General features: G+C 36.9%; 1 protein-coding gene across 1 annotated transcript; it reads right to left on the bottom strand.

Annotated features, from left to right (window-relative positions):
* Positions 1 to 1,746: 1,746 nt before the first annotated feature.
* NAALAD2 (N-acetylated alpha-linked acidic dipeptidase 2) lies at positions 1,747 to 85,133 on the bottom strand. The gene is made up of 20 exons (XM_021679091.1): positions 85,105 to 85,133; positions 74,422 to 74,552; positions 73,621 to 73,732; positions 63,808 to 63,994; positions 62,173 to 62,274; positions 57,872 to 57,997; positions 56,006 to 56,192; positions 52,718 to 52,811; positions 51,551 to 51,649; positions 39,040 to 39,125; positions 38,649 to 38,768; positions 38,461 to 38,543; positions 26,184 to 26,247; positions 25,108 to 25,175; positions 22,006 to 22,097; positions 20,452 to 20,542; positions 17,657 to 17,921; positions 15,107 to 15,188; positions 13,882 to 13,974; positions 1,747 to 2,112 (listed from the first exon to the last, which is right to left on the bottom strand). Exons 2-20 carry the CDS (start codon positions 74,501 to 74,503, stop codon positions 1,923 to 1,925), a joined length of 2,223 nt encoding a protein of 740 aa, XP_021534766.1. The 5' UTR covers positions 74,504 to 74,552; positions 85,105 to 85,133; the 3' UTR covers positions 1,747 to 1,922.
* Positions 85,134 to 107,331: the final 22,198 nt, after the last annotated feature.

The raw sequence follows: 107,331 nt of genomic DNA, 5'->3' as shown, positions 1-107,331 counted from the left end.
AGTTTTACAGATAGTTTTTTTCTGAAAGAGATTTTTTTTTCTGCTTTGGTTTTATTTCCTTCCTTCTGCTACCTCTACACTTGTTCTTTTTATACTTCTTAGAGGTACAGTTAGGTTGCTTGAGATCTTTGTAATTTCTTAATATATGCATTTAATACTGTTAACTTGCCTCTTGACTGCTTTGCTCTATACCATATTTGATGTGTTTTGATATAATTTATTCCCATTTTTATTTTTTGACTCATTGTTTAGAAGTGTGTTATTTAGTTTCCATGTACTGGTAGATTATTCTAGCTTCCTCTTGATGATTTCTAATTTAAACCATTGTGGTCAGAAAAGATAGTTGGAATGATTTCAATCTTAAGTTTGCTGAGATTTGTTTTGTGCCCGGTCATAGGATCTGCCCTGGAAAATGTTCATATGCGCATGAGAAAAATGTGTACTATACTGCTCTTGGATGGAATGTTCTATATATGACCTTTAAGTCATTTTGTTTTAGAATATGTTTTGGTTCAGTTCCAATATTTCCTTTTTGATTTTCTGTCTGCATGATTTATGTTCTAATAGTATTAAAGTCCCCTATTAATGTATTGTTTATTTCTCCATTTAAATCTCTTAGAATTCTTTTAATCATGGTGCTCTAATGTTGGAGGTATATATATTTATGATCATTCTCTCTTCTTGATGTCTTTGTTTTTTTATCATTATATGATGACTTCTTTATCACTTGTTAATGTTTTTGGCTTGAAGTGTATTTTTTCTGGCATAAGTATGGCTACACCCACTTTTTTTTGGTATCCACCTGCATGGAATATCCTCTTCTGTACCTATGCTTTGAGCCTGTGTATGTCTTTAGAGCTAAAATGAATTTCCTTTAGACAGAGTGGAGTGAAGTTTTTTTTTTTTTTTTTCATCCAGTCACTCTACCCTTTGGTGAATTCAGTCCATTCATAATTACTTACTACTACCATCTTATTGTTATTTGCCTTCTAGTTGTTTTTATCTTCTGTGTTTCCTTTCCCTGTTTCTACTTTTGTAAAGTGGATTTCCATGGTGATTTGTGCAGTCTCCCCATTTTTTATGTTTCATTACTATATTTTTGCTTTGTGGTTACAAAGTGGCTTACATAAAACATCTCATAGGTAAAGTACTCCTATTCTGTAACATCCTTGATTACACTGTTCTGCCACAAAATCACTTGTTCTGTTCTGATCATCATCTGTTGATTAAAGATGATGAAAACAAAATAACTTGTGAAACAATAACTTGCAAAGGTTACTGTAGTTGACCCTTGAACAATGTGAGGGTTAGGGGTGCCAATCCATCATGCAGTCAAAAATCTGCATATAACTTCACTCCCTAAAAATTTAACAGCCTTACTGATAACAGTTTGACCCATTTTTGTATATTATATGCTGTATTCTTACAATAAAACTAGAGAAAATGTTAAAATCAAGAAGAGAAAATGCATATTTATGAGAAAAAAAGCCACGTATAAGTGGATGTGTGCTGTTCAGACCCATGTTGTTCCAGGGTCAATTATATTTTTAACTTTGTAAGAAACTAACAAATTCTTTTTCAAAGTGTTTGTACTGTTTTACATTTCTGCCAGCAATGTCTGAGAGTTCCAGGTTCCTTGCTGTATTTTATTTAAGGGAATTTTCAGATACTTTATGTGTTTCTGCCCCATGACTGGAGGTTTTTTGTTTTGTTTTAACACTTCAGTGATGAGGTTATGAATTTTTAAAGAGCCAAAACACCTCTTTACAGATGGACAGGATGGAAGTCTAAAATCAAAACATGACATGAAAAGCAAGATTATAGAATATTCTGGCATCATAAGTTATCAAAATACAAGGAAGAATTTTATCCTCAGACTTTCAGTAACACTTTAAATGGTTAGCCACTTGGCTGAGACCTTACTATAATACTTCTGTCAGAGTCCCTGCTGCTGCTTGAATTGTAAAGGCTGCAATAGAAATGTGTTTCTTTACTTCTGTCCAGGCTGAACGAGGGTCTTCTTTATTTTCAATATCAAACATAGCATCGTAGATCCCAGGAAATGATTCTCCAGCATATTTGTTGTGGCTACTTGGAGCAAAGATGATGTGCCTAACAGAAGAAAACAGATGGCAGGTTGAGCTAAAGAGTATACATAACATTACATTTTATATGCTTCTCGAATTCATTCCCTTTTGTTAGACCCCATCTTAAGAATACTGTCTCCTCCTGGCATTCACTTTTTTTAATTCCAAAATGAAGACCTATAATTGGTTTAAGATACTTAATGTAACAGTATAATTTTAAGCAAAGAAATCTGACTACGCATTCACTAAGACTTCGTCTCATAAATCATGTTGCCAACCCATACAAATGGAAGAAAGTGTGTTCTTGTAAGTTGTGTACATCAGTTGTCTGATTGCCAGCAGATACCCAAACAGTGGTAACAAGTATGCTTTATGGATATATTTACTGAGAGAAGTGTGTTGCCTTTTTTAGAGATTCAATAAGAATAACACTTGTTCCCAATACTCTTTAAAAAATCAATAAATAAGGTTGTATTCCCAAAATATAGATGAGGATAATGAAGTTCATTCCACAAAGATAAAGCTGTTATATATGAATTGCCTGCCGTCACATTTAATTTCTGATCTAGAAGAAAAGTTTTGCATTTGATTCCCTATTTTATAAGTACCTGGAGAAATCAAACTACTTCTCTTTCCAAAAATTGGAATTCTGCCTTCCAGAAAGGGACGTATTTTATTCAACACTATTATCAGGAATTAAGCCCAACAGTCAAATCCTGCAGCTTCTTCAGGATGTAAATCTGTCTCTGAGACAATGTGAAACTATGTAAGTATTAATGATTAAGTAGAAATGTATAATGCAAATCATTTAAATTATCCAAAGTACATCAGGATTTATTATTTTTTTAGGTTTTTTTATTTGACAGAGCAAGAGAGCAAAGCAGGGGGAAGGACAGAGGGAGAGGGAGAAGCAGGCTCCCTGCAGAGGGCTCCTGTCCCTGACATGGGCTCTCCCAGGACCCCTGGATCATGGCCTGAAAGGAAGGCAGATGCTTAACCAACTGAGCCACCCAGGTGCCCCAGAACATCAGGATTTATTGCTCTTGGCTTTTAAATTTTAATATGGCCTTAAATGGATCTTCCTCATTAAAGCCAGTATATGTGCTGAACTGTTTATAAACACTGATATTATGACCTATACATGAGTTATTACAAATAAAGTTTGTAGCTATTCATTAGTATACTTGTCCTTTACTGGAGAATTGTAAAAGCAGAGTATAGTAAAAATATAGATAGATACAAGGATTATACAAACCTGGTTTGAATCCATGAACTGGCATCTAATAGTCCTGTGGTCTTTCACCTTGGTTAAGTTCTTAGGTATTCTATTCTTTTTGATGCAACTGTAAATGGAATTATTTTCTTTATTCCTCTTCTTGATAGGCCATTAGTAGATTTCTGTATATTGATTTTGTGTCTTCATCTTACACTGAATTTGTTCATTCTAACAGTTTTTTTGGTGGATTCCTTAGGTTTATCTATATATAATGTCATCTGCAAATAATAATGATTTTACTTCCTTCCAATATGGATGCCTTTTTCTTGCCTAATTGCTCTGGCTATGACTACCCATACTGTGTTGAAAAGAAACAGCAAGAATAAGCATCCTGGTCTTGTTCCTATCTTAGAGGAAAAGCTTTCAGCCTTTTACCATTAAATATGATATTATCTGTAGGTTTGTCTTATTGGCCCTTTATTATGTTGAGTTACATTTCTTCTACTGACTTTGTTGAGTTTTAATAAAAATGGATGTTGAATTTTGTCAAATGCTTTTTCTGCATCTATTAAAGACTTTTATCCTTCATTTTGTTAATGTGGTATATAACATTGATTTGTGGATATTGAACCATCTTTGTATCCCTGAAATAAATCCCATTTTGGTACCGTGATCTTTTTAATAAATTGCTGAATTCGGTTTCCTAAGTTTTATAGAGGATTTTTGCTTTTATGTTCATCATATTGGCTGGTAATTTTCTTTTGGCATCCTTGTTTGATTTTCCTAGCAAGGTAATGCTGGCCTTTTAAAATGACTTTAGAAGTGTTCCCTCTTCTCTTTTTTGGAAGAATTTGAAAAGGATTGATACTGATTATTTTTTCAGTGTTTCATAGAATTCATTGGTGAAGCCATCTGGTCCTGGACTTTTGTTTGTTGGGAGGTTTACGATTACTGATTCAATTTTCTCACTAATAACTGTTCTATTCAAATTTTATTTCCACATTCATTTCTTCATGATTCAGTTCTGGAAGGTTATATGTTTCTAGAAGTTTGTCTCTATCTTCTAGGTTGTCCAATTTGTAGGCATATGATTGTTGATACTAGTCTCTTATTTATTTCCATGGTATTAGTTGTAATGTCTCCTCTATTTATTTGAGCCCATTCTGTTCTTGGTGAATCCAATGAATGGTTTATAAATTTCATCTTTTCAAACAATCAACTCATCTTACTGAGCTTTTCTGTTGACTTTTTAGTTTCTATTTCCTTGATTTCCTCTTTGTAATTGCCTTCCTTCTACTAACTTTGGGCTTTATTTGTCGTTCTTCTACTTCCTTGAGGGGTGATGTTAGGTTGCTTGAGAGTTTTACTTTTTTCTGAGATGTAGGGTATTCATTGCTGGTGACCATCAATCTTAGAACTGCTTTCATGCATCTCATAAATTTTGCCATGTTGTATTTCCATTTTCATTTTTCTCAAGGTATTTTTTTGTCTTTTGATTTCATTGACCTATTAGCTGTTTAGTAGAATGTTAGTTTCCACCTATTTGTGAATATTCCACTTTTCTTGTAATTGATTTCTAGTTTCCTACCACTGTGGTCAAAAGAAAAAAGATGCTGGATTATTCTTCTTAAATTCATTAAGACTTGTTTTTTTTTGGCATAACATATGACCTATCCTGGAGAATATTCCACGTGCACTTGCAAGAATGAGTGTTTTGCTATTGGATGAAATTTTCTGTATATATCTTTTCATTTCATATGGTCTAATATGTGATTTTTTTGTTTGGAAGCTAGCCATTGATGTGTGGTATTAAAGTCTCCTCCTATTCCTCCTATTGAACTGCTGTTTCTCTTTCGGTCTCTTAATTTATATGTTTAGGTGCTTTTATGATGGGTACATAAATACTTACAAATGTTGTATCCTCTTGTTTGACCCTGTTATTATTGTGTAATTTCCTTCTTTGTCTCTTACTGCAGTCTTCATTTTGAAGTATTTTGTCTGATACTAGCATAGCTATCCCTGCTTTCTTCGGCTTCCATTTGCATTCTATATCTTTTTCCCCATGCCTTCAGATTTAGTCTGTGTGGGTCTTTACATTTGAAGTGAGTCTCTTCTAGGCATGATATAGATAGGTCTTGTTTTTTTTATTCATTCAGCCACTTTGTCTTTTCATTGGAGCATTTATTCCATTTACATTTAAAATAATCTGTATATACGTACATATTGATTTTTTGTCAGTTGTTTTCTTGTTCCTTATTTTCTTGCTCTCATCATTTGTGGTTTGTTGGTACAGTATGCTTAAATTTTATATTTCTTGTATCTAATACAGGCTTACCTCGTGCTTAAAAGATACATTTTTGTTTTGTTTTTGTTTTTTTAATTGAAGGTTTGTGGCAAACCTGCATCAAGCAGGTCTTTTGACACCATTTTTCCAACTACAATTCAGTTATTCTTGTGTAGTATTTCAAACTATTTTATTGGAATACATTTGGTAATACAGTGTTATTAGTTTCGGGTGTATAGTAGTAATTTGACAGTTACATACATTAAGAAATGCTCACCGAAGTAAGTGTAGTCACCATCTGTCACCAAAGTTATTATACTATTATTGACTATATTCGCTGTGGTGTACTTTTCATCCCTGTGGCTTATATATAACTGCAAATCTGTACCACTTAATCCCCTATTTTGCCCATACGCCTGCCACCTTCCTTCCCTTCTATCAACCACCAATTTTTTTCTTGGTTCATTTGTTTTGAAGTGAAATAGTATGGTATTTGTCTTTCTCTGACTTATTTCACTTAGCATAATACCCTCTAGTTGGGTGCATCCGTGTTGCAGATGGCAAGATTTCATCCTTTTTTTAGGTTAATATTCCATTGTATATATACCACATCTTTATTTCATCTGTCAATGGACACTTGGTTTGCATCCCTATGTTGGCTGTTATAAATAACACCGGTAAAATAAGGACACATATATTTGTATTTAGGTAAGTATATATACATTTAATGTTTTCAGGGTTTTTTGGGTAAAGAGCCAGTAATGGAATTACTGGATCATGTAGTATTTCAATTTTTAATTTTTTTTTTTCTTTTAAGATTTTATTTATTTGAGAGAGAATGAGAGAGAAAAGAACACATGAGAGGGGATAGGGTCAGAGGGCGAAGCAGACTCCCTGCCAAGCAGGGAGCCCGATGCGGGACTCGATCCAGGGACTCCAGGATCATGACCTGAGCCGAAGGCAGTTGCTTAACCAACTGAGCCACCCAGGCGCCCCTTTAATTTTTTTTTTTAAAGATTTTATTCATTTATTTGACAGACAGTGAGAGAGGGAACACAAGCAGGGGGAGTGGGAGAGGGAGAAGCAGGCTTCCCGCGGAGCGGGGAGCCCTATGCGGGGCTCGATCCTAGGACCCTGGGATCATGACCTGAGCCAAAGGCAGACGCCCAACAACTGAGCCACCCAGGTGCCCCAATTTTTAATTTTTTGAGGAACCTCCATAATGTTTTCTCTAGTGGCTGCACCAATTTGCATTCCCACCAACATGGACGAGGGTACCTTTTTTCCACATCATTCCACATTGTTGTCAGCACTTGTCTTTTTGATGCCAACTGTTCTGACAGTTGTGAGGTGATACCTCAGTTTTGATTTGCATTTCCCTAATGATTAGTGATGGGGACCACATTTTTCATGTTTCTTGGCCATGTGTACTCTTTGGAAAGATACATATTCGGGTTCTCTGCCCATTAATCGATTATTGGGAGCTTTTTGTTGAGTTGTATCAATTATGTATTTCAGATAGGAACCCCTCATTGGATAGATCATTTGCAAATATCTTCTCCCATTCAGTAGGTTGCTTGTCATTTTGTTGGTTTCCTCTGCTGCACAAAAGCTTTTTAGTTTGATACTCCCAGTAGTTCCTTTTTGCTTTTGTTTCCCCTGCCCAAGGAGGCCTATATGGAAAAACATTGCCAAGTCCAGTGTATTAGAGATTGCTGCCTAGGTTGTTGGGTTTTTTGTTTTTGGAGTTTTATGGTTTTAGCTCTCACATTTATTTAGGCATTTAATCCATTTTGAGTTGATTTTTGTTTGATGTATGTGGTTCATTTCATGTTGCTATCCTATTTTCCCAGCACCGTTTATTGAAGAGACTCCATTGCACAGTCTTGCCTCCTTTTTTGTACATTATTAATCATATAAGCATGGATTTATTTCTGAGTTCTCTATTCGATTCCATTAATCTGTGTGTCAGTTTTTCTGCCTGTATCATACTGATTACTATAGCTTTGTAGTATATTTTGAAATCTGGGATTGTATATACCCTCCAGCTCTGTCCTTTCACAAGAATTGCTTTGGCTATCTGGGATGTTTCTTGTTGTGGTACAAATTTGAGGAGTATTTATTCTGATTTTGTGGAAAATGCTGTTGATATTTTGATTGGGATTGCATTTGTTTTTATGTTCCATTTTAGAAATATCTAATACTTTTCAGAGTACAGATCTTTCACCTCTGTGGTTAAATTTACACACAGATATTTTATACTTTTTGAATCAATTGTAAAGGAGTTTGCTTAATTTCTCTTTCTGCTACTTTGCTAATAGTATATAGAAATGTAATAGATTTCTGTGCATTGGGTTTGTATTGAATTCATTGGTTCTCATTTTTTGGTGTGTTTAGGTTTTCTGTATGTATTACCGTGTCATCTGCAAATAGTGACAGTTTTATTTCTTCCTTACCAATTTGAGTGCCTTTTATTTCTTTTTCCTGTCTGCTGCAGCTAGAACTTCTAAGACTATGGTGAATAAAAGTAGCAAGAGTAGGCATTCTTGTCTTGTTCCTAATCTTAGAGGAAAAGTTTTCAGTATATCTCACCATGAGTATTAGGGTATGTGGTGGTAGGTCTTGTATGGCCTTGCTCTAAACCCACTTTACTGACAATTTTTTATCATGAACAGATTGCCACAGCCACTCTACATAATCAGTCAGCAACCATCAACGTCAAGGCAAGACCCTCAACCAGCAAAAAGATTGCAGCTAGCTGAAAGCTAGAGGCTGCAGCTAGCTGATGGTTAGCATTTTTTTAGCAATAAATTAAGGTACGTCCATTTTTTTAGAAATGCTCTGCACACTTTACAGTATATTATAAACATATCTTTTATATATACTAGGAAATCAGGAATTTCCTTTGACTTGCTTCATTGAAGATACCTGTGACCTACCGTGCAGTATATCAGAGGTATACCTATGTGGCTTTTGGTTTGTGGTTACCATGAGCCTTACATATAACAATCTGTTGATTTAAAGTGGACTTTCATGAATATTACGTTTAACTTTGAAGGCATTCTAAAACTCTCCCTTCTTACTCTTATCCACCCCATCACCAAGTTTTGTTTTCGATGTCACATTTTACTTCCTCTTAATTTTGTGCATCCCTTATTGCAACTCTTGCCTCAACCTTCATACTATTTAATACATTACCTTTACTATAATGTTTATCAGTAAAATTTTCACTCCGTTTTCTTGTTACTAATTAGCACCTTTTCTTTGCAGCTTTTAAAGAACTCCCTTTATCATTTCTTATAAGACCAGTTTAGTGGTGATGAATCCCTTTAGCTTTTGTCTGGAATACTCTTTTTCCTTCAGTTCTGAATGATAATGTTGCAGAATGCCAGTCCTTTCTGGTCTGCAAAGTTTCTTCTGAAAAATCTGCTAGATATCTTATGGGGGTTCTTCTGTACATAACAAGTAGTTCTTCTCTTGCTGCTTTTAAGATTCCTTGTCCTTGACATTTTAATGATAATGTGTTTTGGTGTGGATCTCTTTTGGTTCCCTGGATCTGGATGTTTCTTTCTCCAGATTAGGAAAGTTTTTAGCCCCCTTCTCTCCCTACACTGGGAATGATGTTTTCTAGAAGTCCCTAAAGCTTTTTGGTTTTTTGTTTTCTTTTTTGTTTTTCCTTGCTCTGTTAGTGTGAACTCCAGTGCCCTGTCTTTGAGTTCAGCGATCCTCTCTTCTGCTTCATCTCCTTTGCTGTAAACCCCCCTAGTGTATTTTTCAGTTCAGTTGTTGTATCCTTCAGTTCTGTGACTTCTATTTGGTACTTTTCTCTTTTGTCAGTTTCTCACTGTGTTCATCCATTCTTCTTCCAAGTTTAGTTAGCATCTTTATGGCCATATTTTTAATTCTTTATCAGGTAGATTATCTCTGTTTCACAAACTATTTTTCTGAGGTTTTACCTACTTTCATTGGAATATATTCCTGTTAATTCATTTTTTTTTTTTAAACTATGTGTTGGTTTCTATATGCATCAGATGAAACAGCTACCTCTCCCAGTGTTGAAGTAGAGGAACCTTTTCATTTAACCTTGCTGTATCTCGTTTGTTTCTCAAATTTTGTGATTGTCCCAGCAGCCTGTTTTTACTAGCTCCTGGTAGTTGAGGGTTTGGCTTCCACAGTATGCAAATATGTATCATCTTGTGGGAGCCAGGTGATAGGGAGGTGTCCCTTAGACACAGTGTAAAAATTGGGGCTCCAGTTGATTAGATAAGTTGCTTACTGGAATATACCAGCAAGCTGTAATAAGGAAGAACACAAAGATGGTATTGCCCCACCTTACATGGTTTGAGAGCATTTCCATAGGTCTCTAGAAGAGTGCCAGATCTGAGGCCTGCCCTACAGCAGGTTGAAGCTCCAGGGTAAGTAAATAGGCTCTTTTACAAAAAGAAGAGGATATGTGTTTCAGTCTGCCAGGCAGAGTGAGAGCACAAAAGATAGCGCCTGCCCTCCAATGTCCCTGGTAAGGTTTACAGTTAATCCTTATGTATGTTTAAGTAGAAGCCTGCCCCTCAGGCTGTAGCTGTGATGATAAACTTATAGACCTCTTTCGCTGGAAGACTGAGCTGCTTGGGTCTGTTGCCTGTTTAAGACCTTTTTCTCCATTGGTTCCAGTCTTATGGGACCTGTGAGCATTGCCCTGCTGGCCACCAGAGCCAGGCAATGTACAGGTGTGCCCTGGCAGCAGCTGCAAAAATCAGGGTGCCCGGGGTGCCTGGGTGGCTCAGTTGGTTAAGCGACTGCCTTCGGCTCAGGTCATGATCCTGGAGTCCCGGGATCGAGTCCCGCATCGGGTTCCCTGCTTGGCAGGGAGTCTGCTTCTCCCTCTGACCCTCCTCCCTCTCATGCTGTCTCTCATTCTCTCTCTCTCAAATAAATAAATAAAATCTTTAAAAAAAAAAAAAAAATCAGGGTGCCCGACAAAGGTATAACCTCCTTTTTGGGATATGCCATCAAACTGGGGCAGGGCAGAGGGGGGAGTGTAAAAGACTCTTTCCATCCTAGATGTATGCCAGACCAGAAGCTTTCTCCTTAGGCCAAAGCTCCTGTACAACCAAATAGGTGTTGTTCTTAGAAAAAACTCAGCCTGCTATCTGTATAGTACCTTGGTACAGTCTCATGGCACCCAGGAATGCAAGCCCCACAAAGGGCATCCCTGGGCAGCAGCTGTAAACACTAAGTACAAGACACAGGTAAAAAGCTGCCTTCCAGGAGATAACTGGTGCTCTGGAGCTCAGGAGAGGAAGAACACAAAGATGGCACCCACCAGCCTCCTCCAGGTGATGCATTAAGATTAGCAAATGAATCTTTCACATGAAGTCTGCTTTTCAGAGGGCTGCTTCTGCACTGGACCCTGTGGCAAATGAGTCCATGCAAGCCCTTTAGGAGCTGTTTGTTCACTGTAGCCCTTTGGGTCTCTTGAATGTGAGCACTGTTAGCTTCCATAGCCAGATGTTTTGGAGGCTCATCACTCAGGTGCAGGTCTTAAAAGCTGGTTGTACCCTGTTTGAGGTATGAACCCTTCACTCCTCAAGGGAGAAATTCTGGGTTTGTAAATTCCCTCCTCATTGTGGGTTGTGTCCCTAGAGATGGGTGTATGGCATGATTAGTTCTTGGTATGGCCTTTTTCTTGTTTGATATGAAGGAGTTGTTCAGCTGTTCAGTTGTTCAGTTCTTCAGGTCTTTTTCAGAGGAAATTGTTCCATATGTAGTTTCAGCTTTGAAGTGTGTCCATGGGAGGAGTGGAGTTCAGGATCTTCAGACATTGCCATCTTGTACTGCCCTAGCTTTAGAATATAGCCTTAATATTCAGTTAATAATTCCAAATATATTTTTAAAATATACTGCAGTCTTTTTGGCAGTTACTTACATTTAGAATGCGTTTAACTCTTTGACCCTGAAATCCACATACTGATTATATAGATATTAAAACAAAAGTTCAAAAGGACACAGGCAGTATTTTTACTAAAAGTAAATGGGGGAAAAAGCAAATTGAATTAAAAAGTCAACAAAGAGTTTAAAAATTATACATGCATGCCAAACAGTGGAACACTATACACAAGAAGAGCTAAAACTGTATATACTGACATGGGAAGATCTCTTAAGATAAATTGTTATGCAAGTCAGGAAATGACAGATGTTGGCAGGGATGTGGAGAAAGGGGAACCCTCCTACAGTGTTGGTGGGAATGCAAGCTGGTGCAGCCACTCTGGAAAACAGTATGGAGGTTCCTCAAAAAGTTAAAAATAGAGCTACCATATGACCCAGCAATTGCACTACTGGGTTTTTACCCCAAAGATACAAATGTAGGGATCCGAAGGGGTACGTGCACCTCAATGTTTATAGCAGCAATGTCCACAATAGCCAAACTATGGAAAGAGCCAAGATGTCCATTGACAGATGAATGGATAAAGATGTGGTATATGGATACAATGGAATATTATGCAGCCATCAAAAGGAATGAGATCTTGCCATTTGCAGTGACGTGGATGGAACTGGAAGGTATGCTGAGTGAAATAAGTCAATGAGAGAAAGACATGTATCATATGACCTCACTGATATGAGGAATTCTTAATATCAGGAAACAAACTGAGGGTTACTGGAGTGGGGGGTGGGGTGGGAGGGATGGGGTGGCTGGGTGATAGACATTGGGGAGGGTATGTGCTATGGTGAGCGCTGTGAATTGTGTAAGACTGTTGAATCACAGACTTGTACCTCTGAAACAAATAATACATTATATGTTAAAAAAGAAGATAGCAGGAAGGGGAAAATGAATGGGGAGACAAACCATGAGAGACTATGGACTCTGAGAAACTGAGGGTTCTAGAGGGGAGGGGAGTGGGGGGATGGGTTAGCCTGGTGATGGGTATTAAAGAGGGCACGTACTGCATGGAGCACTGGGTGTTACACACAAACAATGAATCATGGAGTGCTACATCAAAAACTAATGTATGGTGATTAACATAACATAATTAAAAAAGATAAATTGTTATGAAAAAAGAGCAAGATGCAAAATATATGGTCCCATTTATGTAGCTATAGATGAATAAATATATAGATATATACACGTGTATATGAAACATTGATTTTCTTTAAAAAGAATAGCAAATGGCTGGGTGTGGGTTATAGAAGGGAATGCTGAAGGAGCATGGCCTCTTTTTATCCTACAAGCTTCTATAGAGTCTGCATTCATTGAGAAAAAGCTTTTGCTTATGAATAGACTAATAAAGGCAAGAGATAACCCTCTCTTGCCTGTATTATAAATCTAATATGTAGATTTACTTTCAACTTTTTATTTGACATGTAAATACTTAACTGATGGCTATTTTACTTGTATCAGTAAATAATTATATTCGTATTATTTATCACTTTATAAAAATAGCTATTTACTGAGGTTTAGGTAAGTATTTTGCCCAGGTTACTTAGTATGAGCCAGAGCTGGACTCTAAAAGCCTGTGCTTATAATTAAACATTAATACTAGTCACTAATACTTAAAGCTAACATACAGAACTGTCTCTGGTACATGTCATCTGATGATAAACAGCCTCACAAATTTTCACCAAGGAACTGCAGTTTAAGAGGTACCTTAAAAAACTGTGGAGACTGTGCAAGCACACAGTCAAGATAGCGAAAGAAAACAACATAGAGGTACAGATACAAAAAGAGGATATTGCTTCAGCAGAACGTGGCAGCCATCTTCAAAAACCTAAAATGTTCTATGGAAATAGATCTAGATTTACCCTATATGATTTTGGAGAGCTGAACAGGGTCAGAGGGAGAAAATTACAGGGAAAACGATCTTTATGAAGAAAACTTTCTGTTAACATAGACATTTCTTAAAATGAAATGGACTTCCTCATAAGGTAGTAAGCTTCCTATCGCTGGAAGACTCAGAGGCTAAATAGCTACTTACCTCAAATGCTATAGAAAAGATTAATGTAGGCTTTGAACTACATAAGCTCTAGGATTCCCTTTAAGAGTCTATAGCTTTTAGATTTTCTTAGAGTTATTTTTCAACTACATTTATCATTTACATTTGCAGCAAAGCAATAAACACGAAGTTAACTTTTCTGATACTACAACTTACACTACTATACATAATCTTACCCATATTCCCCATAGCATACATACTCATCTTCGGTTCACCTGATGAGAGCAGTTTAAAGCAGACTTTGGACATGCTGGTTTTGGTCACAGTGAAGTATTTAATGTCCTTTAGTGAAAGGTGTTGCTTCCTTACCTATAGAACCGCCTCCCTGGTAAACCAAGGGGATCGATGAATGCTCTCTCCAGGAGCATCAGTTGGTCATTCATGATTCTCACTGCAATGGGACTTTGAAAATAAAGAGTTATAGTTACCATGGAACTCTATTTTATTTTTTTTAATTTTATTATGTTAATCACCATACATTACATCATTAGTTTTTGTGTATTTTTAAATAATACAGGATAAAGCATGGAAAAATAAACTTCTAAAATCAACAGATTTTTAAGAAAATGCAGATTAACAGTAATGCTTTATATGTAAACTACATATAACAATGGAGGCATCTTTCTAATATTCATAATGAGAGAGACCTATTGGAAATGGTTCTTTTGTCAAGACCATAGAAAGAACAGAAAGACATTTTTAATTCTTTCTAGGAGGAGAGCCTGGCCTCCTGCAGAGGCAGATTGGGTGTACTATCAAGTTAATGCCACTGAGTAAAGGCTGAACAACAACAAATGAAGGGAAGTCGCAACAGTCTGCAAGAAGAGTTGGGGAGGGGGTAGTTGCACATCATGGGCAGGGAATCCCCTTTCATATTTGGAATCTGCCAACTCTTTTTGGGGTGCTACATAGGTTCTCTGGGCTTTCCTACAACCCGAGGGAGAGAAGCCCCTCAAAATGAAGGATACATCTTGTTGCCAATATGGGTGGTGAAAAAGCTTATTCTAATTGGATCTGAACAAATAAATGTGACCTGGACTACAGTGTGGAACAATTTATGCTTGTTAGATAATGCTTTAAATACAACTTTTTCATTATATTTCAATCTAAAAGTGGCAAGCGGTTAAATGAAATGCAAAAAAAAAACTTCTGTACTTGGTCAGGAAGTATTGGGACTGTAGTGAAATTCATACTACAAATGCACTTAAACCATGGAATTGTGAATTACCGGCTATCCTCCTTGGCCCTTGTCTTGGAATGAGTTTTTAGTCTACCATAGAATAATGCTTCTCAAACTTCAATGTGAATACAAACCATTCTGGAGAGTCTTGTTAAAAAGCACGGAATTCTAATTTAATAGGTCTTGGATGGCGTTTGATATTCTTTCTAACAAGCTCCTAGGTAATGCTGATGCTGCTGGTTTACAGACCGTAGAGCATTGATGTAGAGTTGAATGCTTACAAAGTGTACACAATTCATTCTAGTAATTAGATCACTTTTCAAAATGATGGGGAGCTTTACATTTGAAACTTACTTATTAAGATCAACTTGTGTAAGTCTTCTATGAAAATCTGAAGCAGCATCTGAGAAGTTCTTCACAGCAGAAAATAAAGAATCTTTTAAAAATGCAAAAGTGGAAAGTCAGTAAGAGGAGCTTATTTCACATGTTCACTTCCCTGCCCACCCCATTCCAGGCTGATATGAGTGAATAGATACTGAAACAATGTTGAGCCTTCCTGCAGATCCATGGAAATTATCAGAAAATTTGTAACAAAGAAACAGTATATAAAATAGAAAATGACTAAATTAGTTCTTCAGGAAATAACTTCCAAGAGTCTAGGACATAAATAATTCTTTTAACTCCTAATTTACCAGAAATGCATCATTCATGTATGTACTCCTTCAATACATACTTATTGGTACAACATCTATATGCTAGATACAGCTCTAGATGAGTTATGTTCCTGCAATTATTATAGACAAACAATATTAATCCCTCTTTGTAAAGAGTGCATTTAAGGTCTTGTTTAAAGGCCACCTGTGACAAGCTGACATATGTGGACACAAATAGGTTCGGGTTTTGTCTGGTCAAGCTTTTCTAGTTTACAAAGATTCTAAGGGAAGTGAGAAGGTTCTCAGTATATTTTTTATTACAACCACCTATTAATCATTTTGCATCTTTTCTAAACTGAACATTAACAGAAATTGATTTCCTTCCTCCCTTAATCCTGTGAAGCAGGGGATACATTTTACAGATAGAGCACTTACTGTTCCAGACACAGGATAAGGCCTTTTTTTTTTTTTTTGTCCTAAATATGCTTTAAGCTCTAATTAGTATTGCTGTTTTAAAAACCATGTACCAAATAATCTAATAATAGGTATTATCGAAGCTAAAGAAAAGTATTGAAGGAATTTTAGATTTCCAATGAACCACAATAGTGTAGATGGGTAAGAAATGAAATGTATCCCTGATATTTAGTAACAGGTGAATGATAACTTCGGCATAAGCAATTTCAGTAGAGTAGGAAGACAGTTCAGTGGATTGGTAGAAGGAAGTAAAGAACTGGAGACTGGGAGTGCAGATTATGATCCATCCCATCCATCATTCCTTCATTAAAACATTTTCTGAGGGTCTGTTGTTGCCTGGCAGTAAATGACGGATTTTGATTGGGAAGGGAGTAGGGCACATTAGGTAGAAGAAACGTTTATAATGAATGTTTAATGCAGATGGAGTGTTACCAGTGAGATGGTGAGTTGGACAATATGGGGGGTATTAACATACATTAGGCTAATTAACCGGTGTCAACAGAGTCCTTCCACTTTAACTCTGTGCTCTCTCTGTAGGATCCTGACTTCAGTTGATAAAAAGTAATTCAAAAGAAAAGCAGGGCATCTAGGAAAAGAAATGGATGCTGGATAGCCAAAGAACTATGAATGTCCATCTTGCTGTGGGCTCTGCTTATTCATTTCATTTGCCTCATCATTCTCCAATCGCTCATGTAAACACAATTTCCTAAATTTTCTTCGCATCATTTTATCTAGATCTTAGTACCTGCTGCTCATCATAACTTTGAAGATGACTTATTTGGATGTAGTAATATTCAAAAGCCACTACTGACTACTCTGTACTTACTCTCTGTGTTCCACTGTACTCTCTGTGTACTCCTACAACAACTTGTCCCTGGCATTTTGGTCTTCTCCCTCACATGAGATTCTGTGCTCTTTGAGGGCAATGATTATTTTTCACACATCCTTATATCTCCCAGGAAATAACACAGAACTAGTAGATGGTAGACACTGAATACAAATTTGACAATTTTGGTATATACTAAGAATAGGTACTCCCAGATTAAAAGAAAATGGTTACAATAAAACCCTACTAGTAGGTAACATTCATGAGCATTAAGTGTCCGGCACCATTGTTTCTATATATTAACCAACTGAATCAGGCACAGCAGTCTTGGAAACATGTTGTATTCTTTACTGTTTCACTCCTAAGAAAACGGACACACAGAGAGGGGCCACGGCCCTCTCCCAACATCACACAGTGATTTCAATATTAGAGCCAGGATTTGAACTGGGTAACTGCTTCTAGACCCAGTGCTCAGGGCCACTGCACTATATTTCATCCCTGCTTTGTAGGGAATATGTAGTATAGAACAGTAACTGCAAAATGGCTATGAAAGAATGCTTAAAACCATGTAAAAAAAAATCTTCCATGTAGACAAATATATGCAATAATAGTAATTACCTATGTAGTGGAATAGGTTTTCTCTGTTTTCCCATCTTTGTGTAGTAGTGTTTATTTTACTAGTATTTTTCTTTTAACAGTAAAAGTATTTTTAAAGGCAGCAACACAGGGAAAATATTTACAAACCCAATGTTTATAGCACAAACTTAGCAAAATGGATTCATCCTACAAATATCAGATGAAATCACGTTCTTTAAAAGTGTTTAGTTTTTTTTCCGGAAGTCGGAATTAAGTGATGCAGGTATACTGGGATCAAAGAGTGCACTGGTGACAAAAGGAGACAGTATCTTAAAGCTCCAACTTAAAGATGATAAAATACCCAGCCATTCTTACCAAATGATACTCCGTGGTCTCTCAATTGTTGGTCATGTTTCTTAGATAAATTGTAGATACTTGTTGCATAGTTTTTCAAAGCTTTTGCATAGTCTTCAATATTGAACGGAATGATTTCAGAGTCTGCAAGCTCATAAACCAGTGCTCCTCGTAACTGAGCCACAGAAAGCTGTTTTTTAAATGTTGGATCATAAAAATTCTCTACTAATTCAAACGTCTCATAAATCGTATGGTATACTGGGTAGCTGCTGTATTTATCTGTTTTCTGGGGGAGAAAAAAAGGCAGGTACTAAATACAGACAAACATTAAATATTCACATTACAGGATGCATGTAATCATAAAAATGCAGAAGAAAATACAACCATATGGCACCCTGAGTTTTATCACAATGAAGCAGAAAAAAGTTAAAATCTAACTATAACACTGTCACCATACGTTCACTAGTTTAAAATTTTACTGTTGTTTTATAATTCACGTAATCTTCACTCAGAATACTTCTGGAAAGTTGTCTTTATTATATTTCTGATAACTGAAATTAAGGAGTACATACTCAAACTGCGTATTAGCACAGTTTAAAATTATTTATCAATTGATTGGAAATGAAAGGTTCTGGGTGGCCAAGAACCATATAGTTGAGGAATTCGATATTTAAGCACCTTGTCTGCCTTTCCAAAGTGTATAACCAAATACCATTTACCCTTTTTTATATAATTAATGGGCTACCATGATAAATTACTACATAGTGGTATTTTATGTAAATACTTTTTGACTTCCTAGGGCCGCCTTTCCTAAGTTTAGTTTTTGTTTATCTGCTCCTTTGGTTCATATTTTTATTGCTTTTAGTATCACTAAAAGGAATCCGTGTGTCAGTCTCTGTCTAATACTCTGCTTTTAATCCACAATGTCTTAGAAACTAGATAGCTTTGTTCAGATTGATGACAGAATATAAAAGTGAATAGGCCTTGAAAGAGTTTAATGAGTATTAGTATACAGATTTATGCATTTATTTTGGGTTATTTTAGAGCTGTTTTTGCTTCCATCTCTGTTCTCAGTCACATTCTGGATAGTCAGATTTGCAAGAGGTATGTATTCTAGACAAGCAAGATGTTGGTGTACTGCAATTATGATCTGAAAATTATTAAAGTGTGACAAATCTGAATTTGGTTTGGTTTATCACATAATTTATAACATAATCAAGCAGACATGGTGTATGTTGGCATATCCTAGGACTTGTATATTATCAATGTGTTTGAGTAACAATGGTGTACACTAGTCAGTGCAGAACTGAAACGAGAATCAACTAAATATCAGGAGGAACTTGTTTTATACCCTCATCAAGAGCCCTGGCCTCAAAAGACACATGAAAAAGTGCTCAACATCGCTTGGCATCAGGGAAATCCAAATCAAAACCTCAATGAGATACCATCTCACACCGGTCAGAATGGCTAAAATTAACAAGTCAGGAAATGACACATGTTGGCGGGGATGCGGAGACAGGGGAACCGTCCTACACTGTTGGCGGGAATGCAGGCTGGTGCAGCCACTCTGGAAAACAGTATGGAGGTTCCTCAAAAAGTTGAAAATAAAGCTACCATATGATCCAGCAATTGCACTACTGGGTATTTACCCCAAAGATACAAATGTAGGGATCCGAAGGGGTACATGCATCCTGATGTTTATAGCAGCAATGTCCACAATAGCCAAACTGTGGAAAGAGCCAAGATGTCCATCAACAGATGAATGGATAAAGCAGATGTCGTATATATATACATTGGAATATTATGCAGCCATCAAAAGGAATGAGATCTTGCCATTTGCAATGACGTGGACAGAACTGGAGGGTGTTATGCTGAGCGAAATAAGTCAATCAGAGAAAGACATGTATCATATGACCTTACTGATATGAGGAATTCTTAATCGCAGGAAACAAACTTAAGGTTGCTGGAGTGGGAGGTGGGGTGGGAGGGATGGGGTGGCTGGGTGATAGACATTCGGGAGGGTATGTGCTATGGTGAGTGCTGTGAATTGTGCAAGACTGTTGAATCACAGATCTGTACCTCTGAAACAAATAATGCAATATATGTTAAGAAAAAAAAAAGATAGCAGGAGGGGAAGAATGAAGGGGGGGGAATCGGAGGGGGAGACAAACCATGAGAGACTGGACTCTGAGAAACAAACTGGGGGTTTTTGTAAGGGAGGGGGGTGGGGGGATGGGTTAGCCCAGTTGATGGGTATTAAGGAGGGCACATATTGTGTGGAGCACTGGGTGTTACACACAAACAATGAATCATGGAACACTACATCAAAAACTAATGATGTATGGTGATTAACATAACAATAAAAAAATTTTAAAAAAAAGAGCCCTGGCCTCAGATGACAGGCAGGAGTGGGAATGTGAAGAGGGGCTACTGACAATAAAGCCTCTTGACCTGGTATGCCCTGTAACCAACACAGGTTCTTCACCTGCATATTTTCCTCAGGAAAAGATGAGAAGAATGAGGCTTTCCAACAAAGCCTGTGCCAAAAACGGATATGAACTACTTGGTTCTGATAACCAGCTAAGTACCTGGCATTACTCTGATAACTACCACTTCACTGAATAATCCTGCAGGGAAAATTGACAGAATAACCCAAATAATTCCGAGTCCATCTATAAAGGGAGTCAGCCTTTGCCCCTGGAATTCTTCTTGGGCCATGTGACCTGGTGCCCTGGTGCCAAAAAAGTAAACTGTTTAAAATTCCTAACAAAAAGTTGGATAAAGTGCTGTGTATCCAAAATAATAAGATGGCTTACCCTATTCTTAGTGTAACGGGCTCTGCCTGAAGCAATTCCAAGTCTCTGAAAATAAGCTTCAAAATCACTTCCAGATCCCAGTTTGTTGATTCTAGATGTAGAATATGAATATATATATATACACACAGGGAGAAATAAATACATAAATTAAAAAAATTATGAAATAAATGGGACAGTGAATCCAAGCAAGGAATTGCATAGCGTATTTACAAGAATTAGGAGAAGGTACACCATTACACGATACTTTACTATCATGTGCTAGAAACTGGTGTGATAAAAATATATTCTGCACTGACTGACTACAGCCAGAGTTGAACAGTGCCAACAAAGACAGCAGCCTAGTGACTACAGTCTGTTTTGTTTTTTTTTTTTAAAGATTTTATTTATTTATTTGACAGCACAAGCAGGGACTGAGCAGGAAGCCCGAGACTATAGTCTATTTTCAGCATTTTATGGTATTTATTTAGAGGGGAAAATAAGATTTGGTCACTCTCAGAGAACTATAATCTAGTAAGAAAACTGCCATGAGGGACACCTGGGTGGCTCAGGTCATGATCCAGGGTCCTGAGATTGAGGCCCGCATAAGGCTCCTTGCTCAGCGGGGAGTCTGCTTCTCCCTCTGCCTCTCCTCCTACCCGTGTTTTGTTTTGTTTTTTTTCTCTCTCTCTGCCAAATAAAATCTTTAAAAAAAAAAAAGAAAACTGCCATGATAAAGTATATTTAAAATAAAAATTAAGAATAAAAATACTTAAGATCATTAAGAATCTCAATGTGCCTTATTTAGAAATTTAATCAAAATACATTTCTTTGCATATAGTAAAGAAAACCAGTACATACATATTTATATACATATATAATAACAAAAATTCTTAATAAAATGGTGAGTAAAGCAGAATATGCATTAGGAACATAACTATATACTTCCAAACTATTATGTGTTGAGATTTAGACCTTGGATTTTTTTTTTTTTTTTAAGATTTTATTTATCCCAGGACCCTGGGATCATGACCTGAGCCAAAGGTGGATGCTTAACAATAGAACCACCCAGGCGCCCCTGACCTTGGATCTTTTTAAAACCTTTTTTTCTACTCCAGTAATTTTTTTTTAATAAGCATGTGAAACTTTTATAGTGGAAATGCAAACTTCCACAAGACTTATTTGGAATATGGAATGAAGCTATACACTCTTACTAGTTTTTAGAAATAGTATTGCAGGAGAAACAAAAAATTCAAGAAAGCTGCTGTTGTAACTCATTTGGAGTTACGTGATTTATTAATTATCTAACACATATTTGAAATTTAATGCAAGAATGCAAAATAATACCTGATAATGTGGCAAAATAATTTTGACTAAAAGTCTGCAAAACTAGAATCTATTATGGATCGAATGATGGCTATTCTGTCCGATTAGCAAATCAAACACTACAAGAGGGATTCTCTGGGATTATCTTTCCTCTACTCAAATTGTTGACACATCTAAGAATTGCATGTCTGGAGAAACAAGGGGCAAAGGGGAATTCATAATTTATAATTATAATTTATCCTGGTAATTTACCTAGGAAAATTTATATTTTCAGATGAAGGGTCCTTTTCCAACCAGCTTTCATAAAGAGATTTACTCTCAAAACCATCATCTGGGCTGGAGATCTGGAATGAAAAAATCAAATATTGTGAATTAGAGGCAGAAGCAACTAAAATCTGACCATATGTTATCAACTTCTTACTATATGGATATGTGTTATGTTCTTTATAGAAAAACAAAAGCAAATGGCAAGAAAAAAAATCCAATCAAATTCTTGTTCATTTTTGTTGTCTGCCTCATGGTAATTTTGCCAGGGACCTGGGATAAAATTTCCTGCTTCTTTTGGTAAGCTTTTTACTAGAGTTCCAGATTTTTTAAAAATGTCATCACTTTGATTTTTGGGAGCTTAGATCTCTTTTAGTGGCAAGTTACTGAGGGAAACTTTAGAAAGATTTACTTTAGCTTTTGTCCAAGAAGACCTATAAAAAATGGCCTCAGGGCAACAGATATGCCTGAAGAAGCTAAGCTTGAAATTGGCAATGTAAGTCCTGGCTTTGTAGGGCAGGTGGGATAAGGAGGAAATGCCATTTTAGAAAGTCAAATTATATTTAGACAAAGTTGGAATTTGATGGGTTTTAAAAGCTCTGTACAACCTCAGATTTCTCTTTGGAAATTCTAAGAGCTTCTGTAATTCATGAACCTTTTTTACTACCCTCATTAAAAGTATGCCCATAAACATAACTTTTCTTTCTCCACTTGAAGAAAAGCAGGGCCACGTGGTGGAAAAATTGCAGACTTCAAAGGCTAAAGTCTATTTTAAATCCATATTATCACACATACCCACCTGAAATTTGGTTATAGCTCTACTTAAAAAAAAAAAAAAAAGGCATACCCTACTTATGCAGCTCTGAAAGCATTATAACCTTTGGTGTACTGCTTCCCCTCTTGAAGCCCTAGTTTTGTGGAAGTGGGGATAATGGTCCCCATCTTAACATAAAGATCAATTCCTCTGATATTTTCTCTGGCCTTATACAGAGTTGGTTGTTTACCTCATCATTGCATATGCGGCCCTGAGCTTAGAAACAGTCCTGGCACTCCACAGTCATCCCTTTGCATGTTGCAGCTGCAGAGATGTTCTGTTCATTTCTAGCCAATTCACTGGGTTCTACTCTACTCTGCTCCTGCCAACTTGCAATAGCTAAGAACCTGTTCCAACTCCCACATCCTGCTTAGATTGAATTCCTGAAAAATCCTTTCATTTTCTGGAATCATCATCTCAAGCTAGCACTAACCAGAATGGTGTCCCTTCAGCCTGGTCTCCCTGGATCATACTTTCTGTCTCTGATATACACATCTTCATAGATGCTGACCCTCCTCCATTATTCCAACACCCTGTCCCATTTCTTTCTTTTATCAGGCAGCTGCCCTTCTCTCTAAGCTCTGCCCTCTACAACTCTTGTCCTATTCTCACATTGCCAGCATGGTTTCACTGTGCCAACACACACTAGGGGTTGGTAAAATTGTAATTATCAGTTCATGGGAGAATACAAGTCTTTTTCTACTGGGTTTTGGTATGGCCATAGATAAGCATCTGCCTCTGTACAAAGGAGCATAGACCTAAACATATCCCTGTTGGCCCTAACATTCATACTCTTGTTTTTATTATTATTATTTTGAAAGAGCACAAGCATGGGGGGAGGAGCAGAGGGAAAGAGCATCTCAAGCAGGCTCCGTGCTGACACGGCTCGATCTCACGACCCTGAGATCATGACCTGAGTCAAAATCGAGAGTCAGACGCTTAACTGACCAAGCCACCCAGGCACCCCTAAAATTCTTCTTATTCTTGACATTAAAGGCAGGAGCCATCTCTAGGACAGCACAAAGCATAAATGTATATGCTGAGAAGGATTTTCTCAGGCTTTTAGATAAGATTATTTTATAGGACGTTCCAATAAAAGGATCAAGAACACAAGCTACCCAATATGTTGAGAGTTGGGATGGGAATAATAAAAAGACTCATTTGAGAAAACTAGTTTTTAAAGACACTAACAGGAAAAAGGAAAGGGCAATAATAAGGGAAAGTGGGAAACAGTACCTTCAGAAAAGTAACACTACTTCACATTGTAATGTAAAGTGATACAGAAATATTTCTGTAAATTCTACAATGAACTATTTAAATGAAGTACACAGATGTCAAGTGAATAGATTATATAATTTTTAGAGTACATTAGAGTTCAGAGTACTTTTTTACCAATATTTACAAAATTCCTATCTGATAAGAATTATTTTCATTTTGCTGTTAGAGTTGCTACAGCTTAATCTATTCACTACACTGATACAGAATGATCTTTCTAATGAACAAATATGATAATGTATAACCTTGTTAAAGATCTTTAATTTCTCTATCGCCAGATTTCTGAACTTGGCCTATTTGTCAGCCCCATTTCTTACCATCTTTCCACCAAAACCTTATGCTCATGTCACACTGAGCCACCTAGAGGTCAGGAAATATTCTCTTTCATATCTCCACATCTGTTTTAGGTACTGTGTTCTATGCTGAGAATGCCTTCTCTCTTACTTTCACATCCTTCCATTTTACAGGCCAAGCACTAATTATTCTATAAACCTCTTCTGATGCTTCCCAGCTACCCCAGGATTTCAGATTCTCTATTCCATAATTGTTCTCCATTGTTGGTAGTCCCCAATATTCTACTGAAGTATAAATCCTCATTTACAAGAGTGTATCCTCTCTGGATTACTAAGTATTTGGATTCGGTGACCATGTCTTCTTATTGTTGCTGCTGCTAGAATTCACTTTATAGGGTCTGACCCAAGGCCTTTTCCATTTTCAGCTCAGCGTTCTGTTCTATCAAAATGCCTCTACCACATGAAATTACGTACCTAATACTTGACAACAGTGCACACAATTATTAATAGCTACTATTAGAAGAGACCAGCAATACTATTTTTATAGTTTGGGTCATTTAAATACTGTATTAAAGATTTTGTTCTGACTTGGTATATACACAAATCAGCTATATCTCTCACCAGTTTAAAAATCAGTACCACTAATTAAGAAAACAGGTGTCATTCACTTATCCATTCATCAGAAAACATTAAGACAGATTTACTTACCTCTTTTGTTAGTTTATACACCAATTGGTAAAGAAGAGGTGTACAGTCAACTCTGAGAGTATAATTGCCTGAAAAAAATAGAGTGTATTTTAATACTTCCAAATGAAATTCCAATAGAAGTCTAATTCTATTTCTAATTGTAAACAAGGTACAATAGACTTGAAATTGAAGGCATCATTCTCAAGGAATTAGAATGGAGTGGAAATAGTTCTTCAGGAGCAAGAGAGGCTGCAGTGTATAGGAGGGCTTTGGATGCTAAGGCAGCAAGTCCCACAGTAATCCTAGCATCATTTTTTTTAAAATGTTTTATTTATTTATTCATGAAAGTCAGAGAGAGAGAGAGAGGCAGAGGCAGAGGGAGAAGCAGGCTCCCCGCCTAGCAGGGAGCCCAATGCGGGACTCGATCCCAGAACCCTGGGATCATGACCTGAGCCGAAGGCAGACGCTTAACCATTTGAGCCACCCAGGCGCCCCACTAGCATCATTTTTAAGGTGCTATCTCTTAGGGGGACTTTGGCAAAGGAAGTGATAAAGCTATACCATCCATTCTTTATTTACTCAATTCAACAGTATCAAGACATAAGATTAGAGCATTTCAGTAACTCATAAGTATGCTCTAACATTACCTAGACATCATCATACAATGAAAGCCTAGAGACACAAATGTCACATGTTGAGTTCCAAGGGACGTCTGTAGTTTGTGTTTACTTCAAATTGTTCCAATACATACAGGAGGTATTTCTATATGGAATATTCTGTAAAATATTCTTCTGAAATATTTTAGCCAAATTCGTTTAATATCTCCACAGGAAGAATATGATTAACATTAATACTGGAGTTTTAAGTAGTAATTCAAGATAGGCAAATAGCAAATATACTGAAGAAATTACGATCAGTAGCTTAATTATGAATCATACACTCATTCATTTGAATCATGGTTTTCCCTGTGGTAAAATGGAAAATGAAGGTATCATTGAAGAATTTCATAGGAAGAAAATAACCTTAGTTTACAAGTTAGTTACAATTTGCAGACTTAAAAGATGATACATTGTTTCATAATCTGAAATAAAATATACCTTCTATAGATGAATCTGAGTTGATATAAGCAACGCTCCTCTCCTGGAGTGTTTTTGCATTCTCCTACAGTTGAAGCAAAGTTGTTAATTCACAATATTTATAATTGTGGAAATGTAAAATAAAAATAAGCAAATTAGTATAAAAGTGGTCTACAGATATCTTTATGAATCAAATACCTATGCCTTTGAACATAATTTCTAAGAAAATGCAGATAACTGGCTGGTTGACAACATTAATGCAGTTAAAATCAGTAGGGAAAATATCACACATAGCTACTATTTATAGCAATAGCAGGAATTGTCACAGAAAAAGTATTTTCAAAGTGTGGTTCCTTGATTCCTTGCATTAGAATATGAAGGGGTGAGGCTCCCAGAATCTGGGCCCCACTGCAGACCTAATGAAAAAGAATTTCTGAAAGGCTTGGAAATCTGTATTTTCTACAAGGTATCCCTGGAAATCCTTACATATACTGAAGTTTGAGAGATATGCTGAGACTGGATACCCAAGTAAAGTATAAGTGAGAAATAGAGAATTTCCATTTATCTATTTTTGAAAGAGGAGATATAAAGAAAAAATAATTTTAAAAAAAGGATAGAAAAAAACTACAGGGAGAGAAGGAAAGACATTAGGACAGTCTCTCTTTCTCCCCCTTCCCCTCGCTCTCACTCCTAACACACACACACACACAAGATAAAGTAGAAAATACTATCACGTAGACGGGAATATGCTGAGAGAGCCTTTTACTTCCATCTAGTTTGCTACCTTATAAGAACATGCTATAACAGGAGGCAGTCCAAGACAGAAGCACAGAAATACCATGAACTCAGTTCCCAGACACACCAAATCTATACCTACATATAGACCAATTCCTCCTGAAGAACTAAGGGCTGATTGAACAGCTTCTACACAACAAAGAATAGAGGGACCACATTAAAGGAGGGTAGGAACAGCAGAGACACAGTAACATTGAGAACAACCACCCCCATTGTGGCAAACTATAGTAGGGAGAGATAGTTCTGAGGGGCCCATGTGCAGACTTGCCCACCCTGGGGCACAGAAAATCAAAACAAAACACAGTAGTTTAAAGGGAAAATAAACTATTAAGTGAAGGATATTCATTTACTAACCTTAGAACGTCTGCCAAATGGGCTTAACTACTGAAACTCTCTCCAGGGTCGGAGGTACTCAGTCCCCTAACCCAAATCAGCTCCAGCTGTCCCACCAAGGTGACCCAGGCACAAAGCACCCACATCATACCCGGCCTGCTCCCATGCCATCTCCAGCCATCCCACCAAGGCAGCCCCAATGTGGAGCACTCCAAAAACCCCTGGCCTGAGCATGCTCCCTTTCAGCTGTCCCGCAAGGGTGACCACGGTGCAAAGCACTCCAGGAACCCCTGGATTACACTTGCTTCAGCCCCAGCTGACCTGACAAGGGTGTCTCCTGTGCAGAGTGCCCCAGCCAACACCTATCAAGCACCAATCAGCTAGCCAAAGCCACTAAGCACACAGTCTACACAGGGGACACTCTCAAGTAAGGCTACTTCTTCAAGACTGGGAGAGGTACCTGATCCATCTAATTCAAAGAAACAAACACAAACTCAGACAAAAATCAGGAGACAGAGGAAGATGTTCCAAACAAAACAACATGACCTCAGAAAAAGAACTAATGTTCATAAAGATGCTCACCAGACTTGAGAGAAGAGTGGATGAATTCAGTAAGAACTTCAACAAAGAGACAGAAAATATAAAAAGAAACCCGCCAGAACTAAAGTACAACAACTAAAATGAAAACACTAGAGGGAATCCACATCAGAGTAGAGGAACCAGAAGAACAGATCAGTAAGCTGGAAGACAGGGTATTGGAAAGCAACTAAGTTGAACAGCAAAAGAAATTTTTTAAATGAGGACAAGTTAAAGGACCTCTGCAACGACATTAAACATAACCTTTGCAATACAGAGTTTTGTATTGTAAAGTTTCTCTTTACAAAGAGAGAGAAGGGAGCAGAAAACTTATTTGAAGAAATAACAGCTGAAAACTTCCCTAATTTGGGTAAGAAAACAGATATCCAGGAACCCCAAAAAAGATGAATCCATGAGATTAGATCACATGGTATGTCACAAAGCAAATCTCAATAAGTTTAAGACTTAAATTATATTAAGCATCTTTTCTTTTTTATTTTTTGAATTTTATTATGTTAATCACCATACATCATTAGTTTTTGATGTAGTGTTCCATGATTCATTGTTTGCATATAACATCCAGTGCTCCATTCAGTATGTGCCTTCTTTAATACCCATCAACAGGCTAACCCCATACCTTCACACCCCTCCCCTCTAAAACCCTCAGGATGTTTTTCAGAGTCCAAAGTCTCTCATGGTTTGTCTCCCCTTCCGATTTCCCCCCTTCATTTTACCCTTCCTAATATATTCTTTTTTTTTTAACATATAGTGTATTATTTGTTTCAGAGGTACAGGTCTGTGATTCAACAGTCTTACACAATTCACAGTGCTCACCATAGCACATGCCCTCCCCAATGTCTATCACCCAGCCAATCCATCCTTCCCACCCCCCACCACTCCAGCAACCCTCAGTTTCCTGAGATTAAGAATTCCTCATATCAGTGAGATCGTATGATATATGTCTTTCTCTGACTGACTTATTTCGCTCAGCATAATACCCTCCAGTTCCAACCACGTTGTTGCAAATGGCAAGATTTCATTCCTTTTGATGGCTGCATAATTGTATATATATACCTCATCTTCTTTATCCATTCCTCTGTCGATGGACATCTTGGCTCTTTCCATAGTTTGGCTATTGTGGACATTGCTGCTATAAACACCGGGGTGCACATTCCCCTTTGGATCACTACATTTGTATCTTTGAGGTAAATACCCAATAGTGCAATTGCTGGGTCATATGGTAGCTCTATTTTCAACTTTTTGAGGAACCTCCATACTGTTTTCCAGAGTGGCTGCACCAGCTTGCATTCCCACCAACAGTATAGGAGGGTTCCCCTTTCTCTGCATCCCTGCCAACATTTGTCGTTTCCTGACTTGTTAATTTTAGCCATTCTGACTGGTGTGAGGTGTTATCTCATTGAGGTTTTGATTTGGAATTCCCTGATGCCGAGCAATGTTGAGCACTTTTTCATGTGTCTGTTGGCCATTTGGATGTCTTCTTTGGAAAAATGTCTGTTCATGTCTTCTGCCTATTTCTTGATTGGATCATTTGTTCTTTGGGTGTTGAGTTTAAGAAGTTCCTTATAGATTTTGGATACTAGCCCTTTATCTGATATGTCATTTGCAAATATCTTCTCCCATTCTGTCGGTTTTCTTTTGGTTTTGTTGACTGTTTCTTGTGCTGTGTAAAAGCTTTTTATCTTGCTGAAGTCCCAATAGTTCATTTTTGCCCTTGCTTCCCTTGCCTTTGGTGATGTTTCTAGGAAGAAGTTGCTGTGGCTGAGGTTGAAGAGGTTGCAGCCTGTGTTCTCTTTTAGGATTTTGATGGACTCCTATCTCACATTGAGATCTTTCAACCATTTTGAGTCTATTTTTGTGTGCGGTGTAAGGAAATGTCCAGTTTCATTCTTCTGCATGTGGCTGTCCAATTTTCCCAACCCCATTTGTTGAAGAGACTGTCTTTTTTCCATTGGACATTCTTTCCTGCTTTGTCGAAGGTGAGTTGACCACAGAGTTGAGGGTCCATTTCTGGGCTCTCTATTCTGTTCCATTGATCTATGTGTCTGTTTTAGAAACAGCACCATACTGTCTTGATGATGACAGCTTTGTAATAGAGCTTGAAGTCCGGAATTGGGATGCCACCAGCTTTGCTTTTCTTTTTCAACATTCCTCTGGCTAATCGGGGTCTTTTCTGGTTCCATACAAGTTTTAGGATTATATGTTCCATTTCTTTGAAAAAAGTGGATAGTATTTTGATAGGGATTACATTAAATGTGTAAATTGCTCTAGGTAGCATTGACATTTTCAGAATTTTTGTTCTTCCAATCTATGAGCATGGAACGTTTCTCCATTTCTTTGTGTCTTCCTCAGTTTCTTTCATGACTATTTTATAATTTTGTGCGTACAGATTCTTTGCCTCTTTGGTTAGATTTATTCCTAGGTATCTTATGGTTTTCAGTGCAACTGTAAATGGGATCAACTCCTTAATTTCTCTTTCTTCTGTCTTGTTGTTGGTGTATAGGAATGCCACTGATTTCTGTGCATAGATTTTATATCCTGCCACTTTACTGAATTCCTGTATGAGTTCTAACAGTTTTGGGGTGGAGTCTTTTGGGTTTTCCACATAAAGTATCCTATCATCTGCAAAGAGTGAGAGTTTGACTTCTTTGCCGATTTGGATGCATTTCTTTTTGTTGTCTCATTACTGTGGCTAGGACTTCTAGTACTATGTTGAATAGCATGGTGACAGTGGACATCCCTGCCGTGTTCCTGACCTTAGGGGGAAAGCTCTCGGTTTTTCCCCATTGAGAATGGTATTCGCTGTGGGTTTTTCATCGATGGCTTTTATGATATTGAGGTATGTACCCTCTATCCCTATACTCTGAAGAGTTTTGATCAAGAAACATTGCTGTACTTTGTCAAATGCTTTTTCTGCATCTATTGAGAGGATTATATGGTTCTCTTTCTTTCTTTTATTAATGTATTGTATCACATTGATTTGATTTGTGGATGTTGAACCAACCCCACAGCTCAGGGATAAATCCCACTTGGTCGTGGTGGATAATCCTTTTAATGTACTATTGGATCCTACTGGCTAGTATTTTGGTGAGAATTTTTGCATCCATGTTCATCAGGGATATTGGTCTGTAATTATCCTCTTTGGTGGGGTCTTTGTCTGGTTTGGGATCAAGGTAATTATAGCACAGAACTTTCCTAATTTGGAGAAGGAAACAGGCATCAAAATCCAGGAGGCACAGAGAACCCTCCCTCAAAATCAATAAAAAGAGGTGAACACCCTGACATCTAACAGTAGAATTTACGAGTCTCAGAGACAAAGAGAAAATCCTGAAAGCAGCTCAGGAGAGGAGATCTGTAACCTACAGTGGTAGAAACATTAGATTGGCAACAAACCTATCCACAGAGACCTGGAAGGCCAGAGAGGACTGGCATGATAGATTCAGACCACTAAATGAGAAAAATATGCAGCCAAGAATACCATATCCAGTTAGGCTGTCATTGAAAATAGAAGGGGAGATAAAAAGCTTCCAGGACAAACAAAAACTAAAGGAATTTGCAAACATGAAACCAGCCCCACAGGAAATATTGAAAGGGGTCCTCTAAGCAAAGAGAGACTAAAAGTAACATAGACCAGAAAGGAACACAGACAATATACAGTAACAGTCACCTTACAGGCAATACAATGGCACTAAATTCGTATCTTTCAATAGTTACCCTCAATGTAAATGGGCTAAATGCCCCAATCAAAAGACACAGGCTATCAGATTGGATAAAAAAACAAGACCCATCAATATGCTATCTGCAAGAGACTCATTTTAGACCCAAAGACACCTCCAGATTGAACATGAGGGGGTGGAAAACCATTTACCATGCTAATGGACACCAAAAGAAAGCTGGGGTGGCAATCCTTATATCAGACAAATTAGATTTTAAACCAAAGACTGTAATAAGTGATGAGGAAGGATACTATATCATATTTAAAGGGTCTATCCAACAAGAAGATCTAACAATTGTAACTATCTCTGCCCCTAACATGGGAGCAGCCAATTATATAAGCCAGTTAATAACAAAAGCAAAGAAACACATCGAGAACAATACAATAATAGTAGAGGACTTTAACACCCCCCTCATGGAAATGGACAGATCATCTAAGCAAAAGATCAACAAGGAAATAAAGACTTTAAATGACACACTGGACCAAATGGACTTCACAGATATATTCAGAACATTCCATCCCAAAGCAACAGAATACACATTCTTCTCTAGTGCCCATGGAACATTCTCCAGAATAGACCACATCCTAGGTCACAAATCAGGTCTCAACCGGTACCAAAAGACTGGGATCATTCCCTGCATATTTTTGGACCACAATGCTTTGAAACTAGAACTCAATCAATAAGAGGAAAGTCGGAAAGAACTCAAATACATGGAGGCTAAAGAGCATTCTACTAAAGAATGAATGGGTCAACCAGGAAATTAAAGAACAATTAAAAAAATCATGAAACAAATGAAAATGAAAACACAACTGTTCAAAATCTTTGGGATGCAGCAAAGGCAGTCCTAAGAGGAAAGTATATAGCAATACAAGCCTTTCTCAAGAAACAAGAAAGGTCTCAAATACACAACCTAACCCTACACCTAAAGGAGCTGGAGAAAGAACAGCAAATAAAGCCTAAACCCAGCAGGAGAAGAGAAATAATGAAGATCAGAGCAGAAATCAATGAAATAGAAACCAAAAGAACAGTAGAACAGATCAACAAGACTAGAAACTGGTTCTTTGAAAGAATTAATACAATTGATAAACCCCTGGCCAGACTGATCAAAAAGAAAAGAGAAATGACCCAAATCAACAAAATCATGAATGAAAGAGGAGAGATCACAACCAACACCAAAGAAATACAAACAATTATAAGAACATATTATGAGCAACCCTATGCCAGCGAATTAGATAATCTGGAAGAAATGGATGCATTCCTAGAGATGTATCAACTACCAAAACTGAACCAGGAAGAAATAGGAAGCCTGAACAGACCCATAACCACTAAGGAAATTGAAGCAGTCATCAAAAATCTCCCAACAAACAAAAGCCCAGGGCCAGATGGCTTTCCAGGGGAATTCTATCAAACGTTTAAAGAAAAATTAATACCTATTCTTCTGAAACTGTTCCAAAAAATAGAAATGGAAGGAAAACTTTCAAACTCGTTTTATAAGCATCTTTTCTAACCACAATGGTATAAAATTAGAAATCAATGACAAGAACTGGCAAAAACACAAAATTTGAGGTTAAAACAATATGCTACCATACAACCAAAGAGTCCATGAAATAAAGTGGAAATAAAAAAATACCTGGAGACAAATGAAAATGGAAATAATTTAATTCTTTGGGACATAGCAAAAGCAGTCCTAAGAAGAAAGTTTATAGCAATACATTATGGCCTACCTCACTAAACAAGAAAAATCTGAAACAATCTAACCTTACACTTAAAGGAACTAGGAAAAGAACAACCAAAACCCATAATTAGTAAAAGGAAAGAAATAATAATAACGATCAGAGTAGAAATAAATAGAATAAAAACTTAGAGAAAATATCAATGAAACTAAGAGCTGGTTCTTTGAAAAGATAAAATTAATAAACCAGTAGCCAGATTCATCACGAAAAAGAAGACTCAAGTAAAATCAGAAAAAAAAAGAAGTTAAAACTAACACCACAGAAATACAAAAGATTATAAAAGACTCTTATAAAAAATTATACACCAACAAACTGGACAAGCTAGAAGAATGCAAGCTGGTGCAGCCACTCTGGAAAATAGTATGGAGTTTTCTCAGAAAGTTGAAAATAGAGCTACCCTATGACCCAGCAACTGCACTACTGGGTATTTACCCCAAAGACACAATTGTAGTCATCAGAAGGGCACCTGCACCCCAATGTTTATAGCAGCAATGTCCACAATAGCCAAACTGTGGAAAGAGCCCAGATATCCATCGACAGATGAATGGATAAAGAAGATGTGGTGTATATACATACAATGGAATATTATGCAGCCATCAGAGAAATGAAATCTTGCCATTTGCAATGACGTGAATGGAACTAGAGGGTATTATGCTAAGCAAAATAAGTCTAATCAGCGGAAGAATTATATGATCTCACTGATATGTGGAATTTGAGAAACAAGGCAGAGGATCATAGGGCAAGGGAGGGAAAAATGAAACAAGATGAAACCAGAGAGGGAGACAAACCACAAGAGACTCTTAATCTCAGGAAACAAATGGAGGGTTGCTGGAGTGGAGGGGGGGTGGGAAGGATGAGGTGGCTGGGTGATGGACACTGGGGAGGGTATGTGTTGTGGTGAGCGCTGTGTATTGTGTCAGACTGATGAATCACAGACCTGTACCCCTGAAACAAATAATAAATTATATGTTAATAATAAAAAAAAATTATACACCAACAAACTGGACAACCTAGAAGAAACAAAATTCTAGAAATGTACATCTTCTAAAACTGAATTAGGAAGAAATAGAAAATCTGAGCAGACCAATTACTTGTAACAAAATTGGACCCATAACCAAAAAACCCCCAACAAACAGAAGTCCAGGCCCAGTGGCTTCACAGATGACTTTTACCAAACATTTATGAAGAGTTAATACCTCTCTTTCTCAAACTATTCCAAAAAATAGAAGAGGAAATAAAACTTCCAATTCATTCTATGAGGCCAGCATTACCCTGATACCAAAACCAGATAAAGACACTCAAAAAAAAAAAAAAAAAAAAAAAAGAAAATAAAAATTATAGGACACCCAAAAAAAAAAAAAAAAGAAAATGAAAATTACAGGCTAATATCCCTGATGAACACAGACTCAGAAATTCTCAACAGAATATGAGGAAACCAAATCCAACAATACATTAAAAGGACCATTTATCATGATCAAGTGGGATTTATTCCAGGGGTGTAAGGATCTTAAGATCAGCAACAAGACAAGGATGTTCATCTTGCCACCTTTTTCAATATTGTATTGAAAGTCCTAGCTGTAGCAGTCAGACAAGAAAAAGAAAAGGCATCCAAATTGGTAAGGAAAAAGTAAAACTGTCACTACTTGTAGATGACATGATACTATATATAGAAAACCCTAGAGACTCCACCAAAACACTAAGAGAATAATAAATGATAAAGTTGCTAGATGCAAAATTAACATACAGAAATATGTTGATTCTATATGCTAATAACAAAGTAGCAGAAAGAGATTTTAAGAAAAGAATCCCATTTATAATTGCACAAAAAAGAATAAAATACCTAGGAATAAATTTAACCTAGGAGGTGAAAGACCTGTACTCTAAAAGTACAAAACATCGTTAGAGGAAACTGAAGATAACACCACCAAATGGAAAGATACACCATGCTGTAGAATGGATTAATATTTTTAAATATCCATAGTACCCAAAGCCATCTATGGATTCACTGCAATCCCTATCAAAATACCAGTAACAGTGTTTTTCACTAGGGAACTAGAACAAATAATCCTAATATTTGTATGGAACTACAACAGACCATAAAAAAACAAGGTAATCTTAAGATAACAAAGCTGGAGGCGTCATAATCCCACATTTCAAACTATAGTAAGAAGCTATATTAATCAAAACAGTATGGTACTGGCACAAAAATGAGTCACGTTGATCAATGGACCCGAATAGAGAGCCAGAAATAAACCCACTTATGGCAATTAATCTATGACAAAGGAGGCAAGAACATGCAATGGGGAAAAGACAGTCTCTTCAATAAATGGTGCTGGGGAAACTGAGCAGATGAATGCCAAAGAATGAAAGTGGATCACTTTCTTACATCAGACACAAAAATAAACTCAAAATGTATTAAAGACCTAAATGTAAGACCTGAAACCATAACACTCCTAAAAGAAAACATAAGCAGTAATGTCTTGGACATCAGGCTTATTAATATTTTTCTGGCTCTATCTCCTCAGGCAAGGGAAACAAAGGCAAAAATAAACAACTGAGACTACATCAAAATAGAAAGCTTTTGCACAGCCAAAAACAACAAAACAAAACACAACAAACCAAAAAGGCAACCTACTGAATGACAGAAGGTATTTACAAATGATGTACTGATAATTAATATCCAAAATATATAATGAACTGATACAACTCAACACCAAAAAGATCCCTAATAATCCACTTAAAAAATGGGCAGAGGACCTGAAGAGACATTTCTTTCAAAGATGATATACAGATGGCCAACAGACACGTAAAAAGATGCTCAACGTCACTACTCGGAGAAATGCAAATCAAAACCACAATGAGGTATCATTTCATACCTATCAGAATGGCTAGTATCAAAAAATAAATAACAAGTGTTGATGAGGATGTGGATAAAACGGAGCCCTCATACACTGTTGGTGGGAATGTAAATTGGTGCGGCCATCAGAGAAAACAGTATGTAGATTTCTTGAAAAACTAAAATTAGAACTACCATATGATCCAGCAATTCCTCTCCTGGGTATTTACCCAAAGAATGTGAAAACACTAATTCAAAAAGATACATGCAACCCCTATATTTATATCATTATTTACAATAGCCAAGATATGGAAGTAATCTAATGTGTTCATCAATGGATGAATAAAGAAGATGTGGGGTGTGTGTGTGTGTGTGTGTGTGTGTGTGTGTGTGTACACACTGGAATATGACTCAGCCATAAAAAAGACTGAAATTTTGCCATCTGTGACAACACAGATGAACCTAGAGGGTTATTATGCTGACTGAATTAAGTCAGACAGAGAAAGACAAATACCACATTATTTTACTTCTATGTGGAATCTAAGAAAAAAACAAATGAACAAATAAACAAAAGCTAATACAGAGACCTGGTGGTTGCCAGAAGGGAGGGGAGTGGGAAGATGGGCAAAATAGGTGAAGGGATTAATAAGTACAAACTTACAGTTATAAATAATAAGTCATGAAGATGCAAAGTACAACACAGTCAATAATATAATAACTTTATATGATGGTAGATGGTAACTACACTTATTGTGGTAAGCATTGCATAATGTATAAAATTGTCAATCCACAATTTGTACACCTAATATAATATTGTCTGTCAACTATACTTAAATTTTAAAAAGGTTACAATAAAAAATTAAAGCTGTGAGTGGTTATGGCACAAATGAGAACTATTGCCTATCTTCACTTGCCTACAGTGGCCAGATGGTAGGTGTCTCTGTTATAGAAACATATAGAGTCAGAGTTTCCATTACAACACATTTTTAGTAGAAATAAAGAAGATTCCTTGACTATATTTAAAGAAAATATGCTGCTGAATATGATCAAGAATTGGAAAATGTTAAAACTGTCCCTAACCCAGATTTATTTGAATTAATGCATAGTATATTTATTACTTTATATCTTAGATTTTTTGTTCTTTAAGCTGCTAAAATTAGAGAAACAGAGACATGTATTTATATATACACGTATTCACAAGAATTTACATTTCTAAAAGTAAAGGAAATTTGATTCATCTAAACAGTCTACTTCCAAAATGCATATTCATAATTACCAATGTGATAATAAAACTTTGCAATGTCAATTGAATATAAGCATAAGTGACAGAGACAAGTAAGTGTGTGTGATTTTACTCCCATACTTATTTCATTCACATGATCATTTAAAGTAACGTAAGAGGAAATGAGTCAGGGGGAAAGTATTTTAAAAACTAGATAATAACAACAAGTATATAACATGCTTTAAAATAATGCTAAAAATCTCAACTCATAAAAGATAAATACATCGTGCTGGGAGAGTAAGTGCTTATATAGGGCACCTGTCTTTACAAAATGTGTGTCCTTACCTTGTACATTAAAGAACTTAGTTACTCGATAGGGAGGCTAAAGGAAGAAGATGAAACAAGGGGGCCTAGGAGAGATACTTAAAGCATTAGGAGCCAGTGTAACATGAAAATCAATCATATCTGAAGAAAAAGTAAATATCTGAAATTATACATGCAATTTACTAAAGTAATTCCATTTACAAAATTATCTTCTACTCATCAATCAAGCACTTATCTTTTGTAGAATGGTAAAATATACCTATGGCTGCAATTGATATGGAATCTACAAATGTAAAGTTATAATCAAAGTACAGTTACCTTAGGTTTTCTTAGGTAAGAACATCATAGGTTTTCTTAAATAGAACTCCAAGGAAACTTCAAAAACTTGAAAATTAATGCCAAGGATCTGTATCCATTTTTACATAGGCCAACCCTCTTGTCCGAAAAGCTTGCTAGTTTTGATTATTCTCTGCTCTTACAAATTTTACTTATTCACAAAACAAATCAAATGGAAACCAAAATGTTTTAACAAGAATAAACCTGGTTTCGGCCCAGTAATTAAGAAGTTATTCTGCTTTGCCAAACTAATGTGAAAGTAAAAACAAACTCTATTTCTTAAATTCTTGAGTCTTTCTCCAAATTAAAACCATTTTAGCTAATGGAATCTATATGTGCTCATCCTGAGATACATGTATTTGTTTCCCTGTTGACCAAGAAAATAACAAGAACCTCTGGTCATATTTACCTCAGCCCATTCTGTGGACCCCAGCAGACCAAACTCTTCTGCGTCCCAGCTGGCAAAAATGATAGTTCTTCTAGGTCTCCAGCCTGCAATCATTGTTAACATACATTAATTAGGTACACCTGCCTAAAAATAGATGACAATTAAGTGAGTCACTTTTTGTCATCACCTACTAAGAAAACATTATTTACCTCCGCTCATCAGTTTTCCAAAACTCTGGACAATTTCTTGCAAAACAGCAGCCCCACTGGTTGGGTCAATAGCTCCAAACACCCAGGAGTCCCGATGACCTCCTAGAACAACATACCTGTCTGGAAAATAAGGTGTTCAAAAGAACTACAACTTTCAATACATTACAAGTAGTTGTGATTTAGATTTTTAAATTAAGCTTCCTTTTTGGTTGAGTTTCCTCCATAGGGGGAAAAAAATCAACACTGTAAGGTAGAGGTTTCTCTTAGAGTTGTACAATTAGTTGTTTCACATCAGTCAGAGAAAAAAAGAATCCGTTATCAACTGAAGTTTATTTTCTCTTACTCTTCTAATCTTTGTAAAAATGAAGTGTTTAAAAACACTCAGACTCACCAGGTTCCACAGATCCTCTGATCGTTCCAATTACATTGTAAATCCTTGTAATTTTGTTGGTGTTATGAACGTGCATTCTTACCTTCCTAGGATTTCAAAGGGAATAAATTATTTCATATAGATTATTACGTCTAACAGTTTTGTTCCACCATTTTATTATGAAAAATCTCAAAATTACAGAAAACTGTATAATAGGACAATGAATTCCCATATATCCACAAACTAATTCAATGATCATTAACACTGTTGATGTGTGCAATGTGTAAATGGTTAATGCATTTTACTCCTAAGTACTTCGGCATGCTTAAAGTCAGATTTTAAAACTGAATGTCAATATTTTTATTATTCCTCCCTCACAGCTATATTGTTGATATTTATTTAAAGTCCAAAATACTCTTATTCAAAATGTCTTGGGTATTCATTCTAAAAATTTTAAATATACTGTATAAATTACAAAAATAAGGAAGGCAGCCAATTATGTTTTAAAGGACCAGTAAGCATTTTTAAAATGTCTTTGTATTTACATTAATTCCTGCTGGTGCGAGGTTGTTGAAGCAGAATGTCAGTACATTGTTAAATAGCTGGCTGAGTGCTGCCAAAAAGAAACATGGGAAACGTGGGAAGGAAATGGGAATTTGGGAAGCACCTGCTAAAATGTACCAGACAACTATATAAAGAAACTTTCCTAGCCCATCACTGTTGATTCTGATTTAGGCCAGCCTTTTAAATATCCATTCATGAAATATAATTAACCAAATTATAATTCAAGGGAAAATACAGTCAGGCTCAAATAGTCAGGGAAAAAAAAAGCCATTCACATTCTGTGAATTCAAATGACATGGAAAAATGCTCAGTCTCTTTTTCACAAGGAAACAAAATGAATCTTTATCTATGGGAGGGGGCGGGGTGGACAGAGAGGACTCCCAGCAGTTTCTAATTTGTGGTTATTTATGAATGGAAGAACTAAGAGGTTGTCAAAACCTGTACATTGCTAAGTGCAGATTCTGATTTTTCCCTCTATATGTATATTGTGCTTCTGAATGCATATTTAAATCATGTGCAATATTCAACCAAAGTGCCTTTGGGGAAAAAAAAACAATGGGTATTTTTTACATTTTAAGACATTAAGGATTTATTTTGCTACTGAGAGATAAAAATTAAAAGCAAAGAAGCAGAAACATTTTTAGCATGTGTTTCTAAAAATATAAGCCTACGATCTATTAGTAAGAAACCCTGAACCATTGATATTATGTCATTAAATGAAAAAAATAAGAATGTTACAAATAAGGAATGAGGGAAAAAATCTATTTTAATCAAAACCTGAAAATAAACATAGAATTATCTGTTCAGATCCTCAGAGGAGCTCATCCACGTATTTAAAACTTATGTCTTTCTTAGTTTTTAGAATCATTGACTCCAGAAGTTTGGTTTTGGGTTTTTTTTTAAGATTTTATTTATTTGACAGATAGAGACATAGTGAGAGAGGAAACACAAGCAGGTGGAGTGGGAGAGGGAGAAGCAGGCTTCCAGCTGAGCAAGGAGCCCAATGCGGGGCTTGATCCCAGGACCCTGGGACCATGACTTGAACCGAAGGCAGACACAACGACTGAGCCACCCAGGGGCCCCAACTCCAGAAGTTTTTAAGAGGATCTATTTGTTTGTCCTATTATCACTTCAAACTCATCATGTTCCAAATAACATGAACTCTACAATGTAAGCTCCACAGGGAAAGGAATTTTGTCTGTTTTGTTCACTGCTGAATCCCCAGTACACAGAATAGTGCCTGGGTTATAGTAAATGCTCAATAAGTATTTGTGAAATGAATGAATATACAATAAGTATTTGTGAAATGAATGAAAGGAAAATGTGAGAAAGCCTTAGCTCATCCATCAGTTACCTCTGCCTATCACTGTCTTTGACTAGAATATTTCACAACTCTGTAGAGATCAAAGTTAACTTACAGAAATACCACATCCACTGAAATGTACAATCTGTCTAGTGAATGTTCAACTGATTCCTTCAAGGTAGAAGAAACAAGTTTTTTGCTATTAAGTACTTCCATTTCAGCATTCTTGATGCGCTGATTTTTTTGGTATCATCACCGAATTCTCCTTTGAACCAATTTTAATTCCTTTGTGGTTCCCTTATTAATTAATGAATTAAATGAAATATTTGACACATGTTCATTTTATATTTGTAGGAGAAACATGGTTTTACTTAAAAAAAAAATCCTTTATCATTTTTGGAAGTTCCACGGAGATGTACAATGGATTCACCTCATAGAACCAGGTATGGGTAGCTTAAACCCAGACATGTCTTCTTTTGGCTCTGAGGTAAAACACAAGCAGTGACAGAATTTTCACTCTGCTGACTCTATATCTCTTTTTAATTGTTTAATTTTAACACCAGTATAGTTAGAGTGTTGTATTAGTTTTAGGTGTACAATATAGTGATTCAACAGTTCTATACATTACTCAGGGTTCATCATGATAAGTATACTCTTAATCCCCCTTCATCATCTGTTTTACCCATCCCCCCCACCCACCTCCCCTCTGATAGCCATCAGTTTGTTCTCTATAGTTAACAGTCTGTTTCTTGGTCTTTCTATGAACTTCTAACTTTATACTATCTTCCCTACGGATTTTGTGTTTTGTATTTCTAGTTTGCTTATGGCAGGTAAGTTATTCCCTATTTGTGGCAGCAATGATTAAGAATTTGGTTTTATGTCTTGTCACTTGGTAATCTCTGTAAATGGATTAATTATCAAGAGTTCTTCTGGGTGAGAAATGACACAATCTGGACAGCTCATATGGGTGAAAAATGACAGAATCTCTGTAAATCAATTAATAAATTATCAAAAGGTCTTTTTGGTGAGAAAGAACAGAGATTTTTATTTGTGTATTTGTCAATTTTGCACTCAAATCAATTAAGAATTCTGTGCCCATGGTGAAGGAGAACAACTTTTTGATATCTAGACCAGGGATTTTATGTTTCTGAATTTAATCGTGAACTGGAATTGTAGAACTGAAGCTATAAGTTTTCTCTGTTCTCTGTGTCATTATGTTTCTGTTTCTAAATCAGAAAGGCCTTTTCTTTCATTGTATATGTTAGATTTTCCTGCTGCTATAAATAATAAACTCTTACATTAAAGTAACTCTCTGTTCTGAGTTATAGAGTTAAATAAGCATTTACATAAAGTATTTCTAAAATTCCTTTAAAATAAAACATTGAACTTCTCATACTTTAAAAGTGCTGAAGAAACATTCTTACACAAACTAAAAAAGCCCTAAGAATCCAAGTTTGCCTTGTTAATGTAAAGTGTTAGCAAACAAGACTGATCTACTAATTTCGGTTTAATCAAAAGAGCTATATATTCTGATTTATCAGTATGAAATTTCCCTTTCTCCCTCAGACAAATCAAACAACTTAAAGTTCTAAATAATGCTATGGCTGTTTCACAACTCTACACAAGTTGATCTCTCCAGCCAGCATTTCCTGCCTGCCTTGATGCAGTGGGAAACTTAATCTTTCTGTAATACTAAGCTCAATGAACAAATTCTATGATCACTCCTCTACAATACTAATGCTAATGCACTGAGCCTTAGTGTAGTTATGTGCTTGCCCATTTTAACTCATTTAACCCACCTGCACAGTAAGTGATCAATAAATGTTAGCTACTTTCTCTCTTCTCTTGTACTCCTTCCCTTAAGGTAACTTTGAAAATGCTATGCATTTGAACTACTGGGTTATCTGAAATATTGTTTTAAAATCTTGACCTGTACTTCTGAAACAAATAATACATTATATGTTTAAAAAAAAAGAAGAAGATAGTAGGAAGGGAAAAATGAAGGAGGGGAATTCTGAGGGGGAGACAAACCATGAGAGACTATGGACTCTGAGAAACAAACTGAGGGTTCTAGAGGGGAGGGGAGTGGGGGCATGGGTTAGCCTGGTGATGGGTATTAAACAGGGCACATACTGAATGGAGCACTGGGTGTTATACGCAAACAATGAATCATGGAACACTACATCAAAAATTAATGATGTAGATGGGGCGCCTGGGTGGCTCAGTCATTAAGCATCTGCCCTTGGCTCAGGTCATGATCCCAGGGTCATGGGATCAAGTCCCACATCAGGCTCCTTGCTCAGCGCAGAGTCTGCTTCTCTCTGCTGCTCCCCCTGCTTGTGCTCTCTCTCTTTCTCTCTGTGTCAAATAAATAAATATAATCTTAAAAAAAAAAACTAATGATGTAGGGAGGAGCAAGGTGGCAGAGGAGTAGGAAACCTAAATTTCATCTGGTCCCAGGAATTCACCTAGATACGGATCAGACCATCCTGAACACCTACGAACTCAACAGGAGATCAAAGAAAAGAATAGCAGCAACTCTCTGAACAGAAAAGCAACCACTTTCTGGAAGGTAGGACATGCAGAGAAGTGAATCCAAGGTAATATTTGGAAGGATAGACAGCGGGGGAGGGGGCCTCAATCAGCCGATACTGGCAAGTGATAGAGCAGCAGAGCACAAAATCGGAAATTTTAGAAGCCTGCTATGCTGAGGGATGTCGCTCCAGTGGCTAAGCAGGGGGTGGAACACTTGCTGGGACAGTGTGGTCTCAGGACCCTCAGGGGTCACAGAAAGACCAGGGGTGCCTGAGTGTGGCAGAGCTCCCAGGTATCAGAGCGGGGAAGCCGACTGCAGAGACCGAGCTGAGGAGTGGGTTCTCAGCTCAGGGTTGCCATATAACCATGATCTGCTGCACAGTCGGGCCACTGCTGCTCCAGCATGGACCCAACAAGCGGCAGATCCAGGGAGACTCCCCTTCCTCCCCTGGAAGGAGCAGCGCAGGAGTGTACCGCAGGAATCTGCTGGGTTTGGAGACTCCACACAGGGTTGTGTGCCAGAGATAGAAATGCTGGGTCACAGACCGGGTGCACACAGAGTGTGGCCAGAGACCAGGGAGACAGGAGTTACTGACTGCTTTTCTCTGGGGGCTCACTGAGGAGCGGGGCCCCGAGTTCTCGGCTCCTATGGGGTGGAGATTGGGAGGCCACCATTTTCACTCTCGTCCTCCAAAGCTGTACGGAGAACTTGCAGGGAACAAAAGGTCCCAGAGCAAACCCGAGCAGATTACTTAGCCCAGCCCCGCCAAGGGCGGGGCAATTCAACCTCCGGCAAAGACATTTGAGAACCATGGCAATATGCCCCTCCCCCAGAAGATCATCAAGAACAGCCAGCCAAGACCAAGTTTACCAATCAATGAGAACGGCAGAACTCCAGCGCTAGGGCAATACTGCACATAGAATTCATGGCTTTTTTCCCCATGATTCTTCAGTCTTTCGAAGTTAGTTTTTTAAATTTTCTTTTCTTTTTTTTTGAATTTTTCTTTTTCCCTTTTTCAACCAACATCTTATCAATCCCTTCTTTAAAAAATCTTTTTTATTTTTCATTTTTAGAGTCATCTTCTATCCCTTGATAGTAGTTAACCTTACTTTTGGTATATATATATATATATATATATATATAAGTTGTTCTCTCTTTAAAATTTTGGGATAGAGTTTCTTCTAACAGACAAAATATACCCTAAATCTCTAGTGTGTGGCTTTGTTCTAGTCTCCTGCCTGATCACATTCTCTCCCTTTTCCTATTTTATCCTCTTCTTTTTTGACCAACTTCTTATCAATTCCTTCTACAAAATCTTTTACAATTTTCATCTTTACATTCATAACCCATCCCTTCATTGTATTTACCCTTATTTTTGTACATATATAAGCTTTTCTTTCTTTAAAATTTTGGGAGGCACTTTCTTCTAACAGACCAAAATACGCCCAAAATCTAGTGTGTGGCACTGATCTATGCACCAGACTGATCATATTTCATCATATTCTGTTTTTGTTTTGTTTTGTTTTTTATCTTTCTCTTTTTCTTTTTTTTTTTCTTTCTTTCCCTTTCTTTTCCCCTGGTTTCAGGTCTCTTCTGATTTGTTTAGTGTATATTTTTCTGGGGACGTTGTTACCCTGTTAGCATTTTGTTCTCTCATTCATCTATTCTCCTCTAGACAAAATGAAAAGATGGAAAAAATCGCCTCAAAAAAAAAGAACAAGAGGCAGTACCGACTGCTAGGGACCTAATCAATATGGACATTGGTAAGATGTCAGAACTAGAGTTCAGAATGATGATTTTAAAGATACTAGCTGCAGAGGAGCGTGGGTGGCTCAGTCGTTAAGTGTCTGCCTTTGGCTCAGGTCGTGATCCCAGAGTCCTGGGATCAAGCACCACATCGGGCTCCCTGCTCAGCAGGAAGCCTGCTTCTCCCGCTCCCTCTCCCCCTGCTTGTGTTCCTACTCTCGCTATCTCTCTCTGTCAAATAAATAAAACCTTAAAAAAAAAAAACAATAAAATAAAATTAAAAAAAAATAAAGATACTAGCCAAGCTTCAAAAAAGCATGGAAGATATTAGAGAAACCCTTTCTGGAGAAATAAAAGAATTAAAATCTAACCAAGTCGAAATCAAAAAGGCTGTTAATGAGGTGCAATCAAAAATGGAGGCTCTAGAGGTGCCTGGGTGGCTCAGTCATTAAGCGTCTGCCTTCGGCTCAGGTCATGATCCCAGCGTCCTGGGATCAAGCCCCGCATCAGGCTCCCTGCTCGGCGGGGAGTCTGCTTCTCCCTCTCCTACGCCACCTTCTTGTGTTCCCTCTCTAGCTCTCTCTATCTCTGTCAAATGAATAAATAAAATCTTTAAAAAAATGGAGGCTCTAACTGCTAGGATAAATGAGGCAGAAAAGAGAATTAGTGATATAGAAGACCAAATGATGGAAAATAAAGAAGCTGAGAAAAAGAGAGATAAACAACTACTGGATCACAAGGGCAGAACTCAAGAGATAAGTGATACCATAGGACAAAACAATATTAGAATAATTGGGATCCGAGAAGAAGAAGAAAGAGAAAGAGGGGCAGAAGGTATCCTGGAGCAAATTATAGCAGAGAACTTCCCTAATTTGGGGAAGGAAACAGGCATCAAAATCCAGGGGGCACAAAGAACCCCACTCAAAATCAATAAAAATAGGTCAACACCCTGACATCTAATAGTAAAACTTACGAGTCTCAGAGACAAAGAAAAAATCCTGAGGCAGCTCAGGAGAGGAGATATGTAACCTACAATGGTAGAAACATTAGATTGGCAAGAGACCTATCCACAGAGACCTGGAAGCCAGAAAGGACTGCCATGATAGATTCAGACCACTAAATGAGAAAAACACCGAGCCAAGAATACTATATCCAGCTAGGCTGTCATTGAAAATACAACGAGAGATAAAAATCTTCCAGGACAAACAAAAACTAAAGGAATTTGCAAACATGAAACCAGCCCCACAGGAAATATTGAAAGGGGTCCTCTAAGCAAAGAGAGACTAAAAGTAACATAGACCAGAAAGGAACACAGACAATATACAGTAACAGTCATTTTACAGGCAATAAAATGGCACTAAATTCATATCTTTCAATAGTTACCCTCAATGTAAATGGGCTAAATGCCCCAATCAAAAGACACAGGCTATTAGATTGGATAAAGAAACAAGACCCATCAATATGCTGTCTGCAAGAAACTCATTTTAGACCCAAAGACACCTCCAGATTGAATGTAAGGGGGTAGAAAACCATTTACCATGCAAATGGACACCAAAATCCTTATATCAGACAAATTAGATTTTAACCCAAAGGCTATACTAAGAGAAGAGGAAGGACACTATATCATACTTAAAGGGTCTATCCAACAAGAAGATCTAACAATTGTAAATATCTATGCCCCTAACATGTGAGCAGCCAATTATATAAGCCAGTTAATAACAAAAGCAAAGAAACACATTGACAACAATACAATAATAGTGGGGGACTTTAACACCCCCCTCACTGAAATGGACAGATCATCTAAGCAAAAGATCAACAAGGAAATAAAGACTTTAAATGACACACTGGACCAAATGGACTTCACAGATATATTCAGAACATTCCATCCCAAAGCAACAGAATACACATTCTCCTCTAGTGCCCATGGAACCTCCTCCAGAATAGATCACATCCTAGGTCACAAATAAGGTCTCAAACGGTACCAAAAGATTGGAATCATTCCCTGCATATTTTCAGACCACAATGCTTTGAAACTAGAACTCAATCACAAGAGGAAAGTCAGAAAGAACTCAAATACCAGGAGGCTAAAAAGCATCCTACTAAAGAATGAATGGGTCAACCAGGAAATTAAATAAAAATTTAAAAAATTCATGAAACAAACGAAAATGAAAACACAACTGTTCAAAATCTTTGGGATGCAGCAAAGGCAGTCCTAAGAGGAAAGTATATAGCAATACAAGCGTTTCTCAAGAAACAAGAAGGGTCTCAAATACACAACCTAACCCTACACCTAAAGGAGCTGGAGAAAGAACAGCAAATAAAGCCTAAACCCAGCAGGAGAAGAGAAATAATGAAGATCAGAGCAGAAATCAATGAAATAGAAACCAAAAGAACAGTAGAACAGATCAACGAAACTAGGAGCTCGTTCTTTGAAAGGATTAACAAGTTGATAAACCCCTGGCCAGACTTATCAAAAGGAAAAGAAAAGGACCCAAATAAATAAAATCATGAATGAAAGAGGAGAGATCACAACCAACACCAAAGAAATACAAACAATTATAAGAACATATTATGAGCAACCCTATGCCAGCAAATTAGATAATCTGGAAGAAATGGTTGCATACCTAGAGATGTATAAACTACCAAAATTGAACCAGGAAGAAACAGAAAACCTGAACAGACCTATAACCACTAACGAAATTGAAGCAGTCATCAAAAATCTCCCAACAAACAAGAGCACAGGGCCAGATGGCTTCCCAGGGGAATTCTACCAAACATTTCAAGAAGAATGAATACCTATTCTTCTGAAACTGTTCCAAAAAATAGAAATGGAAGGAAAACTTCCAAACTCGTTTTATGAGGCCACCATTACCTTGATCCCCAAACCAGACAAAGACCCCATCAAAAAGGAGAATTACAGACCAATATCCCTGATGAACATGGATGCAAAAATTCTCACCAAAATACTAGCCAATAGGATCCAACAGTACATTAAAAGGATTATTCACCTCGACCAAGTGGGATTTGTCCCTGGGCTGCAAGGTTTGTTCAACATCCGCAAATTAATCAATGTGATACAATACATTAATAAAAGAAAGAATAAGAACCATATGATTCTCTCAATAGATGCAGAAAAAGCATTTGACAAAGTACTGCAACGTTTCTTGATCAAAACTCTTCAGAGTATAGGGATAGAGGGTACATACCTCAATATCATAAAAGCCATCGATGAAAAACCCACAGCGAATACCATTCTCAATGGGGAAAAACCGAGAGCTTTCCCCCTAAGGTCAGGAACACGGCAGGGATGTCCACTGTCACCACTGCTATTCAACATAGTACTAGAAGTCCTAGCCACAGTAATGAGACAACAAAAAGAAATGCATCCAGGGCGCCTGGGTGGCTCAGTTGGTTAAGCGACTGCCTTCGGCTCAGGTCATGATCCTGGAGTCCCGGGATCGAGTCCCGCATCGGGCTCCCTGCTCGGCAGGGAGTCTGCTTCTCCCTCTGACCCTCCTCCCTCTCATGCTCTCTGTCTCTCATTCTCTCTGTCTCAAATAAATAAATAAAAAATCTTTAAAAAAAAAAGAAATGCATCCAAATCGGCAAAGAAGAAGTCAAACTCTCACTCTTTGCAGATGATAGGATACTTTATGTGGAAAACCCAAAAGACTCCACCCCAAAACTGTTAGAACTCATACAGGAATTCAGTAAAGTGGCAGGATATAAAATCTATGCACAGAAATCAGTGGCATTCCTATACACCAACAACAAGACAGAAGAAAGAGAAATTAAGGAGTTGATCCCATTTACAGTTGCACTGAAAACCATAAGATACCTAGGAATAAATCTAACCAAAGAGGCAAAGAATCTGTACGCACAAAATTATAAAATAGTCATGAAAGAAACTGAGGAAGACACAAAGAAATGGAGAAACGTTCCATGCTCATAGATTGGAAGAACAAAAATTCTGAAAATGTCAATGCTACCTAGAGCAATTTACACATTTAATGCAATCCCTATCAAAATACTATCCACTTTTTTCAAAGAAATGGAACATATAATCCTAAAACTTGTATGGAACCAGAAAAGACCCCGATTAGCCAGAGGAATGTTGAAAAAGAAAAGCAAAGCTGGTGGCATCCCAATTCCGGACTTCAAGCTCTATTACAAAGCTGTCATCATCAAGACAGTATGGTGCTGTTTCTAAAACAGACACATAGATCAATGGAACAGAATAGAGAGCCCAGAAATGGACCCTCAACTCTATGGTCAACTCACCTTCAACAAAGCAGGAAAGAACGTCCAATGGAAAAAAGACAGTCTCTTCAACAAATGGGGTTGGGAAAATTGGACAGCCACATGCAGAAGAATGAAACTGGACATTTCCTTACACCGCACACAAAAATAGACTCAAAATGGTTGAAAGATCTCAATGTGAGATAGGAGTCCATCAAAATCCTAAAAGAGAACACAGGCTGCAACCTCTTCAACCTCAGCCACAGCAACTTCTTCCTAGAAACATCACCAAAGGCAAGGGAAGCAAGGGCAAAAATGAACTATTGGGACTTCAGCAAGATAAAAAGCTTTTACACAGCACAAGAAACAGTCAACAAAACCAAAAGAAAACCGACAGAATGGGAGAAGATATTTGCAAATGACATATCAGATAAAGGGCTAGTATCCAAAATCTATAAAGAACTTATCAAACTCAACACCCAAAGAACAAATGATCCAATCAAGAAATAGGCAGGGGTGCCTGGGTGGCTCAGTTGGTTAGGCGACTGCCTTCGGCTCAGGTCATGATCCTGGAGTCCCGGGATCGAGTCCCGCATCGGGCTCCCTGCTCGGCAGGGAGCCTGCTTCTCCCTCTGACCCTCCCCTCTCTCATGTGCTCTCTGTCTCTCTCATTCTCTCTGTCTCAAATAAATAAATAAAAAATCTTTTTAAAAAAAAAAAAAAAAAAAAAAAAAGAAATAGGCAGAAGACATGAACAGACATTTTCCAAAGAAGACATCCAAATGGCCAATAGACACATGAGAAAGTGCTCAACATTGCTTGGCAAAAGAGAAATCCAGATGAAAACCTCAATGCGATACCACCTCACACCAGTCAGAATGGTTAAAATTAACAAGTCAGGAAATGACAGATGTTGGCAGGGATGCAGAGAAAGGGGAACCCTCCTACACTGTTGGTGGGAATGCAACCTGGTGCAGCCACTCTGGAAAACAGTATGGAGGTTCCTCAAAAAGTTGAAAATAGAGCTACCATACGACCCAGCAATTGCACTACTGGGTATTTACCCCCAAAATACAAATGTAGTGATCCAAAGGGGTACGTGCACCCCGGTGTTTATAGCAGCAATGTCCACAATAGCCAAACTGTGGAAAGAGCCAAGATGTCCATCGACAGATGAATGGCTAAAGAAGATGTGGTATATATATACAATAGAATATTATGCAGCCATCAAAAGGAATGAAATCTTGCCATTTGCAATGATGTGGATGGAACTGGAGGGTATTATGCTGAGCGAAATAAGTCAATCAGAGAAAGACATGTATCATATGATCTCACTGATATGAGTATTCTTAATCTCAGGAAACAAACTGAGGGTTGCTGGAGTGGTGGGCAGTTGGAGGGATGGGGTGGCTGGGTGATAGGCACTGGGGAGTGTATGTGCTATGGTGAGCACTGTGAATTGTACAAGACTGTTGAATCACAGACCTCTACCTGTGAAACAAATAATATATGTTAATAAAAAAAAAGAAGAAGAAGATAGCAGGAAGAGGAAAATGAAGGGGGGGAAATCGGATGGGGAGATGAACCATGAGAGACTATGGACTCTGAGAAACAAACTGAGGGTTCTGGAGGGGAGGGGGGTGGGGGGGGGGGGGGTTAGCCTCGTAAGGGTATTAAAGAGGTCACATACTGAAATGAGCACTGTGTGTTACACGCAAACAATGAATCATAGAACACTACATCAAAAACTAATGATGTAATGTATGATGATTAATATAAAAAATCTAATGATGAATGTACGGTGATTAACATAACAATAAAATTTAAAATTTTTTTTTTTAAAAAGGGGGAAAAACACAAAAAAATAAAATAAAACTTTAGGTGAAATAGGAAGTTAAAATTTTAAATTTAAACACAAATGTAGTCATGTTTAAGACTTTATAAAACAAATGTGATATCTCTACCGGAAGAAGAATTCAGTACATCATTGTATAAGTACATCCTAAGTGATATAAAATGATCAATTGTTCACCATGAAAAATGAGAAGAAGACAAGCAAAATATACCTGGCAGAACACTTATCTTGACATTTCTCCATTAAACATATAAAACTTTTCCAGTCTATTAAAGTAATATAAAATTACCTGAAGAAATCATGCCCTGCGAAGCCAGGCCCAATGTTATAATGCACATTAAGACTTCCCTTCCAGCTGTCATCTGGTGGAGCAGTTCCTCCCATGTGACTGTTGAGAGAAAATGAAAATGACAGAAAAAGGCTGAGCATCACAATTTCTTAGAAGAAATCATGAAGTCTTATAATGAGATATTTCATTCATACATTTAACAAATATTTATTGAGCCCAGTACTGTCAATATGCCCTTTCTTTGTGCAACTTACATTTTAGCAAGAGAGCCAAAATTGAAATATATGAAGTACTTACTATGTTTGTGGAAAGAGGGCTTAGGAAAAAAAAAAATAGGGAGAGGAAATGAGAAGCATCAGCCTCTTTACTTTTGACTTTATGTAGGGAAGCATTAGATCTAAGAAATAGTGAAAATAGCAAACTCATGACTGTGTTAAGGAGAAGAAACTAATTTCTAGAGAAGCTGCTGGTTACCTAGTGGGCACTCATAAAGCAATTATTAAATTGTATTGGTACAGACATCTAAAAAAAATAAAAGTGGGAGATTTATGAAAGAACATCAATAATAGAATGCAAGAATAGCAAACATTAATTAAATGTTTACTATATTCTAGATACTTTACACACTTGCATTGATCTCATCTCCTCCTCATAATAACTTTATTAGGGAGAAAAAATTACTATCCTCATTTCACAGATACGGAAACTGAATCAGAGAAAGATTAAGTAATTGGTCCAAGTTCACACATCTAAAGTGGTGGGCACTGTAATATTTTAAAAATACAGGTCAAGTACAAACATCAAATGAATATCAAAGAAAATCCAACTATTTGAAAAATCTCCAATCAGCATTTTTATCTTGGACACAGTTTTGCACTTGAGACTTTCATTTGTAGCAGACTAAAGGTTTCTTGCCATTTCTTGGTGTACTCTGTTATTCCTACTTCAGGAACTATTTTGAAATAAGACTTTTTTTAAAACTCATTTTCCTACTTTGTTTCTTTATTTTTTTTTTAATTTTTTGAGGTATAAGTGACCTATAACATTGGTTTCAGGTATACAACCAGACTTTATCCTAACGTAATTAGATTACATTGGTTTTAGACAAGAAAATGGACACATTAGTGTAAAATATCTTAAATCTCATATCCAATTAGAAAATCATACCGTAGTAATATTTCTGCATCATTATACCCAATAGGATGTACAGGGATCTTGGGGATTCCCACTCCTTCTTTGACATCAAGTCTAAAGGTGTACTCTGCAGAAATTAATTGCATAAAATGAAAACAGCTGAAAAATCTGAGCAAGGGGCATAAAGAAATTTCTTTTATTACTATCTCAGATTTATTACATGTTTGAAATTATATCAAAATTCAAAGTTCTCCCAAAACCAATGACTGTTTTACCTAATATAGCCTATTTAATTCAACAGTAAGAAATTAAATCATTCAAATTTTAATAAAATCAACTATGGGGATTATAAATTTCCAAATTTGTTTTGACATTTCATGTAATTCTCTTAAATTTTACAAGAATATTTTATTTCCTCAAGGAGATCTTGAATCCTTCTTAGGGAAGCTTCAGTTAACTAGTTGCCTGGAAAATGTGTCCCAAATTCTGAAACTAGATATAACTGAAAAAAAATTAAAGGGAATTTATGAGATCTTGGGAATAATAAAGATCTTATTCAAATAGTAACACAATATTCTCTTTAAAGGAAGACTAAAAAGTACTGTCAGAATTAAAACCTCATTGGGACTTTGGCTTTCAGCCAAAATAGTTGTATAGCACTAAAACACCTATCTTAGAAACAAAGGAAGATTTCAATCAAATGACATCAGATTCCACCTCAAGAAAATAGAAAAGAATAAATAAGGCAAAAATAAACAGGGAAAGAACATTATAAAGGTCAGAGCAGAAATGCAAGAAATAGGAGACAGAAAAATGGTAGCAATTATGAATAAAATCCAAAGCTGGTTTTTTGAGATCAATAAAACTGATAAATCTCTAGCAAGACAATTCAGGAAAAAAAGAAAAAAAGAAAAAGAAAAAAAGAGAGAGAGAGAGAAACGGCCATGATCAGGAATAAAGAACAGAGTATCACTCTAGTACCCTGCACATGCACACACGGACACACACACGCATACAGAATGAGAATATTATGAACAACTCTATTAAATTTAACTTAGAGAAAATGGACAAAATCTGTGGAAGACATAAACTACCAAAGCTCAATCAACAGTAAATGGACAACCTAAATAGCCACATACTTATTTTAAAAATTGAATTTGTAGTTAAAAACATGCCTACAAACAAAACTTCAGGCCCAGATTTGCTAGGGAATTCTACCAAATGTTTATAGGCAAAAATGACTCATTCTATGTAAACTCTTACAAAACAACAAAGATAAAATAGTTCCCAACTCACCCCATAAGGCCAACATTACTCTGATACCAAAATGAGAATGAAATACTACAAGAAAATAAATCTGTAGGCCAATATCCCTCATGACTAAAAAGAGATATGCTTAACAAAATTTTAAATTCAGTGATATACCAACAACATATAAAAGGATAATGTATTGTGACTAAGAGTTTATCCTAGGATGGGAGGGTTGGTTTAACATTCAAAACTCTATTAGTATAATTTAACAAAAGTAATATAACAACTTATCATCTCAAGACTCAGTAAAAGCATTTGACAAAATTCATTATACATTCCTAGATAAATGTGCTAAGATAAAATCTCTTAGCCTATTAGAAGTAAACTCCCCCAGCTTGACAAAAAGAATCTAAAATAAAACCTACAGATGTATCATACTAAACAGAGAAAGACTGGATTTTTTCTTCTTGAGGCAGGAACAAGGTAAGGACATCTCCTCTAACACCTTTCTCCAGAAATGTATGAGAGGTACTAGCCAGTATACTAAGGCAAACACATTTTAAAAAGTAAAGGGCATCCAGATTGGAAAAAAAGAAAACCTTATTTACAGAAAACATGATCGTCTATGTAAAAACTGACGGTATCTATAGAAACCTACTAGAACTATTTAGTAAGTTTAACAAGCTTGCAGGATACAAGACTGACGTATTTCTTCTACAAAGTATTTCTACTTACTAGCATTGGACATATGGAAATTGAAATTTAAAATGTATTATTAAAAAGCATACAACTAGGAAATGCATATGGGTAAATGAGAAAGATGTGCACAAGCCATACAGTAAAACTGCAAACATGTGGAGTTAATTAAATAATACCTAAGTAAATGGAGAGTTGTGCCATGTGTATGAATCAAAATATTCATTATTTTTTAAGATGTCAGTTCTCCCCAAATTGACCTATAGATTTAATTCAATCCCAATCAAATTCCCAGGACACTTTTCAATGGAAATTAATAAGCTGGATCTAAAATTCACATGGAAAGGACCTAGAATAGCCCCAAAAACTTTGGAAAAAAAATGTTAATTTGGAGGATTTACATATCTATTCGAATGTAAAATTAAAAAGACTGACCAAACTAAAGGTAGCAAGGATATAGAATCTGGAACACTCATGCACTGCTGCTAGAATGTAAAATGGTACAAACACTTTGGAAAACAATTTGAAAATTTCTCCAAAAGTTAAATATGTGTCTATCATATTATCCAGTTGTTCGATTACTATATATTTACCCAGGAGAAATAAAAGCATATGTACATACAAAGACTTGTATACAACTGTTCATAGCAGCTTTATGTATAAGAGTCCCCAAACTAAAAACGATCTGAATGTCCATCCAAGTAAATGAATAAACAAACTGTAGTATATCCATTCAATGGAATACTACTCAGCATAAAAAGGAATGAACCACTGACACAGACATCAACATGGATGGATCTCGAAATAATTATGCTGATTGAAAGCAGATCAGTGGTTTAGGGACTGGCAGAGAGTGGGTAGGAAGGGTTTGGAGGAAAGTATTATAAGAGAGGAGTGAAAACTTTTTGGGTAATGGATATGTTCATTATCTTAATTGTGGAGGCAGTTACACAGATGTTCAACATGTAAAATGTGGAAAGTTTTGACAACACCCAAAAACTCATTGATATTGAAAAAAAAATACAAATGTATGATATCTAGAGAAGGCTAAAATCACCAATCAATTCAGAAAACCAAAGTTCTAGTTTGGTAAAAGCAGTATTACTTAGGGTAGGGGGATCTATGTTTCTGCACCTCTACTAAAAGTAGAGAAAAATTCAACGGGCCCTTCCCTCTCCATGTCCACACCTCATGAAAATTTGAAACGAAAGTAATATATGGGAAATGTTTTTTAATTCTTAGCAATAGTAATCCAAAATATTGTAATTGTATACAGTTTTAAGGTTATTTTGTAGATGTTTGCTTTTATGTCTTCTGTAAGGGCAGGTAGTATTTTTGCAAAAATGGGTGAACCAGGACAGGCCCATCCATTACCTTTAGCTGGATAGCCTGGAGTGAGCGGGTCCCCAGCGCCATTCAAATTTAATACATTCCCTCTCTGTGCTGCAGTTCCAGGAAGGTTCCATCCTTTAGGATATGGCTGTACTGCAGGGGCAAAGTAATCCGCTGGATCGGAGTATAAGATGATTCCTATGGCTCCTGCTAACATGGCATTTTTAACCTGCAGGGGCAATGTGCAATCCATAATGTAGAACTGGCAGATGATTAATTCATCTAAGAGAAAATCAATTTAATAATGTAAGGAACTTGAGACACTGCTTTTTATCATGCTGCTAGACATTCAGTTCTTTATGCCTTGAATACAATTTCTCTCCTGGGGGGAGCTAACAACTCTCATTTATTCTATACAACTCCAAACAAGTTATTGTCTCTTCTGTGGAACAGTCCTATTGTGGCTAGAACTGCAAAATTAATGTCTCCCTTCTTTCTACCTCTTCTAATTTGTACATATTTCTGTTATAGGATGGGTCATAGTATTTTAAAATATCTTTAAAATATCTTTCTCCCTTGCTAGACTGAGGGTGTTCTTAGAAAAGGGACCATGTCTTGTTTACTTTTAACTATCCACCCTCCAAAGTCTGGCACATCATAGCAATATCTGTGGAACTAAAATAATTTAAAGTTCTATACAGAGTGTGTGAAAAATTGCCTACTGTGTTTTGTAAATATTTTCTAACAATCCAAACTCACCACATAGGAAAATCTTTCCTGCAAGATTCTTAATTCATTACCAGAAATACTGTAGCAAAAGATAGATTACAATAAGTCTTGATTAACTAAAACACACTGCAATATTCAGAAAGCATTCTTACAATATGAATGGGAGTACAATCTGTCACAACTTTTTTTGAAGGGCAATTTGATGCCTGCCAAAATTTTGAAAGAATATACATGCTGACTCAGCCATTAAATTTCTAGGAATCCATACTATAAAAATCTTCACATAAATGTTCAAGTATATGGACTAAGATGTTCACAATGGAATTATTCTTAATAGTAATAAATTCAACCCAAGCATCTGTCAGTGCAGGAACGGTTAAACTGCTTATCACTTCTACAAAGTATTATGTACCCATCAAAATAACAAGTTATTTACTTAATAAGCAGCTATATAGAATTAACTAAGTACTAGGCACTATCATAAGTGTTTTCAAACATAAAGTTATTTAATCTTCATAAGGATTCTAGGAGATTAATGCTATTATTAGCATTCTCACTTTATGTATGAGGAAACACTGGCAGAGAAAGATTAAATAACTTGCTCACAGTAAAAGGTTGAGAGAACAGGGAGCCTAGACTAGACCAGAATCTATGTTGTAAGAATCCAGAGTCCTATACTTGTAACGACACATTATACAACTCTCAGTGTTTTGACATGGAGGAATACCTATATATTATTGCTGAGTGAGAAAATAAAGTTATATATAGTATATGATGCCATCTTCGTAAAAAAGCTGTATAATATTTGTAAAATTAGTATCTAGAAAAAGATATTTATATTCATATGTCACAGAATTAGGTCTAAGAAAAGCTGGGAAGATTGATCATGTCCAGGCAAATAAAATGGGCAATGTAGGGGATCTTTCAGTTTTCAATTTACAAAAAATTTCCCTCAAAAAATTTTAAAAAGCAAATTTTGTTTCTGTTATAAAAGTAATTTCCTTTTCTAGATAGGTGAGGTAAAATAAAAACAGGATTTCCTGTGCAACCGTGGCAAATAGGAAGATTTTTTAAATACATATATTGAGGTAATTCTGAAAAAAAAAGTGCAAGCTGATCATTTACATTTAGAGGATATACACTATCCTCTTCTCTCTAGAAAAGGAGGTGATACAATACTTTATTTCCTCTGAAGATTTTTCCGTATCTTGCGATAACAATCTTTCCACTACAGTTGATGTTCATCTCTCTTTCCAGTTTGAAAAAATCTTCAGTACGAGCATAGTTCACATACATAAGATCTCCCTGTAAGGAAAAGAAAAAATTTAAAAATACATAGAATACTGCTACAATTAAAGGGAAAACCAATGAGTAAGTTTGCTCCACAATACCACATCATCAAAAGTTATCTTTCCTGGATCGGGCTTGAAAAACAGATCCGTGCTAATTCTGTATGTTTTTAGAAAATATTTCAATACTTTGAAAGGTTGAAAAAAATGCCAATATGTAACACTTTAAACCATGTGTTCTGTTTTGAAGAGATTATCGGCATATACTGAACCAGAGGAAATAGAGATCATTTAAAAAATCCCAACTATGTTTTAAACAACCCACTCCACCAAAAATAATAAAATACCTAGGAATAAACTTAACCAAGGAGTTGAAAGAACCTGTACTCTGAAAACTATAAAATACTGATAAAAGAAATTGAAGAAGACACAAATAAATGGAAAGATACTCCATGCTCACAGATTGGAATATCATTTAATATCATTAAAATGTCCATACTACCAATGCAATCTACAGATTCCATGCAACCCCTATCAAAATACCAACAGCCTTTGTCACAGGAATATGAAAAATAATACTAAAATGTGTATGGAACCACAGAATACTTGAATTAGCCAAAGCAAGCATGAGAAAGAACAAAGCTGGCGGTATCACAATCCCAAATTTCAAGATAGATTACAAAGCTGTAGTAATCAAAACAGCATAGTACTGGCATGACGACAGACACATAGATCAATGGACCAGAATAAAGTCCAGAAGTAAACCCACACTTATACAATCAAATAATCTATGACAAAGGAGGCGAGAACATACAGTGAGGAAAAGACAGTCTCTTCAATAAATGGTACTAGGAAAACTGAACAGCTTTATGCAAAAGAATGAAACCAAGATACTTTCTTACACCATCCACAAAAATAAATTAAACATGGATTAAACCCCTAAATATGAGACCTGAAACCATAAAACACCTAAAAGAAAACACAGGGGAGTAATTTCTTTGACATCAGCCTTAACAACATTTTTCTAGATATGTCTCCTTGGGCACAGGAAACAAAAGCAAAAATAAACTATTGGGACTACAGCAAAATAAAAGCTTTTGCACAGCAAAGAAAACCATAAACCTAACTAAAGAGGGGAAAGATAGTTGTAAATGATATATCCAGTAAGGGGTTAATATCCAAACTATAAATATAAAGACCTTATACAACCCAATACCAAAAAATATGTACATACATACATAATCAGATTAAAATGGGCAAAAGAGCACTTTTTCATGTGTCTGTTGGCCATTTGGATGTCTTCTTTGGAAAAATGTCTGTTCATGTCTTCTGCCCATTTCTTGATTGGATTATTCTTTGGGTGTTGAGTTTGGTAAGTTCTTTATAGATTTTGGATATTAGCCCTTTATCTGATATGTCATTTGCAAACATCTTCTCCCATTCTGTCCCTTGTCTTTTGGTTTTGTTGACTGTTTCTTTTGCTCTGCAAAAGCTTTTTATCTTGATGAAGTCCCAATAGTCTATTTTTTCCCTTGCTTCCCTTGCCTTTGGTGATGTTTCTAGGAAGAAGTTGTTGCGGCTGAGGTCGAAGATGTTGCTGCCTGTGTTCTCCTTTAGGATGTAGATGGACTCCTGTCTCACATTGAGATCTTTCAACCATTTTGAGTCTATTTTTGTGTGCAGTGTAAGGAAATGGTCCAGTCTCATTCTTCTGCATGTGGCTGTCCAATTTTCCCAACACCATTTGTTGAAGAGACTGTCTTTTTTCCACTGGACATTCTTTCCTGCTTTGTCGAAGATGAGTTGACCACAGAGTTGAGGGTCCATTTCTGGGCTCTCTATTCTATTCCATTGATCTCAACATCACTCGGCATCAGGGAAATCCAAATCAAAACCTCAATGAGATACCACCTCACACCAGTCAGAATGGCTAAAATTAACAAGACAGGAAATGACAGATGTTGGCAGGGATGCAGAGAAAGGGGAACCCTCCTACACTGTTGGTGGGAATGCAAGCTGGTGCAGCCACTCTGGAAAACAGTACGGAGGTTCCTCAAAAAGTTGAAAATAGAGCTACCATATGACCCAGCAATTGCAATACTGGGTATTTACCCCAAAGATACAAATGTAGGGATCCGAAGGGGTACGTGCACCTCAATGTTTATAGCAGCAATGTCCACAATAGCCAAACTATGGAAAGAGCCAAGATGTCCATCGACAGATGAATGGATAAAGAAGATGTGGTATATATATATACAATTATGCAGCCATCAAAAGGAATGAAATCTTGCCATTTGCAACAACATGGATGGAACTGGAGGGTATTATGCTGAGCGAAATAAGTCAATCAGAGAACGACATGTATCATATGACCTCACTGATATGAGGAATTCTTAATCTCAGGAAACAAACTGAGGGTTGCTGGATTGGGGGATGGGGTGGGAGGGATGGGGTGGCTGGGTGATAGACATTGGGGAGGGTATGTGCTATGGTGAGCACCGTGAATTGTGTAAGACTGTTGAATCACAGACCTGTACCTCTGAAACAAATAATACATTACATGTTAAAAAAAAAAAAAAAAGAAGAAGATAGTAGGAAGGGAAAAATGAAGGGGGGGAATCGGAGGGGGAGACGAACCATGAGAGACTATGGACTCTGAGAAACAAACTGAGGGTTCTAGAGGGGAGGGGGGTCGGGGATGTGTTAGCTGGGGCATGGGTTAGCCTGGTGATGGGTATTAAAGAGGGCACATACTGCATGGAGCACTGGGTGTTATACGCAAACAATGAATCATGGAACACTATATCAAAAACTAATGATGTAATATATGGTGATTAACATAACAAAATAAAATAAAATTTAAAAAAATGGGCAAAAGACCCAAATAGACAATTTTCCAAAGAACATATACAGATGGGCAACAGACACATGAAAACATTCTCAACATAACCAATCACCAGGGAAATGCAAATCAAAACCACAATGAGGTATCACTTCACATGGGTCAGAATGGCTAGCATCAAATATACAAGAAATAACAGGTGTTGGCAAGGATGTAGAGAAAAAAAAAAGTCCTTACATACTGTTGGTGGGAATGTAAACTGGTGCAACCACTGTGGAAAACAGTATGGAAGTTCCTCAAAAAATTAAAAATAGAAATACCATATGATCCAGTAATTCTACTACTGGGCACTTACCCACAGAAAGCAAAAACACTAATTAAGAAAAATATAGGCACCCTTATATTTACTGCATCATTATTTACCCAAGTGTCCATTGATGGATGAATGGATAAGGAAGTGGGGTGTGTGAGTGTGTGTGTGTGTGTGTGTACATACTCAGCCATAAAAAAAAAATGAGATCTTACTATTTGCAACAACATGGATAGACCTAAAGTGTATTATGCTAAGAGAAATAAGTCAGAGAAAGACAAATACCATATGATTTTACTTACATGCAGAATCTAAACAAAAATGAACAAACAGACTTTAAAATACAGATAACAAACGGAGGGTTGCCAGAGGGGAAAAATGTGGGGAATAGGTGAAACAAAGGAGATTTTTAAAAGAAAAAAGAAATCCCAACCATGTTTAATTTTCAAGCATAGTATTAAGTAATTAATTAATTAAATACCACTTCTGTGGCATGATCTATAAATCTATAACAAAAATCAGACTATGAACAAAGGAAAAGAGCTTGTAAAGACATCTACTGATGTTGGGGCGCCTGAGTGGCTCAGTTGGTTAAGCGGCTGCCTTCAGCTCAGGTCATGATCCCAGGGTCCTGGGATCGAGCCCCGCATCGGGCTCCCTGCTCGGCGGAGAGCCTGCTTCTCCCTCTCCCTCTGTCTGCCACTCTGCCTACTTGTGCTCTCTCTCTATCTCTGTTAAATAAATAAATAAAAATCTTTATTAAAAAAAAGACATCTACTGATGTTACTGAATTAAAGATGTGTTCAGCAGGTTCTCTGTTATTTCAGAGTGGCATCTGCTTCACCAGGCTATGATTTTTACGTATTTCTATTTTTTTCTTTTTCTTAAATTATTTTTAGAAAGGGTGTTCATCGCACTGAATCTCAAAATATGGATCAGCATGTATGGTTTACCTAATCTCCTTGGTTTTAGTCCTTTATATAGGCTTTAAATAACAAAGGAAGGTTCAAAAAGTTGAGTAAAAAAAGTCTTGTTTTACCTCTGGCATGCCTTGGGCTGAGAAAGCGTTATATGGTGGAACAATATTTGTAACATTCTCATATCCATCTGGTGGCGGCTCAAAGTAGGAGGTATTGAAAATCTAGGACGAATTGACATACATAAGTTGGAGAGTATTCCTGATTGTTATTAAAGAATAACGCCCCCAAGTATACACTTAAGATTAAGCATTCTGAAACTAGGTTCAGTAATTAATCAGGTAAATTCCACTGGCAACAATGAGGAAGAGCTTTATCGTTCTTACTGCCTTCAAAATAGTAGCAACTTCTACAAATGCATGTAATCTGAGGTGACTAGAAGTTCCCATATAAAAACAGGGCTTTGAAGGTGGCACCCATGATTCTCCTCCTCCTTTTCCAATGATTCCTTTTCAACTTTCATTGTTGGACTCCTTTTCTTTCAAATGCATTTAAATGTTTCCTGTGTTTTATCCCCAGTCTATGGTCTGCCTCATTTTATACTCCCTTCCTGTCAGACTTCATTTACTCCCAAAATTTTATCCATAGCTCATATGCTTATAAGGCCCACCTTTCCAGACATGTATATTTGAGGGCCTTATGGTTATTTCAGCTTGGATGTCCAAACTCAACATGTCCTACTTTGAATTTCTCATCCCTCACGCCAGGCCTGCTTCTTGTTTGGCATTTCTTGCTATTACTAGCAGCATCACTAGCCAGCCACCCATACCAGACACCTAGGAATCATCCTCAATTCTGTCTTCACCACCTTGCTCCAGTCAATCACTAATCAATTGCCACTAATATTGCTTCCTAACTATTTCTTAGATCATCCCTCTTCCTCATTCCTACTAACATCCTGATTCAGGGCTTCATCATCTTTTACCTGGACTATTCTTGTAAGACTCCAACTTGGATTCCTTGCCGAGTCAAGGTCTAACCTGTAGATGGCCCAAACTATCTAAAAAATGCCTCTCTAGCCACATCCTTCCATTGCTTAGGACTTGTCAGTAGTTTCCATTGACTGAAGTTGAATTCTAAGCCCCTTAGGACATATAAACTGTTCTATGACCTGTCCCCAAAACATATATACTGGCTTATCTCTTTTTGTGGCCCACTTTGTACATGACATTTTTGAAACACAGAAAAATTTTAAGGCCCCAATAATACTAAGATAGTTATGGGTCTCCAAACCTTTGCCAGTATTTTCTCTTCTACCTGGATTCTTTTACTTTGTTTTTTCACGTGGTTAACTCCTTAGCATTGCTCATGACTCACACATCAGAAAGGTTTTCTTTCAGGAAAGCTTCTCTAAGTCCCAGGCTAGACTAAGTGAACCTTTTCTGTATAAAGAACCCAAAACATACTCTTTATAACACTCACCATACTGATTTAAAATGACGTGTTCCAACACCTACCTTGCCTTACTTAAGGCAAAAAGAATCCTGTTCCTAAGCTTCATTCTGGCTTTAAGACTAAGCACTGTGCCTAACACACAGTAGACACTGAATAATTAGTTTACAACGTATCAACTTTTCTAAAAAATAGGAGTTGCACTGTACTATTAACCAATTTCTATTCTTACTTGACCCTACATCCCAATTCACATAAACAACTGGGGTTATAAAATACAAAAAGTACCAACAATTCCACATCACCTCAATTCCATGTTCATCCATAATTGATATATAGTTGGCATTTGTCTCATTAGGGTAGGATAGGAGAACATCATAATGAACCAACTTGGCTGAATCCAGTCCAAATTTCTTCCACTGGGTTTGGATTTTCTTGGCAAGAAGTAAATTTTGTTCTGTTCCTGCCAGATGAGGGAGCTTTGTAAAAGAACTACAATGAAAGTAAGATACAAGTGGGAGTTAAAGACTATATTCAGACAATATGCCTAAGGACTATTTTAGATGAATCACTCATCCTTTAGGTATTATCATTTCTACATCAATGATAAAAAAAACAGCTAGTAGTACCAATTTCTAGGGATGCCAATTTAAAATTTATTTGTGTGTAACTATACTATTCACATTATGCTCCCCCAGAAAAGAACATATACCATGATAAAAACACATGCAATCAGCAGGTATGAGAAGACACCGTGGAAGAACGTCAGGCCTTTATGCCAATAGTGCTCCTTTTGGTGATCATTAGTAAGGGAGGATATTTGGGGCGGTGCGGGGGCAGTTCATAATGTTTGCCAGAGACTAGTTAGGCAGTCTAACGCATACTTCCACTGTTGTCAGATTTATTCAGTTGTTTATTGATCTCATTGAAGTTAAAAGTCCATGCATTTTTATTTTTATACTGCCTACTGCTTAGTTCCTGCCTGTTGTGTAGAAATTATACAACGGGTTTGTTGACTTGAATTTGGGCAATGTTCTTTGGTTCTGAGTATAAATGGGTTGTAGCATTTAAGTGACCTCACAAAAATAGTTTTTCTAAAGATTCATTTTACATGAGGGAAAAAAATATTTTAAAAATATTTTCTCACCTTTCTCCACCCCACCACCCCTTCAGATAATAATACTTTTGTAAATTGGTGTTTTTAGCCAACCATGACAAAACCAAAGCAAGACAGGCAGTAAAGGAAAACTGGCATTTGCCAAAACCTTACTATATGCCAGGCATGTGACCAGGCACTCTCACCTGGGTTGCCTCACTGAGTCTTCACCATTTTTCTCCCATTGTCCTCATTTTGCAAATAAGGAAACTGAGAGAATAGTTAAATAATTTGTTCATAATTTCAGCCATTAAATGATGGGACTAAAATATGAAAGTCATAGTTGTCTGACCTTGAGAAATAGTGATAATGTGAAATCATTCATCTGATATTATTCAATTGCCTGAACTTCTTGTAAGGCTCCCTATACTGTGCATTTTTATGAAGTTCACATTCAAACATGGCATATTGGGCCCTTTTTCATCTGACCCACCCTTCCACCTTTTCATTTTCATTTCCCTTTACTCTCCATATAAAATTCTCCACCCTACGGCATTTGGTAGACTCCTTTTCCTCATGCAGTGACCACCTATTACCTTTGCACAAGGTCTTTGAGACGTAAATACTGTCCCATCTACATGTGTCTCCCTGTCACCACTTCTTTCATTCTCCTTTCCCACCTGCAAGCTACTCATCATCCATGAGGACTCCTCCAGCATCTTCTCCTGTGAAGCTTTCCCTTTCTATATCATTAAATGAAATCTACAGGTTATGGATATTTAATATCTTAGAATATTTGTTTTAAAAAAGTATTATAGTGTTTATAGACAGAAGTTATTTTGTATGCATTAAAAAACAGTAGGGGGCGCCTGGGTGGCTCAGTTGGTTAAGCGACTGCCTTCGGCTCAGGTCATGATCCTGGAGTCCCTGGATCGAGTCCCGCATCGGGCTCCCTGCTCGGCAGGGAGTCTGCTTCTCCCTCTGACCCTCCTCCCTCTCATGCTCTCTGTATCTCATTCTCTCTGTCTCAAATAAATAAATAAAATCTTTAAAAAAAAAAAAATAAAATAAAATAAAAAATAAAAAACAGTAGGGCTTGGGATATTTAATTTCTACTTTATATAATTATTGTTTTATTTTCTACAATGAACAGATAACATTCTTATAATTAAGGAAAAAAAAGTATTTCCTTAAATTAAGATGGAGGATTAACCATGAGCTTTTGTCATCCATCTTTTAAAGAAGCCACTGAAGGGTGCTTGGGTGCCTCAATCCATTAGGCATCCAGCTCTTGATTTGGGTTCAGGTCATGATTTCAGGATTGTGAGATTGAGCCCCATGTCAGGCTCCCTGCTGGTCATTGAGCCTGCTTAAGATTCTCTTTCTCCTTTTTCCTCTGCCCCTCCTCCCACCCCACGTACACACACGTGTGCGTGCGCTCTCTCTCTAAAAAAATAAAGAACCCACTGAAATGAAATACAGAAGCAAAAAAAAAAAAAAAACAGCAGTGTGTAACATCCTTTAGTTCATTTCTAAATTTCTCCTTCTGGTCCCAAGGTGGGTACAGTTCCAGGCATCATATATTCACACTGTAATGCTCAGAAGAAACAAGTACAAACAAGAACATGTTTCCTCTTCAGTATTTCTTTTAACAGAGGAAAACTTACAGTAGAAGATCACAGCTACACTTTCCTTTCATTTTATTGGACATAATAGAGTATATACCTCTTTTTAAATGAATCATTGCCAGAGGGAAGAGTTATAATGAATGGATTATGGACCAATCAAGATACTCCTGGGCTGGAAGGAATGTAACCCTTACTGAATACATGAAGGAGGATGAACACTGAAGAGTTGAGGCACTGCCAACAAGAAAGTGGCTGGGGAGAAATCAAATTCTTCCCACTACATTAGAACCATTAACCCAATCTTGAACTCCTCTCCCTCCGAGGCTCTTTCACTGATCATAAACCTTCTACATCTATGATCAACAATTCTTTAATCCTCAGCCACTTCTCTGAATGCTTGCATGACTTCCTTGCCTTAACTGGTTTCCTCAGAGGATCCTGCTCACCTGCAAGCTTTTTTATTTCCCATGCCCCCACATATCCTCAAGGCTTGAAGATCTACTGGGAGTTCTTATTCTCCCTTGGTTCTTTCAAATATTTTTCCTTTTTCTTCTTTCAAAAATAACAACTCTTTTAAAGCTCATACCAAAAGTCACCACGTTCTGGGGGCTGTCAAAATTGTGGGTCACTCCTCATTCACTAAAGTCTCAAGTTCCTAATTCAATTTATTTCACTCTACTTCTATTCTTGTCATTCTTGATGTGCAATTTTTTTTTTTAAGATTTTATTTATTTGACAGAGACAGAGAGTGAGCACAAGCAGGGGGAGTGGCAGGCAGAGAGAGAGAGAGAGAGAGAGAGAGAGAGAGAAGCAGGCTCCCCATTGAGCAGGGAGCCCGATGCAGGGCTTGATCCCAGGACCCTGGGATCACGACCTCAGCTCAAGTCCTACACTTAACTGACTGAGCCACCCAGGCACCCCTGAACACAATTTCTGTATTGCACTCCAAAAATATAATCATCATATAAACTATTTGTACATAACTTATCACCTTATGTTATATACACATTAAAGGAAAATAGTGATAAACAAATTTTAATGGTCAAGAACATTATTAAGTTTTGCTTCTGACATCTAATTTTCTAGGTGACTTCTTTTGGACACTTCATGATGTGCTGCAGACAGAGTTCAATAGTGTTAACATTATACTTGGTCTTTTAACTTACACAATTTAAAATATAAGCATTCTATCTTAACTAATAAGATATTCTGCCATTTTACTGTATTGCAGGAAAAATAAAGACTGAGTCTCTCTTAAATGACATGCATCTTAGCTGCCTGATTATTTTCCTTTATCTCTAAACAAGCACCTCAAAACAGACATTTTGTATTTGCTTCCTAATATCTAATGTTATAAATCAGCTCAATTTCACAAGAACAGTATAGCTGTTTTCATACCTCATTACTATAGTTTGCTATAGTTCATCCATGGAAACTAAGATGGAACTTCATGACCTCATTATATCACAGGATAGACGGGAGGGAAACACACCATACTGTATGCACTTTGTTTATTTGATTCTAGGGTTTAAGTGGAGTCTCAGAAGGGGTAAAGAGAATGCTGCAGAAAATTTTAAGAAATAATGAATAAAACCTTCCTAAATTAGTGAAAGACATAAGTTTACAAAGTCAAGAATCTCAGAGAGCCATAAACAGAATAAATTTGAGGAAAACAATACCTAGGCACATAGTAAAACTACTCAAAATTAAAGATAAAATGACATGTTCTGTAACTTAAAGGACTGTAAACTACTCATCAGATGCCAATACTAGACAGAAGACAATGAAAAAACATTTAAAGTTCTGAAAGGAGAAGAAAACAAAGTCATCTTAGAAGTCTATATCCAGGAAAAGTATGCTTCAAGAATTATGATAAAGTAAGGATTTTATAGAGAAAGAAAAACTAAGAGTATTTGTCACAACCAGACCCCACATTACAGGAAATGCTTAAGAAAGTTACTCAGACTAAATAGAAATACCATGGGATAACCCAAATTTTCAGAAACAAATGAATAACATTGGAAATAAGATATAAAATACTATTTTAACTCTTAATGGGCTTTCAATACATATGTGTTCAAAGAAAAATTGTTTTGCAAGGTTTATATTGCATTGCATATGATACTTTTGACAGCTCTAGTATCAAGGATAATAGAGGAGAGGATAAATGGCAATATAGAAATGTGAGTTATCTGTATTGTATGTTAAGTTGCAAAAAAATAACTAAGAATTGAGTGAAGATTTATAAGTTATAGATGTATGGTGTAATCACTAGAGCATCTACTAAAAAAAAAATTACAAGGATGTAAAAAAAAAAGATAAACAGAAATGAAATAAAATTTTACCAAAAAAGGCGCAAAAAATGAGAACAAACAAAAATAAACAGAGTAAACAGAAAACAATAAATTAGTAGACTTAAGTTTAACTATATCAATAGCTACATTATTTGTTAATGGACTAAATATTCAAATTAAAAGGCATAGATTACCTGAAGGAATATAATAGGAAACTGCTACTATCTGCTATCTACAAAGGATACACTTTAAGATGACCAAAATGTATTGAATACCACGTGGCAATTAAATGCTCTCTATTGAAGGTACATTTTAATTCTAAAAAAAATAATAGATTAAAAGTAGATGAAGGGGCGCCTGGGTGGCTCAGTTGTTAAGCGTCTGCCTTCAGCTCGGGTCATGATCCCAGGGTCCTGGGATCGAGCCCCACATCGGGCTCCCTGCTCAGTGGGAAGCCTGCTTCTCCCTCTCCCACTCCCCTTGTTTGTGTTCCTTCTCTCGCTGTCTCTCTCTCTCTCTCTCTGTCAAATAAATAAAATATTTTTAAAAAATTTTTAAAAAGTAGATGGAAGAAGATATGCCATGTAAATGTAAGTGTAAGGAAACTGATGTGGCAATATTTATACCAAATAAAATAGACTCAAAGATAGAGATTACAGAAGATAAAGAAGGACGTTTCATAAAGATAACAGGGTAGTCTGTCTTAAAGACTTAACAACATTAATGTGTATATGCCTAATCAATAGTCTTAATATATAAAGCAAAAATTTACATAATTAATGGGGGAAAATATACATTTTCACATTCCTGGAGATTGTGACCCCCTTCTTGATATAATTTGACCCCCATGCTCCCAAAATCAGTAAAGGAATCACTAGATTCCTAACCAGATAAAGAAAAAAAAATCATGATCATAGAAATTGATGCAGAAAAATAACCTTTTGACAATATCAATATCCATTCATGATAAAAAAAAAAAACTATTAGCAATCTTGGAATAGAGGGGAGTTTCCTTAACTTGATAAAGAGCATCTACAACAAATCTTTAATTTTTTTTTAAGATTTTTATTTATTTGAGAGAGAGAGAGAGAGAACATGAGTGGGGAGAGGGGAAGAGGGAGGGAGAGAAAGAGAGGGAGAATCCCATGCAGATTTCCTGCTGAGCGCGGAGCCCCATTGCACTGGGGCTCAACCCCAGGACCCCAAGATCATGACCTGAGCCAAAATCAAGAGTCAGATGCTCAATCAACTGAGCTACATAGGCGCCCCTACAACAAATCTATAGACAGTATCACACTTAATTATGGAATTCTGAATGCTTTCCCCCTAAGGTTAGAAACAACAACAAAAGATGTTCACTCTCACTCCTATTCAACATACTACTGGAATTTCAGTCAGCACAATAAGAACAAAACAAAAACCAAACAGACAAACAAAAACCCCAAATGTAAAACACATACAGTTTGGAAAGGTAGAAATAAAAGTGTCCCTATTTGAATATGGCATGATTGTTTACATAGAAAATCCCAATGAATCTACCAAAAACTCCTAAAGACATGAGTTTAGACAGGCCACAGGATACAAGATCAACACAAAAATCAACAGTATTTCTATATATTAACAACAAACATGTGGAAACTGAAATTAAACACAATATGACTTACAATTGCTCCAAAGAAAATGAAATACTTGGATATAAATCAAACAGTACATATCCAGGATCTGCATCTTAAAAATTACAAAATGTTATAAAAGTAAACAAAGAAGATCTAAATAATTGGAGAGGCTATGTTTATTGATTAGAAGACTGGACATAGGAAAAATGTCAAGTACCCCGAATTGTTCTATAAGATTAGTGTGATTACTATCAAAATCCCAGCATAGACATAAGTATGTTTATTCTATATTTTATATGAAAAGGAAAAGGATATGGAATAGCTAAAACAATTGTTTAGAAAAATAAGATGGGAGGAATCACTCTACACATTGCTGAGGCTTACTAAGTAGCTTCTGTAATCAAGACCATGTGGGACTGGCAGAGAGTAGACTCACAGATTAATAGAGCAGAATAGAGAACCCAGAAACAGACTCACACAAATATGACCAACTGATCTTTGACAAAGGTGAAAAGCAATTAAATGGAAGAATGGCCTTTCAACAAATGGTGCCAGAGCAATGGGATATCCATAGGCAAAATAATGTATCCCAGCCAAACATTATGTTTTATGCAAAAATTAATCACAAAATTAATGTAAAATATAAAGTATAAAATTTTGGGGTGGAGGGAAGAGAGGGGAAAAGAGATCTAGTCTAAGAGTTCTTAGATATGAACCCAAATGCATGATCCATAAAAGGAAAAAGCAATAAATTGGACCTCATTAAAATTTAAAACTTCTAATCTACAAATAACTCTGTTAAGACATGAAGAGACAAATAACAAAGAGGGAAAAATATATGAATACCACAAAGCCGACAAAAGACTTATCTAGAAAATATAAAGAACTCTCAAAGCTCAATAGCAAAAAAACAAAAGACAAACAAAACTATCCAAATAGAAAATAGGTCAAAGACATGAACACACATTTCACTGAAGAGAGTACAAATGATGAATAAGCACATAAAAAGATGTTCAATATCATTAATCATTAGGGGACTGCAGTTTAAAAATCACAATGAGGTATCACTATGCACCTATCAGAATGGGTAAAATTAAAAATAATGATAATATCAATGGAAAACATTAAATAATACAGCTATACTGGAAAGCAGGCAAATTCTTCTAAAACTAAAAATGTATCTACCATACAACTTAGCAATTTTTACCCTTAGGCATTTATGCCAGAGAAATGAAAACCTATGATCATGTAAAACCTGTATACAAATGTTAATAGCAACATTAATTATTATTCAAAAACTGATCATAAATGCCCCTCCATGGGTGAAAAGTTAAACTATAATACCTCCTTATGACAAATGAAAGAAAGAGACTGAGAGACTCCATATTTTAAAGATGTTACTTCTCTTCCAAATTCATCTATAGAGTTGATGCAACTTTAATAAAAATTCCAGGTTTTTTGTAGGAATTCAGGTTATTCTAAACTTGGAAATGCAAATGGCTTAAAATAGTCAAAGCAATTTTTAAGAAGAAAAATTTGTAGGATTAACGCTACCTGATTCTCAGACTTATTATTAAGCTACACTAACTAGCAGAGTGTAGTGTTGAGATCTACAGATCAATAAAAGAAAATGTAAAAATCCAAAACCAGGTCACACATATAACGTCAAGTAATTTTGGACAAAGATGCCAAGGCAATTCAATGCGGAAATAAATGTTTTTAAAACAAATGTTGCAGGAGTAATTGAATCTGTATTTAAAAAATAATCAACTCTTACATCATACCATACACAAAAATTAACTTGAAGTGACCAATGACCTAAATATATAAGCTACAGTTAAAAAACTTCTAAAAGAAAACATAGAAGAAAATCTTCATACTTCTAATAGGCAAAGTTAGATAGAACACAGAATATGAAACAGAAAACCAAAAACTGGTCAACCAGACTTTACCAAAATTAAAAATTTCTGCCTTTCAAAAACTCCACTAACAAAAAAAAGGCCAGCCATAGAACAGAAGATAATATTCACAACACATGTTTGACAAAGGAATTGTACCCAGAATACATAAAGAACTCCTACAATTCAATAAGAAAACAAAACAGTTTAAAATAGGAAAATATGTGAATAGATGCTTTATGAAAGAAAATATGCAAATGTCCAATACACATAGATAATGTTTAACATATCTCATTATAAGGAAGAGGCAAATTGAAACCACAATAAGATACCACTATATACTCATTAGCATAGTTAAAATTAAAACAGACAAAACTAAGCGTTTACCAGGATGTACAACAGCTGGTGCACTCATGCATAATGGGTAGGAATGTAAAAATGTTCCCACTTTTGAAATCTATTTTCTTAAAAAGTTAAACATATGCTTATCATCCAATACAGCCATTCCAAGAGAAACGAAAATATATGTCCACACAAAAACTTGTAAACACATGTTCATAGCAGCTTTGTTAATAATCAAAAACTAGAAACAACCCAAGCGTCCAACAACTACACATTACAAGATATTCATACAATGGAATACAACAACTCAGCAATAAAAAACAATAAACTGGTATGTGCAACCTGGATGAATTCCAAAATTATTATGCTGAATGAAAGAAGACACAAAAGTGTACATACTGTGTGATTCCATTTATATAAAATTCTCATAAATGCAAAGGAACTCAGTGACCTAAAACTGATGGGTCACTGTGTAGGGCTAAAGGTGAAGACAGGAATAAACTGCAAAGGGCATGACATAAAATTTCTGTATCTTGTTGATCTATTATACATCCATCAATACTGTCAAATTTTAGGCTTTAAAAGATGCAGTTCATTTTATGTAAATTATACTTCAATAAAGCTGGTTGGGGTTTTTGTTGTTTATTTTAATGACACTCCTTTGAGAGAGTCTGAATATAGAAACACATATGGTGACTGCCTTCACCGAGTTCATTATCATTTCCCTGAATGTCACGCTTTTTTACACTTAGAGGCTGGTGGATTTGCACTGATCCTTTTGCTCTTATTTTGTCCAGTTTGTGTTACTTATATTTGCAAGTGGGACAAAGGTTTAATTTGTGGCAGACAGTCTGAAACTTTAATCTCTCCTCCTTTAAATCTGAGTTTACAACCATCTAAGTCTTCCTGCCAGAATGTGACCTTCAAATAAAATTGCTAATTAAACCCAGGCATAAGAAAGAACTAACATTCAGTTGCAGTCTAAAGTTACATGAAGTTGAAACATCTCTTAATAAAGCAACCAGATATTTTTTCTGTAGATTAAGTTAGAGAAGAAAGACCCACTCCTGCAACATTCAAATACATTTTACACTGAGTGGTTTAAAGGGACATTTAAACTACCATAAATTAATGAGATCATATAATTTTACACGAGTACCCATATGAATATAACCAGTTGTAATACACTTCTCACTCTGCAATATTTTCAACATTTTTAAGACCAAACATCAAAACAAACTTACCGAAGAAATGATTTAATATTTTCAGCTTTCATCTCAGATATAAGTTTCCACCGTATACTTTGATCATAGGGTGGTGAAGTGGTCGTTTCTTTCAAAGGCTTAACAAACCAGCCTAGGGGAGAGAATACATATACCTATACTTACCATATACGTATATAATTGCTTTTGACTTTTACAAAAATTAGAAGCCAAAAAAAATAGTCCTTACTTCAGAAATAGCTCAAAGTGAGCTTTATAAAAATGTTCATATTAAATGCAGAAGTCCTTCAAATTCTGCTATGCAGTGTAATTTTGAGTTGGTTAAAACTAGTTTTAGGAGATATTCTTTTCATTTTCCTACATGTTACGCATCAAGGCATGGGCCTCTATCTTTCTTGTTCTCCTTGGGGTGATCTAGTTCGTAGCACAGCGCCTGACACACAAGAAACATTCCACAAATATTTATTTAGTAAATGATGAAGGAAGGGCAGTTTTTGCAGTGCTGTCCATATTAGTTGCTAGTTTTGACAAATGAAACCACCTTTTTCATGCCTGTGGAGAATGACAGCTCTGACCTAACAGCTCTTGACAAGTATCTTGAGCTCACTGAACCTTTAATAAATCTGAATTTCAGTCACACTTCATTAAGAAGGTCAAAAGGCATTCCATTCGGTTTCCAGTTGGGCTGAAATTCACGGAATTGACCGCACGCAGGGAGCTCAGGGAGCCCGCACAGCCTCCAGGCTTGTTTTCTCTCATTTCTCCCCAGCCTGGCAGGGAGAAGCACCAGCCCTGCACTGGGGAGAAGGGGTTCATACTTACCCACCATAAATCCTGCCAGGAAAGATGCCAGCGCCGCAGCCAAGTACATCCAAAAGTAGAGACGGCCCCTGGACTTCGCCATGGCTCCCTGGGGACGAAGCTTGGGGCTCCGGAAAGAGCCACCCTCTAGCCTGCAGACCAACAGAGAGCACGCCAGGGGAGGCGGTGAACGCTGGCCCACCCGCAGGTTTCCTGCAAAGCCGGGCTGCCACCCCCGCCCTCCAAACCCGCAGCAAACAACTCCCACCCCCTCTGGTTCTCAGTGGGCCTTAAGGGGGAAAAGGAAATCCGGCAAGGGGAGGAGACAGAGCCTTCCTGTTGGCCGGCAACTCCCATAATGTTGATTCTGCAGTAACCAGGACAGTCCGCTGTGGGGAATGGGGAGGGGGTGGCTAAGGAAAAATGTCCCTAATGGTTTCCTAAAGAACTCAACTGTTAACCTTAAAAATAAAACTATGTTGTTTTACCGACAAAAATGGATCAAGAATAGCAGAAAATTATAATTCCAAACATGCACGCTCCAGCAGAACCACAGGCAAGGGTGAGAACAAAGGAGAGGGTTGGTCCTTCATAGCTGAAAGCTGGGGGTATTTGATAGGGCTGTTGTAAACATAAAGTCCATTGGAGTGAACTAAAGTATAGTGGCTTTTCATTAGCTGAGTTATGACAGTCTCTCTTTGGCTGAGCTGTTGCTGGGAGGGGGAGAAAACCTTTCTTCCTCCTGCTGGGGAGTAAAGTGGTACCTACTTGCAAGGTGTATCTCTTCCTGTTGGCATCTGCAATTGGTGGTGAGTGGTAGGATGAGAGAACTTCCTTCTTCCGGCTTCCCCACTCCATTTTAGTGAAGTTTACCTTTATTAATATTTACATTTCCTCCCTTTGATCAAGACATTTCCTCAAAAGCATCACTGATCAAGAGTCAGGTTTTCCATATTTTGTGGTTTTGTCCCTTTTGTCCAGGAAGGACCTTTCCTAGTTGTCATGTCCCATGTTCCACTTAAGGCCACATTACAGTAACAGGGAAGGTTTGGAGAGAGGTTTGGAGAGAGAACCACCAGGTTCTCCTTTCTGAGCATCACCTTTCTGAGTACATTGTTTTCACAAAAGTTTGACACGGAACAAAATACAACACTTGAAATAATTATACAAAGCATGACAATTTCAAATTGTGGTAGAATAGAGGTCAACTGGTACCCTAGGTCAGAAAGTAGCCAACTAACATGTTTATTGGCACTTATTCCAACAAAGGGGAGAAAGGTTCTCCTTATGAAAACAAGCCTGCAGTCATGTATGTTTCCTGGAAGTCTCCCCTTAAAGCAACCATGAAAGATGAGCAACATCACATGGAAAGAATGAACGGAGTACATCTGGGAAGATACAGTACAGTTATAAACATGAAGCAGTAGCTGATGAACTTGTTGCAAAACAGCAACACTTCAAAGATGGTTTAAAATGGTATTATCTCAAAAGAACGGCTTGGAAGCAAATGTGTTAATATCAATGAAAAGTTGTAAATTTAGAAACCATGAATTTAGGTAAGACTCAGGGGTCAGGTCGTAGTTCAGATGAAAGACTTTTATGAATTCTGACCTTCTCACCCTTCAGAGAAATCTCACAGGATCATGCGAAGGTTGTTTCCAAAAGGCCATGGTCAAAAGAAGATGTTTCCCCTTTTTGCAAGAGTTTGGGAAATATAGAGCATTTTCTTTCCATAAAAGAGAAAGCACCAGTGAACAGTGAGAAAAAGGGATACAGTCCTGGTCCAGACATCGTGGGAAAGTGGTCTCATTAGATGTCATCTGCTTCAGTTCCAGGAAATCTTCACTTTGAGGTCACCAGCTGGTGTGCGGACCCAGTCAGGGTTTGCAGCTTTCTTTAATGTGTCACGTGAACCCAAGAATCTATTCCTTGAGGTTGGTGGCCCAAGGGTTGGTTAGCAGTTCCTGATAAGGGCCTTCCAGTGAGGTTGAGTCTCTCTGGAAGTGTCTATTCCAACAGATGAAATCTCCAGGTTGCAGAGTACTTGAAGTCTGTCTCCCATGTACTTGAGTACATGGTGAAAAGATTGCTCTACCAAAGCACGGTTATTTTCAGTAGAAGCATCTAGGTCTTTACAATGTTAAAGTAGATCCCCTTCTATCAACTCCAAGTCAGAGAAGGGAGGGGCCAAGTGCTTAGGACATCCTGTGACCATCTCAAAGGATGAGAGTCCAGGAATCCCAAAGAGAGTGGATCTAAAATTTAGAAGACCAACAGCAATGCTTTCAGCTAAGGTATTTGGAGGGTCTGTACAAATTTTGTCAGTGCTGTTAGTGCAACTAACTATCCCTGAAGAATGAAAATGGTATGCACAATGAAAGTTGTAAAACTGGCCAAACAGAACAGACTTGTTGAAACACCTGCCTGGTAAAATGAGTTCCCCAAGCCCTATGAAGTTCAAGAGGGGTTCCCCAGGGAGGGATAATCTTTTCTGTTTGACTTTTTTTGGGGGGATTTTATTTATTTATTTGAGAGAGACAGAGAGAGCACAAGCAGGGGAGGGGTAGGGGGAGAGGGAGAAGCAGGCTCCCCTCTAAGCAGGGAGAGCGACATGGGGCTCAATCCCAGGACCCCGGGATCATGACCTGAGCCAAAGGCAGACGCTTAACTGACTGAGCCACCCAGGCGCCCCAGGGATCTTTTCTAGCAGAATTTAAGCCACAGAATAAGCATTGGTCTGTCTACAAGGAAAAAACTTTGGTCCAGTGAGAAAACAAACTATAATAATTAAAACATACTTATTTCCATGAGACAGGGTAGCTATATGAAGTCCATTTGTGTGAACAGACTTTTCTGGATACTTTGGACAGGTGGGACAAGAAAGGTAGGCACTTTTTGCAGCCTTTATATTTCCCCACCTACATTCCCAAAGATTATTATTTTGTCATAGGTCAATGGTTTAATGATGGTAAAATAGTAAACAATGATTGGACAACTCTTGTCATTTTTTCCAATTCATCATTTGAGAGAACATCCCTTTCAGCCATGACAGGTTTGGGTCTTGGTTTCCTTGAGAACAGCGTTTTGTTGGAAATATCAGTGAGGTGGTTTCCTTTAGACTCTAGGAGTTGAGTCTGGAAGGCCCAGGAAGCTTAGTAATAGCCAGACCTGCCTGCAAAAAGTATGGCATCTAATAAATTTGGGACATTGGAGCCATTTTTTATTTTATTCCCATTGTAGGTAAAGAAACTTCATTGTTTCTGTAACACTTCTAAAGTCATGAGCTACTCCAAAGGCAAACCGACTACTGATATAAATGTTTGTACATTTGGCTAAGGTACAAGCCCAAGTATGGAATATAACTAAACCTGCTAGGCCAAAATAGCCACAGGTAAAGGTATGGACTCAATGACTTCCAAAGGAGTTGTGATAGCATACCCAACACAATAGTTACCATTTTCATCTTTTAAATAAGAACCATTATTAAACCATGAAAAATCTGCATTGCTTAGAGGAGTTTCCTACAAATTGTCAAAGGGAGTCAAAAGTTATCTGTCAGCATTAAGCAGTCATGAGGGATTTCATCCATGAAGGAGAGGATAATAGTAGAGCTAAGGTTACTGCAGCAAGAAGAGTTATATGAGGAGCAGTCAGCAGCAGGATGTCCTAGGAGGCAAGGCAACCGACTTAAGGGTAATGAAAATTGGGGGGGGGGGGGGGCTTCTGCTACATGGGACACAGGATGGTTAAAGAGGATCCTGTGATTATTTCTCCAGAGTGGCTTCGACCAAAAGGGCAGTGGCAGGAATGACTCTAAGGAAAGGGGGTTATCCCCATGCTAAACGGTCCAATTGTTGGTTATAATGCCCTATTGGTTGATGATGTTCCCCTGTTTTTAGGTGAGTACTCCAAGGGCATTCCCTTCCCCCTCACACACAATGAGGAAAAGGGGAAGTTGATAATTAGGATGTCTGAGGACAAAGAGTTTTATTAGGTTTTTCTTTAAGGTCCCCAAATCTATGTCATCGTGATCTTGCCAAATAGAGTCATTTTTAAATAAAAATGTGGAAGTTGAGCCTTAAGAGAGAAGTTTGGAATTCAGTTTCAACAGTAGACAGCCAGTCCAAGAAAACTTCATAAATGGCACTTAGTTTTAGGTTTTGGGAAGTTCAGGATGCCATGAAGCCTACCTGGATCCAAATGTAGTTCTTGTTCTGAGATCAGACACTCTAAGTATCAAACCTGAGTTTGAGCAAACTGCATTTTTTCTTTGGAATCTTTCTGCCCCTTTAGGGCCAGAAGTTTTAACAGGCAGATGCAGTCTTCCTGTGAAGAGGTTTGAGAAGGGGAGCAGAAAAGCAAATTATCTATGTACTATAACAAATAGAGCCTGCAGGAAGCTTTCTATCACCCAAATAGCTCTTGAGTTTTATGAAAGGAAAAAACTGGGGCATTACTGTCCAGGTGCATTTCCACTCTTCCCAAGTAAAAGCAAAAAGATATTGGCTATCCTTATTAACAGGAATACTAAAAAAATATACTGCAATTAGAGTGAAAAGTTTGCTTTCAGTGGGAATGGGTATCAGTAGGGTATGGGGGTTAAGAATAACAGGGTGCCAAGGTATAAAATGTTATTTATTGTTCAGAGGTCCTGGACAAACCTCCATCCTCTGCCATTGGGTGCTCTCACAAGTAAAATAGGGGTATTATAGGGACTAGTGCAGGGGATATGAGCCTTGCAATCTCATATTATGGGACTGATGCCTTAGAGGGCTTCTTTATATATAGGTTAATTTATTAATTAAAATTGATTAGTAAAGCTTTATTAATTCTGAGGAGAAGTTCTGATGGATTTGAATCTTGATGGGAAATGCACTGTGGATTCTGCAATATAATTTGAAGAGTTTACCCATAAAGAGGATGGTAGCTGATCCAATAAGAACAAATGATTACTGTCTCCAGACTCAGCTATAGTGATATCAGAAACAAGAGCAAATAAGAGCTATGAAAGAGTTATTTAATTTCCCTGGTTGACTATTTAGGTTACTACTATCAAATTCCAGAATTATTTCCTCCTTTTGGGAGGAAAATTCCAGTATGAGTATTTTCTAAGAAATCTTGGCCCAATAAATGAATACGGGTGGAGGAACTAAGCAGAAGAATGTGTATCTCACAAAGGGCCTAGATAAAAGAGAGACAGACAGACAGATAGGAACCTGTTGAGGTTTATTAAAGACCCTCACTATTTGAACTGTTTTAGTACTCTGAGACAGGAGCTCCTTTAGAGCAGTGGGGTTAGTACTGGGAATGTTGCCCCAGGGTCAGTAAGGACAAATAGATTCATCCCCAATCTGGAGAGTGGTTTCTCCAAGCAGATTAAGAGGGAGGACTGGGAAGAGCCCCTGTAGTTCCTCCAAGCACCATTATTGGGAATTAGGAAGATATTGGAAAGGCTGGCTAGGGGGCTGATGGCACCTGGAATGCTTAAATTTGTAACAATTATTTTTTCCAATGTCCTGGCCCTTTGCAATAATGGCAGAAACTAGGTTTCTTGGTTCCGTAGAGGAGCCTTCATTTTCCAGAACTGAAAATTGAGAATTGTGGCCATCTTTCTTATAGGTGACTTATCTGGAATATGAGCAAGCTAGTTTGCCAAGCTGACTAAATCTGGAGTGGCCATAGTTCCCCATTCTGTCATGGTCCTTTTAACTAAAAGAGAAAGAGGCTCCTTCAGTCCACTAATAAACAGAATTAAATACCACCCAGGTGGATTCAACATCTAAACAAACACCAGAATTTTCTTTAAAGACAATTTGCACTTGACTGTAATAGATACAGTTTCACCAGGCTTTTGTGTACAAACATGAATTCTGTTCCAATTAACAGGCTTAGGAAAAGCTACTCTAATTGCTTGGTGGACATTTCCAGTGAGTGTTCAAGCATTTTGCCAAAAGTTAAGGTTTATTTCTCCAAATCCCTTTCAGGATGTTTCTGTTGAGCTAATTTTATCCAGTATTTGACCTGGCCCTCACCAACAGGCGTGTGGACAGATAAATATCCTAGAAGCCAGGTTGTACATTTGAATAACTATGCTAAATTCTTCAGCAAACCTAAAGGGGTCCTCGGTCACTTAAGGAAAATATGGCTCAATATTCAGCCTTAGTGCAGGGAACCTAAGACATCTGAGGTTTATTTAGATCCTCACAAGACTTAACTTTATGGAGTAGATTTTAATACACTCAGAAGAGCAAGTTCTGGGAAGAGATTCAGAGGAAAAATGAAGTTCAACAAAAGGATTAGAAAGGGGAGGAAGCATATACAGGAGGAAAGGCCGGCACAAAGGATCAGAAGAAAATAGCTCTGGAGGAAGGGCCTGTGCACAGGGTGGAGGCCATGTGTCTGGAGACAAAATGGGGGGGGGGGGAGTCCTCAGAAGCCATTTTGATTCCTTTCAATAGTTTGCCTCAGTTAATTTAGAAATAGTATTTCACAAAGAAGCAAACTTAGAATCCTAAAAACACTTAGAAGCCTCAAGGTACCAATTAAAGAGGCATCCCATTCAGTTTGTTTTGTTTTTTAGCTGGGGCTTTCTAACTGAGGAAATCAAAAGTTCCCCATAAAGGCCATTAATGTTCTAAATAACTTGTGATTAAGTTGGCCCATTTAATTAGAATTGCACATGAGGAGGGACTTCTGTTTTTAAACATAAAACCAGTGGGGGATGCCAGAAGGAAGGACCCCCTCAAGGCATTTTGATGACTAAGCTTCCATTTTTTTGGAGGTATTCTCTAGAGCAAAAAGAAAAACCTCCTGAACAGCACAGTTCCAATAGGAACATCCTGGTTCCAAAAAGGAGTCTCACCCAAAGCCAGCACAGTTCCAAAAGGCACAGTCTGGTTCCAAAGAGTCAGACCAAAAGCTGAACAAGTATTCTCAGAAAGGGCAAGGCCTTAAAATAGATTCCAAATAAAGCCTGTAGAGATCGACACAAACACAAAGAGAGCAGAGATCCAATGCAGGAGCAAACTTACCCTCAAACTCCAGGGTCGGCAAGAAAGCAGTGAGCTCAATTGGCTCTTTGGGGTCTGGAACCTGTTTGCTCACCAGCCTTGGAGTTATTGGAAGGTCTTCTCGGGATCCCATACCTGCCCACCAAGTAATGTTAACCTTAAAAATTAAGCTGTCGGTTATTTCACTAGCAAAAATGGGTTGATTCGGGAGTTGCAGAGAATTCCAATTCAGGACATGCAAGCTACCAGAGAACAAAGGAGAAGAATGTTCTTTTATGGGGGCGGGCAAAGGGGGAGGGAGAGGAACTGTTGTTACAAACAAAAAGTCTGTTGGAGTAAACTGGGAGTTTGAAGTATAGTGGCTTTTCATTGGCCGACTGTGACAGTGTCTCATTGGCTGGGCTGTTGGGGCGGGTTATGAGCTTTCTCATTCCTGCTGGGACAGTAAAGCAGTAGAACTAGGAAGGTACATCTATTCCTGTTAAGGTCAGCAATGGGCGATGAGTGGTACAGTAGGAGAGCTCCCCCTGTTGTCCTCCCCACTCCATTCTAGGGAGATTTCCCTTAATTAATTTTCACACTATTTGTCTCTTTGCCACCCCCATTCCAGTAATTGCTGAATTTCAGCAGCAAGGTGCATTTAAGTACTGCTTTTCCTTCCCTATTGACAAATTCCCTGTTGCCAAATTCTGTCCTAATTCCAAATGGTCCCACTTGGGAAGCATTTCTGATCTTGGCTGCTCCACCAGGATGCATTAGTTCCCTAACCATACATCAACAAAATTTGATGGGATTGAGTTGTTTTGTCAATCACTACCTGAACAACACTCCAAATTTCTGTAATTCTCAGTTTCTTCTGTACTGGAGTTTTTCCATGACCTGACTGAATTATTGTAGGTTTAAATTAATAAGATTAACCACTTTAAATATCTAGCACCATAATGGACAGTAGGTTCTCAACAAACATCATCCTCCCTGTCCTCCCCTTCTTATCAGTTATAGAGCATTTCTTTTTAAAAGTGTTTAGAAAGGGGGCGCCTGGGTGGCTCAGTTGGTTAAGCATCTGACTCTTGATTTTGGCTCAGGTCACAATCTCAGGGCTGTGAGATCAAGCCCCGCACCAGGCTCTACACTCAGTGTAGATTCTGCTTGAGATTCTCTCCCTCTCCCTCTGCCCCTTCCCCTGTTTGTACATGCACAGGCTCTAAAATAAATAAAATAAAATCTTTTTTTTTAAAGAAAAAGTGTTTAGAAGATTTGCAAAATGGTGGTCTTTGTTAATAGGACTCCTGCATCCATCTATTTCATCCTAAAGAATATCTTTAGCAATTCATGACTGAATTCCTTGTATCCAACTAAAAGCAGTTTGCAGCCAGAACAAACATGCCTAGCAAGTAAATTTTGAAGGGGATAGTACATCTATGGTATTGCTCCCAATCTTTATTGCATTGTCGAGGCCTTGATGATCTTAGTTAAGGCACCTCTCTTTGGTCCTAACAAGTTGCCAGAGGAGTCTATAAATTCATTTTTAGTGAACTGTAATTGCTGATAGATATGATATATCTTATAGATTTTTCCCTTGGAACTTTGTAGAATCCCCGAGAGTTAACTTTGAGCTAAATTATCTTTAGTCAACTAATTGATCTCAAAATATATGTAATTCAATGCCAAAAACCCACAAATAATCTGGTTTTTTAAAATGGGCAGAGGACCTGAATAGACATTTTTCCAAAGACAACGTACAGATGGCCAACAGGCACATGAAAAGATGCTCAACATCACTTATCATCAGGGAAATGCAGATCAAAACTGTAATAATGCACATTTGTCAGCATGGCTAAAATAAAAAACACAGAAAATACAAATGTTGGCGAGGATGTGGAGAAAAGGGAACCCTTGTGCACTGTTGGTGGAAATGTAAATTGGTGCAGCCAGTATGGAAAACAGTATGGGGGTTTCCCAAAAAATTAAAAATAGAAATACCATATGACCCAGTAATTTCACTACTGGGTATTTGCCCAAAGAAAACTCAAATACTAATTTGAAAAGATACATGCACCACTATGTTTATTGTAGCATTATTTACAATGGCCAACATATATAAGCAACCCAAGTGTCCATCCATAGATGAATGGATAAAAATGGTATTTTTACACCATGAAATATTACTTGGCTGTAGAAAGAATTTGTCATTTGTGACGACGTGGATGTATCTAGAGGGTATCATGTTAAGTGAAATAAGTCAGAGAAAGACAAATACCATATGATTTCACTTACATGTGAAACCTAAAGAACAAAACAAATAAACAGATTCTTAAATACAGAGAACAAACTGATGGTTGCCAGAGAGGAGGTGGGTAGGTACATGGGCAAAATAAGTGAAGGAGATTAAGAGATACAAATTTCCAGCTATACAGTAAGTCAGAGAGATGAAAAGTGCAGCATAGGGAATCTGGTCAACATTGTAATAACACTGTATGGTAGCAGATGGTGGCTACACTTCCTGTAGTGAACACCGAGTAATGTAGAGAATCACTGAATAAATATATTGCTTACCTGTAACTACTATAACACTGTATGTCAATTATTCTTCAACAATAAATATTTTAAAAATACTTCTATATTGCTAAAAAGCCCTAACTTGAAAGAGCCCAGCTCTTGCAATCCTTTACCATACCTTAACTGATGACTCTAGCATTTTATATTTTAGAGATGAACACCTTCAAAAAGATATTTTCATAACAAAGCAAGTTCCCCCACCACAGCAGCTGCATATATAGGATGAAGTTATTCAAACAGAAGCAAAAGCCAATCAAGTAACTATACTCCTCAGGGTTTAAGAAACATTTTTCCTAGAGCATCCACAATTGTTTTTATTTTTAAAAGTTGGAATTTTAATAAATATCCAGTTTTTACTTTAACAGTAGGGTGACAAGTGTCTTCTCTAGGTCACAAACAATATCAAACATTCTTTGTATCAGTATACACAAAAACATGCTACACATATACCTTTTGAGGACCTATTATATCATTTATCTCTAAGCCCTTGGCCTTTTCTATCTGCCACCCATGGGACCACTGGCTATTGACTACATCTCTCTCATCTCTAGATGGAGAAAGAGAAGGTAGGAACTAATGATTAAAATGATTTATTTGAGGGGTGGCCTGAATGGCTTAGTTGATTAAGTGTCCAACTCTTGATCTCAGCTCAGGTTTTAATCTCAGGGTTGTGAGTTCAAGCCCTGTGCTGGGCTGAATGCTGAGCATGGAGCCTACCAAAAAAAAAAAAAAAAAAAAAGGACTTATTTGAGAAATTTGTTTTTATATTCCTATCTCAATTTTTAAGTAACTGAAGTTTGACTACTAGAAGACATCAGCATATTAATCAGCACAATTTCCCAACTTGATTAATCTCCCCAAATTAAAATTATTTATTCAACCAATATTTACTGAAAGGTTATAGCATGCCAGACATTTGTTTTTGGCAGCAAAGAAAGTTTATTGAATGATAGCAAAGTGACAGTACAAAGCTCCTGAGGAGGGAGGGGACCCAAGAAGGTTGCCCTAGCATGCCAGACATTGTGAAAAATCCCGACGATATGATCCTTGCCTTTAGAAAGCCTATGATATAAGGAGAAGGCAAATATTGAATATGTAACTAAATGTGAAGATTTCTAAGAAAAAGCAGTATTACCTTAACCCTGAAGGTCGTCGCTGCCTCAATAGGTGGCATCTGCAATCTTTATCTTGCCAATCCATTGTAAAAAAAGTCTGGTTAGGTGGTTCACCAAGTCTTTGGCTTTTTGTTAATACAGATACAAACTCATTAGTAGGTTAAATTGCTCTTATACAATCTTTTCTCCCCTCCCTCTTCTCACATCCTAAAAGAACCAATCTTACAACTTCAAAGTTCAAACCCATCAAATGGGTCACAGTAGGATTTGAAAATAAAGTGTGGGGCGCCTGGGTGGCTCAGCTGGTTAAGCGACTGCCTTCGGCTCAGGTCGTGATCCTGGAGTCCCGGGATCGAGTCCCACATCGGGAGTGTGATATGTACTAATAAGGTGGTATATACACCACCATACGTGCCCATGTATGTGTACATGCCAATGATTAAGGATCTAATAAAGGAACAGCGTTCAGCTGTGCCACACATTTCATGTTTTGTCTGAAGATGTTGCCTTATCTTTCACATGAGAGGGATCACCTAGATATTCACTGTGCAGGTATGGACATTATGCCATTAATGATGTCACAAGGTGACAGGATGATCTGGTTATCCAGATAGCAAGGTTCATTTTCAAAAAAAAGTGAAGAGTTGATATCATGATGGCTGTGATTCGTGACAAGAGCTATATCCCAGTTGAACATTTTTAAAATCCTGGGTGCAAAAACTGTCAAAAATCAGTTTCAAACTTAAAATAAGATGGTAGAATGTTAGTATATTATACAGTATGCTATAGCCCATAAGGCAAGTAAGAAGTTAGAGGAAGTATAGATAGTGAGAAAAGTGTAAAAGACTGATAAAAGTGGGAAGAAATTTTAGAAGAAAAGCAGAAAACCACGATTGGATGAGTTTCTTCTGATGTCACAATTACTCTACTCAACAGTATATGTAGACATGAGAAAAGGCCCACCAAGTGAAAGTGTAAAACAGGGACAGGGCCCCCACCCAGACCCTTCCATCAACACAGGACATGTGTAACCACGATGCTAACATTCCAGACAGAAGCTTGGCCCTGGTAAGTATATTATTTGGCCTTTAAAGCAAAATTTCCTGCTCAGCATTTCCCACCCCTTATCATTAACATGTGCTTTCAGCTTGTTTTCCATGACAGCTTTTACCTAATAATGCTAAGATCGGGGGACTCCTCATGCTTTTTCTTGCAGCACTCTTATCATCCAGCCTCATTTATAGCCTCTATCCTCATGTACTTTCAGTATCATTCAATTATGAATAAATCTCTCTAGATTTTTGATCTCCCTTCTAACCCTTTCTCTATTCCATCTTACCTGACCCCTGTTTTGACTTGATGATACCCCTCCCTAAAATCAGACAGCTTTCCACTTCATGGGGAAGTGGAAGTGAGTTCCATGGTGACTCATGGGTCAGAGAGAAAGGATGAATCTTTGCTCTGCACCATTATTGGCTTTTTTGAAGTTGCTACCTTCTGATTTTATCATTTGCTTCCTATTCTCATCCTTAAACCCAGTTTAATGCCAAGATGTTCTCCCACCTTTGGCAGTGGTTTTAATGGCTTCCTTGTAGATTAGATTCTGGGTGCACCTCTGGGCCTTCACTCTTTGTTTTCTTTCACACCTACATCCAATCCACCAGTAAATTCTACTGGCTCTGCAATCAAAATATAGCTTGACTCCAGCTGCTTCACCAGTGTTCTAATCTTAGCTGCAATCATCTCTCATCTAGACTTCTGTATCAGCCCCCCAACTGGCCTCTGCCTCCACTATTACTCCTGTATAGACCATCTCTGACTTAGCTGAGTTTTCTTCCTAAAGTAGCAATTGGATTTTGTTATTATCCTTCAAAGGTTTCTCATTAAACTTAAAAATAAATTCAGACCTCTTAGAGTAGCAGCCAAACCCACTTGATCTAGCTTTTAAATCTCACCTCCCTTCAGGGTAAGACAACACTAAGGAAACATATCCAAGACAAATTCATAGAGACCAGGAAACTACCACATCAGCAGAGATCACCAGCATCACAAAGAACCAGACAATCCCAAAGGGAGACCTCTGGTACTATACCATCCTAGTGATAGTGTAGCATGCCCATATGTCTACAGATGAAGGAGGCTTGGTAAACAGTAAATGGCCAAGAAAGTTCCTGGCCTTCTTCCACACTATTGTCCAAGGGTCCCTAACAAGGCAAAACAGCAAGAAAGGAGAACCCACTATTTTAGAATTGGAGACAGTTATTGGAAAAACTAAAATGTTTTTATTCCAGTTATTAAATGGTAACTCCTCTTGACCACCCAAACTGACCAAGGACGATAGAATTCATTACAATGACAATATAATCACTATTCTGCAAGCCTTAGTCATAATGAAGCTCAATCCTACAGTTTCCTAACTTCATTGCCAGTATTTGAGACTCAGTGCTTATCTCTGCTAAATCTCAAACTATCCCGAGAAAGGCTTCCAGACATTTGCCAGGCTTCTCACTGCTCTTAGCTTTCATGTAGAATGCCTCCTTTTTCTCAGACCCAGACAAACAAGGCTATTCATGAGTAAGTGAAAGAGGTTTTCAGATAACTAAGAAGTGAAGTTATTACAGACTTTGGTTCATAGAAAGAAGGTGGAAAAAAATCCAGGAGAGAAGAGACAAAAGGGTAAAAGAACCATGGTGTGGTTTAAGAGGATATGAAATAACTTGTTCAATGAATGCTCTCTGGCTTTCACAAAGACCAACATTTTAACAACCTATCTATCCTAACTTTTAAAACACAGGTCATTCTTTCACAACAACACTAAATTTTTAACCAACATAGACATTTTATTTACTTTTCCTTAAAGTCTCTTTTCATAAATAAGAATGCTATTTGAATATTTTATAAAAGTTACTTTATGTTGGAACAAAATATCTGAGGGTAGCTTACATCTTGCAGAATAGGGTAAAAGTCCCTAAAACTAAATACATAAAACTGGACTTAAGATACCTAAAAAAAGCGAAAGCCATTCCCAGGACTTTGACTTCCAAAAGATTTAAGGAGCACTAAACTGCAACAGACTTGGAACGATCGACAGACCGCAGGACCATTATCCTGGTCATTCTCGTTGTCATCTTTTGAGGAAAAAGGGTGTGGCGAGCAGGCTTACTATACTTACTTACTTACTTACTACAACATCTTAGTATCAAAACATTGTGTTTTCTGTACTGCTTAGAGAAGACTGTCCTTGCAATTTATTGGCCTCAAGAGACACATTATCCCTTCTCTTCCCCAAGCAAAATACATCCAAGGAGAGATACTCTATCCTAGTAGAAAATCAGCTTTAATGAATTTTATACCATTTCTTACTTAGTTTAGGTGAAACCAAATTTAAAACTAATCTGTAAATACAGAATTTGGAGTGAGATAATTACTATTTACCTTCCACTTTAAAAATTGCTTTGGATACTTGCTCTGTAGGCATTGGGAAACAGCATCTCACCCAGATGAAAGGGTGTTGACTACACTTAAAACAACTCCAAAATTAAAAATGTAATTACCATATGATCCAGTAATTCCACTTCTGAGTAGATGATGTAGATGAAAATACCAATTCAAAAAGATATCTGCACCCCCATATTTATTGCAGCATTATTTACAATAGCCAAGAAATAGAAACAATATACATGTCCATTGATGGATGAATTAATGGGTATTAAGGAGACCATGTGTTGCACTGGGTGTTATATGCAACTAATGAAATCGTTGAACACTACATCAAAAACTAATGATGTACTATATGCTGCCTAACTGAACCAAATAAAAAAAGAAAGAAAGAAAATGTGGGAGAAGGAAGATGGCAGAGTATTATGATCCTGAGTCACCACCTCCCACGGACACACCTTGGCAGGGGACCCAGCACAGAAGCAGCAGTTTGAAAATCACCTGAGTTATACATGAGGAAAATTTATTGACTAATTTTAGGACACATGCCAGAGAGTCAGGAATCTGTGGGAGCTTTCTCTGGAAGCAGGAGTGCTGGCATGTGCCATTTTTCTTGCCCTCCTTCAGCCTAGATAACCAATGGTTGCAGCATCAGTTCTGACACTCTCCATTTACCTTGTTTGCACCGCTTGCCTGCCCTGGCATTTCCCTATAGACCTGCCCCACTCAATCTGCTTACCTCAGCAGGCAGCCCCTCCAAAGAGCTCCTGCCCTGCCTCACCTAGGAGGCAGCTTCAGTCAGGACTGGTGTCCCTCCAAAGTGATTACTGCCCTGCAACACTGGGCAGGTGACCTCAGCTGGGACTGCCATCCCTTCAAAGGGATAGGAAAGCTAATCCTACACACTAGTGTGCCCAGCTGCAGCTGGGCCTCTCAGCTAGCTGTGCAGGAACAAACCTTGCTCCACCAGTGCATAGCAGCAGATGCAGCTGATTACTGCTGACAGATGGGATGAGCACTGGCGCCACCCACCAGCATACCTGCTGTGGCTGCAGTAGGCCATGCAGGGGACAAGCTTTATCCACCAGTGCACCTAAAGAGCTGAGGCTGAATCATAATAGGGGGCATACACAGGGGACACCCTTGGAACTTCTGTTTTGGTGACCAGGGGGAGTTGTGTTACAAGGCATCATAGGGACACCTTCTACATAAGGTCACTACTTCTAAAACCAAGAGATGTAGCTGACTTATAAAATACATAGAAATAAAAAACACACAGAAAGTCAGACAAAATAAGGGGACAGAGAATATGTTCCAAATAAAAGAATAAGATAAAACCACAGAAAAAGGACTAATTTAAATGGAGATAAGCAATCTACCTGATAAAGATTTCAAAGTAATGGTCACAAAGATGCTCACTGGACTTGAGAGAAGAGAGGATGAACCTAGTGAGAATTCAAAGAGATAGAAAATAAAACAAATAACCAATCAGAACTGAAGAATAGCTGAAAATTTAAAATATGTTAGAGAAAATCAACAGCAGATTAAAGGATGCAGAAGAACGGAGTAGCAATCTGGAAGACTTGGTAGTAGAAAGCACCTAAGCTGAACAGCACAAAGGAAAAAAGAATTTAAAAATGAGGATAGACTAGGACATCTACAACAAAATCAATCATAACAACATTCATGTTATAGGTGTTCCAGAGAAAGTGGGAGAAAAAAACTTATTTAAAGAAACAATAGCTAGATAAATAGCTAGGATCAATTCCTAGAAACAATCTTCTGACACTGAATCAGGAAGAAATAGAAAATTTGAACAGTCCAGTTACTAGTAACAAAATTGAATCAGTAATCAAAATAAAATAAAATAAAACCAACAAACAAAACTCCAGGGCCAGATGACTTCACAGGTGAATTCTACCAATATTTTAAAATAGTACTTATTCTTCTCAAAATATTACAAAAAAATAGAAGAGAAAGGAAAATTTCCTAATTCCTATGTTCTGATACCAAAACAGGACAAATACACTACAAAAAAGAAAATTATAGACAAGTATCTCTGATAAACATAGATGCAAAATCCTTAACAAAATATTAGCAAACTGAATTCAACAATACATTAAACTGATAATTTACCACAATCAAGTGGGCCTTATTCCAGGGATGCAATGGTGTTTCATCATCCTCAAATCAGCCAGTGTGAGGCATCATGTTAATAAGAGGAAGGATAAAAACCATATGATCATCTCAATAGATGCAAAAAACACATTCGACAAAATACAACACCAATTTGTGATAAAAACTCAACAAAGTGGGTTTAGAGGGAACATATCTCAACATAATAAAGGCCATATATGAAAAACCCACAGCTAACATTGTACTCAATGATGAAAAGCTGAAAACTTTTCCTCTTAGATCAGGAACAAGGCAAGAATGTTCACTCTCACCACTTTAATTCATCATAGCTCTGGAAGTCCTAGTCACAGCAGTAAGATAATAAAAAGAAATAAAACGTATCCAAATTGGTAAGGGAGAAGTAAAATTTTCACTATTTGCTGATTACATGATACTGTATAGAAAACCCTGAAGTTTCACCAAAAAACTATTAGAACTGAAATGAATTCAGTAAAGTTACAGGATTCAAAATCAATAAACAGAAAATTTGTTATTTCTGTAGGTTGATAACAAAGTAGCAGAAAGAGAAATTAAGAAAACAATCCCATTTACAATTGCACCAACAATAAAATACCTAGAAATAAATTTAACCAAGAAGCTGAAAAATCTGTGCTCTGAAAACTAAGACATTGATGAAAGAAATAAAGACAATACAAACTTTGAAAGATACTATGCTTATGGATTGGAAGAATAAATACTATAAAAAATGCCCATACTATCTAAAGCAATCTACAGATTCAATGTAATCCCCATCAAAATACCTAGAGCGAAGCATTTTTCACAGACTAGAATAATCCTAAAATTTATATGGAATCATAAAAGAACCTAAATAAGGAAAGTAATTTCCTGAAAGAACAAAACTGAAGGTATCACAATCCTAAATTTCAAAGCTGTAATAATCCAAACAGGCTGGTACTGGTGCAAATATAGACACATAGATCAATGGAACAGGATGGAGAGCCCAGAAATAAACCCACACTTATATAGACAATTAATCACAAGAAAGGAGGCAAGAATATACAATGGGGGAAAGCTCATCTTGTTAGTAAACCATGCTGGGAAAAATGCAAAGCTACATGCCAAAGAATAAAACTAGACCACTTTCTTACACCGTATGCAAAAATAAACTTAAAATAGACTAAAGACCTAAATGTGAGAACTAAAGCCATAAAACTCCTAAAATGAAATTAGACAGTAATCCCTTGGATATCACCCTTATAACAGTTTTCTGGATATGTCTCCTTAGGCAAGGGAAACAAAAGCAAAAATAAACTATTGGGACTACACCAAAATAAAAAGCATTTAGTACAGCAAAGGAAACCATCAAAAAAACAAAAAGAGAACCTATTGAATGGGAGAAGATATTCACAAATGATATATTCAACAAGGGGTTAATATCCAAAATATATAAAGAACTGATGCAACCCATCATTAAAAAAAAAAAATCTGCTTAAAAAATGGGCAGAAGAGCGTGGATGGCTCAGTTGATTAAGCATCCAACTCTTGATTTTGGCTCAGGTCATGATCTGAGGGTCATGAAATTGAACCCTTGTTGGGCTCCTCACGGAGCATAAGATTCTCTCTTCCTCTCCCTCCGCCCCTCCCCCACCTGAAAAAAAAAGGGCAGAGTACCTGAATAGACATTTTTCCAAAGATGATATACAAATGGACAGCAGACACATGAAAGGATGCTTTACATCACTCATCCTCAGGGAAATGAAATCAAAACCACAATGAGATATCACCTCACTTGTCTGAATGGCTAATATCAAAAAGACAACAAATAACAAGTATTAGTGAGGATGTGGAGTAAAGGGAACCCTCATGCACTGGTGGGTGGGAATGTAAATTGGTGCAACTACTATGGAAAAGAGTATGGAGTTTCCTCAAAAAGTTAAAAATAAAAATACCATGCAATCTAGTAATTCCATTACTGGATATTTGTCCAAAATACATGCATCTCTATGTTTATTGTAGCATTATTTACAATAGCCAAGATATGGAGGCAACACATGTGTCCACTGATAGATGAGTGGATAAAGAAAATGTGGTATATATGTACAATGAAATATCACTCAACCATAAAAATGAATGAGATCTTGTCATTCATGACAACATGAATGTACTTAGTAGGTAATATGCTAAGTGAAATAAGTCAGAAAAACAAATACCATATGATTTCATTTATATGTGAAATCTAAAAAAATAAAACAACAAAAAACAAGACAAAAAAACCCAAATAGACTCATAAGTACAGAGAACAAACTGGTGGTTGTTGGAAGGGAAGTGGTTGCGGGAATAGGTGAAATAGGTAAAGGAGATTAAGAGGTACAAACTTCCAGTTAGAAGATAAGTCACAGGGATGAAAAGTACAGCATAAGGAATACAGTTAATATTATAATAATGTCATATGGTAATAGATGGTGACGACACTTACCATGATGAGCAATGAGTAATGTATAAACTTGTCAAACCACTATGTTGCACACCTGAAACTAATATAACATTGTATGCCAACTATGCTTCAATAATAAATTTCAAAATATGTATATACAAAGTGGGTAATTAATCTTACATATGTAAGTACTTACATTAAAATGTGAACATAATATTTCAACTAAAAAAATATTGTCAGAAATAAGAAAGAATATCTGAAAACTCCCCTAATCTCAGGAAGGAAACAGACACTCACCAAGTCCAGGAAGCAGAGAAGTCCCTAAATAAGATGAACAAAAGAAGCTCTACACCAAGAAGTATAATAATTAAAATGGAAAAATCGGGGCACCTGGGGGGCTTAGTGGGTTAAGCCTCTACCTTTGCCTCAGGTCATGATCTTTGGGTCCTGGGATCAAGCCCCTCCATTGGGCTCTCTGCTCAGTGGGGAGACTGCTTCTCCCTCTTTCTGTGTTCTTCCCCCCATTCTCCCCCTCTCTAATAAATAGTAAAAAAAATTTAGAATAAAATGGAAAAATTAAAAATAAAGAGAAAATCCTCAAAACAGCAAAAGAAAAGCAAATCGTTATGTACAAGGAAAACCACATAAAGCCTTCAGCTGATTTTTCAGCAGAAACTTGGCAGGTCAGAAGAGAGTAGCATGATATATTCAATATGCAGAAAGAAAAAAAATCCTTCAACCAAGAATACCCTGCCCAACAAGTTTATCATTCAGAATTAAAGGAAAGATAAAGAGTTTCTCAGATAAACAAAAGTTAAAGGAATTCATCACCACTAAATGGGCCTTTTAAGAAATGTTAAATTACAAAAGAAAAGGCTATAAGTGGAAGAAAATTATGCAAAGAAAAATATTTCACTGGTAAAAGCCAACACACAGAAGTAGCGGATCAATTGTTTATAAAGCAAGTATGACTGTTAAAACACAAAAGTAGTATTACTAGTTATATCTAAAAAAATTAGGTAAGGGATACATGAAATAAATTATGTAAAATATGATATCCTATATGTAAAAGGTAGAGGGGGGCATAAACACATAGTTCCTTTAGAATGTGTTCAAACTTAAGCAACCATTAACTTAATATAGACTGATATATACATAGGATGTTATATATGAATCTCATGGTAACCACAAACCAAAAATTTATAATAGATACAGAAACACACCCACACACCCACAAAGAGAAAGCATTAAAGAAAGTCATCAAACTACAAGGAAAGATAAGGAACAGAGAAGAACTACAAAAACAGCCAGAAAATAACAAAATGGCAATAAGTACATAGCTATCAATAATTATTTAAATGTAAATGGACTAAGTGCTCCAGTCAAAAGACCGAAGGTGACTGAGTGGATTAAAATTAAAAGACCCATCTATATGTTGCCTACAAGAATTGATTCAGACCTAAAGACATATACAGACTGCAAGTGAAGAGATGGAAAAAGATATTTCATGCAAACAGAAGCAGAAAAATGCCAGGGTAGCAATACTTACAAAACAGATTTTAAAACAAAGGCGGGGGGGGCGCCTGGGTGGCTCAGTTGGTTAAGCAACTGCCTTCGGCTCAGGTCATGATCCTGGAGTCCCAGGATCGAGTCCTGCATCGGGCTCCCTGCTCAGCGAGGAGCCTGCTTCTCCCTCTGACCCTCCCCCCTCTCATGTACTCTCTCTCATTCTCGCTCTCTCAAATGAATAAATAAATCTTAAAAAAAAAAAAAAGGCGGGGGGGGGAGGATGGGTTAGCCTGGTGATGGGTATTAAAGAGGGCACGTATTGCATGGAGCACTGGGTGTTATACACAAACAATGAATCATGGAACACTACATCAAAAACTAATGATGTAATGTATGGTGATTACCATAACAATAAAAAATTTAAAAAATAACTAAATAAAGGTTGTAATAAGAGACAAAGAGGAGCACTACATAAGGGGATCAATCTAACAAGAGGATATAACAATTGTAAATATCTATGCACCTCTATTGGAGCACCTCAACAGATAAACAAATATTAACAGACATAAAGGGAGAAATTGACAGTAATACAATAATAGTAGGGGACTTTAACACCCCCACTTACGTCAATGTAGAGATCATCCAGACAGAAAATCAGTAAGGAAACAGTATCTTTGAATGACACATTAGACTTAACAGATACATACAAAACGTTCCATCCCAAAACAGCAGAGTACACATTCTTTTCAAGTTTCTTTTCAATGTTCCCATAGAACATTCTCTAGGATAGGTCACAAGATAGGCCACAAAACAAGTATCAATAAATCTAAGAAGACTGAAATCATATTAATCATCTATTCCAACCACAATAGTATGAAACAAGGAATCAATTACAAGAAAAGAACTGGAAGAAACACAAACATGTCAAGGCTAAACAACATGCTACTAAACAACTAATGAGTCAATGAAGAAATTAAAGAGGAAATCAAAAAACCTGGAGACAAATGAAAATGGAAACACTACAGTTTAAAATCCTTGGGACACAGCAAAAATAGCATTAAGAAGACAGTTTATAGCTCTACAGTCCTACCTCAAGAAACAAAAATCTCAAACAATCTAACCTTACACCTAAAGGAACTAGGAAAAGAACAAAGTCCAAAGTTGTTAGAAAGAAGTAATACTATCAGAGCAGAAATAAATGAAATAGAAACTTAAAAAAAATAGAAAAGATCAATGAACCTAAGGGCTGGTTCTTGTAAAAATAAACAAAATTGATAAATCTTTAGCCAGAATCATCAAGAAAAATTGAGAGGACTCAAAATCAGAAATGAAAGAGAAGTTACAACCAACATGACAAATACAAAGGATAATGGGAGAATACTATGAAAAATTGCATGCCAACAAATTAGACAACCTAGCAGAAATGGCTACATTTCTAGAAACATTCTATCTCCAAGACTGAATCAGGAGAAATAGAAAATTTAAAGACTGATTACTAATAGTAAAACTGAGTTGGTTAAAAAAACCTGAATTGGTTAAAAACAAAACAAACAAAAAGAAAAACAAACAAAAAACTCCCAACAAACAAAAAGTCCAGGCCCAATGGCTTCACGGGTACATTCTACCAAATATTTTAAAAAAGAATTATTACCTATCCTTTTCAAACTATTTAAAAACTAGAAGAGAAAGGAATGCTTCCAAATTGATTCTATGAGGCCACTATTACCCTAATACCAAAATCATACAAAGACTTTACAAAAAAAACTAACCAAAGAAACAAAACTATAGGCCAATATTCCTGTGAATATAGAGGCAAAAATCTTCAACAAGATACTAGCAAACCAAATTCAACAATACACAAAAATTCATCATAATTAGGTGAGATTTATTCCAGGGGTGTAAGGATGGCTCAGTACCTGCAAATCAATCAACATGATACACCACATTAACAAAATGAAGGATAAAAATTGTATGATCAATCTCAATAAATGCAGAAAGATAATTGGACAAAATTTGAAATCCTTTCATGATCAAAACTCTCAACAAAGTAACTACAGTGGGAATATATCGCAACATAATAAAGGCCATATATGACAAGCCTACAGCTAACATCATACTCAATGGTGAAAAGCTGATAACTTTTCCTGTAATTTCAGGAATAAGACAAGGATGCCCACTCTTTTTTTTTTTAAATAAAGATTTTATTTTTATTTATTTGACAGAGAGACAGTGCACACAAGTAGGGGGAACAGCAGAGGGAGAGGGAGAAGCAGGCTCCCTCTCGGGGAGGGGCTTGATGAGGGGCTCAATCCCAGGACCCTGGGATCATGACCTGAACTGAAGGCAGTTGCTTAGCTGACTGAGCCACCCAGGCGCCCAAGGATGCCTGCCCACTCTTGGCTTTTATTCAACAGAGTTGGAAATCATGGCCAGAACTGTAATGCAAGCAAAAGAACTAAAAGACCTATCAGAAAACAAGAACTAGAACTGAAGCAGATAATCTGCAACCTACATCATTACTGGCCTATATCTTTGGTACTAATCATGTTCCATTTTGCAAGCAATATGCACTGACTAACTAACTTGAGCAGAAGAGTAATCGTAGCTCACAATCTCTGAAAGATAAGAAAATCAAAAAAATTTCAAAATGGGCAGAAATCAAGGCAGCCAGGCACCTTTAACTATGGCAAAAATTATGTCACAGGAACAATATGGCAAAGATAGTAGGACTGTAGCAGCAGGACACCAGATCACACTAACCATGCTGCTGTGTAGCACTTCATGTAGGAGACCACCCTTACTCACACCATGGAAACACCTAGATCATGTATCTGTGCCCTAGTTTTCAGGGTCAGGGGACAGAAATGTCTAGACTTTATAGCTTCTCTAGTAGAAAAGAATTCTGGAACCATGAATTATCACAGAGTGGAATAGTCCACAAACATAGATAAGGGTTTCAAATATTAGACAACCAAAAACATGCCAGCAAATAATCACATACTCCATTCTTTGCCTGCCCAACATCCATATACGTCATTCTTCCTATAGCTATATTTCCAAAAAAAATTCCCTATAGTCTTATGATTTTCACACTTAACAAGAGTCCACTCATTCCTTCTCTAAACAGAAAAAATATGTTAGAGTACTATCTAAGGAAATGGTTCCCAAAGTGAGGTCACCAGACTAGCAACATTGTTGTCACTTGGCAATTTATGAGAAGAGCAAATCCTCAGGCCAAATCTAGAATTCTTGAATCAGAAACTAAGCAATCTGTGTTAAACAAATCCCTTGAGTGTATTCTGGCCATGCTAAAGTTTGAGAATCACTGGTCTAGAGAGATTGACCTCGACAGCAAAGAGAAAGAGAGGTACTTTTACAGATTTACAGAATGGGAGGAGTCAACTCCAAGTCTCCCAGGTACTGCAACCAGCTGCAAGTCTAGTATTTCTGGTTGATGTTCATTCTTTGTCTATTTTCATCATGGGTCCATCTCAATGTTCTCATCCTGTGACCAAAACTGGAAAGATAACCACCAACATTATACCCTGCTTACATTTTATATGCAATGGGGAGTGAGAAAATATTAGATATAAAATATATACCTAATGCAATAAAGTAGGAGACAGAGGGATTAGAGTTCTTGTGTCCCCAATGGATCATTTTTCATGCTCAAATCTCTTTAAAAGGTATTTGATGGTTTAAGAAAAAATACCAGTGTAATATAGGATTTATACTATATATAAAAGTAAAATGTATAAAAATAGTAAAAAAAAAAAAAAAAGTCTGGTCTGTTTGTGTCCTTTAAGAAATGTACTTTAAGTATAAGGACAAATTGGTTAAGAGTGAAAGGATGCAAAAAGATATAACTTGATAATACTAAGCAAAAAAAAAAAAATAGCAAGATCGGCTTTTACTATATCAGAGAAAGTATGCTTAAGAACAAAGAATATTGGGGCACCTGGGTGGCTCAGTCGTTAAGCGTCTGCCTTTGGTTCAGGTCATGATCCCGGGGTCCTGGGATCGAGCCCTGCATCGGGCTACCTGCTCAGCAGGAAGCCTGCTTCTCCCTCTCCCACTCCCCCTGCTTGTGTTCCCTCTCTCGCTGTGTCTCTATCCAAAAAAAAATTAAAAAAAGAACAAAGAATATTAGGGATAGGTAGATAATTTTTTAAAAAGATTTTATTTATTTGACAGAGAGACACAGCGAGAGAGGGAACAGATGCAGGGGGAGTGGGAAAGGGAGAAGCAGGTTCCCCACAAAGCAGGGAGCCTAACGCGGGGCTCAATCCCAGGACCCTGGGATCATGACCTGAGCCGAAGGCAGACACTTAACGACTGAGCCACCAAGGTGCCCCCATAATTTTTTTTTTAGTATATATTATATTTTGCCATTTGGTAAAAAATTTAAACTTGTTATTTTCTTTTTATTGCCTTTTCTGTCATTTCAATAAAAAATTTTCCCAATTATTTTACTGTAGTAAATAGGTTATTTTAGAAGGATAAAATGGTCAATTCACCAAGGGGATTTAATGATCCTAAATATTTAGGCACCTACTAACAGACCTTCAAAATTCATGAGGCAAATACGGATAGAACTGCAAGAAGAAATAAGAAATCCACAATTATAGTAGGAGATTTTGATACTCCTCTGTCAATATTTGACAGAACAAATAGATGTGAAATCAACAGATATAGAAGATGGTGACTATACTGAACTGTGGTGAGCATTGTGTAATGTATAAAATTGTCAAATTTCTATGTTGTGCACCTGAAACTAATAACATTATATATTAACTATACTTTAAAAAGTATATAGAAGATGAACGCTATCAATGAACTTGAGCTCATTAACATTTATGAAACACAGCACCCAATAACAGCAGACTATGCATTCTTTTCAATTGTGCACAGACATTTAACAGGTAGTTCATATTCTAGGCCATAAAATGAATCTAAATAACTTTGAAGTGATGAAAACCCACACAGTATGTTTTCTGAGCATAATGGAATTAAATTAGAAATCAATAACAAAGATTTGGATAAATTTCCAATTATTTGGAAACTAAGTAACATTTGTAAACAACTTATAATTCAAAAAAGAAATATAAAGAAAAATTGGAAAGTGTTTTAAACTCAATTAAAATAAAAATGCAGCATACCAAAATCTGTGGGATTTAGCAGCACTTAAGAAATAAATGTCTAGCACTAATAGCCTCTGAAATTAGGACAAAAGTTCTCAAATCAGTGACTTCAGGTTTAAGAAAAAAAAAAAAAAGAAATTAAACCCAAAGTAAGGAGAAGCATGGAAATAATATGAGCAGATACCAATGATATAAAGAAAAACAACTGAGAAAAATCAACAAAACCAAAACGTACTGATCTTGGAGAAGATCATTAACTTGGTAAATTTGATAACATCACTGTTGATTGTACAGATATTAAATGAATAGTAAGAAAATATTTTGAACAACTTTCTGCCAATAAATTAGGCAATTTAGGTGACACAGAAAAAATCCTAGAAAGGAATGTTAGCTAAAGACCACCAAGAACACACTTGTAATTGAACAAGATGTGTTTATAACTCCTTTCAATGAGGGAAAACATATACCAAGGGGAACCATGAAGGGAACTGAGGAATAGAGTATTAGACAGAACCTACTATAGGATTTGAGCTTTGGCTGATGGATTTGAAGGAGAATCTAAGGAAAAAGATGTTTGCTCTAATTGGATGCTGTCAGCAAGCAGAGACATGGGGTTCAACCATTTTATTCTTAGGTATCACTCAAACTGAAAACAATATTTGCATTAAAAAGTCAATGGTTACACTATGTTGCATCTATTCATTCAAATAATATTCAGCAATAAAATCATGCACATAACAGATGAATCTCAAAATAAATGTTAAGTGAAAGCAACTAGGTAAAACCACTATATAGTATACGATGCATGTATACACAATTCTAGAAAATGCAAGCTCATCTCTATGACAAAAGGCAGATCAGTGGTTGTCTAGAAAGGGGCAACCTGGAGGGTCAGGGTAGGGAGATTAAAAAGTGGGAGGTGGAAACTTTCGGGTATGGTTGTTCATTATCTTAAATGTGGTGGTGGTTTTAGACATGTATACATAGGTCAGAACTTATCAAACTGTGCAGTTTATTATATGTCAATTATATTTCAATAAGGTGGTCCAAAAAAAGATAGTCATTGTTTTCCTAAGTTTCAGACACAGTCACTTGCATCAGAGACACTCAACCAATATCTTTTTAAAAATTTTATTATGTTATGTTAATCACCATACATTATATCATTAGTTTTTGATGTAGTGTTCCATGATTCATTGTTTGTGTATAACACCCAGTACTCCATGCAGAACGTGCCCTCTTTAATACCCATCACCAGGCTAACCCATCCCCCCACCCCTCTCCCCTCTGGAACTCTCAGTTTGTTTCTCAGAGTCCATAGTCTCTCATGGTTGGTCTCCCCCTCCGATTCCCCCCCCTTCCTTTTTCCCTTCCTGCTGTCTTTTTTTTTTTTTTTAACATATAATGTATTATTTGTTTCAGAGGTACAGGTCTGTGATTCAACAGTCTTACACAATTCACAGTGCTCACCATAGCACATACCCTCCCGAATGTCTATCACCCAGCCACTCCATCCCTCCCACCCCCCACCACTCCAGCAACCCTCAGTTTGTTTCCTGAGATTAAGAATTCCTCATATCAGTGAGGTCATGTGATACATGTCTTTCTCTGATTGACTTATTTCGCTCAGTATAACACCCTCCAGTTCCATCCACATTGTTGCAAATGGCAAGATTTCATTCCTTTTGATGGCTGCATAATATTCCATTGTATCTATCCACATCTTCTTTATCCATTCATCTGTTGATGGACATCTTGGCTCTTTCCACAGTTTGGCTATTGTGGACATTGCTGCTATAAACATCTGGGTGCACGTACCCCTTCGGATCACTACATTTGTATCTTTGAGGTAAATACCCAGTAGTGCATTTGCTGGGTCATATGGTAGCTCTACTTTCAACTTTTTGAAGAACCTCCATACTGTTTTCCAGAGTGGTTGCACCAGCTTGCATTCCCACCAACACTGTAGGAGGGTTCCCCTTTCTCTGCATCCTCGCCAACATCTGCTGTTTCCTGACTTATTAATTTTAGCCATTCTGACTGGTGTGAGGTGGTATCTCATTGAGGTTTTGGTTTGGATTTCCCTGATGCCCAGCAATGTTGAGCACTTTTTCATGTGTCTGTTGGCCATTTGGATGTCTTCTTTGGAAAAATGTCTGTTCATGTCTTCTGCCCATTTCTTGATGGATCATTTGTTCTTTGGGTGTTGAGTTTGATGAGTTCTTTATAGATTTTGGATACTAGCCCTTTATCTGATATGTCATTTGCAAATATCTTCTCCCATTCTGTCGCTCGTCTTTTGGTTTTGTTGACTGTTTCTTTTGCTGTGCAAAAGCTTTATATCCTCTTTCTTCCTCTATAGACATTAGAAGTTGTATCTCAGTTAGCATACACACAGTTTTTAATGGAATGCATTTGAGGGGTGCCTGGGTGGCTCAGTTATTGGGTGTCTGCCTTCGGCTCAGGTCATGATCCCGGGGTCCTGGTATCGAGCCCCACATTGGGCTCCCTACTCTGCAGGAAGCCTGCTTCTCCCTCTCCCACTCCCCCTGCTTGTGTGTTTCCTCTCTTGCTGTGTCTTTCTCTGTCAAATGAATAAAATCTTTAAAAAAAAATGTTAATGGAATGCATTTGAAAGTAACCTGAAAGACTAATTGAAAGCCAAGGCTTATACACAAGTCTCTATTTACCCATATGTATCCTTGGTAAAACAGCATTTTCTCCATTTCATATGTTGCCAATATTGACTCCCTACTATGTTAACATTTATTACATTTATATATAATGTTATAATAAATTACAGGCTTGAGTTTACAGAATCCAAGTGGGAAAATTCAGAGAACATTTTTGTTCTTAGACCAACAGTGACTTTTTTTTCTGCTTCTCTACCCAGAAATCTTGATTCCTACTCAGTACAAGATGTTCAGAAAATTCTTATCTGTCCTATACACAAAACCACTTCATCAATTATATGCTCTCTGAGCATGGGGTTTATGGGCCCCATCCATACTGGCTGAGAAGTTTTCGCTTTACTCAAAAGGTAGACTTTATTTTTACAGAAAAGCATTTTTAACAATCAGAAAATACATCATGTACGTCATGTTGAAGAATCAGTGAGCACAAAACTGAGTTTTTAAAAAGATTTCAAAACAGGTTACATAAGCTTTTATCCTTTGCTACCACTCCCTAGTTTTATTGAGATATAATTGACATACATCACCATATAAGGTATACAGCATGATGGTTTGACTTACATGTTTCACGAAATGATTACTGCAATAAGTTTACCTAGCAACCATCACCTCACATAGATACAATAAAAAGCAAAAAAAAGAGGAAAAAGGCTTTTCTTTGGAATGAGAACTCTCAGGACCTACTCTCTTAACTTCACTATATATCATACAGCAGTGTTAACTGTAGTCATCCCGTTGTACAACATACTCCTAGTGTTTATCTTATAACCCCAAGTTTATACATTTTGATCACCTTCCTTCAATTCCTCCTCCATCCACCTCCTGCCTCTGGTAATCACAAATCTCTTTTTCCCAGGAGTTTTTAGATTCCACGTGTAAGTGAGATCACACAGTATTTGCTTTTCTCGGACTTATTTTATTCAACATAATGCCCTCAAGGTCCATCCATGTTGTGGCAGGACTTCCTCATTTTTTAACTTTACATTGTATACCACAGCTTCTTTATCCATTCACTTGTTGATGGACACTTAGATCATTTCCATGTCTTAGTTATTACAAATAATGCTGCTATGAACATGGGGATGCAGATACCTTTTTGAGTGATTTTGTTTTCTTTGGATATATTCCCAGAAGTGGAATTGTTGGGTCATAGGATAGTTCTGTTTTTAATTTTCTGAGCATCTTCCATTCTGTTTTTCCATAGTGGCTGCACCAGTTCACAAATCCATCAACAATGCAAAAGAGTTCCTTTTCCTCTACATGTGCACCTGCATTTGTTAGCTCTTGTCTTTTTGATGATGGCTACTCTAACAGGTGTAAGATAATAGCTCATTGTGGTTTTGGTTTGCATTTCCCTTAGGACTAGTGACATTGAGCATCTTTTCGTGTACCTGCCCCCCTTCTGTATATGTATTCTCTTTGGGAAAATGTCCATTGAGGTCTTTTGCCCGTTTTAATTAGATTTTTTACTGTTGAGTTGTAGGAATTCTTTATATATCTTGGATATTAACCCCTTATCAAATAAATGGTTTGCAAATATTTTCCTCATTTCATAGGTTGTCTTCTCATTTTGTTAATGGTTTTGCTGTGCAGAAGCTTTTTAGTTTGAGATAGTCCCATGGGTTTAATTGTTGCTTGTGCTTTAGATGTTATTCAAAAAAATCCATGTCAAGGAGCTCTTTGCCTAGGTCTCCTTCCAGAAGTTTTATCATTTCAGGTCTTACATTTAAGTCATTAATCCATTTCCAGCTAGTTTTTGTGAGTGGTGAAAGATACAGGTCCAGTTTCATTCTTTTACATGTGAACATACAATTTCCCTAGCACCATTTAAGAGATGGTCTCATGTTCACTGAGTATTCTTAGCTCTCTTCTCATATTAGTTAACTGTATATCCTTGGGTTTATTTCTGTACTCTTGATTCTGTTCCATTGATTTATTTTTATGCCAGTACCATATACTGTTTTGAGGATGATAATTATGTAATCTAGCTTGAAATCTGGAAGGATAATGCTTACTGCTTTGTTCTTTTTCAGGATTACTTCAGCTTTCAGGATTTTTTGTGGTTTCATTTAAGTTTTAGGATTTTTTCTACTTTTGTAACAAATGCCATTGAAATATTCATAGGGATTGCATTAAATCTATTAGATGGCTTTTGATAGTATTGACATTTTATCAATATCAATATTTCCAATCCCTGAACACATGATACCTTTTCATTTATTGGTTAGACTTAATTCTTAATGGTTTACAGAAACTGACCTCAGGCCATATGCATCAGGTTGTATACAAATGTCTATCAATGTCCTTTCGTGTTAGGTATTTTCAGGATCACTTTTGCATTTCTCTGTCCCAACTTTGACATTCATTTGAGATTTCCAGGAAGATAGGGACCATGCTACTCCTTGTAATTTTTAATTTTCAGAGGTCTGCTTCTCCCTGTATATTGTATTTCTTAGGTTTAATACATAATGTCTTCACATTAGAATCACCAGGGAGCTTTGAACATGCTGATGATTAAAGCCCAATCCCAGAGATTTTAACTTAATTGATCTGATCCAGGTATTGGTAAAATTAAGAGCTCCCCAGGTGAATATGCAGGTAAGTTATAGACTTGTGGTTCACAGCCCTGTTACTCAAAGTTTGGTCAAAGATCAGCAGCCTCAGTTTCACGTGGTAGCCTTCTCAGTCTTCATTTGACTCGTCAGATTTACTCTTTTTGACAAGATACTCATGTCAACTGGAAAAAAGAAAGCCAACCTCAAAATAGGTTAGTAAATGCCTTTTTGTCTTACTCAGGATGATAGCCTGAGAGACAGTATTTCAGATTGCTCTGAAGAACTGCTCCAAAACTTGTTAGTTTACAGGGAATTTTATGCAAAGAGGGGAAGGGATATACATGCTTGCAAGCAGTTCTCCAAATACCTGTGCATTAGAAGGTATAATTTGCTTGGTTGTAAATCAGGTTTACTGATTTCCATAGAGACCCATGAAAGACCCTTAGGTAATCTTAATACATTATGTTCCTATCATATCTGATTTTTCAAAGTTACTGTCTGCATGACTCTGCCTAACTGGTTTTCCAGTTCTTGTGTTTGCTATCTCCTTGAGGTCACCTGAGATAGTCACCTACTGCAAGTTTAGCGCACACCCAACTGACTTAAGTGCACTTTAATTTGGAGAAGCTTTGGTCTAGAAAACATACAACCTCCAACGGGACTCATGTTCTTAAAATAAGTTGTTATCTTGACTACAAGTCCTTCAAAATGTGTTCTTCAAGAGACTTAAATTTTTACAACTTTTAGAATCAACTTTCATTTTTCACAGAAAAAAAAACCCTCACCCTTCTTGGTTTGAAGTTTAAATTTTAATCAGATTATCTGACACCATTTAACAGATTAAACTATTAAAATATATTACAACAAATGAAGTTCCTTGAGGCAAATACCTACAAATTAATTTTAAGAAAGGAAAAAAAGCCCTCTCTAAAGTTGCATCGTGTTTGAGAAATGAGAAAGCAGAAAATGGCTCTTGCAAGGATCACACATCATTATTTTTTATAATAGCCTGTAATGGAAGAGAATTTCCACAAGGTGGCAGTAGAACATCAATTCCAGTCTCTCAAATTAAAGCGCTAAGCCTTTGCTTATTTAAGGATAAAATGGGCTTGTCCGAACTCATTCTACTGTATGGAAAAAACCTATTAATTCAAATTGCATTCATTACTTACAGTCTGATATAATTTCAGTTGCTTGATTAGTTTTCATTTTCATGTTTTTACGGGAAGTAGTACTATGCATATTGACCAATTTGACCTATGAAGGTGGTTTTATTCTATTTTCAGAAGTAGGTCTTCTAAAAAAAACATTAAACTTCTATAACTGATGAATATTAAATTTTTATTTTATTAAAAAGTAATGGATCTGCACAAATATGCCCAACTGATTTTTTCAAAGGGTGCATAAGCAATTCAAAGGTAGGATAGAACCGTGCTGAAGCTATTGAATCTCCACGGGCACAGAAATGAACTTTGACCTAAATTTACACCTTATACAGAAATAAACGCATATCATAAAAGTAAAACGGACATAAAAGTAAAACTATAAAACTTTTAGAAAGAAACACGAGAAGAAACCTTGGGACTTGGGGTTAAGTAAAGAATTTTTAGGCTTGACAACAAAAGCACAATCCACAAAAAGAAAATTTATAAAACTGGACTTCCTTAAAATTAGAACTTCTCCCTGGGAAAGATTCTGTGCCCGAAAAGACAAATCGCATCCTGCAAGAAATCATTTGCATACCACATATCTGAAAAAAGGACTTATATCTACAAGAATCCTCAGAAGTTTTTAAAAACCTATCCAATTAGAAAATAGGCAGAAGACATGAATAGACATTTTGCTGAAAATGATATACAGATGGTAAATAAGGAAAATATATTCAATATATTTAGCCCTTAGGTAAATGCACATTGAAACCACAATGAAAAAAATCACTGTTCTTTCAGAATGGCTAAAATAAAATGTCAACACCAAATACTGGCAAGAATGCAAAGGAACAAAATCACACATACATTGCTGATGGGAATGTACAATGATAGAGTAACTCTGGAAAAGAGCATGGCAGTTTCTTACCAAACTATGTGCTAACCATAGGACACATCAACTGAGCTCTTGGGCCATTATCCCAGAGATATGAAATAGACTTATGTTCACACAGTAACATACACATGAATGTGTATAGGTTGTATTCCTATTAGAACTAAACTGAAAACAACCAAATGTCAGTCAATGGTTGAATGGTCAATCAAACTATGGTACATCCATACCATGAAATACTACTCAGCAGGGGCGCCTGGGTGGCTCAGTCGTTAAGCATCTGCCTTCGGCTCAGGTCATG

Source organism: Neomonachus schauinslandi, chromosome 11, assembly GCF_002201575.2.
Source record: "Neomonachus schauinslandi chromosome 11, ASM220157v2, whole genome shotgun sequence".
Taxonomy (NCBI): domain Eukaryota; kingdom Metazoa; phylum Chordata; class Mammalia; order Carnivora; family Phocidae; genus Neomonachus; species Neomonachus schauinslandi.
Note: the sequence above shows the minus strand (reverse complement) of the source record. Positions and strands in the feature narration are given on the sequence as shown.

What these genes read in the sequence shown, in the direction of transcription:
- NAALAD2 (XM_021679091.1), bottom strand. Translation starts at nt 74,503, where the DNA reads ATGGCGAAGTCCAGGGGCCGTCTCTACTTTTGGATGTACTTGGCTGCG. An exon ending in TCCAGGCTATCCAGCTAAAG is followed by an intron (nt 52,812 to 56,005) that starts GTAATGGATGGG and finishes TAATTTCTGCAG; the next exon opens with AGTACACCTTTAGACTTGAT. An exon ending in TGTATAAACTAACAAAAGAG is followed by an intron (nt 22,098 to 25,107) that starts GTAAGTAAATCT and finishes TTTTCATTCCAG; the next exon opens with ATCTCCAGCCCAGATGATGG.